Source organism: Gallinula chloropus (assembly GCF_964237585.1).
Source record: "Gallinula chloropus genome assembly, chromosome: 32".
NCBI classification, from domain to species: Eukaryota; Metazoa; Chordata; class Aves; order Gruiformes; family Rallidae; genus Gallinula; species Gallinula chloropus.
In genome coordinates, this window is record NC_140117.1 from 2,882,287 (window position 1) to 3,023,222 (window position 140,936).

Consider the following 140,936-nt stretch of genomic DNA (forward strand, 5'->3'; position numbering starts at 1 on the left):
CTCACCTGCAAGTGTAATGATGACAGTTGAGTTGAGTCCCTTTAGTCAGTGACTGTTTGTGTCACCTCAAACCAGGAGGTGTTTGGCTCAACATCTATTTATGTGGTCTCAGAGGAAGAGACTTCTTCTCAATGCCTGTCTGCATGGCCTCAGGGCAGGAAATGCTCTTAATGTTCCTCTGTGGGGGCTCAGGGCAGGGAACATTTTCAGTGCCCACCTACATGGTTTCAGACCAATAAACCCTCTCTACCTGTCTGCATGGGCTCAGTGCTCACCACCTCCACAGGGAGATGGATGACCAGCCAGTTCCCAAAGAAACACTGTGTTTGGGTCAGCTGCCTTGTTGCGCCCGGTCTCAACATCACACTCTGCCACCACTGTTGAGATCCATCACATTGTTGTGAATGCAGTCTTTATGGGCTGTAGTTCATGGCAGAAACACAGTGGTGAAGATGAGTGGACAAAGTAAACGATGACCAGGATCCCTGAAGACCACTTAAAGACTGTAGCACGCATGTGGGAAAGGGTGGAAACCAATCATAGTAAATTCTGATAGAAGTAATGACTCTGTTAATCATTTCTGGAGAAAGGCCATGAATATGTGTGTACAACCTCGATATAAGCTGTGCAACTGACTCGTTCAGTGCACAGGAGGAGCGATTCCCTGTGCACCCAGTGCTGCAGTAAATACCTGCTTCATAGCACCAAGGGGAGTGAGTTTTGATTGCTGCTTTTCATGGCATCAGTTTTGCACTTGCAGCCCTGGGGCAGTAGTCGTCCTTGGTTCTGCACAGATGGTGGCAGAGGGGCACCTCAGTGACCCTTAATAGACACTCACCTACTGCAGGTGTTTCTTCTTACGGTACCTGCTGTGTGCTGCTGCTCCAGGTTCTCCTTGCAGAGCTTGCTGGTGGGTGTCTGCAGCTGTTAAAGCTCCATATCTGGATTTGGTAGTGAAGCTGGAGGCTGAAGCAGACTCCTGCTTCTGTGGGTCACCAGGGTCCAAGGTGCCTCATTCTCAGCCTGCCCACTGCAGGTACTTGCAGGTTATGAAACCACCCATCTCCTTCACTGCCCCTCACACACTGCTCAGCTGTGGGAATGTTTCCTGCAGCTCCGGCACCTGACACAACCGACCATCAGCCAGTGCCCACCTTGTGCAGACACCTTTTCAGCAGGAGAAGGGGGTGTGTGCTCACTGCAACGTCCTGCCGTTACTAAAGTCTCCTTCTGTCACTGAAACCCGGGAATAAACCTCGGAACACCAGTGTGGTGCCAGACGACAGGCATTCTCTATTGCAGCGCTGGCTGCGCGGGGGGACAGCTCCACCTAACGGCGCAGTCACAGAGACACAGCCTGACCGGGGTTGGCAGGGACCTCTGGACATCATCCAGCCAAACGCCTGCCATAGCAGGATCACCTTGAGCAGGCTGCACAGGACAGCATCCAGGACCTCGAGGTTTGAATGTCTCCAGAGATGGAGACCCCACAACCTCTCTGGGCAGCCTGGCCCGGTGCTCTGCCACCCTCACAGGAAAGAATTTCCCCCTCATGGTTGGGTGGAACTTCCTCTATTCCAGTTTTTGCCCATTGCCTCTTGTTCTGTCCCTGGGCACCACTAAAAACAGGTCTGACCCCATCCTCCTGATACCCACTACTCAAGGATTTATCAGCATTGAGAAGATCCCCCCTCAGTCTTCTCTTCTCTGGGCTGAAAGAGACCGAGTCCCTCAGTCTCTCTTCATAAGAGAAATGTTCTAATCCCCTCAGCCTCTCTGTAGCCCTTTGCTGTCCCCTCTCCAGGAGCACCCTGTCCTTTATGACCCAGGGAGCCCAGAGCTGTGCACAATATTCCAGATGAGACCTCAAAAGGGCAGAGCAGAGGGGGAAGAGAACTTCCCTGACCTGCTGCCCACACTTCTCTTGATACCACTCAGGATGCCATTGGCTTTCTCAGCCATGAGGGCACACTGCTGGCTCATGGTCAGCCTGGTGCCCACCAGCATTCCCAGGGCTTTTCCCCAGAGCTGCTTCCCAGCTGGTCACCCCTAACTGTACTGGTGGTGGGGTCTGTTCCTCCCTGGGTGCAGGACCCTGCACTTGCCCTTGTTGAATTCTATAAAACCCTCTCCCCACAGGCACCCCCGGGGCTCGGGGAAGGTGTCCCTTGTCCCCGCTGCCCCTTGTGCCGTCCTTGAGCCCGGATGATGTGGGTGTCCGGGAGGTATGTGGGGCCCGGGGGGGGCCCCGGGGGGGTCACCTCCACGAGCGCCTGCAGCAGGAAGATGTTCAGGGCCGCCCCCCCCAGCCGGATCCGCCGCTTCTGCGGGGAGGGGCGCGGGGGGGCTGGGGGACCCCCAAACACAGAGACACCTCACCCCCCCCAAACACACACGCATCCCCTGCATACCCCAATTTTCACTCGTGAGGAGCCATCTATAACCAGCTCTTCTCCAGCTCCCAATTCAGTATCTCTTCAGTCTGGCCTCGCTTCACTCTGGGTCTCAATTACTTCTAAGCAATTACGTAGCAATTCCTCCAGGGGTCTCCCAACAACTGCTGGGCTCTGGGCAGAGGTCCCCCTCAATTCTAAGTCTGGGGAGTCTGTTAATACAGCTTCATACTTTAGGACCTGTCTGTCTGTTAACCATTCCTCTGCTTTTTGTTGTGAAACATCCCTGACATTGTGTGGGGTATACACCTTTACAGGAGAGCTCAAGGTGATCTTCCTAACTTCTTCTAGTAATAATGCTGTAGCTACCAAAGCTCGGAGACCAGCAGGCCATCCCCTGCTTAGTGGATCAAGAAATTTAGAACAATACCCCACGGGTTTTTTGATTCCTGCCCAGTCCTGAGTAAGAACTCCATATGCTGTCTGGTTTGATGCATTTAGAAATAAATAAAAAGGGTTTTCTAGATCTGGGAGATCCAATACAGATGCTTGTATTAATGTCTTCTTTATTTCCTCAAATCTTTGATCATCTTCAATAAACCACTTAAACTGGTTATTAGTTCATTTCTCATATAGGAATTTTATCTTTTCACTATAATTTTCAAGCCACGGTCTGCAATATCCTAATAACCCCAATACTTGCCTAATCTCCTTTTTAGTTTGTGGAGCTCTTAAGGATACAATCCCAGATACTCTATCAGGATCTAACTTTTTCTTCCCCTTACTTAGCCAATGTCCTAAGTATTTTACTTCCTGCTCTACAAACTGACACCTTTAATCCCTTTCCCCCTAAAAAGTTTAGCAATTTAATGGTGGCGTTTCGGGTCCCCTCTTCAGTTTCTCCTGCTATTAACAGATCGCCCACATATTGTAATAATTTTACCTCCTTGGGCATAGTGAAATCTTGCAGAACTTTTTCTAAAGTTTGTCCAAATAGATTTGGTGTCTCTGTAAACCCCTGTGGCAACACAGTCTGTCTTAATTGTTGTTTTCATCCCGTATTGGGGTCCTCCCATTGAAAAGCAAAATAATCTCTGGATGCCTGTTGCGAGTTCCTGCATCCAAAATCCAGATCTTGGGAAATAATATATATCCAGGGGCTTTGGACATATGAAGAGGATCTAGGAAAAGACTGCACACCAATATGGTTAAAAGCAACAAGTTCACTTTATTCAAGCTGCTGTAACATAATATATAGTTATATAATAATATGTATATTCATATCAAATATTTTATCACATAATAACATTTATAATAATATCTTAATATAAAATTATAAATATTTTATATAAAATATAATACATAAAATAATAAATATTTTATATAAATACACAATTTAAATTATAAAAAATTTATATGAAATATATATCATAAACATAATTATACTACATAATGTTATATAATACTTTCGAGGGTTACATAACTAGGGGCCAGAATAGAGGGGGGTGTCCTGGATCTCTGCTCTCACCCAGGGTAAAACCACGACAGGGGAAAAGGCCACCTGCACCGTATCAGGTTTCCATCACCACTATGGAATTTCTAAGCTCTTGTTACAGTTTCTTGTTCCCATGCTTTTAGCCCTTTGTCAGTGATTCCTCAAAGCTGTTTTCCAAGCAGGACTGTGGCGATGTGTAGCTGTGGCCTTGATCAGCCAGCCAGGTTCCCACCGATGCCTCATCCAGAGGACAAGTCCAAAAAGCATCCTTCAAATCTATGACACTATACCAAGTGTGTTTGGGAGATATATGACTCAATAAGGTATATGGATTTGCCACCACAGGGAATTTGGTAATTGTTGGCTGATTTACCGCTCTTCAGTCCTGCACCATCTGGTATGACCCATCTGGGTTTTTTACAGGGAGAATGGGCATGTTGTGAGGTGACATACATGGCTCTAGAGGTCCTTGTTCCAAAGGTCTGTCAACTACAGGTTTTAATCCTTTCCAGCCCTCCATAGGTATAGGGTATTGTTTGAATCTGGTTGGGTGGTGCAGGTCTATTATTTGAATGCTACCTCTACATCTTTTAAAATAGGCACTTTAAAAGGTTCTCCTTTTGCTCCTACTACTGACATACAGTTCTTCCCTTTGTCTATTCCTTTTGGAAGTTTTTCAATGGTTGATTTTTCAGCCCCGGTATCTGCTAAGAATAAAACTTCCTCTTTATGGGGAACAATTAATAATTTTATCAAGGGCTTTGTTGATGTTGAAGTTCCCAGAAGATAAAGCCCCTGACACCCCTAATCTGCAAAAAAGCCCCCCACAAGTGATATTTTATGGAAGGGGACAGCTTTTCATGTGGTGACTGCTCATGAGAGAGTAAACAGAGCCCCCAAAGCCCAGGAATGGATCTCTGCAGCCTGGTCACATCTCATGGCTGGTGCACAAGGATCCGTGGTAAGGGAAGAGAATCCAGCCCAATACTGGTCTCCGTGACCTGCCCAACCTCCCAGGCACATGGCCTGGAGCTTTCCCAGCCCCATGGATGCCGGGATGTACAGGACAAGTAAGGAGAGAAAAGGCCGAGCACAAAACATCCAGGAAAAGGGCCCCACGCCATGCTGGAGCTCATGGACACTCGCCCAGAGCTGCATCCCGTTGCCCTGGAAAGCAAAACCAAGAAGTGATGTGTGACCAGAAGGAACAAACACTCACCCCAGGGCTGATCCCACAGGAGCACACAGAGCTTGGGTTGATCCCCAACTCCTCCTTTTTGGGGAGTAGGACCAGACCACCTTGCTCACGGGAATGGCTCCCTGCCAGCAAATCCCCCACCAGCCCACCCAGGCCCTCTGGGGCTCAGCCCCAACATTAGGACCCCAAAAGTCTAGTCCCTGCTGGGGTCCCCTGTGCCAGTTCCAGAGGGTCTCTGGGACCTTCCCACCAACCAGGCACCCTGTCCTCCCACCCACACCACACTATTTCCTCATACCCTTCTGTCCCTGCCCAAAGAGCTTTTTGATGAAGGCAACATGTTCCTCAGGGGCAAACGTATATTTCCTTCTCCAGAGATAAGCTCTGAGGACAAGGAACCCAATGGAGAGCACGAGAAGCACACCCAGAGCAGCCATCCAGAGATGGGCATCATGGAAAAAGGGAGCTGAGAAACAAACAGATCCGCAGGGAAAGGGATCAATTTACACTCAAGTTTGTGGGAAGAAGGACCAAGAGACCCCCGCCCCACACCTCCCAGCCCTTGTCCCGTGAGCGCTGGCCCCAATGGGACAGAGTCCCCTTGTGCCCCACACCCCCACGCTGCACCCCGAGCCCAGAACAAAGCTGCTCCCAGCCAGGCAGCCACCCCCCGCCCTGCTCCAGTGCCGCAGGGGCTGGCTGCAGCCGTCTCACCGGAGATGCGCAGGGACGCCTCCTGCTCCTGGTCCAGGCGGCTGTTCCTGACCACACAGGACCAGTTCCCCTCTCTGGTTCCCGTCACCACGATGGCGTCTTCGGTGTCGAACAGGCCTCTGGCATCAGGGGAATGTCTCTGGGAGACCGAGGGGACACGGTGCCCGTTGGGGTCTTTCCACAGCACCTCCGGTTGCGGGAACCATCCAGCCGATCGACACAGCACCCGGATGCCTCCGGCCTCGTAACCCTCCAGAGAGAGCTGAGGGCCAGAGCCTGTGGCTGGGGAAGAGCCCGGGGTTGGGGTCAGGTGGGTGTCAGGATTGGTGTCAGCCAGCACCGCATCCTAGAGCAGACCCATTACAGGTCTCCCCAGGATGCAGGTCTAGCCACCAAACCCACCCCAACTTGTGCAGGAACCACAGAGCATTAGTGCCCAACCATCCCATATCTGCACCCAAAACATCCTGGCAGAGTAAGACCGAGCTGCCAAGGTTCAGTGCCTCAAGGCAGTGTCTGCACTGACAGGTCTTTTTTCAAGAAGCCCCAACACTTCCAGACAATTTGCCAAGTCATAAAAGTAATGGGACACAGGTCTGGGCGGGACACACAAGCCCAGGGACACCACGACCACCCCCTGGAAACACCACACCAGCAACAAACCTGACACCTCCAACACTGCCATAGCTTCTCCATAATAGGCACCATCTGTCACGGTGCAGACGTACTGACCATCATCAGAGGGTCTCAGCCCAGAGATTCGCAAGTCCAGGCTTCCGTTGGAGAGACCATCTCTGACCAACTCTGTCCTCCCAACGTATTCCTCCATCTGCTCCCTGGAGAGGTCCTCCCCATGTCGGTAGTGGTGCACCGTTTCAGAGACCCGTTTCCGGATCCACCTGATGTCCCAGCTCTGAGCGTCCATTTCAGGAGACAAGTGACACGGCAGCACAATGTCCTGCCCCACGGTGCCACGGAGAGCATGGCCTGGTCCCACCACTCTGAAGTCAGCTTGGCCATGGAGAAGGACACAGACACACAGAGTGCACCTACGTTAATTTAGGGAGTTGCAGGCAATGGACAAGTTTGGCTTGAGCGGGGCACGCCCCATGCTGCGGGCGTTGCTTTGCCCTCCCATGGTCCAGAGAACCCAGAGAAACTGGTACAGGAGTGAGACGACTAGAAAAAGAAGGAGCTTTCCTGAGAGCAGGAACCTGTCCAGAAAATATCCTCCACCCCAGCCAGCCCTGTTGAGAGCAAGAAGTGAGGGGAGCACTGCAGGACAGGACTGGAGGGGAAGTCAGGGCAAGGACATAAAGACCCCAAAGGAAAGTGAAACCATGTGCGGCTAAGCTCTGGGCTGGGCTCGCCTCACCCCATGGCAGCTCCCTGCCCCACATCTGCCAAAAGAGCAGAAAAATGCCCCCACAAGCCCTGCAGTATCCCTACCTGATCCCAGCTGGAGCACATGGAGAATCAGCCAATACCTCAGGAGGCCACTGGGTCTCGCTGGGAGCCACATCTGTAGCTGTGCTGAAGAGGAGGGAGCGGAAGGGAAGAGATGGGAGTTACAGCTACTTGGGAGGAGATGGCAAAGAAGGGCTGCTCCTGCCTCCAAAGAAGCTCCAAAGTCCACCAAAACCCCTGCACGAGCACCTCGACAGTGGAAGAAACCAATGCTTGAGGTCAGGACGGATGCCCCAGGCTGCTCAGAAACCCAACGGCTGCCCAGTTTCAGAATGACTGTTTCTGGGCGGGACTTGAGGCCCCATCCCCCAGGCACTGAGAGGAACTTCTGCATCCAGGCACCAAAGTTCACAGTCAGTAAAGAAAGCTGCAAGCAGGCCCCAGGGACACAATAACAAAGGGAAACCAACCCCCTCCCTATCCCTGCCTGGGTGACAGGTGCTGGAGGTGGCTTTTCCTGGAGCTGCACCTCTCCCAGCAGCCTGTGCTGGGGAACAGCACTGGGGGAGGTTTGGCACTCTCAGTGGGTGTTTCCCATGCCAGAAAGGGATGATGTTCTTGTGTATGAGCACTGTTGCTGAAGCGACAATGAAACCCTGACCAGACCCTGTTGAAATTTTCCCCCTGAGCCAGGGCCACTGGGTCCATCTCTGGGGATTTGTGGGTCTCAGGACATTGGTCTGTTCTGGAGTAAAAGGCAGGAGCCCGACAGGTCCAGGAACCAAAAAATAAGCAGAAGGAATGGAAAAGAAGCTGAGAGCTTAAGGGGTGAGGGGGAGAAAGGATCAAGATGGGCTGTGGAGGGGGCTTCAAGTGTTGGGACATGCCAGCTGTGCCCTGTGCCACGGTCTTGTCACCTCCGTGACCTCTGATTCGCAGGGAAGATGTGTCCCCAGCCATACCCACCTCCCCCCCTCCCCCCACCGCCCCCCTCATGCAAGGACAGCCCTTCCCCAACAGCAGTAGTGCAGGGGGGTCTCAGACTCTTTACCCAGAGTTGGGTGAGGGTATGGGGGTTCCACGTGGCAATAGGGATGGAGAACCAGGGCACATCACATCAAACCCAGGGCCATCAAGGAGGTTGGATCTAGCCCCAGAGGTGACTGGGAAGGGTATAAGGGGGTGTACTGGCAGAAGGGGTTTCACAGTCCCCATCCCTGTCTCATGCCATCCTTTGCCCATTTCCCATTTCACTGCATCACCAGGAATGTCCCCAAGCATTGCATCCAATTTCTGCTTGGATCCCACAGCCCCAGCCCAAGCCCCTTTGTGCACACCACCTCCCCCTTCCCATGGCCTGGAGGGTTCATCACTCTTGGATGCCACTCCCAGCAGCATCCTATCCCATCCCAACCCATCACATATGACTCCCATTGCATTCAATCCCATCCAATCCCAACCTACCCCAGCCCATCCAAACGCCACCCTACCTCACCTCGCCTCACCTTACCACCTCACCTCCCCAACTTCACTGCATAGAACATTTCAACTCGTGCACACTTATGATAGAGCAGTCAGAGCTGAAGCAGACCTCCAAATCTTTCTTTCACTTGAGAGGATCCCCCCAAACCCCAGGAACAGCTGCCTGTAAGCCTAGTCATGTCAGATAGCTTGTGCCAAAAATATCTGGGCAGGGGACAGGGTACGTCCCCAAGCTGATCTCCCAGAGATGCCAAGCCTCCTAGGCACATTGCCTTGGACTTTCCCAGACCCAGGGATGATGGGATGGAGATGACTGGCAAGGATGGAAAGGGCTGAACACAGACCACCTGGGACAGGACTCCACATCACGCCCAAACTCAAGTAGACTCACTCAGATCTTCAGCATAAAAATCTGAAAAGAAAAACCACAACAATTTGATCAGATGCCTTGTAATCCTGAAACTGCTCATGAAGAGCAGGTAGAGCTTGAGCAGACCCAAATTGCTTAATCAGGAAATGGGGAAAGCCCTGAAAACCTCCTGCCTGGTCATGTCCCATGGCTGGTGCACAGGATGTTGAGTACAGGAGAGTGTCCATCCCTGTGCTGGTCTCCCCATGTTGCCCACCCTCCCAGGCACATCACCTTGGACTTGCCCAGACCCAGGGGTGCAGGAGTAGAGAGAAGCAGCAAAGAGGGAAAGGGTCGAGACCAGAGCACCTGAGACGGGACCCCACACCGTGATGGAGCTCAAGGAGACTCACCCCATGCTGCAGTTTGTTCCTCTGGAATTCAAATAATAAAGTGATATGTGATTGGAGGAGACATGTTTTCATCTCTTCAGCACTCATAAAGGAGCAAACTGAGGCAGAGCTCCAACTCTGCAACACTTGTCATTTCCCACAGCACAGTCAGCGCAGGACAGGACCCCACACTGTGTTGTAGCTCTCAGAGATACTCACCAGTTGCTGCAGCTTGTTCCTCTGGAAACAAACAAACAAACAAACAAACAAACAAACAAACAAAAATCATGTCACAAAGGCTCATTGCAGAGCTTGGACAGAACCCAAATTTCTCATTTGCATATTGGACAGTACCCCAAAACCCAGCCTGATCATATTCTATAATTAGGAAGAAATTCTTCAGTATAAGGGCGGGGAGACACTGGAACAGGTTGCCCAGGGAAGTGGTGGCTTCCCACTCCCTGGAAGTGTTCATAGGCAGGTTGGATGGGGCCTTGAGCAACCCGGTCCAGTGAGGGTGTCCCTGCCCATGGCAGGGGGGTTGGAATTTGATGATCTTTAAGGTCCCTTCCAGTCCAAACCATTCTATGATTCTATTATTGTATGAACTGGTTCCCAGGACCTTTGGACAGGGGAGTGGGTCCATTCCCACTGTGGTCTCCTGAGCTCTCTCCTCGAGAGATAAGCACTGAGACCAAGGAAACAAACAAAGAGCACAAGGAGCATGCCCAAATCCAGCATCTGGGGATGGGCATCATGGAAAAGAGGAGCTGAGAAACAGACAGATGCACAGGAAAAGGGAATGACTTACACTCAAGTCTGTGGGGAAAAGGACCAAGAGACCTGTGCCCCACACCTCCCAGCCCTTGTCCTGGGAGACCTGGCCTCAAGGGGACACAGTCCTCCCACTGGAAATATCAACTCTACCCTGAAGCACACGAGACTCAGGTTGTCTCATGCCCTACAACTGCTCAAAAGGTACACACTCCTCCCATGCCCCCACACACCCACACTGCACCCCTAGAGCCTAGAGCAACGCTGCTCCAAGCAAGGCAGCAAATCCCCGCCCTGCTCCAGCATCTCACGGGCTGGTTGCAACAGTCACACCAGGAGATGTGCAGGGACGCCTCCTGCTCCTGGTCCAAGCGCCTGTTCCTGACCACGCAGAACCAGTTCCCCTCTCCAGCCCCCATCACCATGGTGATGTCTTCAGTGTCAAATAGGTCCCTCACATCAGAAGAACGTCTCTGGGGGACCAAAGGGACAGGTTGCCCACCGGGGTCTTTCCACAGCACCTCTGGTTGTGGGAACCATCCAGACGATTGACACAGCACCCGGATGCCTCCAGCCTCTTAACCCTCCAGAGAGGGCTGAGGGACAGAGCCTGTTTCTGGGGAACAGCCCAGGGTTGGTGTCAGGGAGGGATGTGCTCAGCTCCAAGGCCACCACCGCATCCCAGAGCAAACCCATCTCATTACCCAATGTGGCTGCGGGACTGGCCACCAAACCCACCCTAACCTATGAACCACAGAGCACTGATGCCCAATGGTCCCATGTGGGAGCCTGGCTAGCTGATCAAGACCACAGCTACTTGCGCTTGAAAAACAGCCTTAAGAATTCACTAACAAGGGGCTGAAAAGCGTGGGAATGAGAACCTGTAATGAGATCTCATGGTACTTAGAAATTCCATTTTGGTTATAAAAACCTGATACGGTGCAGATGTTTCCCCCCCCCCCACCCTTTCTCCTGACCCCTCAGATGTATCTAAGGAGCAGCCGGCTTGAATAAAGTGAACTGATTGCTTTTAACCATATTGGTGTGGTCTGTTCCGAGAGCCTCTTTGCACTTCCAAAGCCCCTGGATATAAATTATTTCCCAAGATCTGGATTTTGGACACAGGAACTCGCAACAATTGGCACCTGAACAAGGGACCCAGACTGACGAAGACCAGGAACGACCAGGGACCGGGAAGAAGGTTACGGAGACGATTGCAGCAGCCAGGCCGGAGCAAGTGGAACCCTCCTGAAAGGCTGTGGCAGATGGGCTGGTGCCGCTGAAAGAGTAAGTGTTGTGGTAGCTGGAAAAGCGGGGTCGCTCCCCGTCCTCTGCATCCACGATGGAGTGGGAAGCTGTGGAGAAACTGCTCCTTAGTATTCTAAGAGAGATAAGCAAGTGTCTCCAAAAGGCACAGCGGAGCTGATAAAATGGGCTCGTCGCTCCAGACATTTGACAGAGGTGGCACTAATATTTAGTGTCTCTGAATGGCCAGAGATTGGGGATCATATGTGGGATGCCCTTATTACAGGTGGTAAAGATGAGAAACTGCTTCCATCTCGGACCGACCTGGCGTGTGGTGGTTAACACTTTAAAAGCAATGCAGGCTGAATGCCAGGTGGCCGCTGCTGTGTTAACAGGGTCTCCAGTTCTATCGGAGGCAGTGTTTGAGAGGCCAGTCCGTGGCTTAGTACATTCTGTGTTCCACAGCCGTGGAACTGCAAAACTTGGTGGCAAAAAAGGATGGCACTTTGCCCTTGGCGGGGTCTGCTGAACAACGAGAGCCTACAAAGTGTCCTGAAAGTGCAGGCTCCTCAGACTTGAATTGTTCCCCTGAAACATCTAACAATTCCTCTGATCTGGGGGGAACAGAGGGAGAAGTGCAAGAGCTTACTGAGTGTCTCCAAAAGCTTAAATTAAAACAGAATAATCAGATAGCTAATTCAGTGCTGCCGACACCGGAACTGTGCAAGATGCCTGTGCCTTCATCGCCACCTCGTGGGGGAGTTGCGCCAGGTACAGTTCCCTCGCGTTGAACAGGAGTGATTCGTAATGCGGTCATAGAAGGACAATGGGAAGCGGCTCGCGAGTTCCTGCCCCGTAGTATGTACTCAAGACGGGGGTAGCTGGGAACCTCACGATTGGAAACTGTTGCAGCAGGTGCATAAAAGTGTCACTGACTATTGCTTGCGTTCTGAAGTGTCCAAACAAATCATTCAGTGGATCTTTACTGCAGATGTGAATACGCCTTCTGATAGCCATAATTTGGGATATTTGCTGTTAACTCTCTCAGAGAATTTGTTGTTTCTTTCGGAATGGTTTGAGCGTGCTACACGGGAAGCAGCTACTCCTAGACAGCCAAATGATCCTTTTTACGGGATAACAGCTGAGATGGTGGTGGGAGTGGGACAGTGTGCATCTCCCAAGGTCCAAATAACTTTTCCTGCTACTTTCCACAGGCTCTCCACTTGCCTTACTTTAGAAGCGATTTCCGCTATACTGGTTGGCAAAAAAAGAACCTGCCATTGCCAGTATTAATCAGGGAGCTAAGGAATCATTTGGACAATTCGTAGATGGAATGTGGATTGCTATTCTAGATAGTAAGTTCTCTGAAGACACTAAACAGCAATTATTTTGTGTTATGGTTCAAGGCAACGCCAACCCTAGCACTCGTTCTATCCTAGCCTCACTTCCCCAGGGATCATCTGTGGAAATGATGCTGCAGAGAGTGGCTCGAACAGAGCAAGGTCATCAGGTAAGTCAGATTGCTACTGCTGTACAAGCTGCATTCATTCGAAAAGGCGGAACATTAAATAGACAAAAGCTACAAGCTGTTCGTTGCTACCGCTGTGGAGTATGGGGACATGTTCATCAAGAGTGTATGGAGAAGGTCTGGTGTGATCACTGTCATCAAGACACCCATGCCACTCAAGCTTGTCGTCAGTCGGGAAACAGTCAATGCAGCGTGAAGCACCGGCGTGCCAAGACACAAATGCCAAGCGTCAACCCAACCCTCTGGGATACCTTGATGAGCACCAACCAGCAACCAGAGGGAGCCTTGGGGTGGGTGTGGCAACAGCAGTAGGTATCCTTCTACAAGATACCAGCGTGCAAAAAATCAACTACAAGTGAAAGGGCCTTTATCATCCTCTCGACACTTACACGCTATTTTGATGGGGTGATCCTTTTTGGCGTTGTCTGGGGTAGTGTTAGTTCCAGGGGTAATTGATGCTGATTATGTGGGAGACATCTGTGCATTACTGTTCAGAATAACTCCACCTATATTCATTCCAGCAGGAACCCATATAGCACAACTCATAGTTGTACCTGCAGAAGCCCCAATAGCCATGGGGCCGGCGTGGACCGGGGGCTTTGGCTCAACTGGGAGGCTGGCCTGCTTAACCACCCAGCTGGGAGAACGGCCTTTGGTGACGGTAACGTTGTGGCAGGGTTCAAGTAGTGTCACGGTAACCGCATTGCTGGATTTGGGAGCTGATATTTCTATCATGTGCTCAGTCCACTGGCCTCCTCAGTGGCCCCAGAGGCAGTCAGTAACAGTGTGGGAGGTGGGGGTTTAGCCAGCACAGTACCATCAAAGTTTCCAGTTGTCATACAAGTTACCGGGGAAAACCCCGTCACCGTGCTGCTACAGGTAACTTGCCTGCCCAGCAGCTTACAGATGCTGCTCAGTAGGGCCAGATGGGAGTGCGCCTGACAAATCAGGGGGTTTAGCCTGGGCCACTGTAGCACTGCTACCAGTAGCCCTTACACAGCTGACTAATGAGTCAGTATGGGTGGAACAGTGGGCATTGAGTCAAGAGTGCTTGAATATTGTTAAACAGTTGGTAAAGGAACAATTGGATGCAAAACATATTCAACCTTCCACCAGCCCGTGGCATACCCCCATATTTGTTGTGCCAAAAAAAATCCAGCAAGTGGTGTTTATTACATGATTTACACAGAAATAATGAATGAATGGAAACAATGGGAGCCCTCCAGCCTGGTCTGCTGTCGCCTACAATGCTGCCTTCAGGATGGCATATTCGTATCATCGATTTGAAGGATTGCTTTTTTACCATTCCTGTTGCAGAACAGGATTGTAAAAGATTTGACTTTTCTGTGCCATCAGTTAACAAGGACGAACCAGCTGATCGATACAAGTGGGTAGTTCTGCCTCAGGGCATGAAGAACTCTCCCACTATGTGCCAATTGTTTGTAGCACAGGCCTTGGAAGCACCTACGGGAGCAATATCCTAGATATTCTGTTTTGCCAAGCTGAGAATTTTCGTAGCTGTTGGAATCAGATGGTGGTTACCCATTTGCAGAAATATGGCCTTAAAGTAGCCCCAGAAAAAATTCAAAGTAGCACACCTTATTTGTATCTAGGATGGAAAATCACTGATGCTATTATAGTGCCCCAGAAAGTGGAATTTGCTACAAAAATTACTAACCTTCATGATCTGCAGACAGTTTTAGGGCAGATACAATGAGTGCGATGCCAGGATGGGATTTCTAACCAACCATGACTTGCACTTTTGCATGGTCGCGATCCCTCTGACCCTGTCTACTTATCAGAGGCCTCACAAGGAGCCTTACACACAGTTGCTGAGCAAATTCAGAACACAGCCAGTGCGAGGAAACTCGCTGGAGTTCCCTTGTCGTGAGGCATTTTCACCCCAACGGCCCATGAATTTGAGTTGATTTGTCAATGGCAAAAGAAAAAGGGGGACTCCACCCAGGAGCCACAGATACAGAAGCCTCGTGCTGTGCCATTGCCAGATCAGCCTCATCAGTCTCGATTTCCTCCAGTTTCTTCCTGTTCCTTTTTCTTTATTTTGGAATGGATTTTTTCGATCTGCTCAGCTCTCCACTTCTGCCGTAACCAGGATGGAGGTTGTAGCCCAACTAATACAAAAGGGCTGAGAGCGGATTGTCTCCATATCAGGCCAAGAGCCATCAGACATGAGTCTGCTGCTGACAATGGCAAATCTCGATTGGGCACTGCAACATTGCGATTCCCCAGCACCAGCTATTGAAGGGTATTCTGACAGATACATAACAAAAGACCAGATGATCAGGTTGCCCAGTGGATAGCCCTAACAGAGTGGGTAAAGAAGCCATTGTTCTCCTTGCAACCAGTACAAGGTAAAACTGTATATACAGATGCAGGGAAACGCAGTAAGTCAGCAGCCTGTATCTGGTGGGATAATGATCATTGGCATAAAGAGGTAATACCAGGCTGACCAAAGGACACATTGCAGACATTAGAACTTAAGGCAGTCGTCTGGGCCTTTTGCCAATGGGATCAGGAGCCTTTAAATGAGGTCTCAGATTCCCTGTATGTTGTGGGCGTATGCGCTCGACTTGAAGATGCCTATCTAAGGGAAAACAAGAATTCTCAGTTAATGACATTGTTTGTTCAACTGCGAGCTGCATTACAAAGAAGGACTCAGGAATATGCAGTCTTGCATGTAGACCGTCATAAAACTGAGAAAGGGCTAGGGGAAGGCAATGCAGTAGCTGACCAGGCCATTATGACAACACCTAGCAGCTCCTTTGAGGCAGCCTGAGCTTCTCATGAAATGTTCCATCAGAATGCAGAAGGTCTACAATGGCAATTTTACACCTCAGCTGTGGATGCCAAACTAGTAGTTCAGTCGTGTCCCCAGTGTTCACATCATAATGATGGCTTAGGGTTTGGGACTAGTCCGCGTGGTTTACAAGCCCTGGAGTTGTGGCAGTCTGATGTCACACGTGTCCCCAGTTTTGGACGGTTGCAATTTTTACACGTGAGCGTAGATACCTTTTCAGAGATGATTTGGGCAAACCCTATGACCAGGGAGACTGCAAAGCCTGTCATCAAGCACTGGACCTCATGTTTTGCTATCATGGGGGTCCCAAAACAGATTAAAACAGATAATGGTCCAGCTTATCATTCACAGTCTGTCCAAGGATTCTTGCAACAATGGGGAGTGCTGCACGTCTATGGTATCCCTCATTCCCCAACAGGACAGGCGATCATTGAAGGGACACATGTTGTGTTAAAAGACCATCTGTATAGGCTGTCAGGACAGAACTTGCCTATTGCAGAGTTAGTGGACAGAACACTTTTACTTTAAATCATTTCTGTATTAAAGGGCGGCAAATGCTTCCTGCTATTACTCTGCATCACACATCTATTAATCTACGAATGCTTACAGATAGCCCACAAATAATGTATATGTCGTGGTTTTGCCCTGGCTGGAGGCCAGACATCCACCAAAGTCAGTCTATTACTCCCCTTCTTAGTTGGTCAGGGGAGAAAATATATATATTAAGAGGCTCAGGAGTCAAAATAAGGACAGGGAGAGATCACTCTGTCATCGATGTGGGCAAAACAGACTCAACACAAAGTGAAGAAGAGAGAAACTACTCTATTACACTACACTACAACTACAAAGAACAGTGAAGAAACTGGAGTTGAGAGCATGACCAGATCTTAAAACAAACGTAACCAGATCTTAAAACACTTTCCCCCCACCATTACCTTCTTAGCAGACTTTAGTCAGGATTATGCTCCCTTCTTCCCCCTGCTCGCAGTACAGGGGAGCAGGGACTGGAAGATGGGGGCTCGGTCAGTCCCTTGCAAGTTGGTTTCCCTTTTGGCCAGGGGGTGTGTGTGGGGGCCATTCATTCTACACCCTCCCCCTGCTGCACTGTGGGGTCTCACCCACAGCAGACAGTCCTCCAAAAACTTCTCCAACATGAATCCTTTCCCCAGGGCTTTATCTATTCACCAGCTGCGCTGGCGTGGGTCACTGCTATGGGTGCAGTCATAAATCACAATGTCTCTCAGTCCCAGTCCTCTGTGGGGTCACCAGCCTCCCCCAGCAAACCTGTTCCGGTGCAAATCTCTCACTCATCTCTGTGTCTCTGTTTCTCCTCATGGCTGCAAGTGCTGGCAGGGGGTTGTTCCAATGTAGGGTCACAGCGTCCTCTCTATGCCTCCACCAGCTCCATCCAGCATGGAGCCCCTCCACGGGCTGCAGGTGGGGTCTTGACCTTTTCCATGGGTTTCTCCAGGGGCTGCAGGGGCATCTTTCTCTCCGGCACCTGGGCCACCTCCTCCCCCGCACTTCTCCGGCCTTGGTGTCTGCACAGCTCGTTACATCTTCTCACTCCCTTCTCCAGTGGCAAAATGCAGCTGCTTCCAGGTTGCTTTCTCCTCTATGTGATTCTCAGAGGCACTATGGGTATCTCTAGCTGCGACTTTGGCCTTGAATTGCCCGAAGTTTACACTGAGGCTGGCAGAAAACTGTACCTGCTGCTTACAAAAAACATCTCAGCAGCACAGCCTCACAAAACTGCAACACCCTCCATCAGGTTCCCAATGCATGGGCCATGCTGAGCAGTGCCCAAAGCCCACAGCCCTCCATCCCAGTGGGACAGTGGCATCCCTGCAGCCACTCCTGCCCCTTATCTTATGACCAAGCAACTCTAAAGCCACTTGAACCAGAGGTCAAAGCCTTCTTCATCCACCCAACTGCCCCAGAAACCGAATGGGAGACAGCTTTCCTCCCTGCTCACTCCCCTCCTGGACCACAGCTGGGTCCCATACTGGGACCAGTAGTGTTTTGTATCTTCATCAATGACATCAACATTGGGATCAAGGGCACCGTCTGCAAGTTGCAGGTAACACCAAGCTGAGCAGAGGGTCAACATGCCAGAGGAACAGGATGTCATCCAGAGGGACCTGGACCAGCTGGGGAGGTGGGCCCATGCAAGCCTTATGGAATTCAACAAGGCCAAGTGCAAGATACTGCACTTGGATCGGGACAATCCTCACTCCCAATACAGGCTGGGGGATGATGTGATAGAGAGCAGCCCTGCAGAAAAGCACTTGGGGCTCCATAACACAATTCATCCTGGGCTGCATCACAAGAAGTTTGGACAGCAGGTCAAGATGTGATTCTCCCTCTCTGCTCTGCTGAGACCCCACCTGCAGTGCTCTGGAGCCCTGAGCACAACAAGTATATGGACCTCTTGGAATCGGTGCAGAGGAGATCACTAGGAAGATGATCAGAGGACTTGAGCACCTCTCCTACAAAGACAGTCTGAGAGAGTTGTGCTTGTTGAGCCTGGAGAAGAAAAGGGGGGAACTCAGAGCCCCTTTCCAGAACCTGGCACGGGTTTCCAGAGAGGTGTTGGAGGCCCCATCCCTGGAGGCATTCAAGATCAGGCTTGATGAAGCTCTGAGCAATGTGATGTAGTGAAAAGTGTCCCTGCTCACTGCAGGGGATTGGACTAGCTGACCTTTGAAGGTCCCTTCCAACCCTGGGGAGCCCTGTGAAGAGGGTGAAAGGGGGGCAGGAGCTGCTCTCCCTGAGGCACAGCTCTGTGCCCTCTGTCTCCACCCAAAACCATGGTCAGATGGTCTCTCCACTGAATGAGGCTGGTGCGAAAGTGAAGATCTTGACCCCACTGTGACCATCGATGAAAGTCACCAGCCCCCATGGTGACCCAGACTCTGCCGGGGACCCAGGTTCAGGGCTCTACCTGCCTCTTCTCACCACTCCACCTCTGAAGATGAGGCCAAGGACTCATCCAAAGCAGGCTTTGGTAACAAGCATCCTGCATGGCTCCACCATGGGTTTCTCCATGGGCTGCAGGGGAATCTTTCTCCCCAGCAACTGGGGCACCTCCTCTCCCCACTTCCTCCCTGGCCTTGGTGTCTGCACAGCTCCTCAGATCTTCTCAGCCTCTTCTCTGGTGGCAAAGAGCAGTTGCTTGTGGATTTTTTCTCCTAAATGTCATTCACAGAGGTGCTGTGACATCATTGACAGGCTCAGCCTTGGTCAACGCCAACGTCAACCTTGATCCCGCCTGGTTTTGGCTCTGTTGGACCTGGGGCAAACGTCTAGCTTCTTCTAGCACCCCCCCAGCAGCCCATCACCTCCACCAGAACCCCACCACCCAAACCAAAACTGTGGCTTTATTTAAGACTCTGGGGCTCTGTAGGAGGATGCAGGACTTGACCTGCTAACCTGGGGCGGGGCCTCAAGTACAACCTAGAGAGAGAAATTCTATAAACAGCAAATTTCCGTTCTCTTCATCAACCTGCTGCATCCGACAGCTCGTTTCCTGCCCTCAAGCACCAGTTCCTGGTACCATCAGGGTGCTGGTGCAGGGGCTCGGGGATTTTGGCAACTCTTTGGGCAGGGGCAGCCCTTCTTTGCCAGATTCCCTCTGGGGGGGGTGTCTGTGACCCCCATCACCCTCCTTTGCCTCCCTTCCCCTCCTCCTCTCCAGTGGGGCTGCAGATGTGGCTCTTGGCAAGCCCTGAGGACCTCCTGAGGTATTGGGTGACTCTCCACGTGCTCCGGCTGGGATCAGGTAGGGATCCTCCAGGGCTGGTGGGGGCTTTTGCCCGCTCTGGGTGGCAGATGTTGGGCAGGAGCTGCCATGGGGCTGGGGGAGCCCAGCCTGGAGCTCAGCCCTGCATACTTTCACTTTCCCTTGGCTGTTGTAGCTGGAGCAGGGCTGGCTGGGGTGGAGGTCATTTTCTAGAGCAGGTTCCTGCTCCAGGGAAACCTCCATCTCCTTCCAGTCTTCCCATTCCCACTCCAGTTTCTCCAGGGTCTCTGGACCATGGGAGGGCAAAGCAACACCCACGTGGAGTGTGTCCCCAGTCACACCAAGGTCAGCCTGGCCTGCTATGCGCTCAATTAACGTAGGTGCATCTCCTTGTCTCTGTGTCCTTCTCCATGGCCAAGCTGACTTCAGAGTGGTGGGACCAGGCCGGCCTCTCCGTGGCACCGTGGGGCAGGATGTTGTGCTGCCCTGTCACTTGTCCCCACCCATGGATGCTCAGAGCTGGGACATCAGGTGGATTCGGAAACAGGTCTCTGAAACGGTGCACCACTACCAACATGGGGAGGACGTGTCTGGGGAGCAGATGAAGGACTATGTTGGGAGGACAGAGCTGGCCAGAGATGGTCTCTCCAGAGGAAGGCTGGACATGCGAATCTCTGGGCTGAGACCCTCTGATGATGGTCAGTACGTCTGCACTGTGACCCATGGTGACTCTTATGGAGAAGCTACGGTATATCTGGAGGTGTCAGGTTTGTGTGCGGTGCGGTGTTTGCAGGGGTGGTCATGGTGTTCCTGGGCTCATATGTCCCTCCCAGACCCATGTCCCATCCCTTTGTGACCCAGGAGAGGTGGCACAGTGTCTGGCAGCCTTAGGGGGTGCAGACACTGCCTCAAGGCGCTGAAGCTGGGCATCTTGGTCTTTCTGTGCCAGGAGGTTTGGGGGGGAGATCTGGGGCTGTTGGGCATCAATGCTGGGTGGTTCCTGCCCAGGTTGGGGTGGGTTTGGTGGGAGCTGTGAGGGGTCTGCTCGGGGATGCGGTGGTGGCCTTGGAGCTGAGCCCATCCCTCCCTGACCCCAACCCTGGGCTCTTCCCCAGCCACAGGCTCTTGTCCTCAGCTCTCTCTGGAGGGTTATGAGGCCGGAGGCATCCGGGTGCTGTGTCGATCGGCCGGATGGTTCCCGCAACCGGAGGTGCTGTGGAAAGACCCCGACGGGCACCGTGTCCCCTCGGTCTCCCAGAGACGTTCCCCTGATGCCAGAGGCCTGTTTGACACTGAAGACGCCATCGTGGTAAACAGGGACCAGAGAGGGGAACTGGTCCTGTGTGGTCAGGAACCGCCGCCTGGACCAGGAGCAGGAGGCGTCCCTGCGCATCTCCGGTGCGACGGCTGCAGCCAGACCCTGCGGCGCTGGAGCAGGGCGGGGGTTGGCTGCCTTGCTTGGAGCAGCTTGGCTCTGGGCTTGGGGTGCAGTGTGGGGGTGTGGGGGCACGGGAGGACTCTGTCTCCTTGAGGCCAGGGGCTCACAGGAAAAGGTCTGGGAGGTGCGGGGCAGGGGTCTCTTGGTCCTTCTCCCCACAAGCACAAGTGGAAATCGATCCCTTTCCCTGTGGATCTGTTTGTTTCTCAGCTCCCTTTTTCCGTGATGCCCGTCCCAGGATGGTTGGTCTGGGTGTGCTCCTATTGCTCCTTGTGCTCTCCGTTGGGGTCCTTGTCCTCAGAGCTTCTCTCTGGAGAAGGAAAGGTGTGTTTGCCCCTGAGGGACATGTTACCTTCATCAAAAAAGCTCTTTGGGAAAGACGGAAGGGGACAAGCACCTGGTGGGGTGTGGGTGGGGGGACAGGGAGCACAACCAGAGCACCTGGCTGGTGGGAATGTGCCAGAGACCGTCTTGAACTGTTCCCACTGAGGAAGCAAGCTGCTCTCCTGACCTCCTCTTCCTCTGGCTTTGCTTTTCAGTACTGATGTTCTCCAGAGAGCTGGGTGAGTCCTTCTGGTCCCTTCCCCCGGGAAAACCTTCTGGCTCAGGAGCCCCTGGGAGCGACTAGACTTTGGGGGGTTCCTGATATTGGCGCTGAGCTCCAGAGACCCTGGGTGGGCTGGTGGGGAATCGGCTGGCAGGGAGCCATTCCTGGGAGTGAGGTGCTCTGTTCCTAGTCTGCCAAAAGCAGGAGTTTAGGATCAGCCCGAGCTCTGTGTGCTCCTGCAGGATCAGCCCTGGAGTGAGTGGTTCCCGGTGGTCACACATCGCTTCTTGGTTTTGTTTTCCAGGGCACCGGGACGCAGCCCTGGGTGAGTCTGGTGGAAGGAGCCATTCCTGGGATTTGGGGGTTTTTGCCCTTCCCAAACAGCAATTTGGGGTCTGCCTGAGCATTGACAGCTCCTCATGGGCAGTTCTGGGATGATGAGATGTCCCACCTGATCAAACATTGCTTTCCCTTTGCTTTGCAGAGGAACGAGATGCAGCCCTGAGTGAGTGTCCATGAGATGCAGCACATCATGGGGTCCCTTCCAGGACTTTGTTCCCCACCTGTCCTGTCCATCCTGGCACTCCATGTACCTGGGAGGGTGGGCAGTGCCGGGAGACCAGCGTGGGGATGGACCCTTTGTCCTTGCCCTAGCTGTTGGGGACCGGCTCTGGGATGTGGTCAGGCTGGCAGGGAGCCATTCCTGGGCTTTGGGAGCATTTCCCAGTTGCAAATCATGAATTCCATCTTTGCCCAAGCTCTGTTTTCCCTTCATGAGCAGTTCTGACATGAAAACCTGTCCCCCCTGATCCAATATCTCTGTTTCCTTTGCAGAGGAACAAGCTGCAGCACTGCGTGAGTGTCTCATTTTCTCCAGCACGGCGTCGGGTCCTGTCCTAGGATCTTGGTGCTCAGCCCTTTCCCTCCCTGCCCATCCTCTCCATCCCCCATCCCTGGGGCTGGGAAAGCCCAAGGCCATGTGCCTGTCTGGGTGGGCAGCTCAGGCAGACCAGCTTGGGGATGGACCCCCTGCCCTGCCCTGTCCACAGAGCAGCTGTGGACCGGCTCTGGGATGTGACCAGCTCTCCTCTCTCCTTGTAGCCTGGAGGAAGTTTCTGCTGCCCCACACTCCAGGTAACTGAGGTTTGGGTGGTTCTCCTCCCGTTCCCTGTGTGCAAGAGGCATCTGGTCTTGTCAGTACATGGGACTGGCCATGCCTGGGTGTGTTGTGTGACTCCATGACCCAGAGTGTGGCACTGGGCTGTTTCCACACTGTCTTCTAGCATATCTCACCCCTTGTGAGCCCCCTCAGGTGGGCCAAAAAGGAGCCATCTACCCCCTGACACATTTGGCACTGCCTAGACCCAGCCGCTGCCTCCCCATCCTAGTCCTCTGTGCTGAGGCCTCAGCCCCACTAGGGCCTCTTCCCACGGGACTGAGTTTGGCCTTGGCCATTCTGGGAACAGCACCTGGATGGGATTTCTTGGAGGAAAGAGATGTCCCCTGTCCAGCCCTGTGAGGCAGATCCTGGACCCAGGAGATTGAAACCTGCCCAGTGCTGAGCTCTGCCCCTGATGCTCTGGCTCCTCCTGTCCCTGCAGATGTGGTGACCCTGGATCCTGATACGGCTCATCCCTGGCTTGTCCTGTCCGAAGATGGGAGGAGCGTGAGAAGGGGAAGAAAACCCCAGGACCTGCCTGACACCCCTCAGAGATTTACGTATCGGCCCTGCGTGGTGGGCCAGGAGGGGTTCAGTGAGGGGAGGCACTGTTGGGAGGTGGAGGTGAAGGGGGAGGTGGGAGGGGATTCATGGTGGGCTCTGGGGGTGGCCAGGGACTCTGTGAACAGGAAGGGGCATATGCACATGAGCTCCAAAGAAGGGATCTGGGGGGTGGAGCACTGGGAACGGAAGTTTCGGTCTCTCACCTCTCCTCGCACCCCCCTGTCCCTGTCCCAGGTCCCCAGCAGAGTCTGGGTGTGTCTGGACTGTCCACAGGGGCTGGTGACTTTCATGGATGGTCACAGTGGGGCTGAGATCTTCACTTTCTCAAACGTCCCATTCAATGGAGAGACCATCCGCCCCTGGTTTGCAGTGTGGACAGATGGAACTGAGCTGTGTCTCAGGGACAGCACCTCCTGCCCCACTTCCATGCCGCCCACAGCCCTGAAGAGGCCCAGTCCTTCTGCAGACCCTGCCCACACTCCTCTCCTCCCTGCCACAGGAGCAGATGTCCCCCTCGTCCCTGCCCCAGCCCATTCTGCCCAGGCAGAGCAGGATGGGACTCAATAAAGCTTTGTGGTGCACATAGAGTCCAGCCATGGGGGTTCCTGGGGGGTTTGTCCTGATTCCTGGCTGCCGCTGAAGGGGATTTGCAGTGGGCTTGGAGCAGTGGTTGGAGCAGGAGCCTGGGGGCAGCTGCCAGCAGGGTGAGCACGGGGCAGGGGGTAGGAGGTGGGGAGCACTCAGGACAAATCAGGCCCTCTTGTCTTGGTCCTGGGGAGACCCCACTCTGCCAGCACCCCGTGTCCCTGGGATGCCTCAGGTCTGCATCCTTCCATGCTGTGACATCCTGTTGGGAGGAAGCCTGAGGTGTCTTTCCCTGCTGCCCTTCCGAGCTGGGCACTCGGTACAGGTGATGGCTCCTGGCTAGTTTAGGGACTGGGCTCTGTGCACGAAATCCTCTTTGTACCAGAGCGGCTTTAGGGGTAACAGAAGAGGAAAGTCCTGAGCAGGGACAGGATTCTCCCCCTGGGGCTCTGGGAAAGTGATATTTACCAGTACTGACTGGTGTGGCTGCTGCTGCCGCTGTGGAGTTTAGTGCTGCAGAGGAGCCGGGGGCAGTGGGGTGGTGTAGGTGTGGGTTGGGATGTGTGTGGGGTTGGTTTGGTTGACCTGAGTTGAGTTGAGTTCAATGACTGGGCTTCAGTTGACCAGTGTTAACCTGAGTTGACTGGTTTTGAGGGGTCTTGGCTTGAGTTGACTTCAGTTGAGGTGCCTTGAGGTGCCTTGGGGTGACTTGTTGTCTTGACTTGACTTGACTTGGGGAGGGATATGATGGAATGGAATTGGATAGGATGCTGCTGGAAGTATGGTTAGGGGTGGCCGGACCCTCCAGGGCATGGGAAGGGGTGGTGGACGCAGGGGAATGGGTTGGGGCTGTGGTCATGCACAAGCCCTTTTTTTGGAGGGAAACACCTCCTGAGGTGCCAGACCTCACGTGGTGCTGTTCCCCAGCACAGGCTGTGGGAGAGGCACCGCTCCAGGAAAAGCCACCTCCAGCACCAGATCCCATGCGGAGGCGGGGAGGAGGTTGGGGTCCCTTTGCTCTCTTGTCCCTGGGAGCTGTTTAATGCTTTATATTATGAGTGTGGGCTTTTGTAGGAGGATGCAGAAGGTCAGCTCCTTGCCTGGGGTGGGGCCTCAAGTCCCACCCATATGTCTAAATGCAACACAGGGCAAATTCCCGCTGGGTAGATGGAGGGAGAGCAGTGGATGTCATCTACCTTGACTTCAGCAAGGCCTTTGATACTGTCTCCCATGACGTCCTGATAGCAAAGTTGAGAGAGCATGGGATAGATGAGTGGACAGAGAGGTGGGTTGAGAACTGGCTGTCGGACCGAGCCATTCCCAGTGGTCTTGTCCTACTCCTCAAAAGGATGGAGTTGGGGAACAACCCTGATTTCTGGCTGTTCCCGCAGGATCAGCCATTGATATGGGGGGGGGGCATATAGAAATAGAAAGAATAGCTCACAAGATTTAAGTCATGTAATTATGTAGCTTGAATAAACCAACCAAGGGGTTATTGCATGTGGTAGAAGAGGTAGAGAAAAGAAAGAGTTTGAAGCCGGTGAGGTGTAAGGATGGAGGAGATGGTGGCTGTATATACTCATAACGGCCGCGCTGCCGTGTTCCAGTGGTCCAAAGATTAGCCTGAGAGATGCTTACAAAGGATTAAGGGGTGCTCACTAACAAGATGATTTGAAGTGCCATAGTGAGTGATTAGTATTCTTGTACTTTAAGTAAAAGAATTTACTTACTATAATAGAAAAAGGGGGGGTTGATATGGGAGGGGCATATAGAAATAGAAAGAATAGCTCACAAGATTTAAGTCATGTAATTATGTAGCTTGAAGAAACAGATAAGGAGGCCCACAGGAACTGGCTTGCAGGGAGGTAGATTTTGTAGGGAACAGCTGTAGGAATTCAGGATTCAGGAGACAGAATGGGAACAGGATAACATCCATCACAGAGATGTCAATTATCTCTTTGCTAATGAAGGAACAGACAGCTGAAATACATCCGTAGGTCTCCCTGTAGGGACATAAATTGGTCCAAACGGATAAGAACACTGCAGGTTGGCAAGATTCTTGTGTTCCAGGCAAGAAAGTTGAAAAGTACATCGTGAGGAAGACGCGGGGCCTTCATCCCATGGACCACCAGAGACCCAGGCCCATCATTTTTTGAAGGCTCTGCGCAAGCGCGAAAGATGATAAACTAATTAGCATACGAGGCGAGGGTAGGCGGGTACAGGTAATTAATATGTATAGGCGTAAAATGAATATTCATTATTAGATTGTATAAATACACGAACGGCTTGCTGTGTGGGTGTGCACACTTGTGGTGGAGAGATCGTCCGTGCACCCAGCGCTGAATAAACATACCTACTTTATAACTTTCGAGTTATAGAGTCTATTTTCCGCACGTCACAGTGTTCTTATCCGTTTGGACCAATTTATGTCCCTACAGGGAGACCTACGGATGTATTCCAGCTATCTGTTCCTTCATTAGCAAAGAGATAATTGACATCTCTGTGATGGATGTTATCCTGTTCCCATTCTGTCTCCTGAATCCTGAATTCCTACAGCTGTTCCCTACAAAATCTACCTCCCTGCAAGCCAGTTCCTGTGGGCCTCCTTATCTGTTTCTTTAAGCTACATAATTACATGACTTAAATCTTGTGAGCTATTCTTTCTATTTCTATATGCCCCCCCCCCCATATCAACCCCCCCTTTTTCTATTATAGTAAGTAAATTCTTTTACTTAAAGTACAAGAATACTAATCACTCACTATGGCACTTCAAATCATCTTGTTAGTGAGCACCCCTTAATCCTTTGTAAGCATCTCTCAGGCTAATCTTTGGACCACTGGAACACGGCAGCGCGGCCGTTATGAGTATATACAGCCACCATCTCCTCCATCCTTACACCTCACCAGCTTCAAACTCTTTCTTTTCTCTACCTCTTCTACCACATGCAATAACCCCTTGGTTGGTTTATTCAAGCTACATAATTACATGACAAATCTTGTGAGCTATTCTTTCTATTTCTATATGCCCCCCCCCCATATCAATGGCTGATCCTGCGGGAACAGCCAGAAATCAGGGTTGTTCCCCAACTCCATCCTTTTGGGGAGTAGGACAAGACCACTGGGAATGGCTCAGTCCGACATCCAGTTCTCAACCCACCTCTCTGTCCACTCATCTATCCCATGCTCTCTCAACTTTGCTATCAGGACGTCATGGGAGACAGTATCAAAGGCCTTGCTGAAGTCAAGGTAGATGACATCCACTGCTCTCCCTCCATCTACCCAGCGGGACTTTGCCCTGTGTTGCATTTAGACATATGGGTGGGACTTGAGGCCCCACCCCAGGCAAGGAGCTGACCTTCTGCATCCTCCTACAAAAGCCCACACTCATAAAATAAAGCATTAAACAGCTCCCAGGGACAAGAGAGCAAAGGGACCCCAACCTCCTCCCCGCCTCCGCATGGGATCTGGTGCTGGAGGTGGCTTTTCCTGGAGCGGCGCCTCTCCCACAGCCTGTGCTGGGGAACAGCACCACGTGAGGTCTGGCACCTCAGGAGGTGTTTCCCTCCCAAAAAGGGCTTCTGTGTGGCCACAGCCCCAACCCATTCCCCTGCGTCCACCACCCCTTCCCATGCCCTGGAGGGTCCGGCCACCCCTAACCATACTTCCAGCAGCATCCTATCCAATTCCATTCCATCATATCCCTCCCCAAGTCAAGTCAAGTCAAGACAACAAGTCACCCCAAGGCACATCAAGGCACCTCAACTGAAGTCAACTCAAGCCAAGACCCCTCAAAACCAGTCAACTCAGGTTAACACTGGTCAACTGAAGCCCAGTCATTGAACTCAACTCAACTCAGGTCAACCAAACCAACCCCACACACATCCCAACCCACACCTACACCACCCCACTGCCCCCGGCTCCTCTGCAGCACTAAACTCCACAGCGGCAGCAGCAGCCACACCAGTCAGTACTGGTAAATATCACTTTCCCAGAGCCCCAGGGGGAGAATCCTGTCCCTGCTCAGGACTTTCCTCTTCTGTTACCCCTAAAGCCGCTCTGGTACAAAGAGGATTTCGTGCACAGAGCCCAGTCCCTAAACCAGCCAGGAGCCACCACCTGTACCGAGTGCCCAGCTCGGAAGGGCAGGAGGGAAACATACCTCAGGCTTCCTCCCAACAGGATGTCACAGCATGGAAGGATGCAGACCTGAGGCATCCCAGGGACACGGGGTGCTGGCAGAGTGGGGGCTCCCCAGGACCAAGGCAAGAGGGGCCTGATTTGTCCTGAGTGCTCCCCACCTCCTACCCCTTGCCTGCCCAGTGCTCACCCTGCTGGCAGCTGCCCCCAGGCTCCTGCTCCAACCACTGCTCCAAGCCTGCTGCAAATCCCCTTCAGCAGCAGCCAGGAATCAGCACAAACCCCCCAGGAGCCCCCATGGCCACACTCCATGTTCACCCACAAAGCTTTATTGAGTCCCATCCTGCTCTGCCTGGGCAGAATGGGCTGGGGCAGGGGTGAGGGGGACATCTTGTCCTGTGGCAGGGAGGAGAGGAGTGTGGGCAGGGTCTGCAGAAGGGCAGGGCCTCTGCAGGGCTGTGGGCGGCATGGAAGTGGGGCAGGAGGTGCTGTCCCTGAGACACAGCTCAGTTCCATCTGTCCACACTGCAAACCATGGGCGAATGGTCTCTCCATTGAATGAGGCTGGTGAGAAAGTGAAGATCTCGGCCCCACTGTGACCATCCATGAAAGTCACCAGCCCCTGTGGACAGTCCAGACACACCCAGACTCTGCTGGGGACCTGGGACAGGGACAGGGGGGTGCGAGGAGAGGTGAGAGACTGAAACTTCCCTTCCCAGTGCTCCACCCCCCAGATCCCTTCTTTGGAACTCATGTGCATATGCCCCTTCCTGTTCACAGAGTCCCTGGCCACTCCCACAGCCCACCATGAAGAACCTCCCACCTCCCCCTTCACCTCCACCTCCCAGCAGTGCCTCCCCTCACTGAACCCCTCCTGGCCCACCACGCAGGGCCGATACGTAAATCTCTGAGGGGTGTCAGGCAGGTCCTGGGGTTCTCTTCCCCTTCTCACACTCCTCCTATCCTGGGACAGGACAAGCTTGGGATGAGCCGTGTTGGGATCCAGGGTCACCACGTCTGCAGGGACAGGAGGAGCCAGAGCATCAGGGGCAGAGCTCAGCACAGGGTACAATTCACCCCCCTGGGGCCAGGATCTGCCCCACAGGGTGGGACACGAGGCATCTCTTTCCTCCAAGAGATCCCATCCAGGTGCTGTTCCCAGCACGGCCACGGCCAAGCTCAGTCCCTTGGGAACAGGCTCTAGTGGGGCTGGGGCCTCAGCACAGAGGACTAGGATGGGGAGGCAGCGGCTGGGTCTAGGCAGTGCCAAATGTGTCAGGGGGTAGATGGCTCCTTTTTGGCCCACCTAAGGGGGCTCATGAGGGGTGGGATAAGGCAGAAGACAGTGTGGAAACAGCCCAGTGCCACACTCTGGGTCATGGAGTCACACAACACACCCAGGCATGGCAAGTCCCATGTACTGACAAGACCAGATGCCCCTTGCACACAGGGAACGGGAGGAGAACCACCCAAACCCCCAGTTACCTGGAGTGTGGGGCAGCAGAAACTTCCTCCAGGCTACAAGGAGAGAGGAGAGCTGGTGACATCCCAGAGCCGGTCCACAGTTGCTCTGGTCAGGGCAGAGGGCCCATCCCCACGCTGGTCTGCTTGAGCTGCCCACCCTCCCAGGCACATGGCCTTGGGCTTTCCCAGCCCCAGGGATGGGGGATGGAGAGGATGGGCAGGGAGGGAAAGGGCCGAACACCAAGATCCAAGGACAGGACCCCAGGCTGTGCTGGAGAAAATGAGACACTCACACAGTGCTGCAGCTTGTTCCTCTGCAAAGGAAACAGAGATATTGGATCAGGGGGGACAGATTTTCATGTCAGAACTGCTCATGAAGGGAAAACAGAGCTTGATGGAATTCATGATTTGGAACTGGGAAATGCCCCCAAAGCCCAGGAATGGCTCCCTGCCAGCCTGACCACATCCCAGAGCCAGTCCCCAACAGCTAGGGCAAGGACAAAGGGTCCCTCCCCACGCTGGTCTCCCGGCACTGCCCACCCTCCCAGGCACATGGCCTTGGGCTTTCCCAGACCCAGGGGTGCCAGAATGGACAGGACAGGTGGGGAGTGAAAGTGCTGAGCACCAAAGTCCTGGAAGGGACCCCATGATGTGGTGCAGCTCAGGGACACTCACCCAGTGCTGCATCACGTTCCTCTGGAAAGCAAAGAGAAAGCAATGTTTGATCAGGTGGGACACTTCGTCATCCCCCAACTGCCCATGAGGAGCTGTCAGAGCTCAGACAGACCCCAAATTACTCTTTGGGAAGGGAAAACCCCTGACCCCAGAAATGGCTCCTTCCACCACACTCACCCAGGGCTGCATCCTGCTTTCCTGGAAAGCAAAAACAAGAAACGATGTGTGACCTGAGGGAACAACCACTCACCCCAGGGCTGATCCCACAGGAGCTCACAAAGCTCAGGCTGATCCCCAACTCTTCCTTTTTGGGAACTAGGAACAGACCACCTCACTTCCAGGAATGGCTCCCTGCCAGCTAATGCCTTACCAGCCCACCCAGGCTCTCTGGAGCTCAGCGCCAATATCAGGAACCTCCCAAAGTCAAGTCCCTGCCAGGGGCTCCTGTGCCAGGAGATTTTGTTGGGGGAAGGGGCCAGAAGGACTCACCCAGCTCTCTGGACAGCAGCACTGAAAAGCAAAGACAGAGGAAGAGGAGGTCAGGAGAGCAGGAACACCTCCAGGGTGTCTCTGTGACCTTCCCACCAGACAGGTGCTCTGGCCGTGCTCCCTGTCCTTCCTCCCACACCCCAATGTGTTCTCGTACCATTCTGTCCTTCCCAAAGAGCTTTTTGATGAAGGCAACATGTCCTTTGGGGACAAACGTACCTTTCCTTCTCCAGAGATAAGCTCCCAGGCCAAGGAGTGCAACAAAGAGCCAAAAGAAGATCCCAACATAGAGCATGAGGAGCACAATCTCACAGTCCACGCAGGGACAGGCATTGTGGAAAAAGGGAGCTGAGAAACAAACAGATCCACAGGGAAAGGGATCAATTTACACTCGGCTCTGTGGGGAGAAGGACCAGGAGACCCCCACCCCACACCTCCCAGCTCTAGTCCTGTGAACCTTGACCTCAAGGCACAGAGTCCTCCTGTGCCCTGACAACCCCCACGTTGCACCCCAAGCCCAGACCAAAGCTGCTCCCAGCCAGGCAGCCACCCCCCGCCCTGCTCCAGCGCCACAGGGGCTGGCTGCAGCCGTCGCACCGGAGATGCGCAGGGACGCCTCCTGCTCTTGGTCCAGGTGGAGGTTCCTGACCACACAGGACCAGATCCCATCTGTGCTTCCCGTCACCACGATGGCGTCTTCGGTGTCAAACAGGCCCCTGGCATCAGGGGAACGTCTCTGGGAGACCGAGGGGACACGGTGCCCGTTGGGGTCTTTCCACAGCACCTCCGGTTGCGGGAACCATCCGGCCGATCGACACAGCACCCGGATGCCTCCGGCCTCGTAACCCTCCAGAGAGAGCTGAGGGCCAGAGCCTGTGGCTGGGGAAGAACCCGGGGTTGGGGTCAGGGAGGGATGGGCTCAGCTCCAAGGCCACCACCGTATCCCAGAGCTGACCCCTCACAGCTCCCACCAAACCCACCACAACCTGGGCAGGAATCACCCAGCGTTGATGCCCAACGGCCCCAGATCTCCCCCCAAACCTCCTGGCACAGCAAGACTGAGCTGCCCAGCTTCAGCACTTCAAGGCAGCGTCTGCACCCACCCCCCAAGTCTGCCAGACATCGTGCCAGCTCTCCTGGGGCACCAAGGGATAGCACATAGGTCTGGGAGGTACATATGAGCTCAGGGACACCACAACCACCCCTGCAAACACTGTGCTGGACACAAACCTGCCACCTGCAGATACACCAAATCTTCTCCATAGGAGGCACCGTCAGTCACAGTGCAGATATACTGACCATCATCAGAGGGTCTTATCCCAGAGATTCGCAAGTCCAGGCTTCCTCTGGAGAGACCATCTCTGGGCAACTCTGTTCTCCCAACATATTGCTCCATCTGCTCCCCAAACACATCCTCCCCATTTCGGTAGTGGTGCACCGTTTCAGAGACCCTGTGCCGGATCCACCTGATGTCCCAGCTCTGAGCATCCATGTCTGGGGACAAGTGACATGGCAGCACAATGTCCTGTCCCACGGTGACATGGAGAGGGCGACCTGGTCCCACCACTCTGAAGTCAGCTTGGCCATGGAGAAGGACACAGAGACACGGAGATGGTGCCTACGTTAATTGAGGGCATTGGAGGCCAGAGCCGAGCTTGGTGTGAGCGGTGCACACTCCAGGCTGCGGGTGTTGCTTTGCCCTCCCATGGTCCAGAGACCCCGGAGAAACTGGAGTGGGAATGGGTGGACAGGAAGGAGAAGGAAGTTTCCAGGGAGTGGGCACCTGCTCCAGAAAACCACCTCCACCCCAGCCAGCCCCACTCCAGCCACAGCAGCCAAGGGAAAGCAAAAGCATGCAGGGCCAAGCACCGAGCTGGGCTCCCCCTGCCCAATGGCAGCTTCCTGCCCCACATTTGCCACCCAGAGTTGGTTAAAGCCCCCACTAGCCCTGCAGGATCCCTACCTGATCCCAGCTGGAGCATGTGGAGAGTCACCCAGTACCTCAGGAGTCCCCCAGGGCAAGCCGGGAGCCACATCTGCGGCGGCACTGGAGAGGAGAGAGGTGAAAGAGGGCAGAGAAGGGCAATGGGGTAACAGCTGCCCCAGAGGCGATCTGGTAAAGAAGGGCTGCCCCTGCCCCAAAGAGGGACCGAAATCCCCAGATCCCCTGCACCAGCACCCTGATGGCGCCAGAAACGTGCTTGAGGACAGGATGGGATTGCAGATGGTCCCAGGGGCAGCCCCTGCTCTGCCCCACGACCCCTCTCCAGGAGTTATCTCAAATCTGATAACAGCTTGAAATGAAGGGAAATGTTCTAAAGCCCTGGGGGAAGGAGAAGTCTCTGGTGAGATGGAAACTCCAGTGCTGACCAGCTGTGAAAATAAAGGAAGTTTGCCTAGTTTTGGAATTCCTGTGCAGAGATGGTGTCCCATCCCCCAGATGAGGAGCTGAAGTTTCGCCTCCAGGCACCAAAGCCCAGAGTCAGAAAGGAAAGCGTCAAGGAGCTCCCAGGGACAAGAGATCAAAGGGACCCCCAACCGACTCCCCATCTGCCTGGGTGCCGGTGCTGGGAACAGCACCCACTGAGGTTTGGCACCTTTCCCCTCCCAAAAAGTGTTGATGTCCTTGTGTGTGACCACTGTCACTGAGGCAGTGAGCAAACCCCTACCAGACCCTGGTGAATTGTCCACCTGAGCCAGGGCCACTGGGTCCATCTCTGGGGGTCTGGGGGTCCTGGGACATTGTTCTGTTCTGGAGGAAAAGGCAGAAGCCTGTCAACCCCAGGAACTAAAAAAGGAGGAGAAGGAAGGGGAAAGATGGTAGGAATCATCAAATCACAGAGTTACCAGGTTGGAAAAGACCTTTGAGAACATCATGTCCAACTAGACCCATCCTCTACTAACCCATATTCCTGAGCACCTCATCTACCCATCTGTTAAACACATCCAGGGTCGGTGACCCAACCACCTCCCTGTGCAGCTGTAAGGTACTGGAAGTATGCCTTAATAATCACCAACAGAACCGTATCTCCAATTTTCCCTCTCACCTACCAAACCTCATTCCTCTCACCTACCAAGCCTCATGCTTTTCCTACCATCTACCAAACCTTTCTCCTCTCACCTACCAAACCTCATTCCTACCACACCACCTCACCACCACCCCTCAAGGCTGAAAGTGGCTTGTGCCAAGGACCTAATGACAATGCAATGAGCCAACATCAGGAGAGCATTCCTTCCACATCTCCATCTCCTATCAGGAGAGACATCAGGAACCCTTCACACATCACGCCTTCCATCATCCACCCTGGAGCATTCCCACAGCCAGGTGGAAGGTGTGGCAATGCCAAGGATGACTACAGAAAACAGAGCATTCTGCCATGGGAAAAAGGGAACAACATATCACAAGAAGAAAACAAGAAGACATGGAGACACCAAGGAACTTCCCCCCCATCGGACCTGAAGTATGCTCTGCCATCAGACCTGAGGTCATCAGACTGATGGGATGCTGTAGCTCCATGGTGGTAGATATAGCCCCTCTCTCTCTCTTCCTCTTTTGCACTCTCTCTCTCCCTCTCTCTTTTCCACCCTCTTCTCTTTCTTCTCCCCTTCCCCTGCACGTTTGTTGTGGGCCAAACAAAGTGATTTGAACCTTGACTCCGTTTCGAGTCTTAATTCTGTTCTCTGAGTATTGTGAAGAACTGATCACAATAGAACACCTAATAATCGGACATCACTCAGGGGTTAAGCTCAGCCGACCCCAGCCACCAAGATCAATCTGAGGTTCTGGAACACAAAGGGGTTTAACCTCTGCTAAATTAAGTCTTGTCTAGGTTGTGGATCCTGACAGCAGCCTTTACCGGTGCCCCATGACCCTTTCGGAAAAGGACCTTTTCTTAATGTGTAACCAAAATAAGGAGAAAGAAGGGAAAACAGTGCAGTTGCTGAGGCAAAGGGCCTCCGAGTGTGTGACCATGTCAGGGGACCCTTCCTGATAGCAGCAAAACCGAGACCAGAACTGCAAGGTCAAAAGAAAACACAGGGAGAAAGAGGAACAGAGAGAAAGAGAGACAGACAGATGGACAGAGAGGCACCCAGCTTCCCCCTCCGTTGAGCACCAGAGAAACTATATGTCACATCCTGTATGGATCACACACCATGGTGACATTGGAGATGGAGCAAAGGATGATGGGACCAACCCCTCTCGGTACAAGAGCCGCCCCTTGGAGCCGAGTGAATGGGATGGGCAAACAGGGCCGGGCACAGCAGTTGGCTCGATGGTTTGCGCGGGCAGGGTGAGCAGGGAGAGCACAGTCTCTCTCATGGTTCAGAAGGTCAGTTGAGTTGAGCTTCTGCCCACAGAGCACGCTGGGCACCACCAGACAGAGAGCTTGCCCCAAGAGAAGAACTGTGGCCACTCAGGCAGAGGGCCTGCCTGGAGATGCCACTGTCCAGGTGTAGGTAGTTAGGGTCCGGCGGTCGGAAGATGTCGTGCTGTACGGAAAGGTAGGACCCCCTCCAGGTAGCCAATAGCATTAAGCCTATGATGTAAGCGGGCGGAAGTGATGTCATGAATCTAAGCTATATAAGGCTGTTGCAGTCACCATTAAACGCCATTTGCCGTCCACCACATTGGTGTCTGTGAGCTGATGGCCCGAGTGGCCAGAGGGTGGCTGCCGTGCCGTTACTGAACCAGGTCGCCACGCCGGGAATGGCGACAGACAGCACATCCTGTTCTACTTCCTCCCTCCCCACAGCCCCACAGAGCCCCAGCCCCTCTGCAGACTCTGCCCACACTCCTCTCCTCGATACCCCAGGAGCAGATGACCCCCTCATCCCTGTCCCAGCGCAGGGAGCAGGGGGACAGTGAGGGAGCTGGGAAGGTTTGGGCCGGGCTGGAGCTCATTTCCCCATGTCCCTGGTACGGGCTGTGTGTTGTATTCCTGCTGCAGGCAGAGCTGATCAAACTGTGATGATACAATTGTCAGGAGCCACGTGGGGATGCGCAACCTGCGACTGGGACAGGGTTGCTCCCCCTGGGCTCCATCGTATCTCCAGCTGTCCCAGCTGTGACCTGTTCATTGCAGCTGTGGCTCTGGCTGGGCTGAACTCTATGAAGTCGAATTTTGCAGGAGGGTGGGACAGAAATGTGTTTGGGTTGGTGCCCGGACACGGTTAACGGGGGGTCAGGGCTCTGCCTGGCTCTGCTCACACCCCCCTGTAAGGTACAGGAAATGTGCCTTAATCCTCAACAGAAACCTACCAAACCTCATTCCTCTCACCTTCCAAACCTCATTCCTACCACACCACCTCACCACCACCCCTCAGCCTTCAAGTAGCTTGTGCCAAGGACCTGATGACTATGCAAGGAGCCAACACCAGGAGAGCATTCCTTTCACATCCCACCCAAAAGATATCAGGAGCCCTGTGGGGACCCATTCCCACATCAGGAGCCATTCCCACATCAGACATTCCCTCATCCACCCTGAAGCATTCCCACAGCCAGGTGGAAGGTTGTGGCTCTGCCAAGGATGACTAGAAAAGGGGAACCAAGCAATGAGAGAGGAAGCAACCCAGAACCAAGCAAGCAGAGGAGCCAAGCAATGGGGGAACAAGACAACCAAGGAAGACATGGAGACATCAGGGAACATCATCCCCCCCTTGGACCCAGTGACACTGAAGGCTACTCTGCCATCAGACAGGACACTGTAGCTCTGTGGTGGTAGATATAGCCCCCCACCCCTTCCTCTTTTCCACTCTCTCTCCCTCTCTCTATCTCTCTTGTCCACCCTTTTCTCTTTCTTCCCCCTTACCCTGCACATTTGTTGTGGGTCAAATAAAGCAACTGGATCCTTCACTCTGTTTTGAGTCTTAATTCTGTTCTCTGAGAACTGGGCAGAACCAATCAGATCAAACCCCTGAGAACTGGATGTCACTGGCCCTTTCCCTCCCTGCCTCTCCTCTCCATCCCCCATCCCTGGGGCTGGGAAAGCCCAAGGTGAAACCTGCCTAGCGCTGAGCTCTGCCCCTGATGCTCTGGCTCCTCCTGTCCCTGAAAACATGGTGACCCTGGATCCCAACACAGCTCATCCCAGCTCGTCCTGTCTGAGGATGGAGAAGTGTGAGATGGGGAAGAGCATGGCAGGAACTGCCCAACAGCCCTCAAAGCTGGAAGGCTATACCACGCTGTATATAAAGGAGAGGACTCGTATCAGTTAGGAGATTCTGACTTGCAGAAGGAAGGTCTTTGGGATTAAGGGAACATGTTATGGACCAGACATGATGAATGGTTGGTACAGCAGGTGTGCAGATAGTTTCAGACATCAAAGAGAAACTAATAATGGTTAGGTATAGGATATGCTTATCAGAACCTGTTGTATTTCCTAACCAAGCTACTTAGCGTGACCAGTGTTTGTAAGCAATTAGCAGTCATCTAATTGCCATGTTTGCAGTGACAGGTGTGTGCTGCCCATCGTCAGCCTCCTCACTTATGTACAGCTGACACAAGCTACTGGATGAGCTTTGAACTTATCTGGCCATTGGATATGTACAGCACTGCCCAAGGAAAACATGGAACTGCCCCTCTTTGGAATACCAGTGGCATCTGCTAATTGGAGTTGGCCCTATAACTCCTAGAAAGATTCTCTGGCTCCAGAGTAGGTTCTCAAGTGACTAAAGGAGTGTTTGCCTGGTCAAATTTCCCAGTGGAAAAACATTATGCTGGGAAACAGCAACAGTGATGCCAAGTATCCCGACATCATACAGTTGTAAGAAGAACAAATTAAGCAATGTCAATCCCAAGTTTTAGCTACAAAGGCTGGGAAAAGCCGTAATCATAATGAAAAATGATACAGGTGCCTTAAAATGAGGAGACTTTAATGTGAATTATACAGCCCTGAATTGCAGTTTGTGTTTTGACCCATGGAAAGGAAAAGCTTCTTGTCAAAACACTTCCACAGCAAGTCGGTGTCAGCTCCCTGTAGTTCAGGGATTGAGAGGAGCTTTTCCATTTGACTGTATTCCTAAAGGATTATGGTGGCGATGTGGAGATGGAAAGGCCTGGAAAGTGTCACCGCATAAATGGAGCGGAACATGTACTTTAGGATACCTAATTCCTGGAGACTGAATATTTAATCACTCACACCCTCCAGCAGCAATTCTATGGACCCACTGGAGGAAAATATATAAAAGGGAAATAAATCCCCTAGTAGTACACGGAACTGCTTTTCATGGCTTTGCAAGGGCATTCTTCCTATGGCTTGGAGCAAGTGAGTTGGAAAAGGTGGAGTTAATATGTCTGCCAGCATGGAGTTACTCCAAAGGGACACCAGTGATGCTATCCATAGATTGCAATTAGAAGTTTCCTCCTTAAGTACCATAGTTAGACAAACTGGGATTGCATTAGCTCTGCTGCTTGCCAAGGAATGAGGTGTGTGCATGGCAACAAGCCAAAGCTGTTGTGCAGATAGAAATCGAGGAAAGGAAAATGAAGCAGATTTAGGTAATATGTGGGAACAAAGAAAAATTCTTCACCAAGTAGCTCAGGTTGATACATCATGAGGATTTAAAGAGGTTTGGAATAAACTTATTTCCTGGCTCCCAAACTTTGCCTGGCTCAAATGACTTTTCTCATTTGTTCTTATGAGAAGTATCTTAGTTTTAATTTCTTGTGTGGGGATTCAGTGTTCTTTGTGGTGTTGTAAACAGACCACTAGAACATATGAAGATTGAAGGGCAAATAAAATAAAGACATTAAGAAGAGGCAGGTAAATACTTTTCAAAATCACCAAACCAAGAGAGAATCCTTTGAGATTACAAAAGGATTTGTAAGGATAATGAAAAGGGGGGAATGATTCAATGAAATGTAGTAATGCTGAAGAGATTGATGTAGATGTAGCTTGAGACAATGAATGAATGAATATAACTGTAATATAAGAAAAATTTGTATGTTTTGAGAACAGACAGTAGCTGTGTGTTAAGAATAGATTTGTTTTGGATTGTAGTAGAATCCGGCTGTAGCCGCGTGAGCTGGTTCGTTAGAGCAGCGACACAGTTTAACCCTAACAGGGGAACAGCCTTGAGGATACCAAGGGGAAGATAGGGGAGGAATAATTAATGAGACCAATGACCAACTAAGAGACAGAGTCTATCTTACTTTGAGCTAAACAGGGTCACTTACGAATTTGTGCTGTTTTTGAGCCCAGGAATGTGTTTTACAAACTCTGGAGGAATCCGTGAAGAGGATTCGCTGAGGGGGAGGAAGATGTCCAGCCTTCGTCCCTGAAGCCCCCCAGAGCGTCCCTGGGCACACACTATCTGGCAGCAGCTTCTGTAAATGAGTTTCTGTAAATAATTTGCATACCCCCGGCCTTTTCTTACATGTTCTGTCCCCTGTGTGTGGTCAGTGTGTGTCCAGAGGGGAGGGTTTGTTTACAGGGCCCAGACACTGGAGGAGCGATGCCGCCCTGTCTGCCTGGCGCTGCAATAAAGGGTCCCTGCGGAACAGCCCCCGAGGCTGCTGAGTTTTGATTGCGGCTTTTGGAGGGTTCAGAGCCCGGGGGAAGGGGCCGAGAGCGGGGCCGGGCTGGGGCGGGGGGAGGAACCGTGACTTGGGGGGGCCGAGGGGTGACCCCAGGCTGGGGGATACGGCCGAAGTGGGGCCGTTGGGGGGGATGTCTGGGGCTCTGAGGAGGGGTCGGGGATGGGGCTGAGGGCTGAGCGGCCCCGTGGGGGGTCCCAGGCTGAGGTTACGGGAGGGCTGTACCCGCCGTTTCCCCCCTCCCCGCGCTGCTTTCGGCGCTTTTGCTTTCACTTGCCAGCTTGCCCGGCGCCTGGTGACGTCAGAGGCACCTCGGGCTGCCATTGGCGGGCGGATATTGGCACAGCCAATGGCTGGGCTCGGGGCGGGGCTGGCAGCGAGGTCTGGCCCGGAGTGGGGCTGGGTTGTCACGTTGGCCTCATTCGACCCCGGAGCGGAGCGATGGAGTCCGGCCGGGCGTCGGGACCGGGCCTGCGGCCGGGCCGGACGCTGGGTCTGGGGCTCCTGCTGGGGCTCCTCGGCCGGGCATCGTGCGGTGAGTGCGGACGGGGACCCAGAGCCCTTTCCCTGGGTTCCGGGACTCCCTTGGACCCCCTTTCCTGGGCTTCGGTGCTCCATTCCCCGGGCACAGGGACCCCTCTTGACCCTCCCCCACCCCGGGCTCCTGTTCGCCGGCCCCGGGAGCTCCCCTGGGGCGAAGGGAGCTCCCGGTCCCTCCCACAGAACAGCGGGTGCCTCCTTGGAATGCTCTCTCCCTCCACCCCGCCCTGTCCTGGCTTCGCCTTTCCCCCCTCCAGTTCTGACTTCCCTGTGGGACTCCGCCGTCACTGACACCGGGGACCCACCAGTCTTCCCTTCCCTGGCAGGGAAACCCCCTCCTGGACACACCTCAGCCCTACCAGCCTGATACGCGGAAAACACACTTTACAACTTAAAAAGTTATAAAGAAGGTATGTTTAATCACCGGCGGACGCACGGGGGATAGTTCCTCCAAAGACGTGCACACCCGGTACAGTAACGCACTCGTATTTATACAGCAAATTGTTACAAAATTCATAAGATTGCCCAACACGCCTATACATATGCATGGCCTGTCCCGCTTCGTATTAAGATGAGCATTTCCATAGTCTCCTCCTAGAGGCGCAGGCGCAGTGTCTTTTGGGGGTGGTCGTCAGGGGTCCCAAGATGAAGGCTCAAAGTCATCCTCAGAAATAAACTTTTCACCTCTCTTCTTGACGCATGCGTACTAGGCAAGCTGGGCTCTTATCTGAGCAGGGGGCAAAACCAGGCGCCACCAGTCCTCGGGAGCTTCCCGTTATCTACTCCATATCTCTCTGGTTGTTTACATATCTTAAGCAGGCCATCCATGGAATAAAGAGTGTGACATTCCTACTGGCCAGACCCTCAACCATTTAATCCTATAACAAACATCCCTATGACATTTCTACTTGCCAGACTCTCAACCATTTAATCCTATAACAAACATTCCTATAACCTTCCTATAACATAACATTCCTATAATGTTCCCCGTTTCAAGCCCCATCTCCCCTGCACCATGGGTCCCTGGGCTCCCACCCCTCACCGTGCCCTGTGTCCCCACAGAGCTCCACTCCCTGCGCTATTTCCGCGTCTCAGTGTCAGAGCCTGGCCTGGGGGTACCTGAATATGTGGCCGTGACGTACATGGATGGGAACCTCATTTCACGCTATGACAGCAAGAAGGGGAGGATGGTGCCCCAGGCAGACTGGATGGCGGCCAACCTGGACCAGCAGTACTGGGACAGGGAGAACCAGATCCGACAGAAATGTCAGCAGAAGTACCGTGTGAGACTGGCCACACTGCAGGAGCACTACAACCAGAGCAGGGGTGAGTGTGGGCTGGGATTGGACTCTGTGGGATGGGAGAGCTCCCACCCCCCTAGAAGACCCTTCCCTGCCCCATGCTACTGCCCCGGTCTGTGCCACCCCTGCCCTGCCTGGTGACACTGTCAGCAAGTTCCCAGAGCGAACCAGCACATCCCCCCCACTAACCAGCACCCTACCCCAGGCCTGGCCATCACATCCCATCCCTCACCATCCCTGTGGCAGTGGAGACCCCCTAAAATACAGGGGCTCCCACCCAGGGTCCTCACCCTTCCTATGATACTTTGTACCCCCTACCCCAGAGCCAGAGGGGCTCCCCCAACCCATCCCATCTCCTCTATCTGCCCCCACAACTTTCAGGATCCTGTCCAATCCCCTTGGTGTCACAGGGTGCTGTGGGGCTGGATGCCAGCCCAGCCATACCCTGGATGCAGGGGATCTGTGTCACAGCTTTATGTGACGCCTCGAGTACTGTGGGCCCTGGGCAGGGTGCAGGCTGCTCTTGTGTCAGTGCCCAATTCCCCCAGTCCTCACACAGGGCTGGAGTGGGGGGGGTGCTTCAGTGGGCACTGAAGGCCCAGGGCTGCAGCAGCCCCTCAGTCCCATCTCCCTGGTCGTGTTTCAGAGTCTCAAACACTGCATTGGATGTATGGCTGTGACCTCCTGGAGGATGGCAGCACCAGGGGGTATCACCAAATCGCCTACGATGGGAGGGACTTCATTGCCTTCGACACAGACACGATGACGTTCACTGCAGCGGATGCGACAGCACAAATTGCCAAGAAGATGTGGGAGATGGACGGGACTGAAGCTGAGAGCTGGAAGCACTACGTGGAGAACACCTGTCCCAAGCAGCTGAGGCAATATGTGAGCTACAGGCAGGCTGTGCTGGAGAGGAAAGGTGAGGGGAGATGGGGACCCTGGGGAGCAGCCAGCGTGGATGTGTGTGCCAGCCCTCACTGCCATCCCCTCCCCAGAGCCCCCCACGGTCCGAGTGTCAAAGAAGGAGACCCAGGGGATCCTGACCTTGCACTGCCGCGCTTACGGCTTCTACCCACGGCCCATCAGCATCAGCTGGCTGAGGGACGGTGAGGTCAGGGACCAGGAGACCCAGCGGGGCAGCATCGTGCCCAACAGCGACGGCACCTACTACACCTGGGTGTCCATCGAGGCCCCTCCTGGGGAGCAGGACAAGTACCGGTGCCGTGTGGAGCACGCCAGCCTGGCTGAGCCGGGGGTCTTTGCTTGGGGTGAGTCTGGTGGCCTTGGGTACGTGGAGGGGTTGGGCTGGGGGGTTTCCCCTTCCCTTCTTCACACCCCTGTTCTTCCCCAGAGCCAGAGTCCAACCAATTGACCATCGTGCTGTGGGTGGTTGTTCCCCTTGCTGTCCTGACTGTCATCAGCATCACCGGATTCATCATCTGGAAGCGCAGATCAGGTAAAGCTCCAGGGTGTGGGAGGAAGGCGGAGTCTGGGGGACTGGCAGGGGCTGTGGGCACAATCCACAGTGCTCTGGGGAGCCCCCAAGCCTGAGGGTGAAGCACGGTGGATTCTGATGCCTCTTTCTCTCTGCAGGGAGGAATGGCTATGACAAGGCATCATGTGAGTATCTGGGTCCAGTCTGGCTCCAGCCAGTGCCCTGTGCCAGGGCAGTCTTGTGGCTCTGGTTTCAGTCTGCTCTTGGCATTTCCCCATCCCCTTTCTCCCTGTGCCACCCCTCTTTACAGTCCTGTAGTGGCCTCATATGGAATAGGTTGTGTCTCCCATCTGGTGCACATGGTGCCATCCTCCTCTGCTGGTGGCTGCAGCACGGCCATGGCTCCTGGGCTGGCTCTTGGCACATGCACCAGGCCCTCAGAGAGCACAGGGTTACAGCTCACAGCTGGTTCTCCCTCACAGGCACTGGCAGCGACGGGGAGCCTTCCAGCTCGGTCAGCGGTACGTTGTCGGGCCGGGGGGGTGGATGGGGCAGCCCCAGCTCTCTGTGCTCCCCTGTGGAACCCATGGCCTGAGAAACTCGGGCTGTGGAGGGGGATGCAGAGACCCCCAGAGCAGGGTGTTGGGGACAGGGCAGTGGCCCTTGGTGACAGTGTCTCTTCCATCTTTGCAGCGATCTCAGCCTAACTGCTCCAGGAAGGACCTGAGGGGCTGGATGTGCCCCCTGTGCTCCCACCAGCTGCACGCAGAGGTGCTGGAGTCGGCTGGGAGCTGCCTGCAGAGAGCTGATCAGGCTGCGCCTGCCCACGCTGCTGTGCTGGTGACTCAGCTGGCCAGGGAAATGCTTCGTTTGCAGAGCTTTGATAATTGGGCAGTTCAGCTTTTACCAATCTTTTAATTTTGAGGTTGAAAGGTATTTATTCTGTGTGTGCACACACAATAACTGGTCCCATCCTCCAATGGGCTGTGTCATCTTTCCCTGTGCCTGGGTTGCTCTTGCAGCCTTGGGTTGAGGGCTGTGCTGGTTTTTTCTGCAATAGAGCTGGGTTTCTTCCCAGCACCCCAGCATGGTGCCATGTTTAGGACTGTGTTGGATCTAGATGAGGTGGAGTTCATTTCCCCCAGCAGTCCTGGCCGTGTTGCACATTGGGAGTGAGCAGGGTGTTGGTACCACCAGCTCAGGGATTTGGCTGCCCAGCATCCAGGCTGTCTCTCCAACATACCCTTTGCCAGGAGGCTGTGGGTGGGCAAGACCTTGGGAGGGGACATAGCCAGGACAGATGACCCCAACTGACCAAACCCTGGGCTATATGCTTGGCCATAAAAGCTGAGAGGAGGATGAACAGGGGATGTTTATTACTGACCATGCTTGTGTTCTGGAGCAACCACTGCGCGTACTGAAGCCCGGCTGCTCGGGATGTTGCTGGACATCGTCTGCTGTTGGGTAGGGGTTGGGACTCGACCTCTGGAGATCCCTGCCAATCCCTACAGTATTTTGAATCTGTGAATCCAACTCTGATATCACTGGGTGTGCAGGGCAGGGCCATCAATTAGAGAGTTTTCTTTCCTTTGTTCTGTGTCGAGTCTGTGCTGCCTGTGATACCAATTGTGGAATGATCTTTCCCTCTCCTTATCTCTACTCCTGAGCCTCTCAATATATATTTCTGATGTATTACACATTCTTTATTCTGAATGAAAAGTTCTTTTTCCATCTTATTTTTCCCTCCATCCCTGTCCTGCTGAAGAGGGGAGTGATGGAGCAGCTTGTTGAGCACTGCTGTCCAGCCATCATCAACCCCTGACAAGGATTTGTGGCCAAAACTGCATTGGCAACACAGTGATGGATCTCAACAGTGGTGTCACAGTGTGATGTTGGGAGGGACACAGACCTAAAGCAATAAGAGATACTCTAGTCCATACCGTGTCATGGCTGATGATAAAAAGGGAAAAGGATTCAGGGATGGGTCAGCATTTCCTCAGGAACAGCCAGGTCATCCATCTCCCTGTGGAAGTGACCAGCCCATGCAGACAAGTACTGAGATTTCCTGCTCTGAAACCATGTAGGTGGGCACTGAGAAGGATTCCTGCCCTGGGGCCATGCAGAGGGGCATTGAGGTTTCTTTCTTCAAGGCCATGTGGGTAAATGCTCACTGACTAAAGCAGGGACTCACCGCTGAACTATAATTGCTGCTCTTGCAGTCTTCCTATGGCTGCTGATGAATCTGAAGAAGCCCTTCTTGTTCTCCTGGACATGCCTTGCCACTTCAATTCCAAGTGGACCTTAGCCTTCCTTGCTGCTTGTTCATACATTCTCTGACTACATCCCTATAGTCCTCCCAAGTGGCCACTCCCTCTTTCCACGTGCTCTAAGCTTTCTTCTTGGAGTTTCTTTGGGGGTTCCTTGCTCATCCATGAAGGTCTCCTGCCTACCTGGCTTGATTTCCTAGTCTTAAGGATGCACCAATCTTGAGCTTGGAGGAAGTGGTGCTTGAATACTGACCAGCTCCTTTGGGCCCCTCTACCTTCTAAACCTGGACCCATGGGATTCTCCCAAAGTGGTCTTTGAAGAGGCCAAAGGTAGCTCTCCTCCAATCCAGGGTTGTAATCCTACTCATTGCCCTGCTCCTTCCATGTAGGATCCTGAACTCTGCCATCTCATGGTCACTGCAGACCATGATGCCCCCAACCTTCACGTTCTCAACCATGACGGTGTTAGTACAAGCTCCAGCAGCACCTCTCTCCTCTCTCTTTCCCTCACATGTCTCCCCAGTCCCATGTCCCTCCCGTGTCCCTCATGTCATGTCCCCTGTGCCCCTGCCATGTTCATTCTCCCTGCAGCATTCCACCCTCCTCCCGCTTTGTCCCCAGGCAGGAGGAGCAGCTGCCCCAGCACTGGTAGGTCCTCAGCACCCAACAGCCCTCACACACCAGTTCATGTGCTCCAAGCATCCCAGCCAGGGCAGGAGGATGCTCTGCTGGGAGGTGATGTGCCAGTCCTGCCTGGGAGCTGGGGCTCAGTGACTCTTCTGGTCTCACACTGCCCTCTCCTGGCACTGGGGTGTGGAGACGTACCTGGGGCTCCAGCTCTGAGAGTTCACAGAGTGTGTTGAGTTGAAAGGGACCTTTAAAAGCCATGTAGTCCAACACTCTGCATAGAGCAGGGATACCTTAAACTAGAGCAGATTGCTTGGTTTCATCAAGCCTGACACTGAAAGCCTCCAGGGATGGAGCTGATGTGTGGAAACAAACTTCACAACCCATAGGAGGTTATAAAGCCTTTTATAAGGGATATTTACTGCAGTGCTGGGTGCAACCTGGGGCTGTTTAATCTGGAGAAGACTGAGAGGGAAACTGATCAATGCTCATCAATATTTAAAGGTGACTGTCAAGGGGATGGGGTCAGACTCTTCTCAGTGTTTCCCACCAACAGGACAAGTAGCAGTGGGCACAATCTGGAACACAGGAAGGTCCATCTGAATATGAGGAAAAACCTTACTCTGCTGGTGCCTGAGCACTGGTGTAACCTGCCCAGTTATGGATTCTCCTTCTCTGGAGAGATCCCAAACCTGTCTGGATTCAATCCTGTGCAACCTGCTTGAGATGATCCTGCTCTAGCAGAGGGGTTGGACTAGATGATCTCCAGAGGTCCCTCTCAACCCCAACAGCTCTGTGACACTGTGCAGCTGTGATGTCAGAAACATTTCACAGTGAGAGTGGTGAGGAACTGGCACAGGTTGCCCTGACAACATGTAGATACCTGTCATTGGCAGTGTTCAGGGTTAAATTGGACAGGACCTGTGAGCAACCTGGTCTAGGGGAAGATGTCCCTTTCAAAACCATGGAATTCTTTTGTCCCTTTCCCGTGCTTGGCTGGAGGCAGGACTCCTCATCCTTACCAGAGCATTCGTTACACAGCTCCTGTAATTGCAAACCAGGCAGTTTTTCACCTTGAGAGGAGCCTGCATCTCTTGCCTGGGCTAAAGTGCAAAGTCTGGTCACAGGAGTGATCCAACAGTGGTCCAACATGGCCTTTCCAAGGCACTGGGCATGAGGTTGACCCCACGTAGACATACAGCCACCAGGTCAGGATAAGGAGGGGAGGTGTCCTCAACACATCTACCCTGCCTGGGGAATTGCTCAACAGCAACCAGAGCAGGAATCTTCCTGGACGGTGCCTTTCAGCCAGTTTTCCTGCTGCAATTCTTGTACCTGGGCTTCCAAGACCAGGGTGGGGGCATCATCCATGTTCTCATGTCCTCCCCCTGGCAATGGACAGATGGTGCCTCAATGTCTGCCCTATCCATCACAGCCAGTTTGCTGTCCCCATGGCTGTACTCCACACCACCATCCGCTGTACAGACTGTTCATGCTGGGTGTCATCCTGATCTTTGGAGACCTGAGTATTGTCCGGGTCACTGCAGACCACCCTCAGGTATCACATACCTTCCACTCTGGTGGACCACTTCCCTTGCTGGGTTTCATATTCTTCTTTGAGAGGATCCATCTCCAGAGTCTGCTGGAGGCTGCCCCTCTTCCAATCCATCAATCCCTTAATCTCCAGCAGTGGATCACAGTTGTTGGGCTTCCCTGCCTTCTAGTTCCTCCCTCTTACCCCCACCATGCCAGTATGGGAGCCAGCAGGGAACAGATGTCTCCACCTGCCTGATGGATAAAAGCTTTGCCTGCATCTCACAGCCCTGTCAGGGATGGGACTGGGTTGCCTCTGCCTCTGCTCCCTCTCAGGGCAAGAGTCCACTGTGTAGACATCCACCATGTCTCCTCGCCTGCAAATGTAATGATGATAGTTCAGAGGTGAGTCCCTGATTTAGTCAGTGACTGTGTCACCTCAAACCTGTCCACATGACCCCAGGGCAGGAGACATTCTTAATGTCTGTTTCTGGGGGCTGAGGGCAGGAGACATTCTCAGTGTCCATTGCAGCCTCTGTCTGTTTCTCCTCTGGGAGTGAGCAAGTGTCCTGTGATGCTCAGCCACTGCTTGTGGCTGAACCACCACATTAATCCATAAGTTTGTGAGGTGGGAGGGGCTTGTTGCATTAGTGATATTAAACACAAAAGACAGGTTAATAGGAATAGCGAAAAATCTTCAACCATCTTCAGCAGATCTAGGCATAGTGATACAGCCCATGGTCTGTAGAGTTCTGTACTTGTATGAAACCTTGAATCAATTCCCATGTGAGATTATGCATGACCTTTTCACCCTGTCCACTGACACTATTTTCCATCTTCCACATTTTTCCTAGCACTGGTGAGCCCTTATCTGTTAGCTGCCATCTTTTTACAAGCATTTGCATGAGTGAAGCAGAGTTCCATGCATTACATTTTTAGGAATACCCTTTATTAATCCTTCCCCCCAGAGATCCCCTCACTCAGTTTTGGCTTTCCCTCCAATGTTCCCATATCCTGGCCAAGGAGGCTTCTCTTTCATCCCTTTGGATGCCTGTTTGACCTACTGCCTCTCTTCCAATAAACCCCACACATCGCCTGTAATTGATTTGAGATCAAGACTCTACAGGCCCTTCCAGTCTTGGGAGGATGGAGGCCCTAGTCCAAGGCCCCACAGACGTTTGCAGGATCAAGCCCCTTGTGAAGTGAGACTCAGTCCACAGAACATTACCCTGACTCTGCAGATTCTGTTACCTTGCAAGACAGATTGTTTGAGACAAACCACTCATCCCGGTTCCACGAAATGGTATCTGGAACAACATCCAGCCACCCCATTCACTCATGGGGCAGTCAGGCAGGGATTACTGCAAATATGGGAGGAAGAGACAGTGTCACCCAGGGAAAAGTCCCTGTCCCCAACCCTCTGCTATGGTGGTCTCAGTGCCCCCAACCAGCAGCCCAGTTTTGCTCTGACCATGGGTCTCAAGGGGGAGCACAGAGAGCTGGGCCTGCCCCATCCACCCCCCCAATCCCATGTCATACCTTTGGCCAAGATGCCAGAGCTCCCATCTGTGCCTATGGGGGAGAAACAGCTGCGAGCTGCCACCTCGTGCTCGCTGTGGGCACAGTGCACATAAGAGGAGAGAGGAAGAGCCATCAGCATCCACTGTGTGTAACCCTCAGGCTTGGGGGCTTCCCAGAGCACTGCATCTTGTGCCCACAGCCCCTACCAGCCCCCCTGGGCTCTGTCTTCCTTCACACCCTGGGGATTTACCTGATCTGCACTTCCAGATGATGAATCCAGTGATGGCAATGACAGCCAGGATGGCAAGGGGAACAACCACCCACAGCACAATGGTCAATGGGTTGGACTCTGGCTCTGGGGAAGAACAGGGCGGTGAGGAGGGGGAGAACAAGGGGAACCCCCCTAGACCACTCTTCCACATGCCCAAGGCCACCCGACTCACCCCACACAAAGACCCCAGTCTCAGCCAGGCTGGCGTGCACCACACGGCACCGGTACTTGTCCTGCTCCCCAGGAGGGGCCTCGATGGACACCCAGGTGTAGTAGGTGCCGTCGCTGTTGGGCACGATGCTGCCCCGCTGGGTCTCCTGGTCCCTGACCTCACCATCCTTCAGCCAGCTGATGGTGATGGGCTGTGGGTAGAAGCCGTGAGCGCGGCAGTGCAAGGTCAGGATCCCATGGGTCTCCTTCTTAAACACTTGGACCGTGGGGGGCTCTGGGGAGGGGGTGGCAGTGAGGGCTGGCACGCACATCCACGCTGGCCCCTCTCCAGGGTCCCCATCTCCCCTCACCTTTCTTCTCCAGCATGGCCTGCCCATAGCTCACATATTTCCTCAGCCACTCAGGGCAGGTGTTCTCCAGGTAGTCCATCATGTGCTCAATGGCAGTCTTATCTGCCTCCCAGTTCCTCTTGGTGATTTGTGCTGCTGCATCTGCTGCAGTCAATGTCATCGTGTCCATGTCGAAGGCAATGAAGTCCCTCCCATTGTAGGCGATTTGCCAATACCCCCTGGTGCTATTGTCCTCCAGGAGGTCACAGCTGACTCTGCTTTGCAGTGTGTGAGCCCCTGAAACACGACCAGGGAGATGGGGCTGAGGGGCTGCTGCAGCCCTGGGCCTTCAGTGGGGCAAGGCCCCCCTGGCAGCACCCCCCACTCCATCTCTGTGTGATCCCCAAGGAAATTGGGCACTGACACGAGAGCTGCCCCCACCCTGCCCAGGGCCCACAGCACTTGGGGCATCACATAAAGCTGTGACGCAGAGCACCTGGGCCCAGGGCATGGATGAGCTGGCACCCAGCCCCTCAGAACCCTGGAACAGCAAGGGGATGGGACAGGGTCCTGAATGCTGGGTGAGCATGCAGATAGGAGATGGCATGGGTTGTAGGAGCACCTCTGGCTCTGGGGTGGGGTGTACAAAGGAATGGTGAGGGGCTGGGACACGGGGTGGGAACCCCTCTGGTTCTGGGGGTATTCACTGCCACAGGATGGTGAGGGCTGTGATGTGGCAGCCAGGCCTGGGATGGGGTGCTGAGAATGGTGGGGAGAAGGCCAGAATGTGCTTGGTGGGGCACCCAGAAGCCTCCCTGGCTCTGGCACAAAGGATCCCATGGAGTGTGGGGCTGGGGAACAGGGGTGCTTGGAGCCCTTTGCCAACAGCACTGGGCTGGGAAGGATCGGCATATCCCAGGTCAGTGGCATGAGGAAGGGTAGTGTCTTCATGGTGGAGGAGGGAGTGGAGATCTCCCCTCCCACAGAGCCCCTTCCCAGCCCACACTCACCCCCACTCTGGTTGTAGCGGCTCTGCAGTGTGTCCAGGTTCACTGTGGAAATCTCCTGATTGGTCTGTTCAATCTGGGTCTGCCGGTCCCAGTGCTGCTGGTCCAGGTTGGCCGCCATCCAGTCTGCCCGGGGCACCGCCCTCCCCTTCTCACTGTCGTAGCGCACAATGAGGTTCCCGTCCACGTACCCCATGGACACAAACTGGGGTACTGCTGGGCTGGGCTCTGACACTGCGGTGTGGAAGTAGCGCAGGGAGTGGAGCTCTGTGGGGACAGGAGGCATGTTGAGGGTTCGGGGGCGCGGGGACTCACAGTGCGGGGTGGATGTTACTGGTGGGGGGATGTTGGGGCAATAATGTGTTCCCTGGAGGGGGTCCTGCTTTCCATGAATGGAAGACCGGGGGGTACCCACTGTCAATGACAGGGGGCTGGGGGGTCCCAAGGAGAAGCAGATCGGGGCGGGGGTGTGGTGTGTGGAAAATACTGAGAAATGTTTCTTTTGCAAACTGAAAATTGTTGTATTTTTTACTGACTTGGGAATTAGAGGACTCAGGATGCCTTTGTATGGAATTTAGGATAGCACATAAAATAAGGGGGAATACTGTTAATATAGTTTTGCTGTTGGTTGTGTTAAAAGAATTATGGCAAAATCTCTCTCTCAAATAAGGGTTCAATTTGAATACATAGCCCTGCTAAAAGTTAAAGATCCTGGATAATGAGAGAAGTGGTTAAATCGTGACTAAGGTCATGGGTTGGAACCTAAGGAAATGTGGCTCAACAAACAGGCTTCGACAATGCTGAACTTGTCAAGTGATTTATGGGGGAAGGGGGGAAACAGCCCACAGGAAGAGGCTGCTGCACAATTCAAACTGAAACCTGTATGGAGCTTTAACATCCTTCAACCCTAGGCCCATGTCCCATTTAAGCCTCACTACACGGTTGCCTGGGCAGTGAAGATAAAGGCAAGCACCTGCAAGTTCCCATTTGACTTCAAAGGGCCCAGACAAAAGGAATATGCAACAGGCAAGTGCTTTGTAAGATAACTCAGAACCCTGACAGACATGAAGACGCCTAGGTTAAGCCCGTAAATTTTGGAAAAAATCTGAATCTGTAGATAAACAGGGGAGGGATTTCGGATGGGGATGTGGCATAAAAATGCTGCAAACTCTGACCAAATGTGTGACTACTTTGTTAGGTGACCCGCTCTTGCAAGAACATATAATAAATTACTGCTTCACTAATGTGTCTACTAAGAGTCCTTTCTTAGGACCTTTGGCATTTCTAATGGTGGGGAGCTGGGGGGAAGGGAAAGGCAAAGCGGGGCCGGAGGGGGGAAGGGGGAGAGCGTTGCGAGGGGCACATCGTATCCTGTGGGAGGGACCGGGGGCTCCCTTTGCCCAGGGGGATCTCCCGGGGCCCAGGGAAGGGGAGCCCAGGGTGGAGGTAGGTCAAGAGGGGTCTCGGTGCCCAGTGAATGGAGCACTGGAGCCCAGGGAAAAGGCTCCCCTGCACTCACCACACACTGCCCAACCAAGGACCACCAGCAGCAGCCCCAGACCCAGCTCCCAGCCTGGCCACATCGTTCCGCTCCAGGGCCACGACCACATCAGCCAGATGAGCCCAACGAGCCCCACTCCAGAACAGACCTGGCTGCCAGCCCCACCCCTGCCAATGGCTCCACCACCACCCGCCTGCCAATGGCAGCCCGAGATGTGTGGGATGTCACTGGCCAGCCGGCAGATCCAGTACCCTCAGCCCGGGACCCTCTACGGGGCCATCCAGCCCTCAGACCCCTGACCCTTCCTCAGGGCCCCAGACCCCCCTACGGCCCCACTTCACCCGTATCCCCCAGCCTGGGGTCACCCCTGGGCCCCTCAACTCGTGGTTCTTCTTACCCCAGTCTGGCCCCACTCTCGGCCCCTTCCCCCAGGCACTGAACCCTCAAAAAGCCAGAATCAAAACTCAGCAGCCTTGGTGGCTGTTCAGCAGGGACTCATTATTGCAGCACCGGGCACAGAGGGACTCGCTCCTCCAATGTCTGTGCCCTTTAAATAAAAACTTCCATATTTATACAGACAGACCATATACAGGGTATTGGAACCTCTTTAGGGCATGGGCAGCCCTTCTTTGACATCCCATCTGGAGCACCAGCAGCCCTCATTGCCCTCCTCTTTCTCCCCCTTCCTCCTCTCCAGCACGGCCACAGCTGTGGCTCCCAGTGAGCCCTGGGGATCTCCTGAGGTGTTGGGTGACTCTCCACACAGTTTCACTGGGATCAGGTAGTGATCCTGCAGGGCCAACCAGAGCTTTTGCCTGCTCTGTGTGGCAGATGTGGGGCAGGGATCTGCCATGAGGTAGGGGGAGCTGACCCAGGAGCTCAACCCCACATGGGTTTCACTTTCCCTTGGGCTCTTTATGCCATATGTCCCCCATTCTGGGTTCCCCTTCAGTCCTGTCGTGCAGTGCTCCTTTCCAATGCTTCTTGATAGCACTGGGGCTGGCTGGGGTAGAGGTTGTTTTCTGCAGTAGGTAACCACTCCCAGGAAACCTCCTTCTCCTTTGAGTCATCCCACTCCTGCTCCAGTGTCTCCAGGGTCTCTGGACCATTGAAGGGCCAAGCAACACCTGCAGCATTGTGTCCTGCTGATGCCAAGCTTGCCCCTTGCCTGCAGTCCCCTAAATAAACATAAGCACAATCCTTGTGTCTCTCTGATTTTCTCCCTAGCCAAGTGTGGTGGTTCAGCCCCAAGCAGTGGCTGAGCACCACCAGCCACTTGCTCACCTCTCCCTTGGAGGAGAAACAGACAGAGCCCCAGTGGTTTGGGATAAGGACAGTCTACAAGGTAAAAGAAGAAAAAATAATGGGGGGATTATTTTTAAACAAAAGGAAAAGGAGGGAATTATTTTAAAAAGGAGGAAAAAGGTTTTTAAAAAGAAGGCAAAAAATGGTGAAAAAAAGAAATAGGGTTAAAAACAAAGATAAAATACGTGATCAAAAAAAGAGAGAAGAGGCAAAGCTGGAAAAGGCATTTTTCTCGCCAATGGGTGGGGGCTGCCCCATCCTTACCCAGGGGCCGGGTGGGTTTGGGTCTGCCCTCCCCGCCCACGGTGGGCTCACAGGTACTGTGGAGCCCCACGCTGAGCAGGCGGGGGATGTGCAGGGCTGGGGGGTGCTGAGCCCCGGCCATGGCTGAGCTGGAGCTGGTTCAGGTAGGGAGGAGCCGGGGGTGTCAGGCAGGGGGAGCCCTCGGATAGGAGTGGGACCATCCGCGGAGGTGGGGTCTGACCTCAGGGCTGGGTTTACTGCGAGGGGAACGTTGGGGCACCGAGTTTTTCCTTCCTTTGCTTTAAAAAACGAATCTTTTAAACTTTGTGTCTGACTTCGGCTTTTTGAATTTTAGTTCATCACTTTTCATTGTATTTTAATTGTATTTCTCACCTCGTGGTTTGCTGGGTTTCTTTATTTCTGAGGTTTTAATTTTATTACTTTGGGATTTTAAATATTTTTCTTTGGTTTAATTTCTAATTCATTTTTTCTATAATTTTATTCCTTAGGTTTTAATTTTCTTGCTTTGCTCTTTTATTTTCTCTTTTATTTTCTTTTAAGATTAGTTCCCACTTTTTTGTTTGTTTGTTTCTCTGATTTTATTTCTTTGGCTTTATAATTTTAACTATTTTGTATTATTTTAGTTCTTTGGGGGTTATTTTAGTTCTTTTGAGGTTTTGTTTTTCTGTTGGATATTTTTAATTTCCCTCCCTAGTTTGTCTGTTTAATTTTGATTCTTTGCTTTGTATTTTGGGTCTCAGTTGTGGGGTTTTTCCCCTTTTCCTTTCATTTTGGTTACTTTGTTTTTAATGGTTTAACTTTTAAAACATTGCCACCTTGAGGCCACTTTACAGCCTCTCTGCTTGGGGCACCTCAGTGGTCTCCACAGTGCCTTTTTGTGATGACTCCCCCAAGCCCTGACCTCTCTCCTGGCACTGCCTTTCTTTGAGATCTCTTGGCTCTGACCACCAAAGCTCCTTTGAACTGAAATGTGGGGGGTTTTCTCCCTGTTTTGGGGGTTCCACATGCATGTCAGAGGGTCGTGGTGGGCTTCCAGGTCTCATCCTCCTTGGGGTTGGGATGCCCAAGGGGATAGTTTGTGTTTGATCTTACCATCCCAACCCCGGGGACAAATGGAGTTTTGTTCCCAGGCTGATGGGGGTGACACCAGGAAAGGTGAAGGTGCTGCCTGTGCTCATGGGACAGTTGGGGGAGGGCAGAGCCAACCTGAAACCTCATTTGGTTTCCCTTCTCCAGCTCTGAAGGGGCACCTCATGGAGCTTCCGCGACTCCTCTATGCACGGTGCTCGATAATGAGGTGGTTTTCCTCAGCACCCAACCGCCCTCAGACACCCGTTCTGGTGCTCCAAGCATCCCAGCCGGGGCAGGAGGATGCTCTGCTGGGAGGTGATCTGCTGGTCCTGCCTGGGAGCTGGGGCTCAGCGCCTCTTCTGGGCTCACACTGCCCTCTCCTGACACTTGGGGGTAGAGACGTCCCCAGGCTCCTTCAGCTCTGAAACTCGAGTTGTGGAATCACAGAATGCTCTGGGGTGGAAGGCACCTTTGAAGGCCATCAAGTCCATGTCATGCCATGTCGTGTGTCCTGTGTGTGTGTGTCCCAGTGACCATGGACACCTTTCACTAGATCAAGTTGGTCAGAGCCTCATCAAGCCTGACCTTGAATGCCTCCAGGGATGGAGCCGCCACCACTTCTCTGGGGAGCCTGGCCCAGTGTCCCACCACTCTCAGAGGGCAGAACTTCTTCCTCATGTCTCATCTAAACCTGCCCTGCTCTAGTTTAAAACCATCACCCCTCATCCTATCACTCCATGCCCTTGGGAACAGTCCTCCCCAGCTTGCCTGTAGGTCCCTCCAGGGACTGGAAGGGGCTCTGAGGTCTCCCCTGAGCCTTTTCTTCTCCAGGTTGAACAGCCCCAACCCTCTCAGCTTGTCTTTGTAAGAGAAGTGCTCCAGCCCTCTGATCATCCTTGTGGCCTCCTCTGGACCTGCTCCAAAAGGTCCATGTCCTTCTTGTGTTGAGGGATCCAGACCCTCTCCCGTGGCCAGAGGCCCAGGGAGACACTGCTGTGGATTTGGAGAATTTTCTTAGTTCTCCTATAAGCAATTTGGGGTCTGCACTAGCTCTGCCTGGTCTTCATGAGCAGTTATCACATAAAACATGGTCCCACCTGATCAAACACTTTTTCTTTCCTTTCCAGAGGAATGAGATGCAGAAGTTAATGAGTCTCCATGAACTCCAGCACAGCGTGGGGTCCTGTCCTGGGCGATCTATGCTCGTCCCTTTCCCTCCTTTCCTTACGCATCTCCTCTCCACGGTCACACAGGAAACACCACAGGATGCTCCAGTGTGAGCCACTGCATGGCTCATCTCTGTGTCTCTGTCTCTCTCCACAGGCTACAAGTGCTGGCAGGGGCTTGCTCCAACAGGGGACAGAGTGTCTTCTGTCTGTCTCCCCCTGCTCCAGCATGGGGCCTCTCCTCGGGCTGCAGGTGGGGTTTCGGCCTTTTCCATGGGCTGTGGGGGGACACCCGCTCCACCATGGGTTTCTCCAGGGGTTGCTGGGGCATCTTTCTCCCCAGCACCTGGGGTGACTCCTCCCCATCTTCCAATGCCTTGGTGCCTGCACAGCTCCTCACATCTTCTCACTCCCTTCTCTGGGGGCACAATGCAGCTGCTTGCAGGGGTTTTTTTCTCCTAACTGTGCTTCCCAGAGGCGCTGTGACCATCGCTGATGGGCTCGGCCTTGGTCAGCAGTAACTCTGGCCTTGAGCCAGCTGGTGTTTGCTCTGTGGGGCCTGCAGAAAGCTTCTGGCTGCTTCTTGCAGCAGCCACCTCTGCAGCCTCCCTTCTCCACCAGAACCCAGCCATACAAAGCAGTCAGGCACACTGGACTTCACCAGGATCGGTGGGTAACTGTGCGTTGTCCAGATCATATTAAACCACCTTCTGCGGCCTGTTCCCTCGGGTACCGGGGGCCTCTCTCCATGGAGATCCTTCTGCCTGACTGACACACGCCACCTTCACTGCAGGGAAACCTTTCAAGCCTGACAGGAGTCACTGCCAGAGGCTGAGGGCTCGCATCTTCTCCCCCCTCGCCTTGTCCATCCCCCTTCCCCACACAGGGAGCCTGGCTGCTTGGCCTCCCTGCTCTCTGGTTCCAGGCGACTGGCGGGGTTATCGCGGCACCGGAGCATCCCGGCGATATCGCCACTTCCCCGCTCTGCCAGAGGCCGCTGCCTGTCTGGGCCCGCCCTTTGCAGCTGCGATTGGCTGCTTCCCCCGCCACTCGTGGGTTCTACGCACTGATTGGCTAGAGCAGAGCACGCTGCTCTCCTCAGAGCAGTGACCACGGACACGCAGGTCGGGGCTGGCACCTGCTGCTGGGGGAGGGGCTGTGGGGGTGGGTTTGGGCTCCCTGAGCCCTCAGCGCTCCCCATGTCCTCCCTCCTTTTACCCACTGGGAGCTCATGACTCCCTGCTGCCCACTGTGGCTCAGCTGTGCCGAGTCAGTGGGGGTCGGGACCCCTTCCAGGTAGCGTCCTGGCAGGAGCTGCTTTGCCTGGCTGCCCCCACCCCCCAGGGTGAACAGTGTTGATTCAGAGAGTCAGTTACACTGTTAGTGTAATCTAGTGTAGATCAGGAAATGTGGAGGCTTGGAAGTAAAGTCTAAATAAGGATGTAGCCTTGAGCTGTATCCACACTGTATAGGATAACATACCAAAGGCAAAGAGGAGTGGGCTCAGCCAGTGTGCTATCAGTGGGGAGTATCCAGGTGCCGGGCTGTGCCCCTGTCCTCCTCATATCATGCTGCAGGGACCCGCTCAGAGTTCCCAGCTTTCCCCACCACCCCCATCCCCACCCAATGGACTGCCAGATCTGTGCCCGCTGAGCTGGCTCTGGGATGGCCAAGCAACAGCCAAGGCCAAGGCATGAGGTTCAACACAGCCAAGTGTCTGCACTTGCATTTAGGTCATAATTCCCAAGCCGTGATACAGGTTTGGGTCAGAGTGGCTGGAAAGCTGCCTGGCTGAGAAGGCAGCTTTCCAGCTGACCTTCGGCCATTGACTGACAGCCAGTGGGACATGAGCCAGCAGTGTGCCCAGGGCATGGAGAAGGCCAGCGGCATCCTGGCCTGAGTTAAGAACAGTGTGGTGAGTAGCACTGGAGAGGCCCCACCTTGAGTGCTGTGTTCAGGTTTGGTCCCCTCACCACAGAGAAGAATGGTGGCAGACTGTCATGGGCTGGATGGGGTCACACTGCCCATGACTGCTGGGATTCTAACTGGGAATGACTGGGAAATGCTCCCCATTGTGATTGGCCCAGAGGATCCCTGTGTCCTGGCCTGAACGACCTGCTGGGAGGGAATTTCAAGGACTCAAAACGATCCCGATGAGCAGCTTTCGCTTTTGCCTCTGCCAATGTGCAGAGACGGGATCTGCCCTGCGCACGGTGATGTCAGACGTGTCTCGAGCTGCTATTGGCGGATGGGTGGTGCCCAGGTGGTGGAGCAGCCAATCATGGGGCTCGTGGTGGGATTTTCAAAGATGTTTGATGGAAGCAGGAGTCCTTCAGCTCCTGTGGTCGCGGCACCGGATCGGAACTATGTGGCCGCCCCGGGCGCTGGGGCTGCTGTTGCTGCTGGGAGTTCTCGGCAGGGCGGTGTGTGGTGAGTGTGGGTGAGGACCCTGAGCCCTTTCCCTCGGCCCCGGAACACCCCCAGACCCTTTTTCCTGACACCTGTGCTCCATTCCCCGGCACCAAGACCTCTCCTGACTCTCCTCCACCCCGGAGAACCAGGACCACCCCGGGCTGCCCTTCTCTGGGCCCCAGGAAATCCCTCCAGTTAAAGCGGGAACCCAGTATCCCGTGGCTCCCCCAGGAGCCAGGAGGCTCCCTCAGAACGCTCCCTCTGGCCCTGGCTTCATTTTCCTTCCTCCACCAGCCCCTTCCCCCAGATGTGCTTCTCCTTGGTGGCAGGGACCACCCTGGAGACCTCTTCCTGGGCACCTCGGGTCCCAGTACACCCCCGCTCCACACTCCTGTTATTGACACCAGGGCCCTCCTGGTCTTCCCTGGAAGCAGAACCCCCTCCTGGACACATCTTAGTGCCCCAACATCCCCCACCAGTCAAATTGCCTCCACAACGTGGGCCCCCTCAGAACAGCCCCCCCAACCCTCACTGTCTCTTGTGTCCCCACAGAGCTGCTCCACTCCCTGCGCTACTTTGACATTGGGGTGTCAGAGCCCAGCCCGGGGGTGCCCGAGTTTGTGTCCGTGGGGTACGTGGACGGGAACCTCATTGTGCGCTACGACAGCGAGACGAGGAGGATGCTGCCCCGGGCAGACTGGATGGCGGCCAACCTGGACCAGCAGTACTGGGACTGGCAGACCCAGAATGGACAGAACAACCAGCAGATGAACCATGTGAGCCTGGCCAAACTGCAGCAGCGCTACAACCAGAGCAGCAGTGAGTATGAGCTGGGGTGGTGCTCCATGGGGTGGGATCACTCCCACCCTCTCAGAAGACCATTCCCAGCCCTATGCTACTGCTCCAGCCTGTGTTGACCCTGCCCAGCACCACTGTAAGCAGGTTCCCAGTGCAAGGGGTGCCTTGTCCCAGAGTTGTTGAGGCCTCACCACCCAATATATCACTCTCTCCCAACCCCTGCCCAGTGCCCAGCACCCCATCCCAGGCCTGGCCACCACATTCCACCTCTCACCATCCCTATGGCAGTGCAGATCCCCAAAAGTAGAGGGGCTCCCCTGCCATGTCCCAGCACCCAACCATTCCTTCTGGTACTTTGTACCCCTCAGCTTGTCTAAGGTCAAGAAGCATCTGGATGATGCACTCAGTCCCATGCTCTGACACAGCTGGCCCTGTGGGGACTCAGGACTTGGACTCAGTGATGCTTATGGGTCCCTTACTACATAGGAGATTCTATGGTTTGTACCTCCCAATGTAGAGACAGAGGGTCTCCCCCAACTCATCCCACCTCCTAAAACCCCTCCCCCAATATTGTTGACCCTGTCCCATTCCCTTCCTGTCACAGGGTGCTGTGAGGCTGGGTGCCAGCCCACCCATGCCCTGGGCACAGGGGGTCTATGGCACAGCTTTATGTGATGCCCTGAGCGCTGTGGGCCCTGGGCAGGGTGGGGGCAGCTCTTGTGTCAGTGCCCAATTCTCTTGGGGCTCATACAGGGCTGGAGTTGGGGGTGCTCCCAGGGGGTCTTGCCCCACTGAAGGCCCAGGGCTGCAGCAGCTCCTCAGCCCCATCTCCCTGGTCGTGTTCCAGGGGCTCACACATGGCAGTCCATGTTCGGCTGTGACCTCCTGGAGGACAATAGCACCAGGGGGTATTGGCAAATTGCCTACAATGGGAGGGACTTCATTGCCTTCGACATGGACACGATGACGTTCACTGCGGCAGATGCAGCAGCACAAATCACCAAGAGGAAGTGGGAGATGGACGGGACTGTCGCTGAGGACAGGAAGCACTACCTGGAGAACACCTGCCCTGAGTGGCTGAGGAAATACGTGAGCTATGGGCAGGCTGTGCTGGAGAGGAAAGGTGAGGGGAGATGGGGACCCTGGGGAGGGGCCAGCGTGGATGTGTGTGCCAGCTCTCACTGCCACCCCCTCCCCAGAGCCCCCCACGGTCCAAGTGTCGAAGAAGGAGACCCAGGGGATCCTGACCTTGCACTGCCGCGCTTACGGCTTCTACCCACGGCCCATCAGCATCAGCTGGCTGAGGGACGGTGAGGTCAGGGACCAGGAGACCCAGTGGGGCAGCATCATGCCCAACAGCGACGGCACCTACTACGCCTGGGTGTCCATCGAGGCCCCTCCTGGGGAGCAGGACAAGTACCGGTGCTGTGTGGAGCACGCCAGCCTGGCTGAGCCGGGGGTCTTTGCTTGGGGTGAGTCTGGTGGCCTTGGGTATGTGAAAGAGTGGGCGAGGGGGTTCCCCTTTCTCTCCCCCTCCTCACACCCCTGTTCTTCCCCAGAGCCAGAGTCCAACTCATTGACCATCATGCCATGGGTGGTTGTTCCCCTTGTCATCCTGGCTGTCATTGCCATCACTGGATTCATCATCTGCAAACGCAGATCAGGTAAATCCCCAGGGTGTGGGAGGAAGGCAGAGCCCGGGGGGCTGACAGGGGCTGTGGGCACAAGCTGCAGTGCTCTAGGAGGCCCCCAAGCCTGAGGGTTACACACAGTGGATGCTGATGCCTCTTCCCCTCTTCTCTTATGTGCACTGTGCCCCACAGTGAGCACGAGGTGGCAGCTCGCAGCTGTTCCTCCCCCATAGGCACTGATGGGAGCTGTGGCAGCTTGGCCAAAGGGATGACATGGGACTGGGGGGTGGATGGGGCAGGCTCAGCTCTCTGTGCTCCCCCTTGAGACCCATGGTCAGAGCGAAACTGGGCTGCTGGTTGGGGGCACTGAGACCACCATAGCAGAGGGTTGGGGACAGGGACTTTTCCCTGGGTGACACTGTCTCTTCCTCCCATCCTTGCAGTGATCCCAGTCTTACTGCTCCATGAGCGACCAGGGCAGCTGGATGTGGCTCCTGCACTGTCACCGACTGGAGAGGCTGGGAGCTGCCTGCAGAGAGCTGATCACACTGTGCCAGCACATGGTGCTGTGCTGTTACATCTTCTGGCTGGAGAAGAGCCACCAGTGTAGCACCACTTCATGTGCTTGTTTCCCAGCCTTGGATCATGGGCTGTGCTTGTTCTCCATGAGATAGAGATGGATTTCTTCCCAGCACCCAGCATGGTGCTGTGTTTAGGACTCTGTTGGGTCTGGCTGAGGTGGAGTTCATTTCCCCCCAGCAGCCCTGGCTGTGCTGTGCATTGGGAGTGAGCAGGGTGTTGGTACCAGCCCAGGGATTTGACTGCTGAGGAGCGGGGCTGGCCCAGCATCCAGGCTGTCTCTCCAACATACCCCTCACTGGTAGGTGGTGGGTGGGCAAGACCTTGGGAAGGGACACAGCCAAGACAACTGACCCCAAAAACAATGTTCCAAACCCTGCGACATCTGCTTGGCCATGCATGCTGAAAGGAGGATGAACAGGGGATGTTTATTACTGACCATGCTTGTGTTCTGGAGCAGCCGCTGTGCGTACTGAAGCCCGGCTTCCCGGGATGTTGCTGGGCATCGTCTGCTGATGGGAAATAGCAAATGATTCTTTTGTTTTTCCTCTGCTTCTCCACATGGCTTTTGCTTTTGCCTTACTGAACTACATTTGCCTTGGTCCCCACAGGTCTTTTTTCATCTTATTTTTCTTCTCTGAAGCTCGGGCACCTGATGTCACCGATCATCACCCTGTGCCCACCTTGTGCAGGCACTTACCTTTTTGGCAGGAGAAGGGTGCAAGCACTCACCAAGACCTCCTGCCTGTTCTGCAGTCTCCTTCCTTACCACTTCTGTCTGTGGGCATGCATCAGGAGTCTTGGGAGAGATTTTCTCTGTTGGACACTGGCTTTTGCTCTCAGAAGAGTCCCCACCATTTTGGCAGAGACCCAGAGCACTTCCCTGGGCTGTGGACCTACAAGCAGACCTCGATCTCCCCTCTTTCGGTAGCAAACCACGGCCCTTCTCCTGCCACTCCAGGTCTTGGTAAAAAGCCTCTCCCCATCTTTCTTGCTTCATGGGGAGCTGCAGCAGTCACAGCCAGGCAGCTGGGCCTGGACATTGCTGCCTGGGCAGACCCCCATTACATAGATGTCCAAGAACTGTGTCCCTGGAGAGCATCAAGACAAGGACCAAGGAAACCAGGTGGCTAAAGTTGGAGATGCTCAGGTAGACCTGGAGTGGGAAGGTCGTCGTGAGTTGTTCGTAGTTCCATGGGCCTGTGGGACATGGGGGCTGAGACACCACAGACAGGAGGGCTCATGATGGAGATTGGACCTGACCTGAGCACTGCAGCCATCGCCCAGGTCATGCATCAAGGTTAATGATGCACCAGAATCGAGGCAGTGAAGCTTCCTGGAGCAAAGGACAGTGGACATGAGCATCCCTCACCAGGGCCCAAGCGATGGCCACCCCCTGCAACTGTCCCCTGAAATCTGTATCCCCAGCTCGCCCACCTCTGTGTGAGATGGGGGTCAGCGTGGGGACACAAGGACAATGAGTTTGGGGGTCGCCTCCTTCCTGTGTCATAGCGCCAGGGCAAGCAGGTGATAAAGGTGTGGGCACCTGCCTGGGTGGCTGCCACTGTCACCTGTTCCCAGCTCCAGCTCTCCGGTCCATACATGATGCTGCGTGGAGTGAGCGGGAGAAGAGCCGCAGCTCCTGGGGGATGGCAGCCACATGCAGCAGAGGGGATGGCTGGGGACACAGCAGGGATGCCGGGGGGATATGGTGAGGATATGGGAGGAGATGTGATGGGGACACAGGTGGGACAGGGCTGGGAACACGGCAAGGATGTAGCAAGGAGATGGTGGGGATGGGTGTGGCAGTACTGCTACCCTGAGGGAGCAGCAGCATTAAACACCAGCCGAGCAAGCTGGCAGCAAAGTCTTGTGCCTCTTGGTCTGGTTTGGTTTTAAATCGGTTGGAAGCAGCAGCGCTGAGGGACTGACAGGCTGACTCCTGTTCTTCCCTCTGCTGTCAGAGTGGATCCAAAGAATGTTTGTCAATAGGTGCTTTATAAATACATAAATGAATAGATAAATAAATAAATAAAGTGTCTATATTTCTATCCCCCCTCACTGCAGGGGACATAGCAGGGGACTTGGCAGGGACATGGAAGGGAAAACTGAGGACACAGCAGGGATGCAGTGGTGACATGGCAGGAACACGATGGGGATGGGAACACAACGGGGATGCAGCTGGGCATGTGGGGGAGACATCTGGGGACACAGCAGGGATGTGTTTGGGACATGGTGGCGATGGCTGGGGACATTGCAGGGACATGATGGAGATGTCCCATGGGTATGACAGGGATAGCTGGGGATGCACTGAGGACGGTTACTGACACGGTGTGCTGGTGAGTCATGGTAGGGATGGGTGGTGACACCGGATGGCAGTGGGGACCCGTTGGGGATGGGTGGTGGCAACAGGTGGCAGTGAGGACCAGGGACAGGGGACAGGGGGACAGGGGGACATCGTGTGACAGGTGGTGGCAGCACCTGGCCATGCAGGTAGGCATGCTGGCAGTCAGTGATGGGGTGACAGTCCAGTAGCACCCTCCCGGTCCTCGGTGGTTGCAGGCACAGGACCAGGGACACCAGGGGGATCTTATTATTTCAGGTGAAGCCGTTTATTGGGTGAAATCCCACAGATTAGAGACATTTGTTACTGCAAACGTGGCAAGCTGAAAAACTGCTACTTGGTTACACATACTGTTCACACCCCACTGATTGGTTACTGATTATAATGAGTTCTGATAACCCATCTTATCGCTAAATATCCTTAGTTTACCTCTGATGCCTAAAAGCATCCGCACACCGGCTGTGTGACCATCTTATTATGGCTGGTTCTTGACATGTTCCGGTACTCCCAAGTTCTTCCCATCACAACTCCTTGGTTTAGGGCAGCCTGTACCCCTGTCATCAAGGCCGCTGTGCTTTGGGAATGTGATTATTAAGTTCCTCTCAGTGTGAGTAACTTGTCCTGTCTCATGGGCACACGAGGATGTTGTCAGGGCCTATGTTTTGGGTGAAGAGAGCTGGGCCGCTGCCAGGCCTGCTGTCTTCCCTGACACTTCCCCCTTTATGTATTTGTGTTACAGAAACTGCCTGTAGAGATCTCTGCAGGGCCCTTTGCAGAAAGCTCAACAAACATGTCAGGAAGAGTAAGACAACCACTACAACTGCTAAAATCAGCAATCCGGTTCTGGCCAGTGACAATACCCATCCTGACATTCCCCACCCATGAAACCAATTGTCCAAGCCAAAGAATCCATTTTCTTGTTGTATCTTTTGTGTTTGATCTATTAATTTCTGAATGCTGGCATGAATGGACTGAGAGTGGTCAGACAGGTTCCTGCAGCACGTGCCATCAGAATCTTGACACCCATGTCCGTGAGCCAGTGATAGGAAATCAGTTGCTGCAGGATTCTGTGAGACCTGCCCCCACATCCGTAGCCTCAGCTACCTTTGCTGTTGTATTTGTTTGCTTTGCCAGTCAGGAGTGTCAGGAGTGTCTGGGTGTAGGTAACAGCAACTTCTCTTCTGGTACAGGCAGCCATTATTGTCAGTGACCTTAGGCTGTGTGGAAGTCACTATTTCACTCATTTTCAGGCGTATTTCGAAGACTGTTAAATAGTTCAATATTTCCCATAACACAACTCAAGTCCACCGTGGCTGCACTTGGAACACTTCAGTTCAGTTCCTGGGATCAGGATCCCATCCTGGTTCCTGCAGGCTTGCTTTCTTCTGGATCCACGGCTTCATCCACTTGGCTGGTCCCCACTTGGTTCCCGTATCTGTAATGACACAGGCAGATCTCCTTCCCCAAGTTAGTACCTGTAACTTCATTTCTTACTAACACCTGACATTGACTTTCTTTGATCCATTCCAAACCTCCTTTTAAACCTACTCCATGTTTCACCATTGGAGGTACCAAACTGTCCTGTGGCAGATATAAATAGTTCAAAACATAAAGAGCTTTGTTTAGTCGATCAGCTGCAGAGATCTCCTTCTCTCCCCCTTTTTGTTTGTGAGGCAAACGCTTGAGAGTTTGATTCATACATTCCACCATGGCCTGGCCTGTGAGCGAATGTGGTGTCCCTGTGACATGGGTAATGCCCCAGAACTGGCAGAAGGTTTGTGTTCCTGTGCTCTATATCCTGGGCTGTTGTCAGTTTTGATTTCAGGGGGTACCCCAAGTGCTGCTGTGGCAGAGCACACGTGGCGTTGGACATGTTTACTGGATTCCCCCGTTTGTGCAGTAGCCCCACACTGCCAGAGAAAAGGGATCTCTCTTTTTTTTTGGTTTATTTTTGGTGCCAAACTTCCAGTGTGCCTGTGCCACAAAGATTCATGCCAGGAGCAAGGCCACTGGTAAATTGCTCACAGTCTGGGCATGACTGTACAATCCCTTTAGCCTTGGCACAATAGTGGTATTGTCGTTGAAGAACCTTGGCAGATTGATGAAAGAATTCATGTGACCTTTGAGCCTGTGCAAAACGGTCTACTGAGGGAGCGGCCCTTGATGGTGCTACCAACCTGTCTGCTCTCTCATTTCCTTCTGCTAGACCTTGAGTTAATGCAGTGTGGCTGCAGATATGGGTAATAAAGTACTGATGCTGTCGGCCAGATAATAGAAGCCACAGTTCCTTAAACAATCTATACAATCCTTCAGCAAAAATGTAGGTACTGGAAAGCTCCAACATTGTAAACACAGATAGCAAAAAGGATGATCCTTTAGCACTAGTCAGGTACCAGTTATACATAGATGTATAAGTAGACTTACTCATTTGTTGCAGTTTTGCGTAGCTGTGTTTTATGAAGGGATGGGGGGCTGCAGAGATGACTGCTGAAAGCAGCAGCTAGAAGCTCTCTGAAGGCCTCAGAAAGTAAACATCAGCCGATTCAAGGCCAGAGTTGCTGCTGGCCAAGGCCAAGCCCATCAGTGACAGTCACAACGCTTCTGGGAATAACATATAGGCAAAACACCCCAAACGCAGGCAGCTGCGTTTTGCCCCCAGAGAAGGGAGTGAGAAGATGTAAGAAGCCATGTGGACACCAAGGCCAGGGAAGAAGGAGAGGGGGGGAAGAATGAGGCACTCCGGGTGCTGGAGAGAAAGATTCCCCTGCGGCCTGTGGAGAAACCATGGTAGAAGCAGGCTGTCCCCCTGCAGCCCATGGATAAGAACGGGGAGCAGAGACCATCTACAGCTTGTGAAGAGATGGATCCATGCCACAGCAGGTTTGCTGGTGTGGAAAATGCTGGGAAATGTTGCTTTTGCAAATTGAAAAGGGTTATTGTATTTTCTGTAGAAGAATTTAGGATATATAGAAACTCTTGGTTAACTGAACAAAACTGAACTTTATTGGTGTACACAGCTGTAACAACAATTGAAACCAGACACAATCAAGAACAAAACCAAAATAACAAGAGCTCCTAACAGTGCATAAATTTCTATCACACAGCATCGTTCACACATCACCACAGCATCTGCAACCCTGAGAGGAGAAGCATGGGGCCTCTGCCTAGAAGTAAAGCAATAACAGAACAGGAAAACCTTGATTCTTTCTAAACCAACTATCTGAGTTTGAAGAGATCTCTCTCAGTCTCAATAACACCCACCTCTCTGGTTGCTCCGGGAGGTGAAACCGCACATGTTGGGGAGGCTGTGACGACCTGAAAGTCTAATGGAAAGGGAACAATACACCACTATAGCCATAGCAAGGACATTGTCCCTACTGCCTGGCTATAGTGCTGGAGAAAGGAAACCTTACCACTCCTGGAGTTGAAGGACGAGGTTCGGGGGAGGGATTTGGGGTCTCATCCTCACCAACGCCAGACATTTTTTGCTGCTCCAGTGCTTGTTCACCTGACTGTGTTTGTGGAAATGCACATGCACAGTTTTCCCCCACCACCTCCCCACAGAAAGTACTAGAAAAGGAAGCTCGCACGTGCATGAAGCCAGTGAACCCAGTATTTCTGCCATGGTGATGGTGCATGACAAAAAAGACGACTCCAGCCGGTTTTGACCAGGCCTGGAGACCCACCTAAAGATTCATTTGCTAAGTAATGGGTGATGGGGTGGGAAAGCTGTGGACTTATGTCTCAACATTGCTGAAATATTGCATTAAGATGCTTGTAAAGGGTTAAGGAAGACTTGCTAACAGGATGGTTTGAAGTGCCATAGTGGTGACCTCCCATAAACAATGCCTGGCTTGAACGACTCTGCCTCACTGATAAAGAAGAAACACCAATTGAGACATAAGTTTGAGTCTAACACCAATTTTTGAGTAAATTATGCACTCGAGGACGATGTGCTCTGTTAAAATAAAATGATATCTTTGATGAGGTGCAGTTCCCCCCATCGGTCTAACAAACTCCTTATCTGTCTTGTAATTGGTCACAAATGCAGGCAAAGCATTTCACTGTAACTAGTTCAAGCTCCCCCTTGTCCTTGCAGGTATACAAAACCTGCTGAAATCAAACTTGTAGTTTGGATCAGAGTCAAGGGGTAACTGAGTCTGCACAAGACAGAAGGTTACTTGCGGTGACGAAGAGGAGCCATCCGACTTCATCCCCACGACCCTCAATGACCACCACCAAACAGCAGTGCGCAGGCGCAGCTGGGAGTAGTTTATGGAAATCACCTCTTGGGACACATTTTAATATGAAGTGGGACAAGTTATGACTATGTACAGGTGTGTGAGGTAACCTAATGATTTTTGAACAAGGATATGTAATAAAAGTGCTACAAACTCTGACCAAAGGTGTGCCTACTTTGTTAGGTCACCCACTCTTGCAAGAATGTATAATAAATTACTGCTTCACTAACGTGTCTACCTCAAGTCCTTTCTTTAGGACCATTGGCATTTCTAACACTGTGAACAGGGGGGAAGAAGGGAGCAAAATCCTGACTAAAGTCTGCTAAGAAGGGAGTGGTGGGGGGGAAGTGTTTTAAGATAAGGGTGTGTTTGTTTTAAGATCTGGTCGTGCTTCCAAATCCGGTTTTTCTTCACTGTTCCTTGTAGCTGTAGTGTAGTGTAATAAAGTAGAGTAGTTTTTCTCTTCTTCACTTTGTGTTGAGTCTGGTTTGGCCACATCATTGATGACAGAGTGATCTCTCCCTGTCCTTATTTTGACTCCTGAGCCTCTTAATATATTATTTTCTCTCCTGTCCAACTAAGAAGGGAAGTAATAGACTGACTTGGGTGGATGTCTGGCCTCCAGCCAGGGCTAAACCACCACAGCCGGCCAAATTCTAGGACCTGTGTAACATCCAGACTTCTAGTGGGCCTGTGCCACTAGGATTGACACCAGGGGCAAGGCCACTGGTGAACTGCTGACAGTCCAGGCACGACTGTACAAGCCCTTTAGCCTCAGCAACTGACAGGTGGTGTTGTCGTTGAAGCTCCCTGGCAGATTGATGAAAGGATTCCTGTGATGTCCGAGCCTGTGCACAGCGCTCTGCTGAGGGAGCAGCCCGCGCTGGTGCTGCCAACCTGTCTGCTCTCCGATTGCCTTCTGCCAGACCCTGAGTTAGTCCCGTGTGGCTGCCAATATGGGTAATAAAGTACTGATGCTGTTGGTTAGACAGGAGGAGCCAGAATTCCTTAAACAATCTATATAATCTCTCATCTGAAACCCCTTTCAATAGTGCCCGTTCCATTCGGGTCACTATTCCCACCACACACAGGGAGTCACAGACCAGATGAACCGGTTCGGCTTTCCGCTTGTCACACACTCTCACAACCGCCTGCAGCTCCAGCTGCTGATTGAGGCTTGGGCTCCTTTGAATAGCAAATCCTGCCATTTCCCATGCTCCTGCCATGGAATCGCAGCCTTCTGAGCTCTTCCCCCTGCATCAGTGAACACTGGAACACCCCGAACCGCACACCCAGACAACAAGGGCTTTTCTTCTGTTTGACAGTTCTGTGCTGCTGTAGAGATTCTGTGTGGTGGGTAATGCACTTTCACTTCCCCTGTGTGGTCTAATAAAGCTATTTGCAGGGCAGTGCTGTTCCTCAAGGCCCATGCTGAATACTCTGCTGTTGATGGAACAACAATAAATGTGGGTTCTGTTCCTGCAGTTTCTACTACGTGATTGTGGCCTTTTGCACTGACCTGGGCTGTCGCCTCCAAACACAGAGTTACAGTTCCCTTTGGCTGCATGGGCAGGAACACCCATTCTAACAGCCTTAAGGGATCTTTGTCATTAGTCCACTGCATTATAATAGCAAACACATGTTCTGTTTGATTAATGACTGTGACTCCTATGTCCCACTCAGCATCCCATCCATGGGTATATGTATTTTTGATTTTGTCACTAATGACTTCCAGGGCCTTTTTAGCTTCTTCTGACAAGATTCTGGGTGCTCCTGCACCACCTCCTCCCTTTAGCAATGCCACTACAGGTTCCAGTGCCCTATTCGTAATGCCACACAATGGTCTAACCCAGTTAGTATCTCCAAGCAGCTTTTGAGCATCATTTAACGTGCTGACCTCAGCTGGGATCTCAATCCTTTGGGGTGTTACGGTACTTTTATCAATCTGCCACCCCAGAGATTTCCACACTGGCTCCTTTTGAATTTTCTCTGGAGCAATCTGTAACCCCTTGCTTTCCAAATGCCCTGTCAACTCATGAATCAAACTGTCAATGTCCAAGTTTTTCCCACAATCAGTACCTCATCCATGTGATGATAAAAGATGAGATCAGGATGGGCTCTTCGTACTGGAGCAAGTGCCCAGGCTACATAAGCCTGGCACACAGTGGGTGAATTTTTCATGCCCTGTGGGAGCACCACCCAATGACACCTTTCCATGAGTTCAGTTTTGTTTACAGTAGGGACTGAAAAGGCAAATTTCTCATAATCATCAGGGTGTAGGGGAATAGTGAAAAAACAACCCAAATGTCCCAATTTTTAGGTCTCACGTCTGGAGGTGGCAGACCGGGCTGCGAAGCTCCCGCATCTTCCATCACTTCATTGACTTTTCTTACCTCGTGCACCAAGCGCCATCTCCCGTCCTGTTCAGGGATGGTAAAAATAGGCGAGTTCCATGGGCTTGTGGAGGGCTGGATGTGTCCCTTGGCCAGTTGCTCCTCTAGTCAATCTTGGAAGTGGGCAAGTTTTTCTTTAGGAAGCGGCCATCGCTCGACCCAAACGGGGGGTTGTGTTTCCCAGGTGAATTTTCAAGGAAGCTGCCCACTTTCAATGGTCGCCATCCAAACTCCTTCTGCTCTGTGCCCAGCCTTGCTCTCAGTGGATAAACGCATCCCTGAGCCTGTGGCACATCCCAACAAACGCTGCCAACCGATTCACCAGGAGACAGTGATTTCTGGGGGAGTTGGGTGGGAGGTGTGGATGGGAGCGGTGGGTGTAGAGACCAAGTGGGTCCCTGATCCGATGGCTGACGAGGCAGATTCTGGCCAGGCAGCTTCTGGACCGTCTCTGTAGGGCTTTTGTCCGTGTGCACAGGCTCTTTGTCAGTGTCTAGAGGCTCAGAGAAGGGGGAAGAATGAAAAAAGAGTGGAGAGAGAGAGAGAGAGAGATTGCAATCTCTCCCACCACAGAGCTGCAGTGTCCTGTCAGTCCAGTGTCTTCAGGTCCAGTGGGGGAACGTTCCCTCCACGTTGGTCACCTCTGTTCTTTTATTGTGTTGTATTCACTCCTTCCAGGAATCAATCAGCATATTCCAAGAGCTACTTTGTTTAGCCACCCCCCTTGCAGTGGTGGTGTGCCTGCCCAGTACCGTCGCTGGGAGGTTTCAGGTGGTCTTCAGGGGTCTCCAGGCCCCTCTCTCTTCCAGACCCCGGGTCTGGGCGCATGCACAGGGCTTGGGTTAAATTCACTCAGCTCTGCATTGGGGGCCATAGGAAGGCAGGAAGCATCTGGTCTTGCAGTGTGACCGTTGGGGCACTGCTGACAGTGGGGAGAGCTGGTGGTGGAATGTTCCAGCAGGGTTGAGACAAACACCTGCCACAGTCTCTGAATTGTTGGAGACGGTCCCCTACACCACCCTCTGGCTCCACAGGGCTGTTTCCTTCATGGGACGCCAGGGTGGCATGAATGACAGGAGGTCAAGCAAGGAAGAAGGACAAGAGAGAGCATGTTCCCAGCAGCTAACAGCACCCAATGAACTCTGGCATTTGTACTTCTTAAAATGCCCATTTCTTCCTGCTGGAACAGGCTGCCCAGAGAGGTGGGGGATGCTCAGTCCCGGGAGGTGTTCAGGGCCGGGCTGGATGGGGCCCTGGGCAGCCTTGTGTGGATCTACACGATGTGCAGAGCGGGAGCGGGGAGAACCTTCCCCTCGGCTCCCGCTGCTCCATCCCCGGGGGCTCGGGGAGCTTCGCAGCGCTCGGCTGAGTGTCCGGTGCTGGGAACCAGGGGGGAAAGGCTGGGGGGGAGCGGGCGGGGGAGGGGGCGGGGGTGGGAGTGGGGGAGGGAAGGTAAAGGAAGGATAAGGACGGGCGGGAGGAGCAGGAAGGGGAAAGGAAGAAGCTGGGTGCTGTTTGGGGAGGACAGCGGCCAGAGCAGCGGCTGGAGAGGGGCGTGTCCATGCAAATCGAGAGCATCGGGGCGCGCACGGGCTGCTGGGAGTGCTCGGTGCGGAGCTCTCCGCCGGTTTCCCGGAGCCGAGAGCAGCGGATCCCGGCGGGAAGAGGCGGGATAGGCAGGGGAATGCGAATGCGAGCGGGACGTGAGGGTGTTTTGGGGCCAGTGTGGAGCATCCGTGAGTTGTGTGAGAGCCGGCGGGGGTGTGTGGAGGTGCTGGGGGTGTGTCAGGTATCGCTTCTCGGCCTTTTGGCTAAGATCAAGTGTAGTATCTGTTCTTATCAGTTTAATATCTGATACGTCCTCGATGAGAGGACTTTATATTAAACGGATTTTTGGCCTTGGGAGTTGGACCCGGAGCTTGCTCCCTCCGCTCCGCGCATCGTCCCGGTATTGCAGTGCCTCCGGGAGCGGTGCACCCCGCGATGGTGAAAGACAGACGGATCTCGGCTCTTTCTTTCCTTTACCGGAGCTTCTGTGACCCGGGACATCCCGATCTCTTCCCCCTTGAGGGATGCGGATCCCTGGAGCGGGGTCCCGGGGTGGGGGATAAACCCGGCTTCCTGCCTGTCTGTAAACAGACCGTCTGTCTGCTGACAGATGGTCCCTGTCTGTCCCCACAGTGATCTGAGTGAGTAGGGGGCTCCTCCTCATCCATCCCAAGAACTACCTTCCTTCTCATGCTTCCTCCTCATCCGTCCCAGGTGCCACCTGCCTTGGGATGCTGGGGTCACGAGTCACAGCCCTGCTCTCATTTATTATGTTCTCCTTATCAGCTTTCCCTCCAAGCATCTTGCAATAGTTAGTAATTGAATTTACTCTTATTGATGTGTTAGTTATTATAAATGCGATTTCTTATGCTCCCTTATATACGTCCGTCCCCCCCCCCATCAAACGTGCCAGTGCCTTGGGAACAGCCTGTGCAGTTTGCTCTGTCCCCAGATCACAAACGTTCCCTTCACACCCTGAGCTCCTCAGCTCCTTTTTTCATTCTTTCTCCCTCTCCCTCCCTTCTGCCAGGATGTTCAGCAAGGAGAGAAGAAGATGGACAAACAGCTGCTCCAACAAGGGAAGGGAGAATGGCCTGGAAGCCCGGCTGATCCGCTGCCCACCAGCGCCAACAAGTCACGACAGGGAGAATAAGCCCTGCCTTTGTGGTGGGGACTTTGTAGCTGGTGTAAGTGGGGCTGGGGGCTTCATCTGCTCTGTGCTGAGAGAGGCAGCATCTAGTTCTAGTGCTGGCAGCCTGACTTGAAGGCAGGAGATCCCCAGCGCTGGCTGTTCAAAGGCATCGATCCTCCTCCCGTCTGACACGGAGGAGTTTTGCCTCGGTGGGGAATCCTGTTCTCCCCGGGAAGGAGAAACGTGAGGGAAACACAGGGGGTGCCGGGATTCTCGGGGTGGAAACCCGGGGGCACCCCGAGAAGCCTCACCCCGGCTGCCCGCGCAGCTCCCTCCCTCCCTCCCCGCATCCCCGCCCTTCTGGCTCGGGCAGGGCAGGGGGAGCGGGGTGGCTGCGGGACCCAGCCGAACCCAGCGGGACAGGGGAAACCCGCCCCGTTCCCGCCCGCTGGGTTCGGCCGTTCCCGGCGGGTTCGGCGGCCGGTCGCGCGTCGCCGTTGCCCGGGCAGCCGGTCCGGTCGGTGCCGGGCGGGGCCGTTCAACGCTTCCCAAGTCCCCGCTCCGTGTCCCGGGACACGCGTCCTGCCCACCCGCCGCTCTCGCTCAGTCGAGCCTTCGGCCATGGCTGAGCCGGTCGGTGCTGCGGGAGCGGGAGCGGAGACAGGCCCCGAGCGCCGGGAGAGCGCTGGGGAAAGGGCTCGGTAAGCCCCGGGTCTCCGTCCTCTCCCCCGCTGAGCCGGGGGGAGGAGACCGGAGGGGGAACCTGCCCAGGGGCCGGGCCGCCGGCCGCTCCCACCCACCTGCGTCCCTCGGGCCGCAGAACCTGCGGTGGGGGGGCGGAGAGAGGAGAGGGAGAGGGAGAGGGAGAGGGAGAGGGAGAGGGAGAGGGAGAGGGAGAGGGAGAGGGAGAGGGAGAGGGAGAGGGAGAGGGAGAGGGAGAGGGAGAGGGAGAGGGAGAGCCGCCCCTCTCCTGCCTCCCCAGACAGGCGGCGGGAGGAGCCAATGGCGGGGCTGCCCCGCACAGCCCTGGGAGGGGCGGCCGGGCAGGGCCGGGCCGGGCAAGCGGGGGGCAGAGCCGGGGAGGGACGGCCCAGCCCGGCCCAGCTCCGCCCAGACAGGCGGCGGTCGGAGCCACTGGCGGGGCTGCCCCACCCCCTGGTGGGAGGGGCCGGGCCGGGCGCGGCGCAGGACGGGCGCGTTCCCGCCGCGGGCTTCCGGTGCCTCTGTGCCGATGGCTGCCGGGGCCCCTGGGCGGCCTCTTGGCCGCCGCCCGCCGCGCCCCCCGAGCCGTCCCCGGCCGCGCCGCCGCTGCAGAGGCCGCCCCCCAGGTCAGCGCTCCGGCCCGAGGCCGTCCGGCCGCCCGAGGGCCTCGCCCCGTCCCTGAGGCCCCGCGGCCTCCCGGGTGCGGCCTGCGGGACCTCTCCTGGGCGTTGGAGCCCAGGGCGGGAGCGGAGCTGCGGGTCCCCCCGCCCCGAGAAGGCCCCTGGCGACCCCGCCCCCCTTGGCCCCCCGGGGGCTTTTCCGTCTGGGAAGCGGGGAGTTGGGAAAGAAACGGGCCCTGGGAGCGCGCGTGGGGCAGGAGCAGAGGGCTCTGTGTGTGTGTGTGAGGGGGAGCAGCGGCTGGGGGGGAGTCCCGGCGTAGGGCGTGTGGAGACACGGGGCTGCCTTCCCGGGGCTGAAGCGGTGCCGGCGTCCCGGAGCTCCCAGGCACAGATGGTGGGGGGTTGTGGGGTTGGAAGGGACTGGAGAGTGTGGTTGATGAACCCCCCGGGGAGAGTAACTCAGCGTTGTGCACAGGGGCATTGCCCCGCTGAAGGGCAGTGTGTGGCTTGGGGAGGGTTAACCTGTGCAGAGTGAAACAAAGCCCGTTCCACGTTAGCCAAAGCCATGTGTTTGGTGCTGGGAACAAGTGTAACTCATGAAGAAGCATTAACAGAAGGGAAATACCCCACTGCAGTGGGATAATTAGCGGTGCCTTGGCTGGGAGAGGCGGGGGATGCTCTGTGGTGTCTGTGTGTGTATCTGAGATGATCCCAGGGGGGCTTGGAAGGGGAACTACAGCAATTAGCTCTGGGAGTTTTGCTTGTGTGAAGCTCAGCCGTGGTTGTAAATCCCTATTCTGTGTCTTCTCTCCTCAGCCCTCATCCGCCTGTGGAACATCCTGATGGGCAGGAACCTCCAAAGCTGCAACCAGGTGGCGCCCATGACAAAGGTAGTTCACAGCCCTGGTTCTCCTGGGGTTTGGTGTCCCTTGGAAAACTGAGGGGTGTCTGAAAGTGCAGAAGGGTGTGCAGCTTGGACTGAATCCCAGTGCTTTGGGTGGGATCGAGGAGCTGGGCTGCCATGCAAATGGCAATCCGAACCCCCTCTTAAGTCACGCTGTCACGTGTCCTGCCTTTGTTGTTTAGATGCTGCCATCCCTGGGTGTGAGGAGAAGGCTGAAGAGGTTTCTGCTGCTGCGGTGAAGGTACCAGCCAGGGCAGCAAGGAAACGCCGAGCTTCGGGCAGCGATGCCGCTCCAGGAGCAGAGTCTGTGGGAGAGGTTAGCAGAGACTTTCCTGAACCTGTGCAGCCTCAGGCTCTTCTTGGCCCTTGACAGCAGGCGCCTCTTGTGTGCTGGGTTTGCCTGGCTCAGGTTTGCCTGCTCTGCTCTGGCACGTGGAGCTGAGGAAGGAGCACCCAAACTACATGACCTTGGGAAAACAATCCCCTGCTTCCTCTGGATAAAGCCCTCTCTGCTGGGTTGGGTATCCACCGGCCCGGGAGAGGATTCCCCTAGGACTTTGGCTCTGTAAAAACGAGTCCTGAGCTGCTTGACCCCTTAGTTTGGGTGGGAGGTGCCGTGTTCTTTTTCTTCCTGCCCCGTAGGGTGAGAGGAGTAAGAAACCCTCGTGCTCTGTTATTTGTCCCTGAGAGCACCACTGACTCTTTGTTTGTACAAAACCCCTTTCTGAGGGGCTCAGCTCTCCCTGAGCCAGAGTCAGGGCTGAACTCCGGAATGCTGAGGAGCTGCCCGAGGGGAACTGGGCAGGAAGCCTAAGGGGGTTTAATCCCTGTGGGGGGGAGAGCCCTATTAACAATCAAACCCAAAGGGCAGCGTGCTGGTCAGAGATCCTGCCAAGATCCTTCTGCTGCGCTCTGAGCCAGCAAATCCTGGTCCCTATATCGGACCAGAGCTGCCTCCCTTTCCGGAAGCTTCCACTGGCTTGGGCTGGTGTTCAGGTTAAACTCAGGGCGGTGCTTTGTTTGTTTCTGTTCCAGACTCAGGCCCTGTCATCTGAGCCTGCAGTGAAAAGACCCAGAAGTGCTGTGCCAGGAGAAGAACTGGTGCAGACTGGTAAGGCTGACGTCAGGGCGTGAGCTTGTTTCTCCTGCGCTCTTCCTGGCGTGTGGTGCGACTCTCCCCCTCGGCTCACGGACGGGCTGTGGCGGCATCGCCCCTCGGTAGCGTCTGGCAGTGCTGGGGTGGGAACTCAGTCTCTTCCCTGCATCCCTGCGCTGCTGCTGGGTCGGGGCCGGGCGTTTCGCTCGGCATCTCAGTCCCGGAGCTGCCTTGGATGCAGCCAGCTCCAGCTGCGATACGGCCGCTGCCAGCTGGCCAGAAGGAAACTGGTTTGGTTTGGGGTGTTAGATCCCCAGAACCCTTTTTGGGGTTGAATCTGGGGTTCAGCCTGGCGATACGTCGTGCCCAGGGCAACTTGCTGCAGTTGCCAGTAAGAAAATCTGAGACTGTTGTAAAGCAACAGAACACAGGGAATGTGGGGACGTAGGGGAGAGAGGAAACATTGACCTTTGGGGAAGCTCATCAACCTCCTCAGTTGCCTTTAACAGTGGCTGATTTGCTTACGCTCTCCTCTCGTAGATCAAATACCTTGTGGGACTCCCTTGGGCAACGGAACACTCTCCCTGTGGGACAAGACAGCTCCTTGTGCCAGGTAAAACCCTTGTGTTTGCTTTGACTTTCTTCTCTGAAAGGTTTGCTTTCCATTTCATTCCTGAACTTCCCCCGTGCCGCCCAACATTTGTCTCTGAGTCCGCACAGGGATGTTTTTCCAAGGTTTCCTGGGCTGCTGTCCTATGGGAGGTGAACCTTCAGTAGCTTTTTATTTTTCCTTCCTCCCCTCCCAACTAGAGAAGATTATTTTTTTAAATCTGGGGATGTGAAATGTAAGGTAATGACAGGGGATGCCAGGATTTTCTCTCTTCCTTTCCACCTCCCCTGGTCTTTCTCGCACAACTTAGAGGCAGTTTTCTCTTTTGGGTAACACTGAGGTGACAAATTTGAGTCCTGCCCCTCTGCCCGAGTTGAGAGTCACCCAGCTGAGTGTGAAGGGTCTCTGCACAGGAATGCCTGCTGTGTTTTGTGGTGACACCAGTGCAGGATGTTTCTGTCCAGGGGTTTGACAGTCTCGTTGTACTTTAGGTATTTCTATTGCTGTAGCTGTGGCTCCCCACTCACATGTAGACAGTTGTGTAGGAATAAACTGTCTCCTTTCTGGTGCTCTGACACGTGTCAATAGCAAATGCTGTGCTTGTAAACACTGTGGTTCTTCTCTGTTGTTTTTTCCTGCACCAAAGTGCTCCAGCCTCCTCGACTCCTCCAGCCTCCTCGACTCCTCCAGCCTCCTCGACTCCTCCAGCCTCCTCGACTCCTCCAGCCTTCCCCCCTGCTCCAGTCCTGTACAGTCCTCCAATCTACACCACTGCTCGAATCTACTCTGGAGTTAAATCACAGACCAGTCTTCCACCCTACTGCTGTGTTCCATCCTACTCCGGTGTGCCGTCCTACTACTACCGTGTTCCATCCTACTACTACATCGTGCCATCCTACTGCCATTTTCCATCCTACTACTGCCACGTGCCATCCTACTCTGCTGTTCCATCCTTGCTGTGTGTTCCATCATTGTCCAGTCTTCCAACGTTCTCCAGTCAACCAGTGACCCCTGTGTATCATCTGGACCAACAGAAATAGGAAGGAGATCCCTTTCCATCTGGGACCTGTGAGTATCCCCATGACTTGTACCTGTCACACTTGTTGGATAGAGTGTAGCTGCACCACACAGCAGGAGGACGTAGTATCTGGTTGTCTGGACTTGTGGAGGGTGACATATTACTGCACCCCCTTAGGTACCCGCTGCTTAACTCAGGCTTGTGGTTACGTGGTGCTCTTTAGTCCTTTTTTCATGCTGTTGGTGACTCTCTCTGTGGCAGCAGAGCTTTGAATCCACGTAAGCTGGTGGTTGTAACACCATGTGTTGGAGGGCAGACACCAGGTATTGTCCCAGCCCCCGGCCTGGGAACTTCCTCCGCCCAAAAGCTTTTGTATTTCCTCTTCCTGGAGCTGCACCTGGTGTGTGGGTACAGGGTGGGCATTGCAGTTCCTTGCTTGGTTCTCCTGTTCCTCCTCTGACAAGGCGTGGTCTGGGGGCTTCCTAAATGAGCTTCTGCTGTTGTGGGAGTCTCCTTCATCAGCTGGCTTTTTGTGGGACTAAATGCTGGAGATCAAGAGGATCTTTTGTTCTCTTTTGGGTTAAACAGCAAATTCCTGCCAGAAGAAAGCCAGGCGCGCGCTTGCTGGGGTCGGCACTTCGGGGTGGCCTCAGCAGGGCAGAGCTGCGCTCCCCGTCCCTAACGAACCGGGTGTTTGTGCCTCCTTGCCACCCTGACTTCCTATGTAACAGCTTTCTCTCTCCTTCTCTTTCCAGAGTCACATCCCTCACTTCCACAGGAAGATGGTGTGGGACATAATCCACCGGCAGCTGCTGTGAGACGGGCACCACTGCAGCCACACTGTGATCCCCTTGGACTGACCCTTAGTTTAGTTTAGTTAAGACTCTTTAGTTTAGTTAAGACTCTTTAGTTTAGTTAAGACTCTTTAGTTTAGTTAAGACTCTTTAGTTTAGTTTAGACTCTTAGTTTAGTTTCTCTTCTAAAGTTTGACCAACTCCCTGCAACGTGGGGTTGGGTTTGTTGTTCTGTTTTTGTCTGTTAAATGTGAAAAGAGAAATATTTATTTATTTTATTGCATTAAATATTTAAATTTTATAAAAAAAAAGCCGTGCTGGTGTGAAGCTGTTTGGGACCGGAGCTGTTTGGGACCCTATAAACAATATTTCATCAGTCATGTTGGAGTGGGGTTTTCTGGGGTTCTTTCTTTTTTTCCCCCTTATATTCTCACAGCTGCTCTAACTCCTTTAAAATCAAAATCGAATCCTACACTAGAACCAAAATAATGTCAAATTGTCATGTGCAACTTCTTTAATCAATTTATAATTTATTTTTTAGATTTAACTGCTATAGATATTAGATTTGTAAACAGAGATACTTCAGGTTTTATTCATTCTCACTTCTTTTATTACTAGGACTTCAGTGCTAAGTCTATTCTCTTAAAAAATAGTAATTAAAAAAAAAAAAATCAGTCCTGTATCTGCTGCCAAGCAAACACCCAATAAAAGTCCAGAATAGCAATAGTTGCCAGGGACCTCTGGTGACCAACCAATGACATCTCTGTCAGAGGGGCATCACCTGGGAGGTCACTTCCCAGAGGGGAAGCACCTCCAGTCCTGTTTGGTGAGATAACCTTGAGCAGGTCACACACGACAGTGTCCAGGTAGGTGTTGAATCCCTCCAGAGAAGGAGACTCCCCAGCCTCCCTGGGCAGCCTGGGAGGAATTTCCTTCTCTTCTTCATTTCTTATGTCTTCTCTTTGATGGCTCAGCCAGGTGATGGTAGAGATGGTAAAGCCGGTATTTACTCAGTCTGCCCTTTCTCCAGACTTGATCCTACCTCCCGGGTCTGGGATTCCTGAGGGCCCCTTCTAGACAGGTGGATCCTGTCCCTCTCCAACAGGTTGGAGTCACCAAAGAACATCCCCTTGTCGTCCAAGCCAAACCCCTGGCCTTAGTACCAGCTGTGTAGCCAGGAGTTGAGAGGTGTGAGATTTCCCAGCCTGTTCAGAAAAAGGAGGAAAAGCCAACTTGGGCACCAGTGTTTTCCTCCTCTCTCTCGAGGTCCCTTCCAACCCCTACAATTCTATGATTCTATGATCACTAGGCAATTAGACAAGTGGGAAATGTGTTTTTAAGGTGATGAGGGCTCACATTTCTCTGGTCAGAAATCACCCAGAAAAGCTTCTGCCCAGCCTGGAGTCCATCACCATCCTTTTGCTGGTCTTTGCTGGTCTTTGGTGGTCTTTCCCAATCATGTGATTCTGAGACTCCAGCCTTGAGCCAGCTGATGTTTTCTTTATCAGTACAGGGAAAGCTTCCAAAAGGCACACAAAACCACATGTGCCAAGTTTTCCTCTGGACACCATCCCTTCTGTGCAGTGTATAAAGTCACCACACAGCTCAGTGTCACCCACACCTTGCTGAGGGTGCACTCGATCCCACTGTGCATGTCACGGGTACAAATATCCAATAGGATGGGTGGCAGGATGAACCTTGGAGGGGCAGCACTTTGTGGTGGTTTCCACTTGGACATGAAGCCATGGAGGGTAACTCTTCCTGTAACCTTTTTGTTAACCCTTTCCATGCCCATGGAGGGCTGGCAAAGCTGTTGGGGCAGCAAAGGACTCTGGGAGTGGCCCCGTTGCTACCAAGGATACGCGCAAACAGAAGCATCCAGACACCATCCTGTAGCTGACCCTCCAGTGACCGTGGCGCTCCCACCTCTGTGGTGCACTTCATGGGGTCTCTCTGCCCCCACCATGATGCCACCCATCTTCCCAACCCCCTACACTGGAGGTAAGGCCTGAGCCCACTCCTGGCTGCTCAGGGACACACTCTGGGGAACTCCACAGCCCCTCTCGCCCCTCTCCCTGCTCCCTCTCAGTGCCCTTGCGCACGCTCCTGGCCCAGCTGGGGATATGGTCACCAGCGTGTGTTCATGTCTCTCTCTCAGGACCCACCAACCTCCACCAACTGCCAGGGCAGCAGCAGCAGCCCTTCCCTGCACCCTCCCACTCACCTGGGACAGACCAGAGGTTGGTCCACGCTTGGGGCCTGCTCGGCGGGTGCCTGAGGGATTCCCTCCGCCCCCCAGCCTGACACATCTCCCTCTCCCCCCTGCAGATCTGCCAAGCGGCAGCTGCTCAGAGCTCCCCATTTCCAGTACCAGTCTGCCTCTGGCAACCCCCTCACTGCTCAGTCACGGCATCGCTCCTCTGCCTGGCACTGGGCTTCAGGGGCCACACAGCTGCAGACACCCAGCAGCCTGCTTACACCAACGGTCCCCCAGGGACAACCCCAACTGTTCCTGCCCTACAGCCATCCGGGGACAGCAGCATCGCTTCCCCAATCCCACCCGCTCCCTGTCTGCACACAGTCCATCCTCTCCAGTGGAGACACAGACAGTCCGGTCCCCATGGATGTGGACAGTGTCTCAGGCTGGGACACCTGTCCTGTCCCTATGGATGTGGACACTGTCACAGTCTGTGACATCTCTGTGGACACAGATGTCCCCATGGAAGACGACACCCTGCCAGGCTCTACCATCTCACTTAGCCCTGTTGCAGGGATGGGGGGGAAATGAGAGGGAGGGAGAGAGAGAGAGGGAGAGAGGGGGAGGGAGGGAAGGAGGGAGGGTGTTAATTCTGTAATTAGTGCTTTTGATTACTGTTTTGTTCCGATTTTTCATTAAAAGCCATTTCTTGAGAACCTTTCTGTGTCTGCAGGGGATGGGCGGGGAGTGCAGGGGGCACCAGGCAGCACAGATCCCAATGGGCACAGTATAGGCACCCCATAGATTCCCTGCAACCACCCTACAGACACCCTATAGATCCCCTGCGGGCACCCTATAGGAACCTTATGGGAACCCTATAGAAACCCAGTGGGCACAATACAGTCACCCCTAGATCCCCTGTGGGCACCCTATAGGCACCCTATGGATGCCCTGCGAGCTCTCTATAGACACACTATAGATACCCTATCGACACCCTATAGATAGTCTATGGACACCCTATAGCAACCTTATGGGAACCCTATAGACACCCAATGGTCACAATATAGGTACCCCACAGACAGCCTATAGACACCCTATTGATCCCCTATGGACAACCTATAGATACCCTAATGACACCCTATAGGAGCCTTATGGAAACACTATAGGCACCCAATGAGCACAATACAGGCACCCCACAGCTCCCCTGTGGGCACCCTATAGACACCCTACAGATACCCTATAGGCACCCTATAGATACCCTATTGACACCCTGTAGGATCCTTATGGGAACCCTATAGACACCCAATGGGCACTATACAGGCACCCTATAGCCACCCTACAGCTACCCTATTGGCACCCTATAGAAACCTTATGGGAACCCTATAGACACCCAGTGGGGACAATACAGACACCCTATAGATCCCCTGCGGGCACCCTATAGACACCCTATAGATCCCCTGAGGACACCCTACAGTCACCCTATGGGGAGGGTTGTGGGTACCCCCAGGGGTCTGGGTGGCCCAGAGGGTCCCTCACCTGCCGGTCCCTGGAGTCCCGGGGCCTTCTGGGGGGTGGGGGCCCAGCAACGCTGCCCCCCCTTCCCTCCCCCTCCCCAGCCGTGCTGGCCCATGGTGGCCCTGGAGGCTGCTGGCAGCCTGTGGGTGCTGGGGGGGCCTCTGTGCCAGGGGGGTGCCGCACGGCGGGGACAGCGACTGGACGGGGACCAGCGCTGGGGGGGCTGGGGGGGCTGGCGCGTGTCCCCCCTGTACTGGCCTCAGGGGTATGCTGAGCCCCCCACTCTGGCCTGTGCCACCTCCTGTCCCCCATTGTACCTGGGGGAGCTGGGACCTTTGGGGGTCCTGGGGGGGCTGGGGAGGATCTCTGGGGGTCAACAGGGACAGGGTTGGGGGTGTCCAGCCCCACCCTGGATGTGACCCACAGACCGACCCTCTCGCTGCCATGAGCCACTTTATTAATTAACCAAACCCCTTAATTGGGTGGGAACGGGGCCCAATCCAGGGGGGATGGGAGGGGTGGATTGGGGGGTCTCACCCAAAACTGTGGCCCAGGGGAATAAATCTGGGACATTTCTCTGTGGGGATGAACCTTCATTCTGCTCCCCCACCCCCTCCAGGGCTCGCTGAGACCACCCCCAGCCCCCCTCCTCCCCCTCCAATTCAGGGGCTCCTTGGGGTACCCCCAGCCCTTTGCTTTCTGCCACCCTCTCCTCGTCCCTCTGGGTCCCCCCACCAAGACCCCCTGCCCCCCCTCAGTTCAGTTTGGGGACTTCTTCCCTTCCCTTCCCACCACCCCTCCTGGGATCCCTCCCCTCCCACCCCCAACGTTACAGGGACCCCCCCTTGAGTCCCCCCACTCCCAGGGACACCCTCACCCTCCTGGCGCTGGCCCTGTGCCTGAACCCTGAGGGGCACCTGGTCCCGCCATGGAGGAGACGTGAGTATCCCGGGGAAGTGGGGGTGGGCCCTGGTGTCCCCCCACATCTGAGCCCCCCCTGAAGCCCCTCACCGCAGCGTCCCTTCGCTGGAAGCCTACGAAGCCGCCATGGTGCTGAGCGGGGTGGGGGACGCGCTGGGCTACCGGGGGGGTCTCTGGGAGTACTGCACCTCCGGAGCCCAGATCCACGCCGAACTGGCTGAACTGGGAGGGCTGGGGGCCATCACCCTCGAGCCCCCGCAGTGGCCCGTCAGCGATGACACCGTCCTGCACCTTGCGACTGCCGAGGGCCTGGCCACAGGTTGTGCCCCCCACTGCACCCCTCAGATGCGGGGGGGGGTCCCCAGTGTACCCCAGGAATGGGGGGGTGGGGGGGTGGGGGCTGTACGGGGGGGTCTGGGGGTTCTCAGAGCTTGGGGGGATGTTTATGGGGGGGGATGTCAACACAGTACCCCACAGATACAGGGGAGGGTCCCCCTTGTACCCCAGGGCTGGGGGGGGCATGAGGGGGTATACCATTGGGCTGTACAGGGGGGTTTTGGGGGTTGTCAGAGCTTGGGGGGATTTTTTTGGGGGGGATCTCCGCATTGCACCTCACAGATGCAGGGGAGGGTCCCCAGTGTACCCCAGGGATGGGGGAGGTGTGGGGGGGGGCTGTACAGGGGGGGGTTTGGGGGTTCCTCAAAGCTTGGGGGGATTTTTATGGGGGGGGATCTCACCGTTGCACCCCACAGATGCAGGGGGGGGCGGGTCCCCATTGTACCCCAGGGATGGGGGTGAGTGTGGGGGGGTATACCTCTGGGGTGTATGGGGGGGGTCTGGGGGTTCCTCAGAGATCGGGGGGGGGGGGTTATGGGGGGGATCTCACCATAGGCCCCCACAGATGCAGGGAAGGGTCCCCAATGTACCCCAGGAATGGGAGGGAGGGGTGTGGGGGGATTCCCTGCTGTACGCCTGGGCTGTACATGGAGATCTTGGGGGGACCTTATTTCTTTGGGGGATTTCTGAAGGGGGGGGCAGGTCACCATTATCACCCTGACTCAAACTGGGGGGGGGGCTTTTAGGTGCCCCCAACCACCCCCTGAGGAGTGGGGGCTCCAGGGAGTCTCTGAATGTCCCCCCAAAACCCCACGGGGGGTGTTCCCCATCTCCCCTTTCCTGGGGGTGGGTTCTATTGTACCCCAAAGCTTTGGGGGGTCAGTGGCGGGGAGGGGAAATCAGTGGGGGGTGTGCCCACATGTCCCTGCATTCGAGGGGTCCGGGGGAGGGCTGTGGGTGCCCCCGCCCAGAGGGGCCTCACGCCGTGCCCCCAGGGCTGGAGGGGGAAGCCCTGCTGCAGGAGCTGGCTCAGCGCTACGTGGCCGCCATGAGCGACATGGAGGGCCGCAAGCCGGGCCCCACCAGTATCCTGGGTGAGTGGGGGGCCGGGGGGGGCCGGGGGGGTCAGGTCAGGGGGTCTCACGGCCCCAACCCTTCACCCCAACCCCCCCCGCCAGGCACCTCGCAGCTGCGGCCTGGGGAGCCGGCGGGGTACCGCATCCCCTTCAACCCCACGGGCAGCGGGTGCGGGGCCGCCATGCGGAGCCTGGCCATAGGCCTCAGGTGGGGCGGGGGGCACAGGGGTTGGGGGGGGTCAGGGCTGGGGCAGGGACATGGGGGTACAGGGGGTTCGGGGAGGGGGCAGGGCTGGGGGGGGACATGGGGGTACAGGGGGGTGGGGGGGGTTCAGGGTTGGGGTTGGGGACATGGGTGGGCACAGAGAGTTGGGGAGGGTCTGGGCGGGGTCATGGGGGTACAGGGATTTTTGGGGAGGGTTACAGGCGGGGATATGGGGGGCACGGGGGTTCGGGGAGGGGTCAGGGCTGGGGGGGTGGACATGGGGTACAAGGATTTTTGGGGAGGGTTAGGGGCGGGGACATGGGTGGGCACAGGGGGTTGGGTGGGCTCAGGGCTGGGGACAGGGACATGGGGGGCACAAAGGGTTCGGGGAGGGTCTAGGCGGGGACATGGGGCACAGGGGGCTCGGGGAGGGGTGTCCGGGCTAGGGGTAGGGATATGGGGGGGCACAGGGGGCTCAGGGAGGGGGGTCTGTCAGGGATTGGGGAGGTTTCATGGCGGGGACAGGGGTCGGGGGTGGAAGGGCTGAGGGGGGTTACAGGCGGTCACGGGGACGGGGGTGTCTGGACAAGAGGACATGGGGACACGGAGGGGGGGACATGGGGGTGTCAGAGTTGGGGGGTGGGGATATGAGGGTGTCAGGCTGGGATAGGGGACATGGGGGGGACGGGGCGTACAGGAGTGTGGGGGATGGGCCATGGGGGGAGGGGCAAATGGGGGAACAGCACATCAGGGCCAAGGGGGGGGCAGCATCGGGACGGGGGTCCCGGCCCAGGGGGCACAGGGTGGTGCCGGTGTAGGTACCCGCACGCCCGGGAGCTGCCGACGCTGATCCGGGTGAGCATCGAGAGTGGGCGCATGACCCACCACCACCCCACAGGTGGGTGCCAGGCAGGAGGGGGCAGGGCAGGGGGACACGCTGGAGCCCCTCTGAAAGCCCCATCCACACAGGGTACCTCGGGGCACTGGCGGTGGCCCTTTTTGGGGCGCTGGGGGCTCGGGGGGAGCCCCCGGAGCGCTGGGGGGCTGAGCTGATGCGGGTCCTGCCCCTGGCCTGGGACTACGTGGAAAGTGCCGGGGTGGCTGTGGGGGACAATGCTGAGGCCTGGCCCTTCTTCAGGGATGCCTGGCACCGGTGAGGGGGCACTGGGAGGGTTCGCTGGGGTCACTGGGAGCACTGGGAGGGGGTGGTGGGGATACCGGGAGGGGGTCAGTGGGTTGCTGGCATCACCCATTGGCACAAGGCTCTCTCCCAGTCCTGGCAGCGCAGCGCACTGGTGTCACTGTGCTGTGCCAGAGCCTCGATGTCCCCAGTGTCCCCTGCCCCACTGTCACTGGTGTCACTGTGCTGTGCCAGTGCCTCAGTGTCCCCAGTGTCCCCTGCCCCACTGTCACTGGTGTCACTGCCGTCCCTGGTGCCCAGTCAATCTGCAGGGTCACCAGTGCCCACTGTGTCCCTGCTGCCCCCAGTGTCCCCAAGGTCACTCCAGTGCTCCCAGAATGCCCCCAGTGTCCCCAGCATCCCTCCAGTATCCCCAGGACCCCTCCAGTGTTGCCACCCTCAACACTGGAAGCGTGTCTGAGGAGTGCTGAACACCCCCTCTGCCCCCAGTGTCCCCAGTATCCCCAGTGCTCTTGGTTTCCCTGCTGTGACCAGTGTCCCCACTGCATCCACTGCTACGATGTCACCAGTGACCCCAGTGACATCCCCAGTGACATCCCCGCTGACTCCAGTTCCCCCATTCCCCCACTGTCCCTGCTGCCCCCAATCCCCCCATGTCCCTGCTGCCCCCCGGCATTCCCAGGGCCCCCAGTGCTCCCAGTGACCTCCATGTCCCCGCAGGTACCTGGAGTCCCGGGGCCTTCTGGAGGGCGGTGGCCCAGCGACGCTGCCCCCCCTGCCCTCCCCGGCCGAGCGGGACGCAGCGTACCTGGGCTGGGCACTGCAGGGGTGGCCGGGGCGCAGCGGCCACGATGCGCCCATGGTGGCCCTGGAGGCGTTGCTGGCAGCCGGGGGGTGCTGGGAGGACCTCTGTGCCAGGGGGGTGCTGCACGGCGGGGACAGCGACTCGACGGGGACCATCGCCGCGGGGTGCTGGGGGCTGCGCTGGGGGCTGGCCCAGGTCCCCCCTGGGCTGCACCGCTGCCTCGAGCACCGCGGGCGGCTGCGCGATGCTGCCCACCGCCTCCACACGCTGGCCTGGGGGGGATGCTGAGCTCCACACCCCCCCCCCCCCCGCCCAATCTGGCCTGTGCCACCTCCTGTCCCCTGCCCAGGGAAACACCATTGTACCCCAGGGGGAGCTGGGACTGTTGTGGGGTCCTGAAGGGGTCCCAAACAGCCCTGGGAGATCCTAGGGGCAAGCAATGCCCTTCAAGGGCTCAAAGAAGCCCTGGAGACCACCACAGCCCCATCCTGCTGGCCCTACTTCCCTCCACTCTTAGAGACCCCAGAATCTCCCCAAAGAGCCTTGGGCACCCCCACAGTAAAAAAGCATCTTCCCAAATCACTGTCTGTCCAGATTTGTGTCATGCACCTCCTGTCCTGTCACTGCCATGGCTGAGATGTCACATGGGCAGACCTCCTGCAGCCAAACCTTCTCTGGGCTGGTCAGTTCTGGCTGACCAGCTTCTCCAAGAGGCATCCAGACATGGAGCAGCTCAGGGGCCCTTCACTGGGCTCTCACAGTCGCTCAGTCTCTTCTCCTGGTAGCCCAGAACTTGGGCCCCGTGTTCAAAGGGTGGGCTCATCATCATCATCAGTGATGGGTGGAGAGGAAGGAGCCCACAAGCCCTGCAGATGCCACCCAGGATGGTAGAAGACTCTTCTGGTGGCTTCTTGTGGGCACCTTAGTGGGCACCACAGCCTGAAGGTCTTTTGAAAGACAAAGTGCTGGGCCCCCAGGGCTCAGCATCCAGAGGGTGATGGGCTGAAGGAGGGGCGGACCACTGTGGTTAATCACCCCAAAGGTGATGTGCCCAAGGGGTCTTGGAGTCAAGGGATCCCAAAGAGATGGTGGCCCAGCACTGTTAAACACCACAGTGGTGATGGGCCCCTCTGGAGGTTGGATGCTGGGGTTTCCCAGCCCGTGGCTGATGGGTTCCCAGGCTTAATTACTCCAAGGCAGGATGACAATCCCATGACAAGGATGTCCAAACCACGTGACATTGTGCTCAGGGACCAGTTGGACACTGGAGGGTGCCAGGCTGGGAGCTGGAGGAGCTTGTTGGAGAGCCAAAATTGAAAGATGGACCCAGAATGAGTAACTCAGTGTCAGGTGAGATGTGTCTCACTGGGGAGTCTTTGGTGTCACCCCATCTGTATCTCACTGGGGAGTCTTTGGTGACACCCCACCTGTGTCATCACCTGAGGGACCCCCCACGGGACACCTCCTTCCCCTGGGACTCCCCCCGCCCCCCCAACCCTTCCCCAGAGGTCACTGAGTGCAGCCAGAAGCAATAAAGATTTAATGTGTGGATGGGGCTTGTTGGGGGCTATTGGGGGGGTAAAGTGGGGAGGGTGCAGCTGGGGAGGAAGGGGGGCCTGGGTGGAGCTCAGGGGGGAGGTAAAGGGGAGGGGGGCAGGTGGGGAGGAAGGGGGGGCCTGTAGGAAGCAGCGTCAAGGCTTTGGGGTGTTGGGGGGTCCTGGGAGAGGAGAATCCCCAGGGGGTGTTGGTGGGGTGTGTGAATCTTTGTGGGGAATGTTGGGTTTCGGGGGGCTGGTTGGGAGGCTGCCCCATTTTCCCCCACCTCCTCCCGCAGCGGCAGAGGGGCCTGGGGATGGGGGTCAGATCGCAAGGGCTTTGCTGCTCCTTCTTCCTCCTCATCCTCCCCGCCTTTGGTGGTGGGCGGGGGGTGTCCCGTGTGTGCTCCCTCAGGTGATGACACAGGTCTCCCTGCGAGGGAAGCTGCGGCGCTGCTGGCTGAGGCCTCGCTCCAGGCTGAGCATCCTCCTCCTGCGCCCTGCAGGGAGGGGAAGGGAGGGGCAGAGGGGGTCGGACACCCCGCCCATCATCATCCTCCCCCTCGGGACTCTCACGTCCACCCGCACCAGTCCAGCTCCCGCACCAGCTGGTCCCACTGGTTCACCAGTAAGACCAGTTCCTCCAGGAGCAGCTGCTCCTGCTGCTACCGGACTTCAGCCACTCTGGGGAGACACAACTCTGCCCCAGCGTTGATCCCCCACGGTGAGCGCGAGATATTCAGCCCCCCTTTGCTTCCCAGCATCCTACAGGTGGAGACCTGCATATCCCCTGGTTATCCCCGCAGCACCTCCACACACCCCCGCCGGCACTCACACAACTCACGGATGCTCCACAGCGGCTCCAAAACACCCTCAGGTCCCGCTCCCATTCGCATTCCCCTGCCTATCCCGCCTCTTCCCGCCGGGATTCGCTGCTCCCGACTCCGGAAAACCGGCGGAGAACTCCGCACCGAGCACTCCCAGCAGCCCGTGCGCGCCCCGATGCTCTCGATTTGCATGGACACGCCCCTCTCCAGCCGCTGCTCTGGCCGCTGTCCTCCCCAAACAGCACCCAGCTTCTTCCTTCCCCCTTCCTGCTCCTCCCGCCCGTCCTTATCCTTCCTTTACCTTCCCTCCCCCACTCCCACCCCCGCCCCCTCCCCCGCCCGCTCCCCCCCAGTCTTCCCCCCTGGTTCCCAGCACCGGACACTCAGCCGAGCGCTGCGAAGCTCCCCGAGCCCCCGGGGATGGAGCAGCGGGAGCCGAGGGGAAGGTTCTCCCCGCTCCCGCTCTGCACATCGTGTAGATCCACACGAGGCTGCCCAGGGCCCCATCCAGCCCGGCCCTGAACACCTCCCGGGACTGAGCATCCCCCACCTCTCTGGGCAGCCTGTTCCAGCAGGAAGAAATGGACATTTTAAGAAGTATAAATGCCAGAGTTCATTGGGTGCTGTTAGCTGCTGGGAACATGCTCCCTCTTGTCCTTCTTCCTTGCTTGACCTCCTGTCATTCATGCCACCCTGGCGTCCCATGAAGGAAACAGCCCTGTGGAGCCAGAGGGTGGTGTAGGGGACCGTCTCCAACAATTCAGAGACTGTGTCAGGTGTTTGTCTCAACCCTGCAGGAACATTCCACCACCAGCTCTCCCCACTGTCAGCACTGCAGCAATGGTCACACTGCAAGACCAGATGCTTCCTGCCTTCCTATGGCCCCCAATGCAGAGCTGAGTGAATTTAACCCAAGCCCTGTGCATGTGCCCAGACCCGGGGTCTGGAAGAGAGAGGGGCCTGGAGACCCCTGAAGACCACCTGAAACCTCCCAGCGACGGTACTGGGCAGGCACACCACCACTGTGGGGGGTGGCTAAACAAAGTAGCTCTTGGAATATGCTGATTGATTCCTGGAAGGAGTGAATACAACACAATAAAAGAACAGAGGTGACCAATGTGGAGGGAACGTTCCCCCACTGGACCTGAAGACACTGGACTGACAGGACACTGCAGCTCTGTGGTGGGAGAGATTGCAACCTCTCTCTCTCTCTCTCTCTCTCTTTCCACTCTTTTTTCATTCTTCCCCCCTTCTCTGAGCCCATGGACACTGACAAGGAGCCTGTGCACAGGGACAAAAGCCCCACAGAGACGGTCCAGAAGCCGCCTGGCCAGAATCTGCCTTGTCAGCCATCGGATCAGGGACCCACTTGGTCTCTACACCCACCGCTCCCATCCACACCTCCCACCCAACTCCCCCAGAAATCACTGTCTCCTGATGAATCGGTTGGCAGCGTTTGTTGGGATGTGCCACAGGCTCAGGGATGCGTTTATCCACTGAGAGCAAGGCTGGGCACAGAGCAGAAGGAGTTTGGATGGCGACCATTGAAAGTGGGCAGCTTCCTTGAAAATTCACCTGGGAAACACAACCCCCCGTTTGGGTCGAGCGATGGCCGCTTCCTAAAGAAAAACTTGCCCACTTCCAGGATTGAATAGAGGAGCAACTGGCCAAGGGACACATCCAGCCCTCCCCAAGCCCGTGGAACTCGCCTATTTTTACCATCCCTAAACAGGACGGGAGATGGCGCTTGGTGCACGAGGTAAGAAAAGTCAGTGAAGTGATGGAAGATGCGGGAGCTTCGCAGCTCGGTCTGCCACCTCCAGACGTGAGACCTAAAAATTGGGACGTTTAAATTAGGGTCCTTTACACCCTGATGATTATGAGAAATTTGTCTTTTCAGTCCCTACTGTAAACAAAACTGAACCCATGGAAAGGTGTCATTGGGTGGTGCTCCCACAAGGCATGAAAAATTCACCCACTGTGTGCCAGGCTTATGTAGCCTGGGCACTTGCTCCAGTACGAAGAGCCCATCCTGATCTCATCTTTTATCATCACACGGATGAGGTATTGATTGTGGGAAAAAACTTGGACATTGAATGTTTGATTCATGAGTTGACAGGGCATTTGGAAAGCAAGGGGTTACAGATTGCTCCAGAGAGAATTCAAAAGAAGCCAGTGTGGGAATCTCTGGGGTGGCAGATTGATAAAAGTACCGTAACACCCCAAAGGATTGAGATCCCAGCTGAGGTCAGCACGTTAAATGATGCTCAAAAGCTGCTTGGAGATACTAACTGGGTTAGACCATTGTGTGGCATTACGAATAGGGCACTGGAACCTGTAGTGGCATTGCTAAAGGGAGGAGGTGGTGCAGGAGCATCCAGAATCCTGTCAGAAGAAGCTAAAAAGGCCCTGGAAGTCGTTAGTAACAAAATCAAAAATACATATACCCATGGATGGGATGCTGAGTGGGACATAGGAGTCACAGTCGTTAATCAAACAGAACATGTGTTTGCTATTATAATGCAGTGGACTAATGACAAAGATCCCTTCAGGCTGTTAGAATGGGTGTTCCTGCCCATGCAGCCAAAGGGAACTGTAACTCTGTGTTTGGAGGCAACAGCCCAGGTCAGTGTAAAAGCCCACAATCACGTAGTAGAAACTGCAGGAACAGAACCCACATTTATTGTTGTTCCATCAGCAGCAGAGTATTTAGCTTGGGCCTTGAGGAACAGCACTGCCCTGCAAATAGCTTTATTAGACCACACAGGGGAAGTGAAAGTGCATTACCCACCACACAGAATCTCTACAGCAGCACAGAACTGTCCAACAGAAGAAAAGCCCTTGTTGTCTGGGTGTGCGGTTCGGGGTGTTCCAGTGTTCACTGATGCAGGGGGAAGAGCTCAGAAGGCTGCGATTCCATGGCAGGAGCATGGGAAATGGCAGGATTTGCTATTCAAAGGAGCCCAAGCCTCAATCAGCAGCTGGAGCTGCAGGCGGTTGTGAGAGTGTGTGACAAGCGGAAAGCCGAACCGGTTCCTCTGGTCTGTGACTCCCTGTGTGTGGTGGGAATAGTGACCCGAATGGAACAGGCACTATTGAAAGGGGTTTCAGATGAGAGATTATATAGATTGTTTAAGGAATTCTGGCTCCTCCTGTCTAACCAACAGCATCAGCACTTTATTACCCATATTGGCAGCCACACGGGACTAACTCAGGGTCTGGCAGAGGCAATCAGAGAGCAGACAGGTTGGCAGCACCAGCGTGGGCTGCTCCCTCAGCAGAGCGCTGTGCACAGGCTCGGAGATCACAGGAATCCTTTCATCAATCTGCCAGGGAGCTTCAACGACAACACCACCTGTCAGTTGCTGAGGCTAAAGGGCTTGTACAGTCGTGCCTGGACTGTCAGCAGTTCACCAGTGGCCTTGCCCCTGGTGTCAATCCTCGTGGCACAGCCCCACTAGAAGTCTGGCAAATGGATGTTACACACATCCCAGAATTTGGTGGGCAAAAGTATGTCCATGTTTGTCTAGATCCCTTTTCTCTGGCACTGTGGGGCTACTGCACAAACAGGGGAATCCAGTAAACGTCCCACACCACATGTGCTCTGCCACAGCAGCACTTGGGGTACCCCCTGAAATCAAAACCGACAACAGCCCATGATATAGAGCACAGGCAACACAAACCTTCTGCCAGTTCTGGGGCATTACCCATGTCACAGGGACACCACATTCGCTCACAGGCCAGGCCATGGTGGAATGTATGAATCAAACTCTCAAGCGTTTGCTTCACAAACAAAAAGGGGGAGAGAAGGAGATCTCTGCAGCTGATCAACTAAACATTATTTAAGTCTGCCACAGGACAGTTTGGTACCTCCAATGGTGAAACATGGAGTAGGTTTGAAAGGAGGTTTGGAAGGGATCAAAGAAAGTCAATGTCAGGTGTTAGTAAGGAATGAAGTTACAGCTACAACTTGGGGAAGGAGATCTGCCTGTGTCATTACAGATATGGGAACCAAGTGGGGACCAGCCAAGTGGATAAAGCTGTGGATCCAGAAGAAAGCAAGTCTACATGAACCAGGATGGGATCCTGATCCCAGGAACTGAACTCAAGTGTTCCAAGTGCAGCCACAGTGGACTTGAGTTTTGTTATGGGAAATATTGAACTACTTAACAGTCTTTGAAATATGCCTGAAAATGAGTGAAATAGTGACTTCCCCACAGCCTAAGGTCACTGACAATAATGGCTGCCTGTACCAGAAGAGAAGCTGCTGTTACCTACACCCAGACACTCCTGACACTCCTGACTGGCAAAGCAAACAAATACAACAGCAAAGGTAGCTGAGGCTACGGATGTGGATTCTGTGAGACCTGCCCCCTCACAGAATCCTGCAGCAACTGATTTCCTATCACTGGCTCACGGACACGGGTGTCAAGACTCTGATGGCACGTGCTGCAGGAACCTGTCTGACCACTCTCAGTCCATTCATGCCAGCATTCAGAAATTAATAGATCAAACACAAAAGATACATCAAGAAAATGGATTCTTTGGATTGGACAATTGGTTTCATGGGTGGGGAATGTCAGGATGGGTATTGTCACTGGCCAGAACCGGATTGCTGATTTTAGCAGTTGTAGTGGTTGTCTTACTCTTACTGCCATGTTTGTTGAGCTTTCTGCAAAGGGCCCTGCAGAGATCTCTACAGGCAGTTTCTGTAACACAAATACAAACAGGGGGAATTGTTGGGGAAGACAGCAGGCCTGGCAGCGGCCCAGCTCTCTTCACCCAAAACATAGGCCCTGACAACATCCTTGTGTGCCCATGAGACAGGACAAGTTACTCATGCTGAGAGGAACTTAATAATCACATTCCCAAAACACAGCGGCCTTGATGACAGGGGTACAGGCTGCCCTAAACCAAGGAGTTGTGATGGGAAGAACTTGGGAGTACCGGAACATGTCAAGAACCAGCCATAATAAGATGGTCACACAGCCGACGTGCGGATGCTTTTAGGCATCAAAGGTAAACTAAGGATATTTAGGGATAAGATGGGTTATCAGAACTCGTTATAATCAGTAACCAATCAGTGGGGTGTGAACAGTGTGTGTAACCAAGTAGCAGTTTTTCAGTTTGCCACGTTTGCAGTAACAAATGTCTCTAATCTGTGGGATTTCACCCAATAAACGGCTTCACCTGAAATAATAAGATCCCCCTGGTGTCCCTGGTCCTGTGCCTGCAACCACCGAGGACCGGGAGGGTGCTACTGGACTGTCACCCCATCACTGACTGCCAGCACGCCTACCTGCATGGCCAGGTGCTGCCACCGCCTGTCACACGATGTCCCCCTGTCCCCCTGTCCCCTGTCCCTGGTCCTCACTGCCACCTGTTGCCACCACCCATCCCCAACAGGTCCCCACTGCCACCCGGTGTCACCACCCATCCCTACCATGACTCACCAGCACACCGTGTCAGTAACCGTCCTCAGTGCATCCCCAGCTATCCCTGTCATACCCATGGGACATCTCCATCATGTCCCTGCAATGTCCCCAGCCATCACTACCATGTCCCAAACACATCCCTGCTGTGTCCCCAGATGTCTCCCCCACATGCCCAGCTGTGTCCTCATCATGTTCCCATCTCGTCCCTGCCATGTCATCACTGTATCCCTGCTGTGTCCTCAGTTTTGCCCTCCATGTCCCCTCCAAGTCCCCTGCAGTGACATATATATTCATATATATTCATATTTATTTACATGAGGGGGGTATATATATATAAAAAATATATTTTATTTATTTATTTATATAAAGCATCTATTGATAAACATTCTTTGGATCCACTCTGACAGCAGGGGGAAGAACAGGAGTCAGCCTGTCAGTCCCTCAGCGCTGCTGCTTCCAACCGATTTAAAACCAAACCAGACCAAGAGGCACAAGACTCTGCTGCCAGCTCGCTCGGCTGGTGTTTAATGCTGCTGCTCCCTCAGGGTAGCAGTACTGCCACACCCATCCCCACCATCTCCTTGCCACATCCCTGACGTGTTCCCAGCCCTGTCCCACCTGTGTCCCCATCACATCCCCTCCCATATCCTCACTGTATCCCCCCTGGCATCCCTGCCGTGTCCCCAGCCATCCCCTCTGCTGCATGTGGCTGCCATCCCCCAGGAGCTGCGGCTCTTCTCCTGCTCACTCCACACAGCATCGTGTATGGACCGGAGAGCTGGAGCTGGGCACAGGTGACAGTGGCAGCCACCCAGGAGGGTGCCCACACTGTTATCACCCACCTGCCCTGGGGCTATATCACAGGAAGGAGGTGACCCCCCAAACTCATTCTCCCTGTGTCCCCAGTCTGACCCCCATCTCACACAGAGGTGGGCAAGCTGGGGATACAGATCTCAGGGGACAGTGGCAGGGGATGGCCCTAATTCAGGCCCTGGAGATGGATTCTCTTGTCCACTGTCCTTTGCTCCAGGAAGCTTCACTGTCTCAATTCTGGTGCATCATTAACCTTGATGCATGACCTGGGTGATGGCTGCAGTGCTCAGGTCAGGTCCACTCGCCATCATGAGCCCAGCTGTCCATGGTGTCTCAGCCCCCATGTCCCACAGGCCCATGGAACTACGAACAGCTCACGACGACCTTCCCACTCTAGGTGTACCAGAGCATCTCCAACTTTAGCCACCTGGTTTCCTTGGTCCTTGTCTTGATGCTCTCCAGGGACACAGTTCTTGGACATCTACATAATGGGGGTCTGCCCAGGCAGCAATGTCCAGGCCCAGCTGCCTGGCTGTGACTGCTGCAGCTTCACTTGAAGGAACACAGATGGAGAGAGACTTTTACCAAGTGGCAGGACAAGGGCCATGGTTTGCTACTGAAAGAGGGGAGATCGAGGTCTGCTTCTAGGTCCACAGCCCAGGGAAGTGCTCTGGGTCTCTGCCAAAATAGTGGGGACTCTTCTGAGAGCAAAAACCAGTGTCCAACAGAGAAAATCATCCCCAAGACTCCTGATGCATCCACACAGACAGAAGTGGTAAGGAAGGAGACTGCAGTACAGGCAGGAGGTGTTGGTGAGTGCTTGCACCCTTCTCCTGCCAAAAAGGTAAGTGCCTGCACAAGGTGGGCACAGGGTGATGACCGGTGGCATCAGGTGCCTGAGCTGCAGGGAAGAAAAATAAGATGAAAAAAGACCTCTGGGGACCAAGACTAAGGTAGTTCAGTAAGGCAAAAGCAAAAGCCATGTGGAGAAGCAAAGGAAAAACAGAAGAATCATTCGCTATTTCCCATCATCAGGAGATGCCCAGCAACATCCCGGGCAGCCGGGCTGCTGTATGCGCAGCGGCTGCTCCAGAACACAAGCATGGTCAGTAACAAACCATGTGCTGGTGCAGCATGATCAACGATGGGAGGAAGAGACAGTGTCACCCACTGAAAAGTCCCTGTCCCCAACCCTCTACCATGGTGGTGTCAGCATCCGCTGCAGGCAGCCCAGTGTCTCTCTGACCATGGGTCTCAAGGGGGAGCACAGAGAGCTGGGCCTACCCCATCCACCCCCCCCCCCAGTCCCATGTCATACCTTTGGCCAAGCTGCCAGAGCTCCCATCCGTGCCTACCAGGGAGAAACAGCTGCGAGCTGCCACCTCGTGCTCACTGTGGGCACAGTGCACATAAGAGAAGAGGGGAAGAGGCATCAACATCCACTGAACTTTACCCTCACGCTCAGGGGCTCTACAGAGAGTTGTGGCTCATGACCACAGCCCCTACCAGCCCCCTGTCATCTACCTTCCTCCCACACCCTGGAGCTTTACCTGATCTGCACTTCCAGATGATGAATCCAGTGATGGCAATGACAGCCAGGATGACAAGGGGAACAACCACCCACGGCACGATGGTCGATGAGTTGGACTCTGACTCTGGGGATGAACAGGGTGGTGAGGAGCTGAAGGGGAACCCCCCAGTCCAATCTTTCATGTGCCCAAGGCCACCAGACTCACGCCGCGCAAAGACCCCCGGCTCGCCCAGGCTGGCGTGCTCCACACGGCACCGGTACTTGTCCTGCTCCCCAGGAGGGGCCTCGATGGACACCCAGGTGTAGTAGGTGCCGTTGCTGTTGGGCACGATGCTGCCCCGCTGGGTCTCCTGGTCCCTGACCTCACCGTCCTTCAGCCAGCTGATGGTGATGGGCCGTGGGTAGAAGCCGTAAGCGCGGCAGTGCAAGGTCAGGTTCCCCTGGGTCTCCTTCTTCAACACTCGGACCGTGGGGGACTCTGGGGAGGGGGTGACAGTGAGGGCTGGCACACACATCCAGGCTGGCCCCTCCCCAGGGTCCCCATCTCCCCTCACCTTTCCTCTCCAGCACAGCCTGCCCATAGCTCACATATTTCATCAGCCACTCAGGGCAGATGTTCTCCAGGTAGTCCTTCATGTGCTTAATGGCAGTCCTGTCTGCCTCCCACTTCCTCTTGGTGATTTCTGCTGCTGCATCTGCCGCAGTCAATGTCATCGTGTCCATGTCGAAGGCAATGAAGTCCCACCCATCATAGGCAATTTCCCAACACCCCCTGGTGATATTGTCCTCCAGGAGGTCACAGCTGACCATGCTCTGCAGTGTGTGAGCCCCTGAAACACGACGAGGGAGATGGGGCTGAGTTGCTGCTGCAGCCCTGGGCCTTCAGTGGGGCAAGGCCCCCCCGCAGTGCCCCCCACTCCATCTCTGTGTGATCCCCAAGGAAATTGGGCACTGACACGAGAGCTGCCCCCACCCTGCCCAGGGCCCACAGCACTTGGGGCATCACATAAAGCTGTGACGCAGAGCCCCTGGACCCAGGGCGTGGCTGAGCTGGCACCCAGCCCCATGGCACCCTGTGACAGCAAGGGGATGGGACAGAGTCCTGAATGCTGGGTGAGCAAGCAGATAGCAGATGGCATGGGTTGTAGGAGCCCCTCTGGCTCTGGGGTGGGGTGTACAAAGGAATGGTGAGGGGCTGGGACACGGGGTGGGAGTCCCTCTGGTTCTGGGGGTGTTCACTGCCACAGGATGGTGAGGGCTGTGATGTGGCAGCCAGGCCTGGGATGGGGTGATGGGCATGGTGGGGAGAAGGCCAGAATGTGCTTGGTGGGGCACCCAGAATCCTCCCTGGCTCTGGCACAAAGCATCCCATGGAGTGTGGGGCTGGGAAACAGGGGTGCTTGGAGTGCTCTGCCAACAGCACTGGGCTGGGAAGGATCGGCACATCCCAGGGCAGTAGCATGAGGAAGGGTAGTGTCTTCATGGGGGAGGAGGGAGTAGAGATCTCCCATCCCACAGAGCCCCTTCCCAGCCCACACTCACCCCCACTCTGATTGTAGTGGCTCTGCAGTGTGTCCAGGTTTACTGTGGAAATCTGCTGATTGGTCTGTTCAATCTGGGTCTGCCGGTCCCAGAACTGCTGGTCCAGGTTGGCCGCCATCCAGTCTGCCCGGGGCACCGCCCTCCCCTTCTCGCTGTCGTAGCGCGAAATGAGGTTCCCATCCATGTACCCCATGGACACAAACTGGGGTACTCCTGGGCTGGGCTCTGACACTGCGGTGTGGAAGTAGCGCAGGGAGTGGAGCTCTGTGGGGACACAGGGGTCAGTGAGGAGTGGGGGGTGCAGGGTGAGGGTGCCCATAGTGAAGGTTTGGGCAGGATTGGGTAGTGAGCCTGGGTGGGAGTCCCAGAGCAGCAGATTGGGGGTGTGGGGTGCCACTTCAAGGGGAAGTGTCTGTTGGAGAGGGGTATGTGTCCAGGAGGGGATCCTCCTTCCCATGAAGGGCAGCCAGGGGGTCCTGGTGATGATGGAAGGGGGGCCATGGCAGTGAAAAACCCAAGGTTCCCAGGAAGGGGGTCCAAGGGTGTCCCTGGTATCAAAGAGAAACAAATCTGTAATGGGATGGAAAGGGTGGAAGGGGATGGAAGGTGGTGGAAGGGAAGTATTCCGAGGGGCGACCTGGTCTTCAGGGAGTGTGACCGGGGGTCCCTGTGCCCTGGGGTGGTCTGGTGCACAGGTAATGGAGAACAGTTGTCAAGAAACAGGATCCAGGGGGGTTCCTGGGTCCCCGCCCGCACTCACCACACGCTGCCCAGCCAAGGATTCCCAGTAGCAGCAGCCCCAGCGCCCGGCCCAGCCCCATTGCTCATCGCTCCACTCTGGGTCCCCGATGTCATGAGAATAAGGAGCCCTGCTCTGGGAAAAGCTTTGCCACAAGCCCCGCCCCTCACCCCGCGATTGGCTCTGCCACCACCCACCAGCCAATGGTAGCCTGAGACGCTTCTTACCAGTGACTCCCCCACAGCACTGCCCAGTCCCCCAACGCCCCCCTACCCGTCCCCTCCTCAGAGCCCCAGACCCTACCATGGCCCCTTATCGCCTGTATCTCCCAGCCTGGGGACACCTCTGGCCCACCCAAGTCGCAGATCTGCCCTCCACCCCGGCCCTACTCTCCTACCTTTCCCCTAGGGCACCTTGAGACCCCCAGACCTGCCTGTACCAGGGGGACCCAGGCGCCTGGTGTCCCATGGCTCTGCCCACCTGGCTCTGACACCCTTGGGGTTTGTGGGTGAAATAGATGGGTCAAGTGTGAAAACCTCCTGGGGAGTGTGGGCAAACCCCAGGGCTTGAGGGAGGTGTCCCTTGACCCCGATGTCCCTTGTGCCCGGTCCCCACCATTGCGCACATCTGCAATGTACACCAAACCCACATCAGCAACACTGACCTCCACAAAACCTTCTGCAGAGACTGACAGACCTCATCTCCCATTGGTGAGCGCTTATGTGCTCTTTGAGTCATCAAGTATAAATCTTAGGAGCTCTGAGTCAATTGTGTAGTACTGACATCCTGAGCAACACCCTGAACCAGTGGGTTGTTAACGTCCATTAGAGCCAGAGAGCTTTCAGGTGGGGGTTTTGTTGTTTTATTTTCTTTTTTCTTTTTCCTGTCTCACTGTCCTGCCCTGTTCTGTGAGGTTCTGTGACAGCTGCTCTCCCGTTTTCAACAGGGTTAGAGTTAATGTTAATCTTGCAGTGAGTGTAGAGCTGTGTTTAGTTGTTGCTAATCAGTCAAGGACATTTCAGCTTCTCATCCTGCCCTGTCTCTGAGACAAGGTAGGCAGTCAATAAGCTGGGAGCACAGCTCCTCCTGGCACTCTGACTGCTGGTGATGGGCTGGATGTTCAAAGCCCTCATGATCCCCATGGCAGTCAAGACCCCCAGAACCAGAGGGGCTCCCACGCCCTGGGTTCAGCGTGTCTGTGTCACAGCTTTACATGGTGCCCCAAGTGCTGTGGGCCCGGGGCAGGGTGGGGACAGCTCTTGTTTCAGTGCCCAATTCCCCAGGCCTCACACAGAGCTGGAGTGGGGGGTGCTGCCGGGGGGCCTTGCCCCACTGAAGGCCCAGGGCTGCAGCAGCCCCTCAGCCCCATTTCACTGAGGGGGCTCACACACTGCAGAGCATAGTCAGCTGTGACCTCCTGGAGGACAATAGCACCAGGGGGTATTGGCAAATCCCCTACAATGGGAGGGACTTCATTGCCTTCGACATGGAGAGCACCTGCCCTGAGTGGCTGAGCAAATACTTGAGCTATGGGCAGGCCGTGCTGGAGAGGAAAGCTGAGAGGATCCTGACCTTGCACTGCTGTGCTTACAGCTTCTACTCACAGCCCATCACCACCAGCTGGCTGAAGGACAGGAGAAAGTCTCCCCCACAAACCCCCAGGTGCTGCCTGAACACAGCCACTGCCTCCCCATCCTGCCCTTCTGCGCTGGGGCTGCAGCCCCACCAGTGCCTGTTTCCATGGGATTCAGCTTGGCCATGGCCCTGCTGGTGCTTCCCAAGGATGGGATGTCTAGGAGGAAGATGTCCCATCTCCTGCCCTGTGGGGCACATCCTGGCCCCAGGGTGATGAAACCTGTTGAGCTCTGAGCTCTGCCCCTTATACTCTGGCTACTCCTGTCCCCAGCAGATGTGGTGTCCCTGGATCCCCAGGGGTCCTTAAAAGCCACAGCTCTGATTGTGCTGGAGAGGAGGAAGGGGAAGATAGAGAAGGGCAATGGGGATCGCAGGTGCCCAGTTGGGATGGCAAAGAAGGGCTCTCCATGCTAAAGAGGCTCCAATATCTCCCAACCCCCCAGCACGAGTACCCTGACACTGGAAATAAACGGTCCTCGAGGACAGAATGGGACCACACACAGCTCCCCAGTGCAGCCCCTGCTTTGCCCCACTGCCGCTCCCCAGGAGTTATTGCAAATCCATTACTGACTCTACAGGGCAGGAAATACAAATCTCCTGTGGAAAGGGAAGTTGCTCACCGGGTTCTCAGGAGCTCCAGATGCACCAGGCTGCTTTAAAACCCCATCTTCTGCTGGCTTTGAGGTGCAGATTTACATCTGTGGGCAGGATTTGAGGCCCCACTGCCAGGCAAGGAGCTGAAATTCTGCATCCTCCTACCAAAGCCCAGAGGCAGAAAATACAGCTGCAGTACCTGGGTGCAGGTGCTGGAGGTGGCTTTTCCCAGAGCTGCACCTCTCCCAGCAGCCTGTGCTGGGGAACAGCAGCTCAGGGCATCCCCACTGTGAGCTCTGCCAATGGTGGGGTGCAGAACTCCAGGGCACCAGGACGGGTGACTTTCACCACAGCCAGAAAATCCCACCTTCCCCAAAATCCCCCTTGCCCCTCACACAGCCACTGGCCCCACCACCCAGCAGTGCCCACCCTGGGATCCCTTTTGGACCCATGCCACCCCAGGGGTAAGATGCCCAGGATGTGACATATCTGCTCATTGCTGTCCTGCCATCCTGGAGAAGGGAAGCACCCCACAGTGATGCAGGAGCCACTCAGGCTGGGGCATACCTCTGCGCCCATCCCCACCATCCTACAACCCTAATCCGCCATTGATGGTGGGATCCATGGGAATTCAGACGCATCACAGCCCTCCCCATGCACAGGAACACCCCAAGGTCAGCCCACCTTCAGGCATGTCCCCTCCAGCTGCATGACCAGATTGCCCCAGTCTGTCCAGCCCCCAGTTCAACCAGTTCTCCAGCTTCTGGTTGGGGTGCAGGTGACTCCCCAGCACCCCAACAATCATGTTCATGTTGAGGAGCATCATACCTGCTCTGGACATTGCTAGATCCAGATGGAGATGGAGGGCTGTCACAGCCCAGAAGACTTCACTGTGGTGTATTTTGAAGGCTGCATCATATAACTGTGATGAGAGACAGTGAGCACAAGGGGGGGAATCATGGAAGGAAACTCCACATGTAATAAAACGAGATGAGGCAAATGGATCAATCCCTTGGGGGTACGGAGACCCCTTGGTTTCAGGATGGGCTTTTTCTTAAAATAGGCAAATGGTTTTGAAGGTGGGAAGCTAAAAAGAGGCTTTTTAGCCTCTAAAGTAGAACCTCGATGTTCCCCATGCCAATGCATGAGCCATGCTGAGTGGTCCCCAAACCCCACAGCCCTCCATCCCAGTGGGACAGAGGCATCCCTGCAGCCATCCCTGTCCCTTAACTTATGACCCAGCAACTCTAAAGCCACTTGAACCAGAGTGCAAAGCCTCCCTCATCCACCCCAACTGCCCCAGAAACATAATGGGAGTCAACTTTCCACCTTGCCCACTCTCCTCTTGAACCCACAACTGGGTCCCGTTCTGGGACCATTGGTGTTTAATATCTTCATCAGCGACATCGGCAGTGGGATCCAGTGCACCCTCTGCAAGTTGCAGACGACACCAAGCTGAGCAGAGGGTTGACATGCCAGAGGGATGAGTTGTCATCTGGAGGGACATAAACAAGCTGGAGAGGTGGGCCCAGGCAAGCCTCATGGAGTTCAAGAAGGCCAAGCTCAAGGTCCTGCACTTGGGTTGGGACAATCCTCACTCCCAATACAGACTGGGGGAGGATGTGATAGAGAGCAGCCCTGCAGAAAAGGACTTGGCCCAGTGCATCCTGGGCTGCATCGCAAGAGGTGTGTCCAGCTCATGGAGAGAGGTGATTGTCCCTCTCTGCTCTGCTCTGCTGAGACCCCAAGTGCAGTACTGACTCCAGCTCTACAGCCCTCAACAAAAGAAGGACATGGACCTCTTGGAGTGGGTCCAGAGGAGGTTGCAAAGATGATCGAAGGATGGAGCACCTCTCCTATGAACACTGGCTGAGAGAGCTGGTGTGGCTCATCATGGAAAAGAAAAGGCTCAGGGGAGAACTTGGCACCCCTTTCCAGAACTTGACACATGTTATCCGAGAGATGGTGGAGGCTCCATGTCTGGAGACATTCAAGGTCAGGCTTGAAGCTCTGAGCAACCTGCTGTAGTGAAAGGTGTCCCTGCTCACTGCAGGGGGTTGGACTCGATGGCTTTTAAAGGTCCCTTCCAACCCAGAGCATTCTGTGAGTCCATAACTAGAGGTCTCAGGGCTGGAGGGCCCCCGGGAACATCTCCACCCCCAAGTGTCAGGAGAGGGCAGTGTGAGCCCAGAAGAGCCGCTGAGCCCCAGCTCCCAGGCAGGACCAGCAGATCACCTCCCAGAAGAGCATCCTCCTGCCCAGGCTGGGATGCTTGGAGCACCTGAATGCGTGTCTGAGGGCTGTTGGGTGCTTATGAAAACCACCTCATTATTGAGCACCGTACCCAGAGGAACAGTAGAAGCTCCATGTGGGAGCTGGAGAAGGGAAACCCAACAAGATTTCAGGTTGGCTCCCCTCTCCCCCAACCATCCCATGAGCACAGGCAGCACCTTCACCTTTCCTGGTGCCACCCCCATCAGCCTGGGAACAAAACGCTGTTTGTCCCCAGGGTTGGGGCAGGAAGGCCAAACACAAACCATCCCCTCGGGTATTCCAGCCCCAACGGGGACGAGTCCTGGAAGCCCACTGCCATCCTCTGGCATGGATGCAGGACCCCCAAAATGTGGAGAACACGCTGGATTTCTGTTCAAAGGAGTTTCGGGGGGCAGAGCCAGGAGCTCCCAGGGAACAACAGCATCAGGAGACAGGTCAGGGCTTGGGGGAGTCCTCCTGGCCCGCAAAAACCACTGGGGAGAACACCGAGGTGCCCCAGGGATGGAATGGGAGCACGGGGGAGGGGGTCCTACCTGATGGCAGGGCCGGGGGAGGGGCTGGAGAAGTGCCATGGCTTCTCAGTGGTGCGGTGATGGTGACCTCCTGGAAGGAGAGCTCCTGGTGACAGCTGCCTCCTGGGGGTGTAGGTTGGGGGGTGCACACAGAGAGGCTGTAAAGAGGCTTCAAAGTGACATTTGAAAAGTTAAACCGTTAAACCAAAGTAACCAAAATGAAAGAAGGGGAGAAACCCACAACTGAGACCCAACATACAAAGGAGAGAACTAAAATTTAAAAAAAGAAGGGAAATTAAAAATATCCAAGCAAAAAAACAAAACCTAAACTAGAATAACCCCCCAAATAACTAAAATAAAACATATGTAAAATTATTAAATCAAATAATGATTTTTTTACAAAATAAGAAAGAAAAATCAAAGAAACCAAAAAAACAAAGAACTAATCTTAAAAGGAAATCAAAAGAGAAAATAAAAAAGCTAAGTAAGAAATAAAATTTAATGCTAAGTAATAAAATTTGAAAGAAAAAACATATTAAAAATTTTAAAACAAAATAAAGCCAAGGAAAAAAAAAAGTCCCATAGTAATAAAACCTTAGGAATAACTTTTTAAAACCCAACAAACCATGAGGTAAGAAATAGAATTAAAAATGATGAACTAAACTTCAAAAAGCCCAAGTCAGACACAAAGCTTGAAATATTAACATAAAAAAGACAAAAGAAAGAAAAACTTGTTGCCCTGATGTTCCCTCTGCAGTAGCCCCCAATCCCTGAGGTCAGACCCCGCCTCTGCCGCCAGTTTCCCTTTCCCGCGGCTGTGCAGGGTCCAGGGGTTCCCCCTGCCCGACACCCTCCAGCTCCCCCCTACACGCGCTGGCACAGAGCGGGGCTCCGCGGTACCTGCGCACCTACTGTAGGTGGGGAGAGCGGACCCGAACCCACCCGGCCCCCAGGGTGAGGGAGGATGGGGTGGCCCCCACTCACTGGGGAGAAAAATGCCTTTTCCAGACTTCTCTCTTCCCTCTATTTTTATTCTTTTTTTATCTTTATCCACTTTCATTTTAAACACTAGTCCTTTTTTTATAACTATTTTTTGCCTACTTTATAAAAAAAATTTCCTCTTTTCCACTTTCAAACATATTTTTTTTCTTTTACATTTTTAACCTTATATTTTTTACCTTTTTTGCATATCCTTATCCCCTGTTTTACCCTGTTCCACCTTTTTTAAATGTCCTCCCTCATTTACCTTTCTCGTTTTTTATTTCCTCTCTTCAACCATTTGTTTCTTTCCCCCATTTCCCCTTCTTTCCCCCCCCCCGCCCCCCCATCTTTCTTTCCCATCCACACTTTCTTGCAAGAAAAGAAATGACAGGATGGGCATCTTCAGACCCCCATGGAAGTTATCAATAAAATAGCAGCCATGTCTCCACCGACCAACAAAAATGAAACTCAAGTTTCCCAGGCACTATAGGTTTCTGGAGAACGCATATCCCAAACCACAGTCTCATTGTCAGCCCTCTCTACCATGGAACACAGAAGAAGAAGGATTTCCAAAGGGGCCTGAGCAGCGACAGGCCACTGAACAGATCAGACAGGAGACAGTCCATGCAGTAGCCCTTGGGCCCGTCTGGACAGGGCCAGATGTAAAGAATGTGCTCTACACCACAGCCAGGGAGAATGGCCCTACCTGGAGTCTCTGGCAGAAAGCACCAGGGGAGAGTCGAGGCCGATTGCTGGGGTTTGGAGTTGGGGCTACAGAGGATCCACAGCCTGTTGCACACCAACAGAAAAGGAAATACTGGCAGCATATGAAGGGGTTTAAGATGCTTCAGAAGTGACTGGGACTGAAGACCGGCTCCTCCTGGCACCCTGACAGCCGGTGCTGGGCTGGATGTTCAAAGGGAAGGCCCCTTCCACATGCAGCAAGGGAAACAAAGCAACTGGCAGTGCAGAGGCAAACCTGTCTGGGATGCTCCACTGTGGCAAGACATCTCTGCCCAGGTAGAGAACCTGAATGTAAAAGTTCGTCAAGTAGATGCCCACATACCCAAGAGCCGAGCAGCTGAAGAACATCATAACAGCCAGCAGGGTGACCAGGCTGCTAAGATTGAAGTGTAGACCTTGATTGGCAAAGTAGGGGTGAAATATTTATAGGTGTTGGGCCCATGACACCTCAGTCCATCAAGGAAGAAATGCTACACATAGATGGGCTCGTGGTCACAGGTCATCCATGAATGTGAAACATGTGCCTCGATCAAGCAAGACAAGTGGTTAAAGCCTCTGTGGTATGGAGGACAATGGCTGAAACACAGATATTGAGAGGCCTGGCAGATCGATTCCATAACTCTCCCACAGACATGCCAAGGCAAGTGGTATGTGCTAACAATTGTAGAAGCAACCACTGGCTGGCTAGAAACTTCTCCTGTGCCACATACCACTGCCTGGAGCACCATTCTGGGTCTTGAGAAGAAAGTCCTCTGGTGGCATGGCACTCCAGAAGGAACTGAGTCAGACAATGGAACCCTTTCCAGAATAATCTCATAGGCACCTGAGCCAAAGAACACGGCATCAAATGGGTGTATCATAGACCCTGTCATGCACCAGCCTCCAGCAAACTCGAGAGGTACAATGGACTGTTAAAAACTATGCTAAAAGCAATGGGTGGTGGGACCCTAAAAAACTCAGATATGCATTTACCCAAACTACATGGCTAGTTAACTCCAGGTTGTTTAATAGTCAAGCTCACCCTGCCCAATCCAAACTCCCAGGTACTGTAGAAGGGGATAAAGTCCCTGCAGTGTGCATGAAAATCCTGTTGGTGAAGAGAGTCTGGGTTGTTCCTGTTTCAGGCAAAGGCAAACCCATTTGTGGGATTGCTTTTTCTCAGGGACCTGGGTACACTTGTTGAATGATGCAAAAGGATGGGGAAGTCCAGTGTGTACCCCAAGGGGATTTAATTTCAGGTGAGGACAGTAGCCCAGTTGTTGCTGTATAAAAAATCAGTCCATGGTAGATGGTCTAAATAATCAATAAATAATGTTATGAACCTCCCAAATAAACTGAAAATGTAAGATCTGGGCATGATGCAGATTGTTGCCTTTTGGTAAGGCATGGCGACCTGGTTCAGGAACGGCAACGGCGCCACACTCTGGCAGCACGGTCCATTCAGCTCACAGACACCAATGTGGTGGACGGCAAATGGCGTTTATTAGAGAGGGGCGCGGGGCTTTATACCCCAGGGATCGGATGTCACTTCCGTCCGCTTACCTCACCGGCTACCTACTATTGGTTACCTAAAGAGAGGGGGGGGTCCTACCTTTCCGTACAGCCCGAAATCTTCCGACCGCCAGGCCCTATCTACCGACATTTCCCCCCTCCCTGTGCTCACTAAAACTACTTATAGTGCAAAGTGCAAAAGTGACATACAATACTGATATATAAAAAGGTGATAGCTTATAACAGTGTTGGACTACAGTAGTGACAATATATAATAGTGATAATACATAATAGTGATAATAATAGTGATAATATATTGTTAGTAATAATATAATAGTGGTAAGTTATAATATTGATAGCTTATAATGTTAGTAGCATAAGGCACATTAAGTGAATGATAGTCAGAGGTAGCTTAGACAGTAGGGTATACTAGGGACAACTACAGAACAGTAGGGGTAATGCTCAGTGGTTGCTTTCTCAAAGCATCTGTCTGTTTTCTACAAAGAGAATGTTAACCCTCTCTAGACGACTCTTGACGAATGCTGTGAGCTTGTTCAGTACGCAGGGTCCGAAAATCAGTGCTATTATGATCATTACAACTGGTCCCAACAAGGTAGATATTAAGGTGGTTAGCCATGGCGAGTAACTAAACCATGATCCCAACCATCCTCGTTGGGCCTCTCTTTCCTTTTTTCTCTGAGCTAACCTTTCTCTCAGTTGAGCCATCGAATCCCTGACTAATCCTGTGTGGTCAGCATAAAAGCAGCATTCCTCTTTCAAGGCTGCACAAAGGCCTCCTTGTTGCATGAACAGGAGGTCTAGTCCTCGTCTGTTCTGCAAGACAACCTCTGAGAGTGAAGAGACCGATTTTTCTAGATGGGTCATAGATTCCTCGAGTCTTTGCAGATCCTCGTCGATGGCAGTTTGTAGTCGAGCCAGGTCTTGGTGATGGTTCAGCATAGCGGTCGCTCCTGTGGCTGTACCAGCTATTCCCAGGCTGAGCAGTGTTGCTATTGTCAGTGCTGTCAATTTTTCTCTCTTTTGGATCCTGTTGTCTGCATCTCCCCAGTAATGGCTCATTTCTTCATCCGAATGATATAGGACCCTGGGAATAATCAAAACTTGTACACAAAAGTCAGTTGATGAGTTAAAATGCTTAATGGACACACAGGGGGTTAGACCTGTCTGATGACAGATCCACATCCCTGATGCGGATGGAACTGCCCATTTATGGGTTCTATCGATCGCAACCGTTTTTGCACAGACCGCGCTGTTCCAGCTCGCTAAGGTGGCATTACCAAAACATATATATGCCTTGGCCTTTAACCTGGTCCAAAGTGATTCCTCTCCGTGGTGTATCCCACAAGCACTGAGTCGGGTTATCTTTCGATGAGTAGCTAAAAGGAGTGTTGAGGGCAATACCCTCATAGTAAGGGGGATAAGCATCATAACATAGCCAACATTCCCATGCCCCTATTATCAATTCATTAGGCTTCCACGTGGCCAGCCTGTAATGCTTTGTTCTTTTGGGAGGCCACTCATTTTTCCTCCTAATTTTGTGTTCCACCTATTTCAATCTCGACAAATCTTTTACAACTGCCTTGTACTCCAGCTGCTGAGTTGAGGCTTGTATTTCCTCTAATACCAATTCCTGTTATTTTCCATTTTCTTTGCTATGTAACCAGCCTTGCTCTCAGTTAGCTAATCCGTGAACGCTGCAAACCGACCCATCAGACAAGCGACATTGCAAGATGCGAGTTGCTACATTCCATTGGCTTCCCTCTACCCCCATAAATGAGGGCAGGGATAAACACAGCTGATAAGGCAGGCATTCTCACTGTGACTTCTTTCTTCTCCCTGGAAAGAAAATAAACAAATTCGCTTCTCGGTGAGAAGAGGAAAAAACAGCAAGGTGGGGAAAAGGGGTGGGGAACAGTGAGTCCTTAATGTTAAAGGCAGCAACAAGGCAATTCCTTATGCAGATAGAATCTTCTGTTCTAAGTGTGGAGATAAACTGTAGTGTCTACCAAAAATGTTACAGGTATTAACTTAGGTTCTACAAAACAAGTAATCAGTAAATCACTTCAGTGGTTTCCAGTGAGTTTTCTGATATATATATACACCCTTCACCCCCCCACTCACTTACAAGGGGACGAAGGAGCTAGCCTCCCGGCAGCTTGGGGGACACAGTTAAATACAATAAAAGAGCACTAGGAACAGGATTTTCGACCTTGATTTGTGGATTTTTTGCTTGTCTTTGTACTAACTTTTCCAATTTATCTGTTGGCACCCCATCATGAGTTCTCAGGGAATGCCTTTTCGCCATCCCATGGTCCACAGACGATTATGTTTGTTTTCTATACCTTCCGTAATTATTTCCCTTTTTCTTCTCTTTCTGATAACAAAATTCCATCTCCTACTGACAGGGACACTCTCAACACATAGTGTGACTCCTGTCCACACAAACAGCTTAAATTTGCCACTTGCTTTGTCTGTCTCCAGCTGCTCTCCTTGCGGAGACACAGAACCACCGATCAGAACTCACACTCGCTTCACAGTCAGACTGCATCTCAGTCAAACACTTAAATCATTCAAACAACACACGGTACCGGGCACAAAGATTTCTTGCATATGCAAAGCATAACAATGGTTACGAAAAGGTTTTTCTCTCTCTCGCAGATAGGCTGCAGCTCAGTCACATACCACTCACACCAGAGTTAACTCATTTTCACTCACACAAATAGTTCGTCAAATTTAAATCAATTTCCAAAACTCAGTTCCTTTTAGCAATATCTGAAGTCAATACCAATAAATCAATGTCACCAGAAAAGGACTCCCTGTTGGGGAATGGAACCCCGGTCTCCTGTGTGACATGCAGGAGTTCTCTTGCTTAACAGCAATTGTTTGTTTACTTCTACCGACTGCCATAGGAGCAGCCATTCTATACAACTCAAAGGGGCAATACATCCTGAGAGGGTCCAACTTAAGTATCAAATTTTCCCTATTCACTCTCAGGACCTCACACCTTTCTGTTCTCCGAGAATCCTGCCGACTACACTATTAAAATGTCACGATCCACACCCAGATAAACGGCTTTGGCAGAGGTTAAACCCCCTTGCATTCCAACCGACCTCAGATTGCTCTGGGTGGCTGGGGGCAGCTGGGCTTAACCCCTGAGTGATGTCCAATTAGGTGCTTTATCATGAGGAGGTCTTCACAATTCTCGGGAACAGAATTAAGACTCAAAACTGAGTCAAGGCTTAAGTTACTTTATTTAGCCTGCAACATGCGCACACTAACAATGATACTTATTCATTAGGTTACCTCATACCCCTGTACATATTCCTAACTTGTCCTGCTTCATATTAAAATGTACCCCAAGAAGTGATTTCTATCAACTCCTCCCCATTGTGCCTGTGCACTGCTGTTTGGTGGTGGTCGTTGAGGGTCGTGGGGATGAAGTCGGATGGCTCCTCTTCATCACCGCAAGTAACCTTCTGTCTTGCGCAGACTCAGTTACCCCTTGACTCTGATCCAAACTACAAGTTTGGATTTAGCAGGTTTTGTGTATCTTCAAGGACAAAGGGGAGCTTGAACTAGTTAAAGTGAAATGCTTTGCCTGCATTCGTGGCCAATTAGAGACAAGCAAGGAATTCATGAACAGATAAGGAGGAGGGGGTACTGGAACTCATCAAAGAAGTCATTTTATTTCCACAGAGCACATAGTCCTTGAGTGTGTGATTTACTTAAGATATGGTGTTAGACCCAAACTTACGTCCCTTTTGATGTTTCTGCTTTATCAGTGAGGCAGAGGCCTTCAAGCGAGGCATTGTTTATGGGAGGTTACAGCTAGGGCACTTCAAGCTATCCTGTTAGCAAGTCTTCCTTAACCCTTTACAAGCATCTTAATGCAATATTTCAGCAATGTTGAGACATAAGTCCGCTGGTACAGGCATTCATTGAGGGACACAGTATGTCACACCACCCCGTGGCTCAACATTGCCATCTTATTGATGGTACTCCGTGATAGATAGAGGATAGAGATAAAGTAAGGAGGAAGGAAAAGAAAAATGTGTGCACAATAGCTCAATAGCTACAATCAAAACATTCAAACAATTAACAATTTTCAAATTGCATTTGCAATAGTCAGTAACAACTGTTAACATTAGATAGACATTAATTAACAATTTGAATTTGTCCAATTGCAAAAATCCAAATCACGTCATATTGCTGTCCCTTGTAGTTCAGGGGCTGGAGGAAAACAAACCAATGATACTTTACACGAACTTTTACGAGGCATATCACCCTCTCGATCTTTGGGCTCGGCAGGCTTATCACCGTCTGGGGGCTGCAAAGTTTGTGTGGCGGCCCCGATTCCCAATTTTGGGGTGACCAACAAACATTCCTTCGCCAAGTGTCCTGCTCTTGTATGGCCTTCTGGAGGGCCTGTACGACCCTCCCCCACGACTTCAGATTTTTCCCACTACCTGAGGACATAGTTTCCTCTGCCAAAGCTTTAGTACATTTATCCCACACCTCAGGATGGAGAATATCAACCAGCTGGTCAATGACCCCAATTTTATAAGTCTCGCAACGGCGAGAGTAAAATCTTTAGCCTTACACTCAATACCCCACTGCGTACGCAATCCCAATATGACCTTCACAAGGGCTTCCATCCTCCTTGCGGGCCTGAGGGCGTCCCCTCTGCCGGGCTGGTCCTGCTGCCCGGCCGCCGTTCACCTGACGCAGGTGAGTATCCCGGGTTTTGGCACCACTTGTTGCCTTTTGTTTAGGCATGGCGATCTGGTTCAGGAACGGCAACGGCGCCACACTCTGGCCGCTCGGTCCATCAGCTCACAGACACCAATGTGGTGGATGGCAAATGGCGTTTATTAGAGAGGGACGCAGGGATTTATACCCCAGGGATCGCATGTCACTTCCGTCTGCTTACCTCACCGGCTACCTACTATTGATTACCTAAGGAGAGGGGAGGGTCCTACTTTTCCGTACAGCCCTAAATCTTCCGACCGCAAGGCCCTATCTACTGACAGGGGCCTGGTTGTGGCCCCTGCGCTGTCACTGGCTGGAGAGGCAGGGAGCTGCCTTCAAAGAGCTGATCATGCTGCACCAGCACATGGTGCTACACTGGTGGCTCTTCTGGCCAGGGGAAATGCCTTGTTTCCCTTACTTTCTTCCTGTCCTTCTTTCCCAGACTCAGGTCATTGACTGTGCTGGTTTTCCCTGGGATAGAGCTGGGTTTCTTCCCAGCAGCCCAGTGTGGTGCTGTGTTTAGGACTGTGTTGGGTCTGGCTGAAGTGGAATTCACTCCCCTCCCCCAGCAGCCCTGTCTGTGCTGTGCATTGGGAATGAGCAGGGTGGTGGTACCAGCCCAGGGATTTGGCTGCTGGGGAGGGGGGCTGGCGCACCATCCAGGCTGTCTCTCTTCCTGGCATCCTCCTCACTGGTAGGCTATGGGTGGACAAAACCTTGGGAGGGGACACAGCCAGGAGAGCTGACACCAACTGACCGAGCAATACTCCAAACCCTGTGGCATCTGCTCAGCCATAAAAGCTGAGACAAATGAGGATGAGCAGAGGATGTTTCTTATTTATGGTGTTGGCTTTCCAGAGCAACCGCTGCATGTACTGGAGCCCCTTTTCCTGGGTCATGGCCAGACATCACCTGCTGATGTTGAATAAATGCTGATGGGGAAAAGGTGAATAAAACTTCTGGTTTTCCTTTACTGCTGCCAAGGGCTTTTTCTTTATTCAGCTGCCTTGGTTTGGAGTTTGTTCCTATTCCATCTTTTTTTCCTCCCCTCCCTGCCCTGCTGAGGAGGGGGGTGATGGAGAAGCTCTGTGGGCACCTTCTGTGCAGCCACAGCCAACCCCTTACAAGGATTTTTAATAGAAACTGGATCGGTATCACAGTGATGGATCTCAACAGAGGTGGCACAGTGTGATGTCATAAGTGGACACAACCACGTGCATGCCCCAATCTACTGACAGATATCCCAGGCTGTAGCACATCATGCCTGATGTTAAAGAGGAAAAAGAGAGGGGTTGGGGGTTTGGCCAACTCTTCTTGGGCCATGGCTGGTCATCCATCTCCCTGTGGAGGTGATGAGCTCTGAGCCCTCACAGACAGGTACTGAGAAGAAAGTTTGTTCCTCTGAAACCATCTAGGTGTGCACTAAGGAGGCCTCCTGCCTGGTCTTGCAGATGGGCAAGGAAACTAACTTGTGAGGAACTGACACAAACCCCCATTTTCCCAGTCCCTGTCCCTCCCTGTGCCACAGTTGGAGGCAAGAAGGGAACGAAGTCCTGACTAAAGTGAAGTCTGCTAAGAAGGGAGGGGTGGGGGGGAAGTGCTTTAAGACCTGGTCACACTTCTCATCACCCGACTCTGGTGTGACTGAAGCAGCGCGGTGCCATCGGAGTTTTCTTTCCTTTATTTTGTATTGAGTCTGTTCTGCCCATGACGCTGATTGCCTGGGATATAATTCCATCTGATTCATGTTAATACGGAATAATGTGGGGGCCACATAATGCAACGTGACTCTCTTGTACCCTGGTAAGGCCGGGGGCAAAGTAAATAGTTTCTGGCGGGGGTGGGGCTGGGGCAAGGGGTCTGGCATAGGCGGCTCAGGCGCAGTCACTCTTACTGGCTGCACAGCGATACATGGAGAAGCCTGTGGTGGGGGATGAGCCGTCACTGTTACTGAGCTGCACAGCGTCAGAGGGCGAAAGAGCACCGACCAGTCACAGGAAGAAGTTTCTACTGTCAAACAGTGTATAAGCACGAAACTGGAGCTGTGCAGGGTGCGTCTCGGTGGAGCGGAGACTGCCGGCACACCCAGCTCTGTCTGTGCACTCCAGTGCCGTTTGCTTGCCTTTATTCCTTTAATAAATTGTTAATTTTGATTAAAATCCTGTTTGGGACTGAGTCATTTCTCACATAGCCAAACCCAGGACAAAGGGAAAAGAAGCTGGGAGGCCATGGAGAGAGGAGGAGGAGGAGAAAAGACTGTGTGAAGGGGTTTTCAAGTGTTGAGACATACCAGCTGTGCCTTGTCCCTCTGCCCTGACCCCTCAGAGACCTCAGAGCCCTGGGCAGGATGTGTCTCCAGCTGCCCCAACCGCCCATCCCCATGCAAGGGCAGCCCATTTCCAACAGAAGGGGTGCAGGGGGATCTGGGGAGCTGTACCCAGAGTAAGGTGTGGGTACAGGGGCTTCAGGGCAAAATACCCAGACCTGAGGTGGGACACCAGTGCAAGCCCCATTGGCCCCAGGTCTGTCAGGGAAACCAGGCCCCAGGATGTCTGGCAGGGGCAGAAAGGGGTTTGGGAGGCAGAAAGGGAGCCAGCCAGCACGCCAAGGTCAGTGCAGTACAGGGGTCCCATCCCTGGCCAATCCTCTGCCCATGAGCTGTGTGGTGGTAGCAGCATCATAGCAAAGAGGGTCCAAGCATCAGTACTGGCTCTGAGCTCTCAGGCGTCCGGGCACCACTTTGTTCTCAGTTTCTGCAGGCCCACCCTCTTCCTGTGCCCTGGAGGGCTTGAGCACTCCCAGACCCCACTGACAGCAATATCCTGTCTCACCTCTCTCCCTCACAGCCCTTCCGACCCTACCCAAACCCATTCCATCCAACTCCATACCACCGTATCCCATAACTGAACCCGCCCCATCCACATCCTGCCCCATGTCCCCCCCAGCTCTGCTGCAGCATGAAACCTCGCAGCAGCAGCAGCCACAGCAACCAATATTGCTAAATATGGCTTTCCAAGAACCCCAGGGTGGGAAATTATTTCCCTGCTCAGGAGTTTCCTCTTCTCCTGCCCCTGAAGCCGCTCTGTTAAAATGACTTTTGTACAATGAGCCCAGTCCCTAAACCCAGCCACGAGCTGCCACTACCTGTACCGAGTACCCAGCTTGGAAGGGCACTAGGGAAAGACACCTCAGGCTTCCTCCCAACAGGACTGAGTGGCGCAAAAGCGTGCCATAGCAGTGGTGACAGGGGACGCAGATACTGGCAGAGTTAGGAGCTTCCCAGAACCAAAATAAAGGGGCGCCTGAGATGCGAGTGCCACTGACATCTCACCTCCTGCCCCATGTTCACCCTGCAGGGAGCTGCCCCCAGGCTCCTGCTCCAACCACTGCTCCAAGCCTGCAGGAAATCCTCTTCAGTGGCAGCCAGGAATCAGGACAACCCCCTCCTGCCCAGGAACCTCCACAGCTGGACACCATGTTCAGCTGCAAACCTTAATTGAAGCTAGCATTTATTGATCAGGGGAGACCATGTTCAGCCCTGCACTGGTCTCCCAGACATCATAGAGATCATCATCCTCCAAGGAAAACTGTGGTACCACATACATGGGATGTGTGACAATAGAGGACATGCAAGGAGCGTTAAGGCCTAGCAGAGATGGCACAGAACAGCACCCCACACCATGCCAGAGGTCATGGAGACTCCCTTTCTGCTGCTGCTCTTTCCATGGAAAGCAAATAATAAACTGATGGGAAGAGATTTTCATCTCATGAGCACTCATGAAGGAGCAATCAGAGCTGAAGCAGACCTCCAAATCTCTCTCAGATGGGTGTTGTAAAAGCCAAGTTTTTGAGCTTGCATTACTGGAAAGAAAAAAACAAACATTTGATCAGGTAAGAAGGCTCCTCGTCTCAAAACTGGTCATGAAGGAGCAGGAAGAGTTGAGGCAAACGAAAAAGTCCTTCTTTCTGATGTAGTAGGAAAGCCCCCAAGCCCTAGGAATGGCTCCCTGCCAGCCTGGTCACATCCCAGAGCCAGTGCCCAGCAGCTCTGGGCAGGGGAGAGAGTCCATCCACGCACTGATCTCCCTGAGCTGCCCACCTTTCCAGGCACGTCGTCTGGAGCTTTCCCAGACCCAGGGATGCAGAGATGGAGAGGATGGGCAAGGGAGGAAAGGGCTGAGCACAGAGTGCCTGGGAGAGGACCACACACCATGCCAGAACCATTGGAGACTCACCAATCAGTGCAGGTAGCTTCTCTGTACAGCAAAACCAACATTTGATCAGACGACTCAGCGTTGCATAAAAAAAGCACTGAAGATTGAAAAGGCAGTGCCTGTGAATGACATCAAATGGTGTAGCTGGGACGTGTGAAAAGATACCCCAAACCCACAAAACTACTCCCTGCCTGCCTGGTCATGTCTCATGGCTGGTCTTTTAGATAGGGAAGAGGTCCAGAGCTCAGGCAGAACTTAAATTTCTTCCTTTTGGAATAAGGAAAAATTCCATGAAATAACAGCAATGGCTCCCTGCCACCCAGATACATCCCATGCCTGATGCCCAGTGATCTGGGAACTTGGGAGGGTGAAGCCCCACGCTAGTGTCCCCGAGAAGCCCACTCTCCCAGGCACATGATCTTGGGCTTTCCCAGACCCAGGGATGAAAGGATGAAGAGGACAGGCAAGGGGGGAAAGGACTGAGCACAGAGAGCCCGGGACAGGACCCCATGCCTGCCAGAGCTCATGGAGACTCACCAAGCATTGGAGCTATCTTCTCTGTAAAACAAAACCAATATTAGATCAGAGGACACAGCTTCTCATCCCATAAAAGCTCATAAGCGAGCAGGCAGATCCAATAGAATGATATCAAACAAGTTATCTGGGAAGTGCAAAAATACCCCAAACCCACAAAACTACTGACTGCTTGGTCATGTCTCATGGCTGGTCTTTTAAATAGGAAAGAGGGATAGAGCTCAGGCAGAACGTAAATTTCTGCCTTTTGGAATGTGGTCAAAACTCCATGAAATGGCAGCAATGGCTCTCTGCCACCCAGATACATCCCATGCCTGATGCCCACTACTCTGGGAACTTGAGAGGGTGAAGCCCCACACTGGTGTCCCTGAGCAGCCCACTCTCCCAGGCACATGGCCTTAGGCTTTCCCAGACCCAGGGATGCAGGGATGAAGAGGACAGACAAGGGGGGAAAGGGCTGAGCACAGAGAGCCCGGGACAGGACTCCATGCCTGCCAGAGCTCATGGAGACTCACCAACAAGCACAGTCAGATTCTCTGTAAAACAAAATCAATATTAGATCAGAGGACACAGCTTCTCATCCCATAAATGCTCATAAGTGAGTAGGCACATCCAATAGAATGATATCAAACAAGTTATCTGGGAAGTGCAAAAATACCCCAAACCCACAAAACTACTGACTGCTTGGTCATGTCTCATGGTTGGTGGTTTAGAGAGGGAAGAGGGATAGAGCTCAGGCAGAACATAAATTTCTTCCTTTTGGAATGTGGTAAAAACTCCATGAAATGACAGCAATGGCTTGCTGCAATCTTGGACACATCTCATGGCTGATGCCCACTACTCTGAGAACTGGAAAGGGTGAAGCCCCACACTGGTGTCCCTGAGCTCCCCACCCTCCCAAGGCACATGGCCTTGGGCTTTCCCAGACCCAGGGATGCAGGGATGGAGAGAACAGGCAAGGGAGGAAAGGGCCAAGCACAGAGCACCCAGGACAGGACCCAACACTGTGCTGGAGCTCGCAGAGACTCACCCCATGTAGAATGTCGTGTCCCTGGAAAGTAAACAAAAAGCAGTATTTGATCTGATGGGATAGTTTCTCATTCCATAACTGCTCATGTAAAACTCAGGCAAACCCAAACTACTTTCTTGAAAAGTTGTAACTACCCGCAACAACCACCAGGAACACCCAAACATTTTTTTCCTAGAAGCTATGCTGAGGGACATGGAGGGCAGGGAGGTGATTCAGGACAGCCAGCATGGATTTACTAGGGCAAGTCCAGCCTGACCAATCTAGTGGCTTTTACAATAGAGTAAATGCATCAGCATACAAGGAAAGAGCTATGGATGTCATCTATCTGGATTTCTTCAAGTCCTTTGACATGGCCCCCCACAACATCCTTCTAAAAAGGACAGATATGGGTTTGATGGGTGGACTGCTCAGTGGATAAGGATTTGGCTGGATGGTCGCATCCAGAGGGAGGTGATCAATGGCTCAAATCCAGATGGAAGACTGTGACAAGCGGTGTTCCTCAGGGGTCTGTGCTGGGACCAGTGCTGTTTAATCTTTATTAATTATATTAACAGTGGGATTGAGTGCATCTTCAACAAGTCTGCAGATGACACCAAGCTGAGCGCTGAGGTGAATATGTCAGAGTGATGGGATGCCATCCAGAGGGACCTAGAGAGGCTGGAGAAGTGGGACCAGGTGAACCTCATGGGGCTCAACATATCCAAGTGCAGGGTCCTGAACCTGGGTCAAGACAACCCACATTATCCGTACAGCTTACGAGATGATGTGCTGGAAAGCTGCCCTGAGGAAAAGGACTTGGGAATGCTTGTGGGTGAGAAGCTGGACATGAGCCACCAATGTGTATCTGCAGCCCAGAAGGCCAACCACATCTTGGGCTGTATCAAAAGAAGTGTAGCCAGTAGACTGAGGGAGATGGTTTTGTCCCTCTGCTCTGCTCTGGTGAGACCTCACCTGGAATACTGTGTCCAGCTTTGGAGCCCTCAGCACAAGGACATGGACCTCTTGAAGCAGGTCCAGAGGAGGGCCACGAAAATAATTAAAGGACTGGAGCACCTCTCCTATGAAGACAGGCTGAGAGAGTTGGGCTTGTTCAGCTTGGAGAAGAGAAGGCTCTGGCCTTCCAGTACCTGAAGGTGCCTATAAGAAAACTGGGGAAGAACTGTTCACAAGGATCATGGAGTGATATGATGAGGGATGATGGTTTTAAACTATGAAAGGGGAGATTTAGGTTGGATATTAGGAAAAAAAAATTCAATATGAGGGTGGTAGATTACTGGCACAGGTCACACAGAGACGTAGTGGAGGACACATCCCTGGAGATATTCAAGGTCAGGCTTGATGGGGCTCTGCGCGACCTGATCTAGTAAAAATGCTTTCTTGTAGGTGGGTGGGACTATATGACCTTAAAGGTCAGTTCATACATAACACATTCTGTGATTCTATGCACCTGTGATTTTATTAATTGCTCCCTCCAGCCTGGTCATGTCCCATGGCTGGTGCCAAGGTGGCCTGTGCAGGAAAGAGGGTCCATACGCATGCTGGTATCCCCCAGCTGCCCACCCTCCCAGGTACATCACTTTGGGCTTCTCCAGACCCAGGGCTGGAGAGGATGGTCAAGGAGAGAAAGGCCTGAGCACAGAGGACACAAGACAGGACCCCACACCGTGGCGAAGCTCATGTAGACTCACCCATTGCTGCAGCTTGTTCATCGGGAAGGGAAAACAAACAAAAGAATTACTTGATCAGATGGGAAAGATTTTTATGTGATAACTGCTCATGAAGATCAGGCAGAGTTAGTGCAGACCCCAAATTGCTTAAAAGGGAAGAAAAAAAATAAATCCCCAAACTCATGGGAGTGGTTCCCTGCCAGCCTGGGAATATACCATGGCATGTGCTAAGGGTCTCTAGAGTAGGAGAGGGTCCATCCGCCTGCCAGACTCTCTGAGCTTACTGCTCTGAGTCCATAAGTGCTCAGGAAGAGAATGCAGAACTAAGGCAGATGTTAAATGACTTCTTTGAAAAGTTCTAAATGCCCACAAACCCCAGGAATGGCTCCCTCCAGCCTGGTCCCTTCCCGTAGCTGGTGCAGAGGGCCCCAGGGTAGCGGAGAGGGCCAATCCCTGTGTGGATCTTCCCAAGCTGCCCACCCTCCCAGGCACATCATTTGGGCTTCCCCAACCCAGGAATGCATGGATGGAGAGGAGAGGCAAGGAGGGAAAAGGCCAAGCACAGTGCACCCCCACCATGCCAGAGCTCACAGAGACTCACCCAGTGCTGCACCTTGTTCCCCTGGAAAACAAAGCAAAGCATTATATGATCAGGTGGGACAGAGTTTTATGTGATAACTCCTAATCAAGATCAGGCAGAGCTAGCACAGGCCCCAAATTACTTATAAGGAAACTAAGAAAATTCCCCAAACCCACGGGAGTGGCTCCCAACCATCCTGGTCACTGCCCTTAGCTGGTTCACAGGGCCACAGTGCAGGGGAGAGGTTCCATCCTGATGCTGGTCTCCCTGAGTTGACCACCCTCCCAGGCACATCACATTGGGCTGCATCGGATGCAGGGATGGAGAAGATGGGCAATAAGAGATATGCCTGAGTACATGGGACTCTTTCCCATGCTGTTCCACAGCTCATGGACACTCACTCAGTGCTGCAACTTGTTCCTCTGGAAAGCAAAGAAAACCAATATATTAATTAGGTAGGACAGATATTTATGTGATACCTGCTTATGAATATAAGGCAGAGATAGCTCAGATCCCAAACTACTTATAAGGGAACTATGAAAATTCCCCAAACCTATGGAAGTGGCTCCCTGCCAGCCTGGTCATATACTCCATGGCTGATCTCAGGGGTCTCTGGACAGGGGAGAGAGTCATGCTGCATGATGTTCTCTCTGAGCTGACTGGCCTGTGTCTATAACTGCTCAGGAAGAGAATGCAGAACTAAGGCAGGGATTAAACTACTTTGAAAAGTTCTAAATGCCCTGAAATCACCAGGAAAGGTCACTTTGCATGGCTGGTGCAATGGCCATCATGGCAGAGGAGAGGGTCCATCCCTGCACTGCTCTCCCAGAGCTGCCCACCCTCCCAGACACATCGCCTTGTGCTTCCCCTGATCCAGGGATGCCAGGATGGAGAGGACTGGGGAGGAGGGAAAGGCCAAGCACAGAAGATCCCATGACATTCCAGAGTTCGAGGAGACTCACTCAGTGGTGCAGCTTGTTCCTCTGCAAATCAAAGAAAAGAATTAGGGCAGATATTAACTTCTTTGAAAAGGGCAAAAAGCACCCAAAGCCCATGTATGGCTCCCTCCAGCTTGTCACACACCATTGCTGGTGCAGAAGGTTGAGGGGCTGGGAAGAGGTTCCATCCTCATGGTGGTCTCCTCAAGCTGCCCACCCTCCCAGGTACATGGCCTTGGGCTTTCCCAGACCCAAGGATGCAGGGATGGAGAGGGAAGGCAATGAGGGAAAGGGCTGAGTACAGGGGATGGGAACTCATCCCTATGCCATGCCGAAGGTCATGGAGACTCACCCAGTATTGCAGCTTGTTCCTCTGGAAAGCAAAGAAAAGCAATAACTGACCAGTTGGGACAAATTTTTTTGGTTCATAACTGCTCATGAAGATCAGACAGAGCTAGCACAGAGCCTGAATTTCCTATAGGTGAACTAAGAAGATGCCCCAAACCCACAGGAGTGGCTCCCTGCCAGACAGGTCATATTCCCTGGCTGTTGCCAAGGGTCTCTGAACCAGAAAAAGGGTCCAGCCCCATGCTGGTCTCTCTAAGCTGCCCACCATCCCAGACCAAGGGATGTAGGGTTGAAGACTACAGGCAGTGAGGGAAATGTCCAACCACATAGGAACCCATGCTGTTCTGGAGCTAATGGACACTTACCCAGTGCTGCAGCTTGTTTCTCTGCAAAGCGAAGAAAAGCAGTATTTGATAAGGTGGGACAGAGTTTTACGTGATAACTGCTCATGAAGATCAGGCAGAGCTAGTGCAGAACCCAAACTGCATATAAGGCAACTAAGGAAATTTCCCCAACACCACGGGAGTGGCCCCCAGCCAGCCTGGTCATATCTCATGGCTTCTGGCAAGTGTCTCTAAACAAGAGAGAGGGTCCATCTGACATCCAGCCTGCTCAAGCTGCCCACCCTCCCAGGCAAACCGAATTAGGCTTTCCCACACCCAGGGATGAAGTGATGAATAGGATGGGCAATGAAGGAAAGGGCTGAGCACAGGGGACTTCACGCCATTCTGAAGCTCATAGAGACTCACTGATTGCTGCAGCTTGTTTCTCTGGAAAGCAAAGAAAAGCAATATTTGATCAGGTAGGACAGATTTTTGTGGGATAATTGCTTACAGAGGCCAGGCTGAGCTAGCACAGACACTAAAGTATTTATAAGGGAATGTACAAAATTGCCCAAAGCTACAAGAGTGTCTCCCTGTCTTCCTGGTCATATCCCATGCCTTGTGCCAATGGTATCTGGACAGGGAAGGGATTTCAGCCCCATAGTAGTCTCTTAGAATAAATCACCCTCAATACATATCTCCTCAGGAAGAGCATACAGAACTAAGGCAGACACTAAACTACTTCTTTGAAAAGTGCAAAAAGCCACAAACCCCCAAGAATGGCTCCCACCAGCCTGGTCACTTCCCATTGCAGGTGCTTTGGGCCTCTCAGCAGGGAGAGGGTCCACTGTAGCACTAGTGTCCCTTAGCTGCTGACCATCACAGACATATCACTTTGGCCTTTCTCAGACCCAGGGATGATGGGATAGGGACCATGGGCAAGGAGGGAAAGGTCCAAGTACAGGGCACCCAGGACAGGACTTGATGCTGAGCTGCAGCTCAAGAGGACTCACCCATTTCTTTAGTTTTTTCAACTGGAAAGTAAAGAAAGAGAAGACACAGTTGAAGAGCAGACACAGGTCATGGATAATTAAAATTGCTTACCTGGTAAATGGGAAATCACCCTCAAATCCAAGAAATATATCACTGCCAGCATGTCATGTCCCTTAGCTTGTGCCCAGTGCCCTTGGGCAGGGGAGAGAGTTTATTCCTGGCTTGTCTCCCTGAGCTGCCCACCCTCCTAGGGACAAGGCTTTGGGCTTTCCCAGACACAGGGATCCCAGGATGGACAGGAGAGGCGAGGAGGGAAAGGGCCAAGAACTGAGGACAAAAGACAGGACCCCATGCCATGCTGGAACTGATGGAGACTCACTCAGTGCTTCAACTTGTTCTTCTGGAAAGCAAAGCAAAGTAATATTTGATCAGGAGGGACAGACATTATTGTGATAACTGCTTATGAAGATCTAGCTGAGCTAGCACAGACTCCAAGTTACTTATAAGGGAATGAAGAAAATTCCCCCAAACCACAGGAGTGGCTCCAATTCACCATGGTCATATCCCATGACTGGTGCCAAGGGTCTCTGGACCGGGGAGAGGCTCTGTCCTCATACCTCCAAGCTGACTGCTCTTAGTCTGTAACTGCTCAGGAAGAGCATGCAGACTAAGGCAGACATTTAGCTACTTCTCTGAACAGTGCAAAAAGCCACAAACCCCAGGAAAGGCTCCCTCCAGCCTGGTCAATTCCCTTAGCTGCTACAGAGACCCCCAGTGCAGGGGAGAGGGTCCATCCCCAGGCTGGTCTCCTCAAGATGCCCACCATCCTAGGCACACTACTTTGCATGTTCCCAGATCCAGCGATGATGGGATGAAGAGGACATGCAAGGAGGGAAAGGCCTCAGATTAGGGGACCCAGGACAGGACTCTACACTGTTCTGGAGCTCACAGACACTCACCCAGCAGTGCAGCTCGTTTCTCTAGAAAGCAAAGAAAAGCAATATTTGATCAGGTGGGACAGAGTTTCATGTGATAACTGCTCATGAAGATCAGGCAGAGCTAGTGCAGACCCCAAATTGCTTATAAGGGAACTAAGAAAGTTCCTCAAACCCATAGGAATGGCTCTGTGCCAGCCTGGTCATATCCCATGGCTGGTGCCAAGGGACTCTGGACAGATGAAATGGTCCATCACCGTACTGGTCCCCCTGAGCTGTCCATCCTCCCAGGCATGTTACTTCGGGCTTTCCCACACCCATGGATGCAGGGATGGAGAGGATGGGCAATGGGGGAAAGGACTGAGCACAAATTCCCCATGCCAAGCCAAACCTCACATAGACTCACTCAGTGCTGGAGCTTGTTCCTCTGGAAAAGAATGAAAAGCAGTATTTGATCAGGTGGGACAGATTTTTGTGTGATAATGGCTCATGAAGATCAGGCAGAGCTAGTGCAGACCCCAAATTGCTTATAAGGGAACTAAGAAAATTGCCCAAACCTACGGAAGTGGCTCTGAGCCAGCCTGGTCATATCCCATGGCTGGTGCCAAAGGTCTCTGAACAGGGGAGACTCTTCAGCCTCTTTCTGGTGTCTCTGACCTGACTGCTCTTAGTCTGTAACTGCTCAGGAAGAGCATGCAGAACTAAGGCAGACATTTAGCTACTTGTTTGAAAAGTGCAAAAAGTCCCCAAAGACCAGGAATGGTTCACTCCAACCTGGTCACTTCCCATAGCTGGTGTAGAGGGGCCCTGGGCAGGGGAAAGGGTCCATCCCCATGCTGGTATTCCTTAGCTGTCCACCCACCTAGGCACATTGCTTTGGGCTTTCCCAGAACCAGGGGTGTAGGAACAGTGACCATCGGCAAGGAGGGAAAGGCCAAGCACAGAATTCTCAAGACAACCTCATGCTATGACAGAGCTCATGGACACTCACCCAGTGCTGCAGCTTTTCTACCTGGAAAGAAAAACAGTATTTGAACAGAGGGGTCACATTGTCACTCCATAGCTTTTCCTGCAGAAGGAGGCAGAACACAGTGAGACCCCAAACTGATTCTTTGAAAAGTATCAAATGCCCCGACACCCAAACATCAGGGCTTGCTCACTCCAGCCTGGTCACTTCCCATAACTGGTGCCGAGGTTGCTTGGGTGGAGAAGAGGGTTAAGACATGCACTGGTCTCCTCAAGCTGTCCACTCTCATAGGCACATTGTCTTTGGCCTTTCCCAGACCCAGGGATGCCGAAATGGACAGGATGGGCAAGGAGGTAAAGGGCTAAGTACAGAGTTCCTGGGACAGGACCCCATGCAGTGCTGGAGCAGAAGAGGACTCACCCATTTCTTCAGTTTTTCCAACTGGAAAGTAAAGAAAGAGAAATATTTGATCAGGTGACCTAGACTTTAATGTCAACTGTTCATGAAGAGCAGACACAGGTCATGTATAATTAAAAATGCTTACTTGATAAATGGGAAAACACCTTCAAATCCCAGAAATATATCACTGCCAGCATGTCATGTCATAGAATCATAGAATGGCATAGGCTGGAAGGGACCCCAGGGATCACAGAGTTCCAACCCACCTGCCACAGGCAGGGCCACCAACCTCCAGGCCTGGATCTACACACAGTTGACCAGGACACCATCCAACCTGGCCTTGAACACCCCCAGGGACGGGGCATCCATCACATCTCTGGGCAGCCTGTTCCAGCATCTCACCACTTTCTCTGTAAAAAACCTCCCCCTGATACCTAAATTAAATATTCCTTCCTGAGCTTGTCCCTTAGCTTGTGCCCAGTGCCCTTGGGTGGGGGAGAGAGTTCATCCCTGGCTTGTCTCCCTGAGTTGCCCACCCTCCTAGGGACAAAGCTTTGGGCTTTTCCAGATACAGGGATGCACAGATGGAGAGGACACGCAAGGAGGGAAAGGGCCAAGCACAGAAAACACAAGACAGGATGGAGCTGACAGGGACTTACCTAGTGCTGCAGCTTGTTCTTCTGGAAAGCAAAGCAAAGTAATATTTGATCAGGGGGGCAGATATTTATGAGATAACTGCTCATGAAGATCAGGCAGAGCTAGCTCAGACACCAAATTGCTTATAAGGGAAAGAAGAAATTTCCCTCTAAACCACAGGAGTGCCTCCCATTCAGCATGGTCATGTCCCAAAGCTGCTGCTAATGGTCTGTATACAGGGGAGATGGTCTAGTCTGATGCTGATCCCTCCGAACTGACTGCCCTGAGTCTTTAAGTGCTCAGGAAGAGCATAAAAAACTAAGGCAGACATTGAATTCCTTCTTTGAAGAGCACAAAATGCTAAAAACACCAAGAATGTCTCCCTCCAGTCTGGTTACATCCCTTTGCTGGTACAGATGGCCTTGGGGCAGGGGAGAGGGTCCATTCCTGTGCTGGTCTCCTCGAGATGCCCACCCTCACAGGCACACCTCCTTGGGCTTTCCCAGATCTAAGGATGCAGGAATGGAGAGAATGGACAAGGAGGGAAAAGGCCGAGCACAGAGAACCCGGGACAGGACCCCACACCATGCTAGAGCTCATGAAGACTCACCCATTGCTGCTGCTCGTTTCTCTGGAAAGCAAAGTAAAACAATATTTGATGAGGTGGGACAGGTTTTTATGTGATAATGGGTCATAAAGATCAGGCAGAACTAGTGCAGACCCCAAATTGCATAGAGGGGAATGAAGAAATTTCCCCAAACCCCCATGTGTGGCTCCCTGCCAGCCTGAGCATATCCTATGGCTGGTGTCAGAGTATCTAGACAGGGAGAAGGTCCATCCCTGTCCAGGTCTTCATGAGCTGCAGACCCTCCCCAGCACATGGCCTTGGGATTTCCCAAACACAGGGATGAATGGACAAGAGGAGAGGCAATGAGGGAAATGGCAGAATAAAGAGGACCCCATGTCCTTCTGGAGGTCATGGAGACTCACCCAGTGCTGCAGCTTGTTTATCTGGAAAGCAAAGCAAAGAAATATTTGGTTAGGTGGGACAGAGTTTTACTTGATAACAGCTCATGAAGATCAGGCAGAGCTAGTGCAGACCCCAAATTGCTTATAAGGGAACTAAGAAAATTCCCCACAAAACCACCCAAGTGGCTCCCTGCCAGCCTGGTCATATCCCATGGCTGGTGCCAAGGGTCCGCTGGGCAGGGAAAAGGTCCATCTGCCTGCTGGTCTCCCCAGGCCCCCACCCTTACAGACACATTGCCTAAGGCTTTCCCAGACCCAGGGATGACGAGATGAAGAGGACAGGCAATGAGGGAAAGGCTTGAGCACAGGGGACCCCATGCCATTCTGAAGGTCATGATTACTCAGCACTCACTGATTGCGGCAGCTTGTTTCTCTGGAAAGGAAAGAAAAGGAATATGTGATCAGGTGGGACAGATTTTTATGTGATAAGTGCTCATGAAGATCAGGCAGAGCTAGTGCAAACCTCAAATGTTTATAAGGGAGCTTTGGAAAATTCACTGAAACCACAGAACTGGCTCCCATCCATCCTGGTCATATCCCATGGCTGATGCCAAGGGTCTCTGGGCAGTAGAGAGGGTTCAGCCCCATTCTGGTCTCTCTGAGCAGACAGCTCTTAGGCCAAAATTCCTCAAGAACAGCATACAGAACTAAAGTAAATATTAAACTAATACATCAAAAAATGCAAAAAGCCCCCACATCCCAGGAATGGCTCCCTCCAGCAATTTTACTTCCCACAGCTGGTGCAGAGCACGTGAGGGCTGAGGAGAGAGTCCATGTGTGTGCTGGTCTTCACGAGATACCCACTGTCCCAGGCACATCACTGGTATTTCCCAGGTCTAGGGATGTAGTGATGGGAACCATGGGCAAGAAGGGAAAGGGATCAGTACAGAAGACCCAAGACAGGACCCCACACTGTGCTAGAGCTCATGGATACTCACCCAGGACTTCAAATTTTTCACCTGGAAAGAGAAACCAAAATTTGAACAGAGTGGACAGCTTCTCACATCATATCTCTTCCTGCAGTAGAAGGTAGAGCTCAGGAAGACCCCAAACTGCATCTCTGAAAAGTTGAAAATGCACCCTCTAAACACCATGAATTATTCCCTCCAGCCTGGTCATGTCCCATGGCTAGTGCCCAGGATGCTTGGGAAGAGGAGAAGGTCCAGCCCCGTCCTGGTCTCTCAGAGATGCCCACTGACCCTGGAAAGACTTGAGATTTCCAAGAGAGTAGGATCCCAGGATGGACAGGACAGGTAAGGTGGGAAAATGGGCAGAGCACAGAGGACGCAAGACAGGAACCAAGAACGGGGCAGAATGCAAACACACTCACTATCTACTGCACTTTGATTCTCTGGGAAAAAAGGAAACCAGTATTTGATCAGGTGGGAGAGAGTTTTATAGTCATGTCCCATGGCTGGTGCCAAGGGTCCTCTCAGCAGGGAAGGGAATCAACCCCTGCACTGCTATCCCTGAGCTGCCCACCCTCCCAGCACATTGCCTTGGGCATTCCCAGAGTCAGGGATGAAGGGATGGAAAGGATGGAAAAGGAGAGAAAGGGCAAAACACAGAGGCTGCTAGGCCTTTCTGGAGCAAATGGACCCTCACCCAGTTCTGATGCATCTTCTTGCACTGGAAAGCAAAGAAAAACAGTATTTGATCAGGTGGGACAGAGTTTTATGGATAACTGCTCACGAAGAAGAGGCAGAGGTAGCACAGGCCCCAAATGACATAAAAGGAACTAAGGAAATTCCCCAAACCAATGCAAGTGGCTTCCTCACGGCCTGGCCATGTCAGGAAGAGCAAACAGAACTCAGGCAGAACTCAACAATATTTGAGCAGTGAGGACAGCTTATTACCCCATAATGTTTCCTGACACAAAAGCAGAGGTTGGGAAGATCCTACCTACTTATTTAAAAGTTCTAAATGCTGCCTCCCAGTCACCAGGAATTGCCCCCTCCAGCCTGGTCATCCCCCACGGCTGGTGCCAAGGGTCCTCTCAGCAGGAGAGAGAATCAGCCCCTGCGCTGCTATCCCTGAGCTGCCCACCCTTCCAGCACATTGCCTTGAGCATTCCCAGACTCAGGGATGAAGGGATGGAGAGGATGGACAAGGAGGGAAACGGCCAGGCACAGATGCTGCCATGCCTTTCTGGAGCAAATGGAGACTCACCCAGTTCTGATGCAGCTTTTTGCACTAGAAAGCAAAGGAAAACAGTATTTGATCAGATGGGATGGAGTTTTATGTGATAACTGCTGATGAAGATCAGGCAGAGGTAGCACAGACCCCTAATTGCTTATAAGGGAACTATGGAAATTCCCCAAACCCACAGGAAGAAGGGAAAGGCCTGAGCATAGGCAAGGTGGGACAGGTCCCCACATCGTACCAGAACCTGTGGACACTCACCCAGTTGTGTAAAATTTTTACCTGTAAAACAAAGGAAAAGAGTATTTGGTCAGGGGAGAAAGAGTTTTACGTAAAAACTGCTCAAAAATATCAGGCAGAGCTAGCACTGACCCCACATTGCATGTAAACAACTGAGGAAATTCCCCAAACCCATGGAAGTGGCTTCCTGTACCCCTGGGCATATCCCATGGCTGGTCTCAAGGGTCTCTGGAGAGGGGAGAGGGTTCAGCCCCACGCTGCTGCCTTTGAGCTGACCGCCCTCAGTCCATAACTGCTCAGGAAGAGCACACAGAGCTAAGGTAGACATGAAACTACTTTGTGAAAAATGTTCTAAAGGGCCTCCCCAACCCCAGGCATGGCTCCCTCGAGCCCAGTCACTTCCAATACCTGGTACAGATGGGCTGTGGGCAGGGAAGAAGGGCAGGGGAGCAGGTCCATGCATGGGATTGTACCCCCGAGCTCCCCACCCTCCCAGGAATATTGTTTTGGGCTTTCTCCACCCCAGGGATGCTGGGATGGAGATCATGGGCAGGAGGGAAAAGCCAGAGTACAGGGAAGCTGGGACAGCACACCGTATCATAGCAGAAACTGTGGAAACTCACTCAAAAGTGCAAATTTTTTCCCTGTAAAACAAAAGAAAGTACATTTGATAAGATGGGATTTTTTTTGTGTAATAACTGCTCAGGACGTTCAGGCAGAGGTAGCACAGACCCCAAATTGCTTATAAAGGAACTAAGGAGATTCCCCAAACCAATGTGAGTAGCTTCCTCTCGGCCTCTTCATGTTAGGAAGAGCAAACAGAACTCAGGCAGACATTAACAGTTTCTCTGAAAACTTCCAAAAGCCCCCCTGCACCCCAGGATTGGCTCCCTCCAGCCTGATCACGTCCTAAAGCTGTTGCCTAGTGTGCCTCAGCTGGGGAGAGGGTCCATCACCATAGTGGTGTCCCTGACCTGCCCGCCCTCCCAGGCACATCACCTTGGGATTTCCCAGACTCAGGGATGCAGGGACGGGGATCAGGGGCAGAGAGAGTAAGGATTGAGTACAGGGGACTGGGGACAGGATCCCATGCTGTGCTGGAGCTCAGGGACACTCACTCAGTTCAGCTTCTTCGGTACCTGGAAAGATGAAACAATATTTGAGCAGTGAGGACAGGTTATTACCCCATAATGTTTTCTGAGTGAAAAGCAGAGGTTGGGAAGATATTATCTACTTCTTTTCAAAGTTCTAAAGGCTGCCCCCTAGTCACCAGGAATTGCCCCCTCCAGCCTGGTCATGTCCCATGGCTGGTGTCAAGGGTCCTCTAAGCAGGGGAGGGAATCAACCCCTGCGCTGCTATCCCTGAGCTGCCCACCCTCCCAGCACATTGCCTTGGGCTTTCCCGGACTCAAGGATGAAGGGACGAAGAGGATGTAAAAGGTGGTAAATGACCAAGCACAGAGGCTGCCATGCTTTCTGGAGCAAATGGAGCCTCACCCAGTTCTGATGCTGCTTCTTGCACTGGAAAGCAAAGGAAAAGAGTATTTGATCAGATGGGATGGAGTTTTATGTGATAACTGCTGATGAAGATCAGGCAGAGGTAGCACAGACCCCAAATTGCTTATAAGGGAACTAAGGAAATTCCCCAAACCCACGGGAGTGGCTTCCTGCAACCCTGGGCATATCCCATGGCTGGTCTCAAGGGTCTCTGGAGAGGGGAGAGGGTTCAGCCCCACGCTGCTCTCTTTAAGCCGACCGCCCTCAGTCCATAACTGCTCAGGAAGAGCACTCAGAGCTAAGGTAGACATGAAACTACTTTGTGAAAAATGTTCTAAAGGGACCCCAAACCCCAGGAATGGCTCCCTCGAGCCCAGTCACTTCCAATACCTGGTACAGATGGGCTGTGGGCAGGGAAGAGGGGAAAGGGAGCAGGTCCATCCATGGGATTGTACCCCAGAGCTGCCCAGTATCCCAGGCATATTGTTTTGGGCTTTCTCCACTTCAGGGATGCTGGGATGGAGATCATGGGAAAGAGGGAACAGCCTGAGGAAACGCAAGCTGGGAAAGGAACACACATTGTACCAGACCCTGTGGATACTCACTCAGTTGTGCAATTTTTCTCCCTGGAAAGCAGACAAATAGAGTATTTAATCTGGTGGGAAGGATTTTATGTGATAACTGCTCGTGAAGATCAGGCAGATGTAGCACAGACACCAGATTGCTTATAAAGAACTAAGGAATTTCCCCAACTCAATCTGATTGGCTTCCTCTCAGCCTGGTCATGCCTGGAAGAGCAAACAGAACTCAGGCAGACCATAATCTGTTTCTCTGAAAACTTCCAAATGCCCCCCTGCACCCCAGGATTGGCTCCCTCCAGCCGGGTCACTTCCTAAAGCTGGTGCCTAGTGAGACCCAGCTGGGGAGAGGGTCCATCACCGCAGTGGTGTCCTTGACCTGCCCACCCTCCCAGGCACATCACCTTGGGATTTCCCAGACTCAGGGATGCAGGGATGGGGATCAGGGGCACTGAGAGTAAGGGCTGAGCACAGGGGACTGGGGACAGGATCCCATGCTGTGCTGGAGCTCATGGACACTCACTCAGTTCTATGTCTCCTTTACAAGGAAAGTTGAAACAATATTTGAGCAGTGAGGACAGGTTATCACCCCATAATGTTACCTGACAGAAAAGCAGAGGTTGGGAAAATCTTATCTACTTCTTTTAAAAGTTCTAAAGGCTGCCCCCCAGTCACCAGGAATTGCCCCCTCCAGCCTGGTCATGTCCCATGGCTGGTGTCAAGGGTCCTCTCAGCAGGAGAGAGAATCAACCCCTGCGCTGCTATCCCTGAGCTGCCCACCCTCCCAGCACATTGCCTTGGGCATTCAGAGACTCAGAGATGAAAACATGGAGAGGATGGACAAGGAGGGATAGGTCCAAGCACAGAGTCTGCCATGCCTTTCTGGAGCAAATGGAGCCTCACCCAGTTCTGATACGGGTTCTTGCACTGGAAAGCAAAGGAAAACAGTATTTGATCAGATGGGATGGAGTTTTATGTGATAACTGCTGATGAAGATCAGGCAGAGGTAGCTCAGACCCCAAATTGCTTATAAGGGAACTAAGGAAATTCCTCAAACCCACGGGAGGGGCTTCCTGCAACCCTGGGCATATCCCATGGCTGGTCTCAAGGGTCTCTGGAGAGGGGAGAGGGTTCTGCCCCACGCTGCTGTCTTTGAGCTGACCGCCCTCAGTCCATAACTGCTCAGGAAGAGCACTCAGAGCTAAGGTAGACATGAAACTACTTTGTGAAAAATATTCTAAAGCTCTGCCAACCACAGGAATGGCTCCCTCGAGCCCAGTCACTTCCAATACCTGGTACAGATGGGCGGTGGGCAGGGAAGAAGGGCAGGGGAGCAGGTCAATCCATGGGATCGTACCCTCAAGATGCCCACCCTCCCAGCATATTGCTTTGAGCTTTCTCCACCCCAGGGATGAAGGGATGGAGATCATTCCAAGGATGTAAAATCCTGAGCACAGGCAAGCTGGGACAGGATCCCATGTTCTAGCAGAACCACTGGAAACTCACTCAATTGCGCAAATTTTTTCCCTGTAAAACAAAGAAAAAGAGCATTTGATCAGATGGGATGGAGTTTTATGTAATGACTTCTCGAGAAGATCAGGCAGAGGTAGCACAGACCCAAAATTGCTTATAAGGGAACTAAGGAAATTCCCCAAACCCATGGAAGTGGCTTCCTGCAACCCTGGGCATATCCCATGGCTGGTCTCAAGGGTCTCAGGAGAAGGGAGAGGGTTCAGCCGCACGCTGCTGTCTTTGAGCTGACCACCCTCAGTCCATAACTCTCTGGAAGAGCACACAGAGCTAAGGTAGACATGAAACTACTTTGTGAAAAATATTCTAAAGCTCCCCCAATCCCCAGGCATGGCTCCCTCGAGCCCAGTCACTTCCAATGCCTGGTACAGATGGGCTGTGGGCAGGGAAGAAGGGCAGGGGAGCAGGTCCATCCACAGGATTGTACCCCTGAGGTGCCCACCCTCCCAGGAATATTGTTTCGGGCTTTCTCCACCCCATGGATGCTGGGATGGAGATCATAGGAAGGAGGGAATGTCCTTAGGACAGGAAACCTGGGACAGGATGGCACTTTTGCCAGAACCTATGGACACTCACCAAGTCCTGCAAACTTTATATCTAGAAAAGAAGAGAAATAGAGTATTTGACCATGAGGGACAGAATTTTCCATGATAACTGCTCGTGAAGATCAGGCAGAGGTAGCACTGACCCCAAATTGCTTATAAGGGAGCTAAGGAAATTCCCCAAACCCACGGGAGTGGCTTCCTGCAACCCTGGGCAGATCCCATGGCTGGTCTCAAGGGTCTCTGGAGAGGGCAGAGGGTTCAGCCCCACGCTGCTGTCTTTGAGCTGACCGCTCTCAGTCCAAAACTGCTCAGGAAGAGCACATAGAGCTAAGGTTGACATGAAACTACTTTGTGGAAAATGTTCTCTAGGGCTCCCCAACCCCAGGAATGGCTCCCTCGAGCCCAGTCACTTCCAATAACTGGTACAGCTGAGCTGTGGGCAGGGAAGAAGGGCAGGGGAGCAGGTCCATCCACAGGATTGTACCCCTGAGGTGCCCACCCTCCCAGGAATATTGTTTCGGGCTTTCTCCACCCCATGGATGCTGGGATGGAGATCATGGGAAGGAGGGAATGGCCTGAGCACAGGCAAGCTGGAACAGGTCCCCACATCGTACCAGACCCTGTGGACACTCACTCAGTTGTGTCAATTTTTTTTCTGGAAAAAAAGGAAAAAAAGTCTTTGATCAGGTGGGACAGAGTTTTCCATGATAACTGCTCATAAAGATCAGGCAAAGGTAGCACAGACACCAGATTGCTTATAAAGAACTAAGGAATTTCCCCAAACCAATGCAAGTGGCTGCCTCTCAGCCTGGTCATGTCAGGAAGAGCAAACAGAACTCGGGCAGACCTTAATCTGTTTCTCTGAAAACTTCCAAATGCCCCCCTGCACCCCAGGATTGGCTCCCTCCAGCCTGGTCACTTCCTAAAGCTGGTGCCTAGTGTGCCTCAGCTGGGGAGAGGGTCCATCACCGCAGTGGTGTCCCTGACCTGCCCACCCTCCCAGACACATCACCTCGGGATTTCCCAGACTCAGGGATGCAGGGATGGGGATCAGGGGCACAGAGAGTAAGGGCTGAGCACAGGGGACCGGGGACAGGATCCCATGCTGTGCTGGAACTCAGGGACACTCACTCAGTTCTGTGTCTCCTTTATGAGGAAAGAAAACAATATTTGAGCAGTGAGGACAGGTTATCACCCCATAATGTTTCCTGACACAAAAGCAGAGGTTGGGAAGATATTATCTACTTCTATGAAAAGTTCTAAATGCTGCGCCCATGTGACAAGGAATTGCCCCCTCCAGCCTGCTCATGTCCCATGGCTGGTGCCAAGGGTCCTCTCAGCAGGGGAGGGAATCAACCCCTGCGCTGCTATCCCTGGGCTGCCCACCCTCCCAGCACATTGCCTTGGGCATTCAGAGACTCGGGGATAAAAGGATGAAGAGGATGTAAAAGGTGGTAAATGGCCAAGCACAGAGTCTGCCATGCCATTCCAGAGCAAATGGAGCCTCACCCAGTTCTGATGCTGCTTCTTGCACTGGAAAGCAAAGGAAAAGAGTATTTGATCAGATGGGATGGAGTTTTATGTGATAACTGCTGATGAAGATCAGGCAGAGGTATCACAGACCCCAAGTTGCTTATAAGGGAACTAAGGAAATTCCCCAAACCCACGGGAGTGGCTTCCTGCAACCCTGGGCATATCCCATGGCTGGTCTCAAGGGTCTCTGGAGAGGGGAGAGGGTTCAGCCCCACGCTGCTGTCTTTGAGCTGGCCACCCTCAGTCCATAACTGCTCAGGAAGAGCACACAGAGCTAAGGCAGACATGAAACTACTTTGTGAAAAATGTTCTAAAGGGTCCTCAACCCCAGAAATGGCCCATTCGAGCCCAGTCACTTCCAACACCTGGTACAGATGGGCTGTGGGCAGGGAAGAAGGGCAGGGGAGCAGGTCCATGCACGGGATTGTACCCCCGAGGTGCCCACCCTCCCAGGAATATTGTTTTGGTCTTTCTCCACCCCAGGTATGCTGGGATGGAGATCATAGGAAGGAGGGAAAGGCCTGAGCACAGGCAAGCTGGGACAGGTCCCCATTTCATAGCAGAACCTTTAGATACTCACAGAGATTTACCAAACTTTTCCCTGGAAAGCAAAGACAAAAAGTATTTGTTGAGGTGTGACACAGTTTTACGTGGTAACTGCTCATAAAGATCATGCAGAGATAGTTCAGACCCTAATTGTATATAAAGAATCAATGCAATTCCCCAAACCAATGGGAGTGCCTCACGGTGTGCCTGGTCATGTCAGGAAGAGCAAACAGAACTCAAACAGACCTTAATCTGTTTCTCTGAAAACTTCCAAATGCCCCCCTGCACCCCAGGATTGGCTCCCTCCAGCCTGGTCACGTCCTAAAGCTGGTGCCTAGTGTGCCTCAGCTGGGGAGAGGGTCTATCACTGCAGTGGTGTCCCTGACCTGCCCACCCTCCCAGGCACATCACCTTGGGATTTCCCAGACTCAGGGATGCAGGGATGGGGAGCAGGGGCACTGAGAGTAAGCGCTGGGCACAGGGGACCAGGGACAGGATCCCATGCTGTGCTGGAGCTCATGGACACTCACTCAGTTCTGTGTCTCCTTTACGAGGAAAGATGAAAGAGTATTTGAGCAGTGAGGACAGGTTATCACCCCATAATGTTTCCTGACACAAAAGCAGAGGTTGGGAAGATCCTACCTACTTCTATAAAAAGTTCCAAATGCTGCGCCCATGTGACAAGGAATTGCCCCCTCCAGCCTGGTCATGTCCCATGGCTGGTGCCAAGGGTCCTCCCAGCAGGAGATGGAATCAACCCCTGCGCTGCTATCCCTGAGCTACCCACCCTCCCAGCACATTGCCTTGGGCATTCCCGGACTCAGGGATGAAGGGATGGAGAGAATGTAAAAGGTGGTAAATGACCAAGCACAGAGTCTGCCAGGTCTTTCTGGAGCAAATGGAGCCTCACCCAGTTCTGATGCAGCATCTTTCTCTGGAAAGCAAAAGAAAATAAAACTTGATAAAATGGGATGGAGTTTTATGTGATAACTGCTGATGAAGATCAGGCAGAGGTAGCACAGACCCCAAATTGCTTATAAGGGAACTAAGGAAATTCCCCAAACCACAGGAGTAGCTTCCTGCAACCCTGGGCAGATCCCATGGCTGGTCTCAAGGGTCTCTGCAGAGGGGAGAGGGTTCAGCCCCACGCTGCTGTCTTTGAGCTGACCGCCCTCAGTCCATAACTGCTCAGGAAGAGCACACAGAGCTAAGGTAGACATGAAACTACTTTGTGAAAAATGTTCTAAAGGGCCCCCAAACCCCAGGAATGGCTCCCTCGTGCCCAGTCACTTCCAATACCTGGTACAGATGGGCTGTGGGCAGGGAAGAAGGGCAGGAGAGCAGGTCCATCCACGGGATTGTACCCCTGGGCTGCCCACCCTCCCAGGAATATTGTTTTGGGCTTTCTCCACCCCATGGATGCTGGGATGGAGATCATGGGAAGGAGGGAATGGCCTGAGCACAGGCAAGCTGGGACAGGTCCCCACATCGTACCAGACCCTGTGGACACTCACTCAGTTGTGTCAATTTTTTTTCTGGAAAAAAAAGAAAAAAAGTCTTTGATCAGGTGGGACAGAGTTTTCTATGATAACTGCTCATAAAGGTCAGGCAAAGGTAGCACAGACCCCAGATTGAATAAAAGGAACTAAGGAAATTCCCCAAACAGCAAGTGGCTGCCTCTCAGCCTGGTCATGTCAGGAAGAGCAAACAGAACTCGGGCAGACCTTAATCTGTTTCTCTGAAAACTTCCAAATGCCCCCCTGCACCCCAGGATTGGCTCCCTCCAGCCGGGTCACTTCCTAAAGCTGGTGCCTAGTGTGCCTCAGCTGGGGAGAGGGTCCATCACCGCAGTGGTGTCCCTGACCTGCCCACCCTCCCAGACACATCACCTCGGGATTTCCCAGACTCAGGGATGCAGGGATGGAGCAGATGGATAAGGAGGAAAAGGGCCAAGCACAGAGTTTGCCAAGCCTTTCTAGGGCAAATGGAGACTCACCCATTTCTGATGCAGCTTTTTTCTCTAAAAGGAAAGGAAAATAATTCTTGATAAGATGGGATGGAGTTGTGTGTGATAACTGCTCAGGAAGATCATGCAGAGCTACTGCAGACCCCAAATTACTTTAAGGGAACTAAGGAAATTCCTTAAATGAATTCACAGATTCACATAATCCCAAATTTGGAGAAGACCTTTAAGATCATGAAGTCCAACCATTCCTGTCCTAAGCTAAACCATATCTCTAAGTATCTCATCTACTCTTTTTTGAAACACACACAGGGATGGTGACTTATCCCCCTCCCTGAGCAGCCTGTTCCAGGCCCTGACCACTCTTTCAGTAAAAAGTTTTTACTTAACATCTAATCTGGCCCTGCCCTGGTGCAGATTTGAGCAGTTTCCCCTTGTCCCATCTCCTGTTACTTGGCTGAAAAGACCATCACACACCTCTCTGCAACCTCCCTTCAGGTAATTGCAGGCAGTGATAAGGTCTCCCCTCATCCTCCTCTTCTGCAGGCTCAACATCCCCAGCTCCTACAGCTGCTCCTCATAGGATTTGTGCACCAACATTAATACCTTTCTCTGGACATGCTAGAGGAACTCAATGTTCTTCTTATGGTGAGGAGCCCAGAACTGGACACAGCACTGGAGCTGCAGCATCACCAGTGCCCAATACACGGGCACAATCGCTTCCCTAGACCTACTGGCCATGCTAGTTTTGATACAAGCCAGGATGCCATTGTCTGTCATGGCCACCTGGGCACACTGCTGGCTCATGTTCAGCCTGCAGTCACCCAACACCCCCAGGTCCTTCTCTGCCTGACAGCTCTCCAGACAGTCTCCCCCAAGCCTGTAGCGCTACATGGGGTTGTTCTGTCCCATGTGCAGCACTCTACACTTGGCCTTGTTAAACCTCATCCCGTTGGTCTCAGCCCATCGGTCCAGTCTGTTGAGACCACTCTGAAGAGCCTCCCTACCCTCAGGCAGATCAATACTTCATCTTATGTTAGTGTATTTTGCAAACTTCCTGAGGGAGCATTCAATCCCTTCATCCAGGTCATGGATAAAGATGTTGAACAGAACAGAACCCAGGACTGAGCCCTGGGGGACGCCACTCGTGACCGGCCTCCAGCTGGATTTGGTTCAATTCACCACCACCCTTTGGGCCCGTCCATCCAGCCAGTTTTTAACCCATCTGAGGGTCCACCTGTCCAGGCCAGTGGCAGCCAGTTTCTCAGTCAGAATGCTGTGAGAGACCGTGTCAAAGGCTTTCCTGAAGTCCAGGTAGACACATCCACAGCCTTCCCCTCATCCAATAAGCAGGTCACCTTGTCATAGAAGGTGATCAGGTTAGTTTGTCAGGATCTACCTTTTGTAAACCCATGTTGGTAAGGCCTGTTTCCCTGGCCATCACTCATGTGCTGCAAGATAGCTCCCAAGATGACCCTCTCCATGATCTTCCCTGGGAGTGAGATCAGACTGACAGGCCTGGAGTTCCCCGGATCCTCTCTCCAACCCTTCTTATATATGCGTGTCACATCTGCCAGCCTCCAGGCAAGAGGAAGTTCCCCAGTCTGCCAGGATTGCTGGTAGATCATGGAAATATCTGCCACTGGGAGTGGCTGCCTCTCGGCCTGCTCATGTCAGGAAGAGCAAACAGAACTCAGGCAGACCATAATCTGTTTCTCTGAAAACTTCCAAATGCCCCCCTGCACCCCAGGATTGGCTCCCTCCAGCCGGGTCACTTCCTAAAGCTGGTGCCTAGTGTGCCTCAGCTGGGGAGAGGGTCCATCACCACAGTGGTGTCCCTGCCCTCCCACCCTCCCAGGCACATCACCTTGGGATTTCCCAGACTCAGGGATGCAGGGATGGGGATCAGGGGCACTGAGAGTAAGGACTGAGCACAGGGCACTGGGGACAGGATCCCATGCTGTGCTGGAGCTCAGGGACACTCACTCAGTTCAGCTTCTTCCGTACCTGGGAAGATAAAACAATACTTGAGCAGTGAGGACAGGTTATTACCCCATAATGTTTCCTGACACAAAAGCAGAGGTTGGGAAGATCCTTCCTGCTTCTATGAAAAGTTCTAAATACTGTCCCCGTAATCAACAGGAATTGCAACCTCCAGCCTGGTCATGTCCCACGGCTGGTGCCAAGGGTCCTCCCAGCAGGGGAGGGAATCAACCCCTGCGCTGCTATCCCTGAGCTGCCCACCCTCCCAGCACATTGCCTTGGGCATTCACAGACTCAGGGATGAAGGGATGAAGAGGATGGACAAGGAGGGAAATGGCCAGGCACAGATGCTGCCATGCCTTTCTGGAGCAAATGGAGCCTCACCCAGTTCTGATACGGGTTCTTGCACTGGAAAGCAAAGGAAAACATATTTGATCAGATGGGATGGAGTTTTATGTGATAACTGCTGATGAAGATCAGGCAGAGGTAGCACAGACCCCAAATTGCTTATAAGGGAACTAAGGAAATTCCCCAAACCCACGGGAGTGGCTTCCTGCAACCCTGGGCAGATCCCATGGCTGGTCTCAAGCGTCTCTGCAGAGGGGAGAGGGTTCAGCCCCACGCTGCTGTCTTTGAGCTGACCGCACTCAGTCCATAACTGCTCAGGAAGAGCACACAGAGCTAAGGTAGACATGAAACTACTTTGTGAAAAATGTTCTAAAGGGCCCCCCAAAGCCCAGGAATGGCTCCCTCGAGCCCAGTCACTTCCAATACCTGGTACAGATGGGCTGTGGGCAGGGAAGAAGGGCAGGGGAGCAGGTCCATGCATGGGATTGTACCGCTGAGCTGCCCACCCTCCAAGGCATACTGTTTTGGGCTTTCTCCACCCCATGGATGTTGGGGTGGAGATCATGGGAAGGAGGGAAAGTCCTTAGAACATGAAACCTGTGACAGGATCGCACATTTACCAGAACCTATGGACACCTACCAAGTCCTGCAAACTTTGTATCTGGAAAAGAAGAGAAATAGAGTATTTGACCACGAGGGACAGAATTTTCCATGATAACTGCTCATATAAGTCAGGCAGAACTAGCACAGACCCCAGACTGAGTAAAAGGAACTAAGGAAAGTCCCCAAATCAATGTGAGTGGCTTCCTCTCAGCCTGGTCATGTCAGAAAGAGCAAACAGAACTCAGGCAGACCATAATCTGTTTCTCTGAAAACTTCCAAATGCCCCCCTGCACCCCAGGATTGGCTCCCTCCAGCCTGGTCACTTCCTAAAGCTGGTGCCTAGTGTGCCTCAGCTGGGGAGAGGGTCCATCACCACAGTGGTGTCCCTGCCCTCCCACCCTCCCAGGCATATCACCTTGGGATTTCCCAGACTCAGGGATGCAGGGATGGGGATCAGGGGCACAGAGAGTAAGGGCTGAGCACAAGGGCCCGGGGACAGGATCCCATGCTGTGCTGGAGCTCGGAGACACTCGCTCAGTTCTGTGTCTCCTTTACAAGGAAAGTTGAAACAATATTTGAGCAGTGAGGACAGGTTATCACCCCATAATGTTTCCTGACACAAAAGCAGAGGTTGGGAAGATCCTTTCTACTTCTATGAAAAGTTCTAAATGCTGCCCCCCAGTCACGAAGAATTGCCCCCTCCAGCCTGGTCATGTCCCATGGTTGGTGCCAAGGGTCCTCTCAGCAGGGGAGGGAATCAACCCCTGCGCTGCTATCCCTGAGCCGCCCACCCTCCCAGCACATTGCCTTGGGCATTCAAAGACTTGGGGATGAAGGGATGAAGAGGATGTAAAAGAAGGGAAAGGGCTAAGCACAGATGCTGTCATGCCCTTCCGGAGCAAATGGAGCCTCACCAAGTCCTGATACGGGTTCTTGCACTGGAAAGAACAG

The 140,936-nt window shown here is 53.5% G+C and overlaps 6 protein-coding genes, 1 long non-coding RNA gene and 1 pseudogene across 9 annotated transcripts; 4 read left to right on the plus strand and 4 right to left on the minus strand.

Moving 5' to 3' along the window:
• The first annotated feature begins 6,876 nt into the window (after nt 1-6,876).
• Nucleotides 6,877-23,815, plus strand: LOC311202961 (butyrophilin subfamily 1 member A1-like; annotated as a pseudogene). Its single transcript has 13 exons — nt 6,877-6,970; nt 12,245-12,307; nt 19,493-19,576; nt 19,957-20,304; nt 20,653-20,935; nt 21,186-21,299; nt 21,515-21,538; nt 21,827-21,847; nt 22,007-22,027; nt 22,177-22,202; nt 22,357-22,377; nt 22,629-22,656; nt 23,124-23,815. The product of its transcript is annotated as a butyrophilin subfamily 1 member A1-like (transcript).
• A 4,473-nt stretch (nt 23,816-28,288) lies between these two features.
• Nucleotides 28,289-33,310, minus strand: LOC311202962 (butyrophilin subfamily 1 member A1-like; the record flags this gene model as incomplete). The annotated part of the gene is made up of 8 exons (XM_084277603.1): nt 28,289-28,984; nt 29,453-29,480; nt 30,284-30,304; nt 30,882-30,943; nt 31,193-31,474; nt 31,826-32,173; nt 32,559-32,642; nt 33,265-33,310. 8 exons carry the CDS (start codon nt 33,308-33,310, stop codon nt 28,296-28,298), a joined length of 1,560 nt encoding a protein of 519 aa, XP_084133729.1. The 3' UTR covers nt 28,289-28,295.
• A 6,243-nt stretch (nt 33,311-39,553) lies between these two features.
• On the plus strand, nt 39,554-44,146 carry LOC311202773 (class I histocompatibility antigen, F10 alpha chain-like). 2 transcript variants are annotated; one of them, XM_084277409.1, is made up of 8 exons: nt 39,554-39,666; nt 40,734-40,997; nt 41,619-41,894; nt 41,971-42,243; nt 42,327-42,431; nt 42,569-42,595; nt 42,893-42,931; nt 43,104-44,146. In XM_084277409.1, the coding sequence occupies exons 1-8, from the start codon at nt 39,573-39,575 to the stop codon at nt 43,115-43,117; spliced, it is 1,092 nt and encodes a 363-aa protein (XP_084133535.1). In that variant the 5' UTR covers nt 39,554-39,572; the 3' UTR covers nt 43,118-44,146. The 2 variants fall into 2 exon arrangements, with proteins under 2 accessions (XP_084133535.1, XP_084133536.1); XM_084277410.1 differs by lacking the exon at nt 39,554-39,666 and adding an exon at nt 39,705-40,081.
• A 2,421-nt stretch (nt 44,147-46,567) lies between these two features.
• Nucleotides 46,568-98,965, minus strand: LOC311202963 (class I histocompatibility antigen, F10 alpha chain-like; the record flags this gene model as incomplete). The annotated part of the gene is made up of 6 exons (XM_084277604.1): nt 46,568-46,692; nt 48,609-48,713; nt 96,808-97,080; nt 97,157-97,432; nt 98,145-98,408; nt 98,905-98,965. The coding sequence occupies 6 exons, from the start codon at nt 98,963-98,965 to the stop codon at nt 46,568-46,570; spliced, it is 1,104 nt and encodes a 367-aa protein (XP_084133730.1).
• On the minus strand, nt 48,762-51,719 carry LOC311202902 (class I histocompatibility antigen, F10 alpha chain-like; the record flags this gene model as incomplete). Its single annotated transcript, XM_084277548.1, has 5 exons — nt 48,762-48,771; nt 48,852-49,074; nt 49,151-49,426; nt 50,140-50,403; nt 51,656-51,719. 5 exons carry the CDS (start codon nt 51,717-51,719, stop codon nt 48,762-48,764), a joined length of 837 nt encoding a protein of 278 aa, XP_084133674.1.
• LOC311202903 (class I histocompatibility antigen, F10 alpha chain-like) lies at nt 57,810-78,289 on the plus strand (the record flags this gene model as incomplete). Its single annotated transcript, XM_084277549.1, is given in 9 exon segments — nt 57,810-57,869; nt 58,410-58,674; nt 59,501-59,776; nt 59,853-60,125; nt 60,213-60,317; nt 74,660-74,733; nt 76,384-76,456; nt 77,198-77,379; nt 78,227-78,289. Coding segments are annotated over 9 exon segments (1,371 nt in total).
• On the plus strand, nt 82,879-87,031 carry LOC311202819 (ADP-ribosylhydrolase ARH1-like). Its single transcript, XM_084277469.1, has 7 exons — nt 82,879-82,916; nt 82,994-83,217; nt 84,230-84,328; nt 84,413-84,518; nt 85,334-85,413; nt 85,485-85,668; nt 86,377-87,031. Exons 1-7 carry the CDS (start codon nt 82,906-82,908, stop codon nt 86,747-86,749), a joined length of 1,077 nt encoding a protein of 358 aa, XP_084133595.1. The 5' UTR covers nt 82,879-82,905; the 3' UTR covers nt 86,750-87,031.
• A 16,403-nt stretch (nt 98,966-115,368) lies between the features above and the next one.
• Nucleotides 115,369-116,657, minus strand: LOC311202970. The gene is made up of 3 exons (XR_014617949.1): nt 116,636-116,657; nt 116,120-116,217; nt 115,369-115,745 (listed from the first exon to the last, which is right to left on the minus strand). It is a non-coding gene; the product is annotated as an uncharacterized lncRNA (long non-coding RNA).
• Nucleotides 116,658-140,936: the final 24,279 nt, after the last annotated feature.

Excerpts from the sequence above, each read along its gene's own strand:
- LOC311202773 (XM_084277409.1), top strand. The coding sequence starts at position 39,573 with ATGGAGTCCGGCCGGGCGTCGGGACCGGGCCTGCGGCCGGGCCGGACG. Across the intron at positions 41,895-41,970 it reads GGCTGTGCTGGAGAGGAAAG|AGCCCCCCACGGTCCGAGTG; the intron begins GTGAGGGGAGAT and ends TCCCCTCCCCAG. Across the intron at positions 42,244-42,326 it reads GCCGGGGGTCTTTGCTTGGG|AGCCAGAGTCCAACCAATTG; the intron begins GTGAGTCTGGTG and ends GTTCTTCCCCAG.
- LOC311202819 (XM_084277469.1), top strand. Across the intron at positions 83,218-84,229 it reads TGCCGAGGGCCTGGCCACAG|GGCTGGAGGGGGAAGCCCTG; the intron begins GTTGTGCCCCCC and ends CCGTGCCCCCAG. Across the intron at positions 84,519-85,333 it reads AGCCTGGCCATAGGCCTCAG|GTACCCGCACGCCCGGGAGC; the intron begins GTGGGGCGGGGG and ends GTGCCGGTGTAG.